Source organism: Crinia signifera, chromosome 3 (genome assembly GCF_055691185.1).
Source record: "Crinia signifera chromosome 3, ASM5569118v1, whole genome shotgun sequence".
Lineage (NCBI taxonomy): Eukaryota > Metazoa > Chordata > Amphibia > Anura > Myobatrachidae > Crinia > Crinia signifera.
In genome coordinates this window covers 50,973,533-51,117,711 of record NC_139219.1, presented here as the reverse complement: position 1 = coordinate 51,117,711, position 144,179 = coordinate 50,973,533, and the positions used below count along the sequence as shown (strand labels likewise).

Here is a 144,179-nt window from a genome sequence, read left to right as displayed (position 1 = left end):
TACTGCAGTCTCTCTGTAAAATGGAGCTATGTTCTGCATGCAGAGTAAACATTGGAATGTGTCAACAATTACAATTTGATTTTGCAATCTGGAATGTTCGCAATCATATGTATTCATACTTTTTCCAGCACATGGTTTAGATGTACATTATATAGTATATAAAGGCTTTTATAATCTGTTTTTCATGATTTTTGTGACTTTTAGTATTTATTGACCCATGTATCAAGAACTTTAGGGGGTTTTCAGGTTTACTTATTTTGTTGCTGTGCAGGGTAAATACTGGCTGCTATAGAGTTTTACACTGCAATTAAAATTTCAGTTTGAACGCACCACACCCAAATCTAAATCTCTCTGTACATTTGCCTCACAGACACCCTAATAGGCCCCTTTGCATCTTTACCATTTGAGCAGTTGCCGTCTGCCTCCCCTGTCACCCACTTCCTTGCCTCCTAATTACTGCATCCCCCACCACCTTCTGCCTCATCCTGTCATCTACTGCCTGTTTTTGTGCTGGAACAATGGTCAATGCAGGAAATAGCTAAGGAAGAGATGTTTGTCCCACTATGTCACTCACAGTAACAAGATGGTGCCATGCATGTGCATTATAAGTATGGTAGCCATCTTGGTAATAAAAAAAAGACAGATGACAGAGCGCAAATCTATTTCTAAAATAGTTCTGAGTCTGCAGCTATCTTTCGCAAGGGAGTACTCCACCCCTTGATAGGTAAGAACACAGAAAGAATTTAAAGACAGCGCTGACTCAGATGATTAGAATTATAATTGATATTTAATACATTTAAAAAAAAAATGTATAACATGATTATACACAAATCACCGGCCGGTAAATACACAATTAAAACTTGACAACACTTTTGACAAAGACTGCTGCTTTCAGAAACGCTACGCAAGCATATTAATTTGTAGGGACAAATACAAAAGAATAGGATGACCTGCGCTTTAAGAACTCTAATAAAGATTTGTTAACAGAGATCTTTTCTGGATCCTGTATGTATTCAAAGTGAAGTCCACTGCATTCAACCAAATGGAGGTGTGAGGACACCTTTCTGAGGAAGCCGCCGATATACAGTCGGAGAAACGCGTTAAAGGATTCACACAGGCACTGACCCCTTTGCCACCACGCTCAACACCCTGTGGAGAGAACCCCAAAAGGCCACATTGCATCTGCAAGGAATCAGCAGCCGGGACACCACAAAGAGGGATTGAGATTTAGAGCTGAGAACTGGCAAGTGATAGCTCATAAGAGCCTAAGCTACTAACCAGTGGCGTAACTACAGCACCGCAGCCCCCGTGGTCACGGGGAGGCGCTGGGTAAGTGTGGGCGCCGGGTGGCTGCGGTGTTGTATTGTAATGCCCCATCCCCCGCAGCGTTACCTATATTCGCTGCGGTGGTCCCGGCTCCCCTGGCTTCATTCTGATGCTATTGCGACGGGCTATCATAAAATGTCCGCCACCATATAGCAGCTTGTTCTCTTAAACTGTCTGCTGTATGGGGGCGGCCATTTTGTGATGGTCCGTGTTTCATAGCATCAGAAAGAAGCCAGGATGGGAGCCGGGACCAGCGCAGCGAATACAGGTAAATATGCGGGGGATGGGGGGGGGCATGGGCGGCCGGAGTGGTGGTGGGGGGGCGTGCTTTATTATCGGCGGGGAGGGGGGGGGCGCCCAAATTAGTTACGCCGCTGCTACTAACCCATATGCTTTGTGAATGACTGATATCAAAATTCTGCTTCTTTCTGCATAAAACACCTGCAGTGTGTATGCTACTAACAGCTGTAGTATCAGCAACTAAGAGCTGTGAGAGAGCTAACTGACTGTATGTGCCAAACTGCCCATTCTTCAAAGTAATGGACTTTCAATCACCTCATTAAATTGGGATCAATTCCAAGGAGGCATTACAATTATAAATCTTCTTTGCTTGCTTGTTAAGCTCTACTAACCTACTAATTAATATGCTTGCGTGGCATTTCTGAAAGCAGCGGCCGGTGATTTGTGTATAATCATGTTATAATTTTTTTTTTTATGTATTAAATATCAATTATAATTCTAATCATCTGAGTCAACGCTGTCTTTAAATTCTGCCATCTTGGTAATAGAATGAAGCCTCCCTGTAGGAACCAATATGGAGTATGCCCAGTAGCACACTACTACTCCAACAAAGCTGTTGGTAACTGGCTATATTTGACACAAAAGACTTTGAAAACCTTGGCTCAGTCAGGTATGGTAGTATTTACTACTTTATTTAGAAAGTTAATGAAAATATGATATTTAAATTGCCCAATATTTTCTGTTTTTCCGAACACACTTATCCAGTGGGAATTCATTTAGCAGCAAAATCACAGCACTATACCATGATTGACATCTTTGATGCTTTCGTGACTTTTTAAAATAAAATTGGATAATAATATTGAACTTTATTACTGGTTATAATGAAAGTATTTTGGGTACGTTTGAGTGAGGAAATAGTCAAAAACTGTTTACAGAACCTAAATACTATCAAATCTCATAGCCCGGACAAAATACACACTAAGATACTAAAATAATTAAATTCTGTCATAGCACTACCATTATATCCGATATCCAATGAATCAAAAACTCGGGATTGTACCAAGGGACTGGCGCATAGCTAATGTAGATATTAGAAGGAATAATAAGAGATAGTATCCAAAATTTCTTAAAACAAGAGAAGGTGATAAGTAAAGCTCAGCAAGGGTTCATCAAAATAGATCATGTCATACTAAATTCATTAGCTTCTATGAGGAAGTCAGTAGGGGGCTGGGCTTAGGGAAATCTGTTGATGTAATACTTCTTGATTTCACTAAAGCTTTTGACATGGTGCTTAATAAAAGGTTATTAATAAAACTAAGCAATTTAGGGTTAGGAGATAAAATTTGTAATTGGATTAAAAACTGGTTGCAAAATCAGGGACAGAGAGTGATGGTAAATGGCATACATTCCAGCTGTGGTAAGGTCTAAAGTAGAGTCCCACAAGGTTCAATATTGGGACCCACCTTGTTTAATATATTCATATAAGGAGTGACATAGTGAGTAAAATTGCAATATTTGCAGACAACATGAAATTGAGTAAGAAGATTAACTCGGGAGAGGATGTGGATACACTACAAAGTGACTTAATTAAACTGGAAAGATGGGCGGAAAGGTGGAAAATGCAGTTTAATGTTGATAATTATAAAGTTATTAATTATGGGAACAAAAATGAACAAGCTACTTATAGGCTAAATGGAGTTATTATAGGGAATTTTGCTGGACTTGATGAAAAATTGGGTAATAGTGCACACAGCTCAAGTGCAGCAGCAAAAGCAAACAGGACACTGGCATGCATTAAAAGGGGAATGTATTCAAGGGATGTCAATGTGATAGTGCCTCTTTACAAGCCATTGGTGAGACCACACTTGGAATATTGTGTTCAGTTCTGGGCACCACACCTTAAAAAGAACATAAATGAATTGGGACAGGTACAGAGAAGGGCGACTAAACTAGTAAAAGGTCTTGAATCATTAGAATACAAAGATAGTTTAATCAGGATGAATATGTTTTCACTGGAGAAACAGCGGTTGAAAGGTGATATAATTAGTATGTTCAATTACAGGATTGGGAATCATAGGTAATTGGGAGATGATTTGTTCACTAACCGGCCTATACTTAGGACACGTGGGCATGTACTGATGCTCGAGGAAAAGAAATTCCATACTGAATTAAGAAGATAATTCTTCACCATTAGAGCAGTAACATTCTGGAACTCATTGCCGGTGGGGGTGGTTACAGCAACTACTGTTAATGGATTTAATTAAAACTGGATACATTTTTGGCCACTAAGGGAATCCTATAGATATGACTTACTCGAGTCAGTAGTTACAAGTCAGATAGGTTGAACTCAATGGACTAACGTCTTTTTTCAACCTTAATTACTATGTTACTTAAATCAGATAAAATGTCTGTTATATGAATTAAAAATACATTTTGAAAAACATTATAGAAAGTGAATGTTTGCTTAGAAATGTTGCGATTGTGCAGCTTGTAATTATATTTTATGTGCAGCCAGTTGTCAACTTGTATTTCAAAATGTTCTCCAGTGAGGCAGCTTGGTTTTGCTGTAATGCGCTTGCTGGGAAATTACTGATGTCACCATGGAAAGAATTATTTTTTTAAATAACAAATTGAAAACAACATTGTGTAATGGAAATTTCCACATCTCCATTTATAATCTGAAAAATAAAACGCCTTACAGTAACTATTGGTATAAGGGTCCATTTATACCGACAGTTATACACATACAATGCAATGTGCGTAGCATCTACCACCCATCATCGCATACCTCCCAACAGCCCCGATTACCACGGGAATGTCACGGTTTTTGGGGACATTCCAGCGTCCCTCCCGCGGCCGGCAGTGTCCCGCGGCGAGGGGGGGCTGTTGGGAGTTTAAATTAATTAAAGGGGTGAGTATAGGTCACACCCAGTATTCCCTCTAAGCTGTGCGCGTGTGCGCGCACACACTACTCGACGAGCGTGCGCACAGACATTACAGCAGAGCGCACAAAGCAGCAGTTGTCCCTTTTTGCAGTTGTAAACTCAATTAATGTGTGTTTCACCCATTAACTACATTGTGTGATATGTTTTGAATGTTTAATATAATTTTGAAGTAAAGTTAACACATATGCTGAATGTAGTTTTCCAGTTATATATATGTGACGCACAAAAATTGGAATTTCCTTCCAAAGTTGCACAGGCAATATTTTTTGCCGCACACAGCCTTTGTAAAATTAGAGGAAACGTTGGTCACACCCCTTAAGTTAGACCACGCCCCCGAAATTTTCGGCGTGCATCTATCTGTCCCTCCTCCGTCTCTTAGTAAGTTGGGAGGTATGGGATCGCATTGCAATATGCAATCCTATTGGTGGAATGTATGTCCCTGCATACGCAGGGGCTCTAACCTGTACCTGCAAACTGGTCTGCCGGGTGCCGAGGGGTCTGCACATGCGCGGTCAGCTGACCATTGCACTGCCCTGCTGCCAGCACTGTGGTAATTAGCCCATAGGCTACAATGGGCTACCACCATCGGGCAGCATCACATCCCCATACAAACATATGGGGGATGGGGCTGTGTGCAAGACAGGAGGGATTGCAGTAGGTATCAGAGATTCCTTCTGCGTTCCCTCCATCTTACATGCCAACGGTACTTGTATTTGTATTTGTATTGGTATTTGCAGCTAACCCCTGAAAATGGGTGTTTTGGGGGAATTAGCTGCAAATTTTAAATTATAAATTGACCCCCATAGTCATTTAAATGGAACACTGTATGGCAAATGGAATCAGATTCATTTTACACCTGTATATATTTTGCCTTATAATTATTAAAAATATAATAGGCCATTGAAAGGGCATGTATGCCCCTGGGTATAGGGTGGCAGGTCAGCCAGATCACCATATTTACTGATTTATCTTTAAGCAATTGAAGTGGGGAAGGGAGGGAGGATACGGCCTGTATGGTACCCATACTGGGGCCCAACTATAGCAGGGTTATCAGTTTCTGTTGCTATGTGAAATGTAGGCTAATGTGTACACACGGTCAGATGTGCCTTAAGATCCTATCCACGATCCGATCCGATCGGATCGTGGATAGGATCTTAAGGCACATCCGATTTGCATCCAAACTTGACTATATAGTGCAGATCTGCACTATATAGACAAGGCAGCCAAGACTTTCTGGCTTCCGATACGTGAACGCGCATCAGGATCGGATCGGGATCGCAAGGGTTAAAACCCTTGCGATCTGCATCCGATTCCGATCCGATGCTGATCCGATGTTGACTATATCGTCAACATCGGAAAGGAAATTGGACCGTGTGTACACACTATAAGGCCCCCATATACTATGCGATTTTGGGACGATATCATTCAATTTCGGCACTTTGGGCCGATAACCGGGTGAAATCGGCCCAAAATCGCAGTTGTGTGACATCTGATCAGATCCGATGCGCGGTCCCGTGCGCATCGGACCGGATCAGGGAGGTCGGACGGTCAGTACATACGATCACGTCCGACCTCCCTGTATGCTATGCCTGCCCACCTGACAGGTATATGCATGCAGAATGACCGGGAGCAGCGGGTCCCTGAGCACACTGACTTGGCCGGGCATGTGATCACAAATAGCACTGCAGGATGGGCAGTGCAGTGGCGGCTATTACATTTTTAAAACACCTGTCAATTGACAGGGCGTTCTCTGATTGGCTGAGAGCTCTCTCAGCCAATTAGAGAACAGCCGGTCATTTGACAGGTATTTTGAAAATCTAATAGCCGCCACTGCACTGCCCGTCCCCGCTGCTGCTATTGTGATCACATGCCCGGCCAGGTCAGCAGCACTCGCCGCACGCACCCGGGCACCCGCCGGGAACACATTTGAGAGCCGCCGCCCGCCCCCACTACTGCCGCTGCCTTGCTCCTCATTGGCATCGCCGCTGCCCGCCCCATTGCTCCTCACCGCCCTGCAGCTCCCCATTTGTTTTACATGTAAAAATTGGCTCATCAAGTGACAAATTGTATGTGAGCCTCCCGGGGAGCTGCCGGGTGGCTCGCAGGAGAATTGGGTCCAACATGTCCATAGGACAAGTCAGCCTAATGTATGGGGGCCTTAAGGACACACGGTTCCCCTGCACCCAAATAACATGTGGTAACCCTCCATAGCAGGATTAAGGAGGTCATCAAGGACAGTTGTTACCAGTTGTTGTACAGCCACGTTCCCCAAGCCCCATTGGAATCCACTTACTCAATTCTGTGACACAGTTGATCAATGTGGTTTAATCTGAGACTGGCAGGTGCCACATTTCCGATTCCGTATCTCACTGTACGAAACATTGCCCAGATGCCTTTCAGCATGGCTATTCTGAATAGTAAGTGGAAGGGGAATAGGCTGTAGAGATGGGAAGCAGATTTAATAATCTGTTCCACGTTCCGAGCAATTTATGCTGCATTGTACAGTGCCTAGTACAGGGGTGGCCAACCCGAGGCTCTTGAGCCACATGCGGCTCTCCCCCTGTTAAAGTGTGGCTCCTGCTCCCACTCAGCTGCCCGCTGCCCACCATCCATCCCAGTCCCCCATCCCTCCATTACCCGCTGCTGGTTCCCTTCTCCCTCTGAGGGGAGGAGAGCGAGCATCGCTCATCTCTCCTACCCCTCACTGTGCATCCTTGTGACTGGGCTGTCCGCCAATCAGAGCTCGGGGGCCGGAGCCAGCCTGCAAGCTTTGATTGGCGGAGGGCCCTGTCACAGGGAAGTGAGGGGGGAAGGAGACCTGCGGTGTGCTGTGCTCTCCTCCCCTCAGCAACATTATAGGACTGCAGGGAGATGCCAGACTGTCCTCTCCCCGCCCGGCAGCAGCAGCAACAACAACAACGGTGAGTGCTGCTGCTGGGAAATTAGCACTGTGGGGGCATAGCAGTTTGTGAAACTGGGGGCATAGCAGTTTGTGGCACTGTGGGGACATAGCAGTTTGTGGCACTGTGGGAGCATAGCAGTTTATGGCACTGTGGGGGCACAGCAGTTTGTGGCACTGTGGGGGCATACCAGCTTTTTGGCATTGTGGGGGCATACCAGCTTTCTGGCATCGTGGGAGCATATATGTATCTGGCACTATTGGGGGGCATGTGTATATATGGCACTGCACTATTGGAGGTATATGTGTATCACACCCACCCAATGGGTCCAAATAGACCATGCCCCTTTTTTTGGAACGCGTGCCTTCGCCGCGCGCATGTTGCTGGCTCTTTAGCTTGACTACAGATATTTTTTGGCTCTTTACCTATAGTATAACAGAGTTTGCTGTAAATCATGGAAAAAGAATAAACAATATAATCAATAATCCATTATTTGCACATCACAGCAGCAAAAGTAATTAGCATTTATTAAAAGTATTCCTAATCATTACTGCATCAACAAACTTTTTCATTTAAAAGAATTCATTAGACTGATACTGGATGGAGTTCCTACCTTTAAGGAAGCTTTGTAAATATTATCCTAATTTCTATATATATACATTTTGTACTCATATATGTTAATCTTTCTTTTTGATAATTCATTGTTTTATATTTATAATTTGTTGCATTATTTAGGAGTGCTTTAGCATTTAACAATGTGCTTTCTGCTTATTTCTGTAATTCCTTGTAGGTAGGAAAGGAGCCGTCACTTGGGATGTAGTTATGGGATCAACAGTCATTATGTCAAAGTGACCAAATCAATCCCATAGAGCAGGCCAACAAGATTACATGTTACCAGATTGGTGGTATAACTACAGAGGGGAGTGTCTGCTTAGAGGGGCGTGTCTAGTTCGCAGATAATTAGGCCCTAGCGCCTTGATGTCTAACCTTGACACTCCAGCTGTTGTTGAACTACACATCCCAGCATGCTCTGTTTCAGTTTTGCTATTTGGCCATGTTAAATCTGATGCAGAGCATGCTGGGATGTGTAGTTCAACAACAGCTGGAGAGTCAAGGTTAGCCATCAAGGCCAGAAAGTCGGATAATTCCTCAGTGGGCAGCATTGCTTTGTTGCCATGCCCCTGAGGAGGCTGGGTGTTTTGGGTTGCAATTTAACCCATCCCAGATAGGTATCATGAAAAAGAGGATGATTGAGTATTAGAGGAGGAATGAGAGGTCTTTTTGAATGTAGAAGGGCACAGAGGGAGAATGGGTGCGCTATGGCTGCCTCCAATGTGAAGTCAGTGTATGCCCCCTTAAGATGGATCCAATCTATTGCACATCGCAAAAGAATAGGTAGCGAGTAGGACATAATACCAAGGATACTTTTAATCAAAATATAAAAGTGGACACTGAAAAAAGATTCCCTGCATGCGAAGACCATCTGAATATCTGAAGATATATCTCCCTTCTCAATTACCCTCTTACTATAAAGTTTCAAGTATGTCACATCCCCGAGCACCTAAAGGAATCCATAAGTAAGCCCACTTTCCACATAGCCAATACATGCCTGTAGGCAAAGGCATTCACAACACATACATACATACATACATACATAAATATACTGTATATATACACACATACACATACACATACACAAAGTTCTACGTACAGGTATTCTTCCCAGGATACCATTTTCATAAATTTCCAGTATTACTGGTTATGTTGTTGGTAGAACCTGACAGCTAAGTGTCGTCCCCCCCCCCCCCCCCCCCGAAAGCCGCCCTTAGAAATTCTTTCTCCAACACCACTTGGTATCTCACATAATCTTTAAGTAATGACCCTCCATTCTGAAATGTTTGTTGAGGATTGTTATATGGATGCACTGTTTGCTATGCTGATTATACACAATGTACCGTCAATTATTGTTGTTGGACCTTGATCAACCAGTTTTCTTTTCTGTCACAATTTTAATGTAATGTATTTCATTGATTTTCCTGTAAAAAAAAAAAGGGTACTTGTTTCCTAGCACGGCCACAATCGCATTGATCTTGTGCCCTTAATAGTGGTATGCAATGGCCCCCGACGCGATGGACCCGATTTCCCATTGAAATGCATTGAAAAGTTAAAAAATCGCGTCAGTCGCGTCGCATGCGGCTAAATAAGCATTAAATGGTCCCGACGCGATGGCCCCGATTTCCCATAGGGAACAATGTTAAATGGCTCAATTTACCCAAATCAACAGGGAACAATGTTAAATGGTCCAGAAACCCCCAAAAACACCCCAGAACAGTGAAATGGCCCCCCAAAATTAGTTAACGCCACCCCACGATCAACGTGAACCCGAAGCGTGGCGAGCGCAGCGAGGCCGCGAGGGGCGGCGGTACGCGTCCTCCGACCTTTTCATACCCCCACTATCCACGTTGGCGTGGAGTTGAGAATAGAATAGTGTGGCGAGCGCAGCGAGCCACTGAGCCCGAAGCGTGGCGAACGCAGCGAGCCCCGCGAGGGGACGCGGATACCTTCACAGGTAAACGCGTCCCCTGGCGGGCTTCACAGGTGTCCGCGTCGCCACGGACAGCTGTGAAGCCCGCCAGGGGACGCGTATAACTGTGAAGGTATCCGCGTCCGCTCGCCACGCTTCGGGCTCGGTGGCTCGCTGCGCTCACCACACTATTCTATTCTCAACTCCACGCCGACGTGGATAGTGGGGGTATGAAAAGGTCGGAGGACGCGTACCACCGCCCCTCGCGGGCTTGCTGCGCTCGCCACGCTTCGGGTTCACGTTGATCGTGGGGTGGCGTTAACTAATTTTGGGGGGCCATTTCACTGTTCTGGGGTGTTTTGGGGGGTTTCTGGACCATTTAACATTGTTCCCTGTTCATTTGGGTAAATTGAGGCATTTAACATTGTTCCCTATGGGAAATCAGGGGCATCGCGTCGGGACCATCGCATGCGATTTTTTAGCACGCATGCGATGCGACCGATGAGATTTTTTTACCTGCGATGCCCCCGATTAGAATCGGTGTGGCCGTGCTAGGAAACAAGTACCAAAAAAAGGGTACTTGTATAGTTTCACAGCGCCAGCATGGCTACTTCCGGGTTCTACGCTCGCCACACTATCTAAAATAAAGTAACTTAACCCCCACTTAATAAAGAAATGCCCATGAATGGATGCACCAGAGGCGTAGGGAGGGCGGAGCCAGTGGAGCACACGCTCCAGGCGCCGAAGGGGTGCAGCGTGCGCCCCCCCCCCCCCAAATGAACCCTGGGCCGGGAGTTGGGACTTGCTTATTCAGCTCAGCCGCCCTGCATCTGTGTGCTGCCCTGCCTGGCGCCTGCAGGGCTGGCGCTACCCGCTCTCACTGCTCCCATACCTTGCTGTGTGCTGACAGGCAGCAGCCAGCGCCGGCAACATGACTGTGTCCCCCTGCTGCAGCTGTCATGCTGGATGACGGACATGCAGCAGCACCAGCCTCACTTGTCCACTCGTTTCATTTTCCCCCTCTCTCCTCCTCCCCCTACTATAAGTGAGTCAGTGTCACATGGTGCACTCACTGCTCTGTGGAGGAGCGGCAGGAGCCTAGCAGCAGAGACCTTACAAATGGAGCAGGATCAGTGGCTGAGTCTCTGGTAAATATTGCTGTCCTGTGGGGAGGGAAGGGAAAGAGTATATTGGGAGTATATAACAGAGAATGTTGGGAGAGGAAGGGAGAGTGATGAGTTTCACAGAGTGGTGTGGGGGAAGGGTGGGAGAGTGTGACTGGGATGTGGGGGAAGGGTCATAGAGTGTCACAGTGGTGTGTGGGGGGGAGTGTGACTGTAATGTGGGGGAAGGGTGGGAGAGTGTGACTGGGATGTGGGGGAAGGGTGGGAGAGTGTGACAGAGTGATGATGGGGAAGGGGGATAGAGTGTCACAGAGTGATGTGGGGGGAGAGTGACAGTGATGTGGGGGAAGGGGGAGAGTGTGACAGAATGATGTGAAAGGAGGGGGTGGGGGGGGGAAGTTTCACCAGTGATGTGGGGGGAGGGGGTAGATTGTCACAGAGTACTGTGCGCTGGGAGGGAGGAATGGCGTATTAGAATGTGGGCTGGGAAGGGGGTATTAGTATGTGTGCTGGGAGGCGGGAATGGCTTATTCCTATGTGCACTGGGAGGCACGGTCCCTGCAGAAATGTGATCACATTGCAAAAAAAAGCGATATGATCCCTGCCTGCACAGCCTGGCAGCGGCTGCACCCCCTCTTTGCCACGCAAGAGCCCCGCCTACTAAAAATCGGGGAGGGGGGGACAAAACATGCCCTTGCTCCTGGCACCGTGGCACCTAGCTACACCACTGGGATGCACATCGATAGTCCATAGTCTGGCCATGGGCCCATCTGCATCGCTTTGGTCTTTAGTCTTTACAGCACTGGTCTAGGAGTTAGGTACCCTCCACAAAGATACTGAGTTGGCAAGTGGCTCAATGGATTATTATGCCTGTTGATTTTACTGATGAAGTGAAGAGTGTCATGTAGAATATCCTCCCCATGAGCTGTCTCAGGAGATGATGCAACTTTTCTGCAGTGTGTGCCGTGAATCCTGTCACATGCAGCTGCGGAGGTACATGGCGGGCACGTCTGGTTCCCAGCAGCAGGTGTGAGGTGACAGGGGTAGCGGGCATGTGTGGCAGCTTGGAGGGCCGAGTCTTGATGCGCGGATACTGACAGTGTTAGGCGGTGCTGGGAGGCTGGTGCTGCCATCTTAGTTGTGGGCAAAAGAGTTATTGGACCAGGTCAGAGTCTTTCCTGCTTCTCTTCCCTATCAGCCAATGGCAGCCGCCCTCTAGGTATATAGGGGATCTGCCTAGGCCAGGGGTGGCCAAACCGGTCCTTGAGATCTACCAACGGTCCACGTTTTCCAGGTTACCTAGCTGGTGTACAGCTGTAGTAATTACTAACTGTCACATTTTAAAACCTGCTGCATTCATTCCTACTATAGATCCACAGGCTGCCTGGAAAACATGCACAGTTGGTAGATCTTGAGGACATAGGTGAATCTAGAATTATGGTAATGGGTGGTCCCAGAACTAGTAATGCCCATTACACATTTTAGCAAACTCCGTAATACCCATTACACATAAAGCCACACGCCATAATGCCAATTACACATAAGGCCACACACCATAATGCCCATTAAACATTGTGCCACACATCATGATACCCATTACATACTATATAACAAACCGTAATGCCCATTAGATATTTGCCACATAAGTGCTGCTTACCTACGTGCTCATTGCAAGGGGGTTCTTGCTTGATGGCACCATAGTACCCATTACACATGATGCCGCACACCATAGTAACCATTACACATGATGCTGCACTTTATAGTACCCATTACACATGATGCCGCACACCATAGTACCCATTACACATGATGCCGTGCACCATAGTACCCATTACACATGATGCCGTGCACCATAGTACCCATTACACATGATGCTGCACACATAATGTCCCTTACACATGATGCTGCACACATAATGCCCCTTACACATGATGCTGCACACATAATGCCCCTTACACATGATGCTGCACACCGTAATGCCCCTTACACATTAAACCACATATTGGGCGAAATGTAATAGGGTGCGATTTTTTTTTGTAAGAATCGCACCTTTAAAAATCGCATTTTTTGCAGCTAATTCGCATATGTATTGAGATGCGAATTTTCTGCAAAAAAGTGCGATATGGTGCGATTTCGGGCGCTTTTTTAGTCCTGAAAATGTGCGATTTTCAGTCATGAAAATCGGCACATTTTCAGTACAGTGCGCTGTGTGTAAAAAAAAAAAAAACGGCGTGCGGTCCCCCCTCCTAAGCAGAACCAGCCCCGGGCTCAAAAAGCCGGTGCTGGTATCATAAAATCAGAGGGACAAACAAATAGGGGTTCCCTTGATTTAATGAAACCAGCACCAGGCTCAAGGTCCGGCGCTGGTTCCCAAAATACGGGGGACAAAATGACTAGGGGTCCCCCGTATTTTAAGAACCAGCACCAGACCCAACCAGCCAGCAGGGTAATGCCACAGCCGGGGGACACTTATTATATAAGGTCCCGCGGCCAAAGCATTATCCCTGTGGCTGGTCAGCATGGGCAGGGGTCCAGGGGAAGTGGGGACCCCCCCAATCAGGCTGATGAAAAGTGTCAAAAAAAGAATAAAAACTATTGTCATCTACTGTAGAACTATGAGTCCCAGCAAGCCTACCCCGCATGCTGGGACTTGGAGAACCACAAGTTCCAGCATGCGGGGCATTTAAGGGCCCGCTAGCACTTGTAGTTCCACAGTACAAAAAATAGTTAAATAAAACACACTGACACCCTGAAAAATAAAAGTTTATTACATACATAACACACACATACTGATACTTACCTACCTTGAGCCCGTAGGTCGGTCCCTGGGTCCGGGGTCCGGGGCTCTAGGGCAGAAGAGTCCGGTTCCGGGGCCTTGGTCCTGGTTCCGGGGCTGGTCCGGGGTCCTGGGCTCCAGGGCTGATGTCTCTGGGGTCCAGGATCCGAAGTAGTCCAAAAGGGGTACCTAAGGATGGAAATCCTACTCACCTGGTCCCCGGCGACGACCACGGCATCTTCTCCGGCAGACGCGCTGCTCCCGGCTGGCACCCGCTCACAGACTGGAGAGGTGCAGAGATGTTTCATCTTCCGCACCTTTCCTCAGAATGATTCCATTGGTCGCCTAGCGGCCAATCAGGAGCCGAGAAAGTCGGCTCCTGATTGACCGCTAGGCGGCCAATAGAATCATCCGGAGGAAAGGCGCGGAAGATGAAAATCTCTGCGTCTCTCCAGTCCGTGACCGGGTACCAGCCGGGAGCAGCGCATCTGCCGGAGAGGATGCCGAGGTCGTCGCCGGGGACCAGGTGAGTAGGATTTCCTTCCTTAGGTACCCCTTTTGGACTACTTCGGATCCTGGACCCAGGAGACATCAGCTCTGGAGCCCAGGACCCCGGACCAGCCCCGGAACCAGGACCAAGGCCCCGGAACCGGACTCTTCTGCCCTGGAGCCCCAGACCCCGGACCAGCCCCGGAACCAGGACCAAGGCCCTGGAACCGGACTCTTCTGCCCTGGAGCCCCGGACCCCGGACCAGCCCCGGAACCAGGACCAAGGCCCCGTAACCGGACTCTTCTGCCCTGGAGCCCCGGACCAGCCCCGGAACCAGGACCAAGGCCCAGGAACCGGACTCTTCTGCCCTGGAGCCCCGGACCCAGGGACCGACCTACGGGCTCAAGGTAGGTAAGTATCAGTATGTGTTATGTATGTAATAAACTTTTATTTTTCAGGGTGTCAGTGTGTTTTATTTAACTATTTTTTGTACTGTGGAACTACAAGTGCCAGCGGGCCCTTCAATGCCCCGTATGCTGGGACTTGTGGTTCTCCAAGTCCCAGCATGCGGGGTAGGCTTGCTGGGACTCATAGTTCTACAGTAGAAGACAATAGTTTTTATTCTTTTTTTGACACTTTTCATCAGCCCGATGCCCACCGCCCAGGGGCATCGGGGACAGCCCCGGACTTTCAGCATGGGCTGGTAAGTCCTGGAGGGGGGGGACCCCTTCATTGGGGGGGTCCCCACTTCCCCAGGACCCCTGCCCATGCTGACCAGCCACGGGGATAATGCTTTGGCCGCGGGACCTTATATAATAAGTGTCCCCAGGCTGTGGCATTACCCTGCTGGCTGGTTGGGTCTGGTGCTGGTTCTTAAAATACGGGGGACCCCTAGTCATTTTGTCCCCCGTATTTTGGGAACCAGCGCCGGACCTTGAGCCTGGTGCTGGTTTCATTAAATCAAGGGAACCCCTATTTGTTTGTCCCTCTGATTTTATGATACCAGCACCGGCTTTTTGAGCCCGGGGCTGGTTATGCTTAGGAGGGGGGACCGCACGCCGTTTTTTTTCTTTAACTATTTTTTTACAACAGAACCATGCACAGATCTCAATGATCTGTGCATGTTTCTGATAAAATCGCCAGGCAGAACCTGGTCTATTTTTTTGCGATTTTTAGTAACCTTTACTAAAAATCGCAACCCAATAAATATGCGAGTTCTATCCTTTTTAATGGGAAAACATCTGGATGCGATTTTTAGTCTAACTAAAAATCGCACCTTTTGCCGCAAATCGCACCCTATAAAATATGCGATTTTCGGGAAATGCCCGAAAACGGCATATTTTGCGGAAAAAATCACAAAATAAAAAAAACCGCCTCCCATTACATTTCGCCCATTATGCGTAATGCCCCCACATACCGCCACTTGTAGCGTCCCTTAAGCAATGCCCCCAAAAGTGCCAGTTACTGTAAATTTTTATATGAGCCTTCGCTGCTGCTGCTGCAGGTAGAGATGGACAGCGGTGCAGCTGCTTCTATGGGGAGAGGAGCAGAGCGCAGCGCAGAGCACGCTCCCACTCCCCTCCTGGTGTCCCCTATAGCCGAGTGGACATTTGAAATATTGTGCGCGCTATTGTTGTGCGTGACGTCGGGGGAGACCGCCGGGCGCCGGCACCACATGATTAAAGGGGGGGGGCAGGCTGAGGTGAAAGCGGGGAGAAGAATTGGAGCGGAAGCTGCAGGGGTGACAGTCATTGAGAGCTCGGCTGAGAGCAGGGGGCGGCCCGGCTGTATTCAGAGCACTGCAGGTCACGGCTGTTTGAAATAATACCCCTTTCACAACAGAAAATGCAGGGATTTTCCCGGGAATATGGTCCCAGGATCATGCAGGGACATTCCCAGGCTGACCCCTTATACACTAGCCTAGTCCCTGTATTTTCTGGTATGAGGGGGAGAGACAACCACTCCCCTCTCCTTACCCCCCTTTAACCAACCAGCTATATCTTCGGAACCAACTGACCCATTTACATGAGACCAATATCACATTGATGAACTTTTGAGTTGGCTTCAAATGTTTTTGGTCCCGTGAAACTGAGCTGTTTGGTTCCAGAGAAATCTGCCCTTAACCCCTTCCCGACATTTGACGTACATTTACGTCATGGCCGGGATGTACTTCCCGACACATGGCGTAAATGTACGTCATGACTTTAAAGTGCCACCGCGTCTAGAGACGCGGTGACAGAGGGACGATGTCTGCTGTCCCTGACAGCAGACATCTTCCCTCATTGCCCAGGGGGGGCAGCGATACCCCCCCCCCCGTTCGGCGATCGCTGTGATTGGCTGTTCAATGTGAACAGCCAAATAAAGCGTTTTCTGTGTACCAGCGAATAACGTTCGCCGGTGACACAGGGATCGGTGGTGATTGGTGCTGTAAAGTACAGCACCAATCACCACCGGGTGTAAGGGTGACACTGGTGTCACCCCACCTGCCCCCAAAAGGCTGTGATTGGTCCGTCGGACCGACAGACCAATCACAGCCATTTCACCTCAGATGAAATAACGGAGACAGCCCTGCAGCCCATTCCAGTCAGGAACAGCGTGCAGAGCGGTCTCCGTGCCCATCTGTGCCCTATACTGACCTGATCGTTGGTGGAATCCGTGCTGCCAGCTCCTGGTGTGACTTCCTTGTGACTTCCTTGTGTTGCTGCTGCTGCTGCTGCTGCAGCAGCAGCGTCATTGTGGCAGAGATTTAAATTGTGTGCTATTATTTTGTGCTATAATTTTGTATCTGCTCCCCCCTGCTGCCCCCCTTTTTTGCTGATCACTATAAACTAAGTGATCAGCACCTTTTTTTGGGGTGCAGGTTTTTTTTTTTTATATATATACCCTGTCAGGTTGCACCCACAGTTGTGTGCCTGCTGCCCCTCACTGCTAATCAGTGTTGCATCACTGTGTTGCATCACAGTGTTGCATCACTGATCAGCAGTTTTTTTTTTTGGAGAGTGCTGTGGGGTTTTGTTTTTACACCCACGGTGCTTTTGTGGGTGTCCTGTGGCTGCTGAGCGCTGATCAGTGACGTACATCACTGATCAGCATTTTTGGCACAGGGTTGATCTAATTTTTTTTTTTTGATCAAATTTCTGTTGCCTTTGAGTCATCAGCAGTTTTTTTAAATTTTTTTTTTTTGGAGAGTGCTGTGGTTTTTTTTTTTAAATTGTTTTTACACCCACGGTGCTTTTGTGGGTGTCCTGTGGCTGCTGAGCGCTGATCAGTGACTTACATCACTGATCAGCATTTTTGGCACAGGGTTGATCTAATTTTTTTTTTTTGATCAAATTTCTGTTGCCTTTGAGTCATCAGCAGTTTTTTTTTAATTTTTTTTTTTTGGAGAGTGCTGTGGTTTTTTTTTTTAAATTGTTTTTACACCCACGGTGCTTTTGTGGGTGTCCTGTGGCTGCTGAGCGCTGATCAGTGACTTACATCACTGAACAGCATTTTTGGCACAGGGTTGATATAATTTTTTTTCAGCAGTTTTTTTTTTATTGTTTTTTTTTTGGAGAGTGCTGTGGTTTTTTTTTTTTAAATTGTTTTACACCCACGGTGCTTTTGTGGGTGTCCTGTGGCCGCTGAGCGCTGATCAGTGACGTACATCACTGAACAGCATTTTTGGCACAGGGTTGATATAATTTTTTTTCAGCAGTTTTTTTTTATTGTTTTTTTTTGGAGAGTGCTGTGTTTTTTTTTTTTTAAATAGTTTACACGTGTTAAAGCACTACATACACACTACATACCCCCCGTGTTGAAATAAAGTTTGTACCCCCCCCCCCCTACACTATACACGTGTTGAAACACTACACTTAAAAATAATAAAAATGTCCCAATCATCGCAAAGACTGTTTTCAGCGGAGGAGGCATATGCCCTTCTTGCCTCTGACACTGACACAGCCAGTGAAGTAAGCGATGAATTGGCATTTGTCTTAAGCTCCTCTTCCTCCTCTAGTGATGAGGGACCCCCTCAAAGACGCCCCCGTAGAGCAGCTGAGACCCCCCCCCCCCAATGATTGATCTCGTATGGACCCCACCACCAGACAATTTTGAGCCCCAGGTTCCTGAGTTTTTGGCCAACCCAGGAATCCAATTTGATAGTACAGGCCTCAAAGAAATTGACTTTTTCAAAGTCTTTTTCTCTGATGATTTTATAAATTTAATGGTGGACCAAAGTAATTTATATGCCCAGCAGTTTATTGCCCAAAACCCCACGTCATCATTTGCTAGGTGGACCCCTGTAGATGCAGTAGAGATGATGACGTTTTGGGGTCTGGTGTTACATATGGGCATAGTTAAAAAGCCAGAAATTAGGCAATATTGGAGTACAGATGTTCTGTACAGCACCCCACTTCATCGTATGGCCATGACCCGGTCTCGTTTTGAGACGATCCTTAAATTTTTGCATTACAACGATAATGCACAGTGCCCACCCAGAGATGATCCCACCTTTGACCGGCTATTCAAAGTCAGGCCGGTCATTGATCATTTCAGCGCCAAATTTGCTGAGATGTACATCCCCGAAAAATTCATTTGTGTGGACGAGTCACTTATACATTTTAAAGGAAGGGTTAAATTCCGCCAGTACCTTCCCAATAAGAGGGCAAGGTATGGCATAAAAATGTATAAGCTGTGCGAAAGTACCTCAGGGTACACCCACAGGTTTAGGGTATATGAAGGGAAGGACACAAGAATTGAACCGCCAGAATGCCCCCCCTCCCTCGTAGGTGTTAGTGGAAAGATTGTCTGGGATTTAGTGCACCCCTTCCTGGATAAAGGTTATCACCTCTATGTGGATAACTTTTACACCAGCATCCCCCTGTTTAAGGCCCTTGGTTCAAGAGGTACAGCAGCTTGCGGTACTGTGCGCAAGAACCAAAGAGGCCTCCCAAAAACGCACGTTGCCCAATTACTGAGAAAGGGTGAAAGCAGGGGAATATGCACCGAAAATATGTTGTTGGTCAAATATAAGGACAAGAGGGATGTCCTTATACTGACAACAATTCACGGAGACAGTACCACCTCCGTCCCTGTACGAGGTACCAGTACCCACACCTCAAAACCTATTTGTATCCTAGATTACAATAAGTACATGGGCGGAGTGGATCTTTCAGATCAGGTACTGAAGCCATACAGTGCCCTGCGGAAAACAAAAATATGGTACAAGAAGCTGGCCGTGTATATCATCCAGATGGCACTGTATAACGCTTACGTACTATTCCGTTCTACCAGCCAGACAGGGACATTTATGCACTTTCAAGAGGAAGTCATAAAGGGCCTAATATTTGGGAACCAGCAGGCAGAGGGCCCCAGTACTTCTAGTACTGGCCCCCGTATTGTATCAGGGCAGCATTTTCCAAACGAAATCCCCTCCACTGGAAAAAAGGGCAGGACAGAAAAAAGGTGCAAAGTTTGCTATAAAAAGGGAATACGAAAGCAAACTATTTTCCACTGTGAAACTTGCCCCGACAAACCCGGCCTATGTATGAAGGAGTGCTTTAAAATATACCACACATCTATGGATTATTAGGTTCATCATTTCACCGTGCTTCGGGGGTCTTGCTAATGCGATATAGCACCCACCATTCATTCCACCAGAATCTATGCTGCAAAATCCAAATATCACTCCTTCCCTTCTGAGTCCTGCCATGCACCCAAATGGTATTTTTTGGTCACATATGAGGCATTGCCGTACTCGGGAGAAATTGGGGCACAGATTTTGGGGTGCTTTGTCTCCTTCATTCCTTGTGAAAATGAAAAATTTTGAGCCAGAACTGCATTTTTGTGTAAAAAAATGTAATTTTTCATTTTCACAGCCCAGTTGTACCACAATTGGTGAAACCCCTGGGGGTTTGAAATGTACACTATACCCCTAGATGAATTCCCTGAGGGGTGTAGTTTGCAAAATGGGGTCACTTGTGGGGGGGTTCCACTGTATTGGTGCTTCGGGGGTCTTGCTATTGCAACATAGCACCCACCATTCATTCCACCAGAATGTGTGCTGCAAAATCCAAATATCACTCCTTACCTTCTGAGTCCTGCCATTTTTGGTCACATATGAGGCATTGCCGTACTCGGGAGAAATTGGAGCACAGATTTTGGGGTGCTTTGTCTCCTTCATTCCTTGTGAAAATGAAAAATTTTGAGCCAGAACTGCATTTTTGTGTAAAAAAATGTAATTTTTCATTTTCACAGCCCAGTTGTACCACAATTGGTGAAACCCCTGGGGGTTTGAAATGTACACTATACCCCTAGATGAACTCCCTGAGGGGTGTAGTTTGCAAAATGGGGTCACTTGTGGGTGGGTTCCACTGTATTGGTGCTTCGGGGGTCTTGCTAATGCAACATAGCACCCACCATTCATTCCACCAGAATGTGTGCTGCAAAATCCAAATATCACTCCTTCACTTCTGAGTCCTGCCATTTTTGGTCACATATGAGGCATTGCCGTACTCGGGAGAAATTGGGGCACAGATTTTGGGGTGCTTTGTCTCCTTCATTCCTTGTGAAAATGAAAAATTTTGAGCCCGAACTGCATTTTTGTGTAAAAAAATTGTAATTTTTCATTTTCACAGCCCAGTTGTACCACAATTGGTGAAACCCCTGGGGGTTTGAAATGTACACTATACCCCTAGATGAATTCCCTGAGGGGTGTAGTTTGCAAAATGGGGTCACTTGTGGGGGGGTTCCACTGTATTGGTGCTTCGGGGGTCTTGCTAATGCGACATAGCACCCACCATTCATTCCACCAGAATCTGTGCTGCAAAATCCAAAAATCACTCCTTCCCTTCTGAGTCCTGCCATGCACCCAAATGGTATTTTTTGGTCACATATGAGGCATTGCCGTACTCGGGAGAAATTGGGGCACAGATTTTGGGGTGCTTTGTCTCCTTCATTCCTTGTGAAAATGAAAAATTTTGAGCCAGAACTGCATTTTTGTGTAAAAAAATTTAATTTTTCATTTTCACAGCCCAGTTGTACCACAATTGGTGAAACCCCTGGGGGTTAGAAATGTACACTATACCCCTAGATGAATTCCCTGAGGGGTGTAGTTTGCAAAATGGGGTCACTTGTGGGGGCGTTCCACTGTATTGGTGCTTCGGGGGTCTTGCTAATGCAACATAGCACCCACCATTCATTCCACCAGAATCTGTGCTGCAAAATCCAAAAATCACTCCTTCCCTTCTGAGTCCTGCCATGCACCCAAATGGTATTTTTTGGTCACATATGAGGCATTGTCGAACTCGGGAGAAATTGGGGCACAGATTTTGGGGTGCTTTGTCTCCTTCATTCCTTGTGAAAATTAAAAATTTTGAGCCAGAACTGCATTTTTGTGTAAAAAAATGTAATTTTTCATTTTCACAGCCCAGTTGTACCACAATTGGTGAAACCCCTGGGGGTTAGAAATGTACACTATACCCCTAGATGAATTCCCTGAGGGGTGTAGTTTGCAAAATGGGGTCACTTGTGGGGGGGTTCCACTGTATTGGTGCTTCGGGGGTCTTGCTAATGCGACATAGCACCCACCATTCATTCCACCAGAATCTGTGCTGCAAAATCCAAAAATCACTCCTTCCCTTCTGAGTCCTGCCATGCACCCAAATGGTATTTTTTGGTCACATATGAGGCATTGCCGTACTCGGGAGAAATTGGGGCACAGATTTTGGGGTGCTTTGTCTCCTTCATTCCTTGTGAAAATGAAAAATTTTGAGCCAGAACTGCATTTTTGTGTAAAAAAATGTAATTTTTCATTTTCACAGCCCAGTTGTACCACAATTGGTGAAACCCCTGGGGGTTAGAAATGTACACTATACCCCTAGATGAATTCCCTGAGGTGTGTAGTTTGCAAAATGGGGTCACTTGTGGGGGGGTTCCACTGTATTGGTGCTTCGGGGGTCTTGCTAATGCAACATAGCACCCACCATTCATTCCACCAGAATCTGTGCTGCAAAATCCAAAAATCACTTCTTCCCTTCTGAGTCCTGCCATGCACCCAAATGGTATTTTTTGGTCACATATGAGGCATTGCCGTACTCGGGAGAAATTGGGGCACAGATTTTGAGGTGCTTTGTCTCCTTCATTCCTTGTGAAAATGAAAAATTTTGAGCCAGAACTGCATTTTTGTGTAAAAAAATGTAATTTTTCATTTTCACAGCCCAGTTGTACCACAATTGGTGAAACCCCTGGGGGTTAGAAATGTACACTATACCCCTAGATGAATTCCCTGAGGGGTGTAGTTTGCAAAATGGGGTCACTTGTGGGGGGGTTCCACTGTATTGGTGCTTCGGGGGTCTTGCTAATGCGACATAGCACCCACCATTCATTCCACCAGAATGTGTGCTGCAAAATCCAAATATCACTCCTTCCCTTCTGAGTCCTGCCATGCACCCAAATGGTATTTTTTGGTCACATATGAGGCATTGCCGTACTCAAGAGAAATTGCGGCACAGATTTTGGGGTGCTTTGTCTCCTTCATTCCTTGTGAAAATGAAAAATTTTGAGCCAGAACTGCATTTTTGTGTAAAAAAATGTAATTTTTCATTTTCACAGCCCAGTTGTACCAAAATTGGTGAAACCCCTGGGGGTTTGAAATGTACACTATACCCCTAGATGAATTCCCTGAGGGGTGTAGTTTGCAAAATGGGGTCACTTGTGGGGGGGTTCCTAACTTTTAGCATCTTATGGTGCCTAGAAACCTACATGGTGCCTAAAAAATAATCTCCAAAATCAAGTAGGTGCTCCTTCTATTATGAAGCCTGTGGTTTGGTCAACGTGCACACTAGGGCCACATATAGGATATTTATGAAAACAAAAGAATTGGGGGAATCAATTTTTAGTCACATTTCTCTAGTAAAATCTACTGTGTTCCTTAGAAAAATGTATTAAAATTGAAAATCTGCTAAAAAAAAAAATGAAATTTTGGGGGGGCGTGGCCTAGCAGCCATAACGAACAGACGTGATCTCAGAGAGCTCCGTCTGAATACACATATAACACCAGCTTTATACCCTACTTTTTCCCTCTAGAAAGCCAGACCTGCCCTACCTATCCACCGGACAGCACTGGGACACCGGTTGCGGAGCCGGGGAGGGCCTCCTGCCTTCCTGCGGGTTGCGGCCTGGTGTACCTCAGAAGCCGGGACCTCAATTTTGAAGCAGACGTCGGCAGCGCGCTGACGCTCACCAGCTGATCCACCCAGCGGCGACTAGAACGGCGGTGAGGGGAGGCTGGGGCAGCCGTCCAGCGGGCAGAGGAGCGGAGCGGGCGCTGCAGGAGAGAGACCAGGACCAGGTCACCGTCCAGCAACAGTGGCCGCCATTACAGAGGGCGCGCTGAGGACGCGCTGCACGGAGAGGTAAGGTGCCGCCGGAGGGCTGCAGCATCCCCTCTCCCCAGCCAGACAGCGGAGACAACACACTATAAACACAGCTGAGCCCCGCATATCAACAATAAAGCTGACAAAGCGGAGAGGCGTCTCAGCCTAATATAAAAATCATCTTGCCAGCGTCATCTCCACATCTCCCCCAGCCAGTGACAGCCCTGTTACCAACGCAGCCCACAGCCCACTTGCCACTACCTCCAGAAGTAAGGGGAAGCATATCAGGGGTGACCCAGTGTCCCCCCTTCAACGCAGGGATCTAGTATAATCCTAGCCTAGACCCAAAATATTAAACAAGAGAGCACAGTGAGACTCTAGGAAAAATTACATAAAGGACTCAGAGCTCACAATAAAGCCTAGACCCCATCAGCTAAATAAAGGGTCACAGAAAACTGCCATACCCAAACTGAAGAAATCATAACTTGTGCTATAATTACAAGTGAAGATTTATGATCCTGGGGCTCCATCTAGGGGACAAAAAAAGCAACTGCACCACCAGAAAAGTTTGGAGTTAGGAAAGTTAAATAACATCCCCAGCGAAGAGCTCTAGCCTCCGGTATAACCACATTGGTGCCGTTGAATTCTGTGGCTCCAGTTAACATACACACGAGACTTTCTCTGAGACACGCTGAAAATATCACCATGAAGTAATTACACAAGTTGGCCTCTGTCATTATGTAAAAAAAAAAAAAAAAGATTGTGCACAGACCGACCACCCACTGGGAACAAGACCGTGAAGGCACCAACGTAGCGACTGCCTACCTCGGGAGATCCCCAAAGCTTAGTATGCCAGCTAAACGCCAAAAAGAAGCTCCTAGCACCTCACAAGTGAGTTTCTTCAAGGCTCAAGCCTCACCGACGACCACAAGACTGTCAGCCCCACCTGCGGCGGCAAACCAAAAGCAACTCTCGGCTCTTTCAACCCCGTTTGATCCTAATCGACACTCACAGACAGACGCCTTGGACATGGGAGATGATGCCCCCCTGACGGTGGGCCTAATGAAGCAACTCCTTGCCTCCTTTAAGACAGACATTTCGGCAGAATTTAAAACAGCTCTGCAGACCTGCCAGCAGTCAATCGATGATATTGGACAAAGAACGGATCACCTGGAGACCAAATGTGAGGAAATAGTTGGCTCTCATAATGACCTACTCACCTCACACGACGAGCTACAAGCTGAAGTGGCATCCTTACGGAATAAAGTAGGGGAACTTGAGGACCGATCAAGACGAAATAATGTCAAAATAAGGGGAATACCGGAGTCGGTGTCCAACCTAGAGCTAGAAGATTATGTAACGAAAATATTTAAACAGTTACTACCAGAAGCAAGCAGTCAAGACTTACTATTGGATCGTGTGCATAGACTCCCTAAACCCAGATCGGCCCCGCAAGATGCGACAAGGGACACTATCATGCGCTTCCACTTTTACCATATCAAAGAAAAAATACTGCGGGCTACGAGATCCAAGGACCTAGCGTCACCGATACTGGGCCCCCTCCAAATCTTTGGCGACCTATCGGCCACTACCATAGCCCACCGACGCACCTTTCTGCCAGTGACCAGAGCTCTGCAAAAAGCCGAGATTCAATACAGATGGGGATTCCCCACCAAGCTGATAATACGGCGCAACGGCTCTACAGATGTAGTGACGTCACCAGAAGATGGCATAAAACTTCTCGTCAAATGGAACCTAGATGGCATCGCAGCAGCAACTTCAAAACCCCCCAGACTAAACAATGACTGGCTTACGGCGAAATGAACCGGGAGCACTTCTGCGTACAGTATATCCTTTGAACTTAGCCATGCTTAAACGCTGAAAGTTTGGCAGTTTGCATTTAAGAGATGTGTAAGGTATCTGCGCAGTTGGCCTACATCCGACGAGCATGCGGGATATATCCCGACTGTCACATCCCACGATTGATTAGAAATGGAAAGAGGCGGGCTGACGGTGCAGATATCTCTTTCTTATTTATGTTTCCTTTTGATGTGTTCCTAGTTAATGGCGTTACCTGGAAAGCCACCCAGGAAAGTTACCCAGGAATATTATTGTTATAAGAATGTTATACTAAAGTTCTATAATTAGTACGTTATACTAAAGTTGCTTAAGTTTCTGAGAAAACCAACTTGCACTAATCTTATTCAATACAATCTAACCAAACAGAGAATGACAGAGGCGCATACTCTTTCCACGCCTCCTAAATGTGCCACCCCCTAAGGTGGCCTCACCTAGCAGTACCTACTTGGTACTCTCAAACCCCCCCGTGCTACCCCTGTTTTTCCCCCCCACCTAATCAAAAGGTACGGTCCTTACTATATTCCACCGAGTGGCCCACCCCCACGACTTTACACAGACAAATAAACCACAAGCTAGATGACAGCATCCACCAAGTCCAACTAAAAAATGGTTAACGTCTTATCTTTAAATGTTAAGGGTCTTAACTCACCGAACAAAAGGAAACTAGCACTGCATCATTTCGCTAAGGTGAAAGCACACGTGGTGGCGGTCCAGGAAACTCATTTTATGGCTTCCTCCGCACCTCAGTTCACTAACTTTAAATTCCCCACTACCTACACCTCCAATGGCCCTAAGAAAAAGGCAGGAGTAGCGATCTTACTATCCTCAGCCTGCAAATTCGTATTAGAGAAACAAACAACAGACTCAGAGGGTCGCTACCTGATTCTAAATGGTAAATTGGAAAATAAACAAGTCACGATAGCGAATGTATACGTACCCAATTCCAAACAGATCCCCTTTATACGAAAATTCTGCACAGTATTACAGGCTAACTGCTCGGGAAGTCTATTGCTCCTAGGTGACTTTAACCAGGTGTTGGACGCCCACATGGATAAGTCATCCCCACTTCGAACCCTAACCAAACCCACCCCTAAAGATAAATCTAACCAATTTAGAAAGATTTTAAATGAATATGCGCTATATGATATTTGGAGGGCCAAGAACCCCTCGTGCAGAGACTACACCTTCTACTCCCCGGTGCATAATTCTTATTCCAGAATTGATCTAGCCCTTTCAGATAAATGGACACTCCAGCAGATCAAAAAAGCGAGTATAATCCCCATACCCTGGTCTGATCACTCAGCCTTGACACTTAGGTGGGACATGAATCATTACCACCCCGGCTCGAGACAGTGGCGCCTGGGCAACTACCTTCTAGACATCCCAGACGTCAAAGAAGCTATACAAAAAAACCTGCAGTTATTCTTAGATACAAACGATCCAACAGACACAAATACTTTTAACTTCTGGTGTACCCTGAAAGCCGTGATTAGAGGGTCAATTATACAAGCAGCAGCTAGACACCGCACCAAACAAAATAAATTGATGAAAGATGTAGAAACCCGTTTAGCTGAATTAGAATCCAAACTTAAACTCTCCCCCACTGACAAATCAATATATAAAGAGTTACTTAAAACTAGAGAGGAATGGAACGTGCTTACCCTGCAAGAGGTGCACAAAAACCTCTTCAAATTGAAACAAAAATTCTATGTCCAAGGTGATAAAGCCGGTAAGCTATTAGCACGAAAACTTAGGGGCAAAGTAGCACAGGAGAGAGTAAAGGGAGTGGTAAACTTGAAAGGCTCGAAAGTCACGGACCCATCAGAAATTGCGAATGCCTTCGCTGAATATTATTCATCACTGTACAATTTAAAAAAAGACCCTGAAACCCCCCAACCCACGACAGAAGGTATAACCTCATTTTTAGAAAAGATCTCCCTACCCTCCCTGGACCGGGCCACTCTTCTTTCCCTGGAGAGCCCCTGGTCGATAGATGAAATTGAGAAAGCAATATCGGACCTTCCACTAGAAAAGGCACCAGGCCCAGACGGCTTCACCAATAAATTTTACAAAATCTTCAAAAATTTACTTTCCCACCCAATGCAACAAGTATATGAGGAGGCTTCCGGAACAGGGTCCTTCCCAACAGAAATGTTAGAAGCGCGAATAGTTGCATTCCCCAAACCGGGGAAGAATCCCTCTCACCTTGCCAACTTTCGACCCATTGCACTTCTAAATACTGACGTAAAAATATATGCAAAGCTCATTGCCAACAGGCTTGCGCCGCTGCTCCCATCCCTCATCTGTCATGACCAGGTGGGGTTTGTGGGTGGCCGCCAAGCATCGGATAACACTAGAAGACTGATTGATGTCCTAGACGCCTTCTCCGTGTCCCCTGAGCCGCTGCTCCTGCTCTCGCTGGATGCGGAGAAGGCGTTTGACCGCTTGCATTGGGGCTATTTGCAGGCGGTGCTGATTAAATTTGGTATTAAGGATAGAGCCCTATCATCAATATTAGCCTTATACTCAAACCCATCGGCTAAAGTCTTCATAAACGGAATGCTCTCTGCGGCATTCACTATATCCAATGGCACGCGCCAGGGCTGCCCCCTTTCCCCCTTGATGTTTACCTTAGCAATTGAACCACTGGCCGAAACTATTAGGACCACAACTACAATAACAGGCCCCTCACTGTTTGGTCACTCGCAGAAAATATGCCTATTTGCGGATGATGTGTTGTTGGCTATTACAAATCCTAGTACCTCCCTACGTGACCTACACAAAGTCCTACAAATATATGCATCAGTTTCCTTTTATAAACTAAACTGCTCCAAAACGGAGGCCCTCCCGATCCACTTCACCCCTGCCTTGCTAGACCAACTTAAATCCAAATATTCATACGCATGGCAGGAAGATAGCATCAAATACCTGGGCATACAAGTCCCGGCAAAAGCCCAAAACATTCTTCCATGTAATTATCTCCCCCTGCTAGCTAACTTTAAAAAATTAACACAGGAATGGATGATGCAGCACGTATCATGGATGGGCCGCATAGCGGCGCTAAAAATGATGCTGCTCCCAAAACTGCTATATCTATTTAGAACAATTCCAATTTTACTGCCGGACTCCCTACTAGCTAAATTTAACAAACTATTTGCATCGTACATCTGGAAAGGCAAGAAACCAAGGCTAGCAAGGAGGATAATGGCTCAACCTAAATCCTATGGGGGCCTGGCGTACCCAGACCTTCAAGCGTATCAAAGGGCCTCGTTGCTATCCTCTATAGGGGCGTGGATGATAACTGATAAACCTAAACCTTGGGTTATAGTGGAAAGAGGTCTGGTGTCCCAATTCCCCCTCATGGATTTACTATGGCTACCTCCATCAGAAATAAAACAATTTACCCAACCTTCTATAGTAGTTCAGGCGGTATGTAAAACATGGAATACGCTGAGGTCCCGCATGTTAGGAGGGCTACAACCCACGCTAGAACTGTCACTGAGAGGGCTGGCACGCCTGATCCCAGATTTGTCCCTTGACCTGTGGACAGCTAACAATATACTCACACTGAATGATATAACAGATTCAGGAACAATACTTTCCTTTACCCAAATTCAAGAAAAGTATTCCATACCCTGGAAAGAGTTCTATAAATACTTACAGGTGCGACACTGGCTACAGGCTGTCTCCCCACCCTCTCAGGCCCTGAAGCCAATACCCAGTACAATAGGGGTTCTACTTCATAGGACGAACAGCAAAGGTGCAATATCAAGATGGTACACCTCTCTAGTCACTCCTCAACATTATTCAAAACTCTCATCTCAAATTAAATGGGAAACAGATATGGGTTTGACTATGTCAGAAGAGGAGTGGCAGTCCGTCTTTCAGATGTGCTTTAAAATGTCTAAGTGTGTATCCCATATAGAACAATTTTTTAAACTACTACATAGGATGTATATGACCCCCGCCCTTCTCCACAAAATAAGCGCGTCGAACCCACGGACATGCTGGCGCAATTGTGGCGGAGTGGGATCAATATACCATATATTTTGGTCTTGCCCTCTAGTGGCGGACCTTTGGAGGAAAGTGTTCCAATTAGTCTCCAATATACTACATTACCCTATTGACACAAGGCCGACGGTTGCATTGTTTCACGTCCTACCAGACATAGCCTCATACTCCGATAAGTATGTAGTTAGTCATATATTGGCCTCAACTAAACGCCTCCTAGCCCGCAACTGGAGGACAACTACCATACCTAGCCTTAAAGAGATAGAAGAAGCAGTACAATCTCACTTTGAATTCGAATTAGCGGGCACATCTTTTAAATCTTTTAACTCATTGACATCACCTTCCGCAACTAAACTATGGCAGACTTGGATGGAATATAACCAAAACTAGAAATGTAGAAGTTAAACAATGTGTGTAATTTCTAACTCCGAACAATATACTGTATTAATGTACTTCCACACTATGTTTTTTTTTCTTTTTTTTTTTTTCTTTTAATATGGAACTGTAACCGTACCCCCCCCTCCCTCCCCACCCCTGTCTTTGTTCTGTACCATTTCCCCATAAAACAGAAAAAATCAAAGTCATAAGAAATGTTTGCAATGATATATTGTTTATTTTGATATGTGACTTCAATAAAAAGTTAAATTTGAAAAAAAAAAAATGAAATTTTGAAATTTCACCTACACTTTGTTTTAATTCCTGTGAAACACCTAAAGGGTTAACAAACTTCCAAAATGCTGTTTTGAATACTGTGAGGGGTGCAGTTTTTGAAATGGCATCATTTATGGGGGTGTCTCACATACAAGTCCCTCAAAGTCACATCAGAACTGAACTGGTCCCTAAAAAAATCAGTGTTTGAAATTTTCTTGAAAATTTGAGAATTTGCTATTCATATTTTAAGCCTCCTAGTGTCCAAAAAAATTAAAAGGAGGTTGAAATAATGATGGAAACATAAAGTAGACATATGGTCTATGTTAGTTATTAACTATTTTGAGTGGTATGATTATTTGTCTCACAAGCAGAAAATGTAACATTTTGAAAATTGCTAAATTTTCAATTTTTTTACGACATTTTGGTATTTTTCACAAAAAAACACAGACTGTATCGACCCAAATTTACCACTAACTTGAAGTACAATGTGTCACGAGAAAACAATCTCAAAATCACTGGGATAAGTAAAAGCAACAAAAAGTTATCCCCACTTAAGTAATACATGTCAGATTTGAAAAAAAGGGCTCTGTCAGGAAGGCAAAAACAGGCTGCGGCGGTAAGGGGTTAAAGAACATAAACAGTCATGAAATTACATTTAAGAAATTAAAAAACGGTTTAACCTCAATATCCCTGGAAACAATTAACCCTTATGGATCCAGCCTAGTATCAGATTGAAGGCCCAGCGTTTGGGTTTGACTGAGATCAACCTCGAGCTTCAGTGATGCCGAAGGGGGAACTGGCAGCCGTTGAACTGGGTGGGGGTCGGAATTAGCGGGTCCCATGTTATCCTATAGGGAAAATGTTCCAGCTTTGCCTGGCAGTATCTCCGGTTCCCAGGGGGCTAGAGACACGGGTCTGAGCTTGTTGGAAAGCCCCATCCATCAGCTACAAAATGGGTGAATGGGTGGTCCTGTGCACCCCCGGACCACCACCTAGATTCGCCTATGCTTGAGGACAGGTTTGGCCACCCCTGGCCTAGGCTAATCAGGGTCAGTGGAAAAAGTCTTCTGAGCAGTTCATTTGGAAAGACTCCTGGCTATTCTAGTGCCTGCTGCTTGCTCTTAGCTCAGCCTGTCTATTGTCTTTAGCGGGACTCCTATCCCTTTGCAGACCTCTCAGCCTAACCCGGTCTGTTCATCTTGGTCCTGTCCAACTGGCACCCATCAGACTTCTTCAGTAGCACCCGGCTCCAGTTCCTGGTCCGGATCCCGTCATTCACATTCTTTCAGTGTCTTTATAATTGGATCCAACTGTCTTGCCATCATATCCATTCTTTTTTTTTTGGAAACTATTACCCAAGCCTTCGTCATCATCCATCCTCATCTTCAAGCAACCTTCATTCTTCCTCAGTGCATTCCCATCATCCGTAGTCTCCAGAAACCCATCACCCCAAATCACTTATGCAAGGACTTTGCTCTATTTAAGTTAAACCATTGACTTTTTGCTCAAAGAAGTATTTGAGATCTGCCCGTTTGTTTTTCATTTATGAAAATAAATCCTCCATTAAACCTGCCCATTTTAAACCTTCAGCTTTTAGTCTGTCTGCAGTTCCTGAGCACCACATGTCTCCATTAAATCCCTCTATTGTGACAGAATGCACAGAGATTTCTCCATTGTCCTAACAGCAGTAGGAGTTGTCAGCAACACTCAATATGGTCCTACCCACAGGTCTGTCAGCAATCCCGATCTCAGGAAATTTCTGACCATTACCTCATCGCCAGGTTGTAGTTCATGTAGTTCATAGCCCCTTCCACAGGAATTGGTTGTGTGCCTCCCACAGCAACATGTATCTTCTTCAGCTGATTGCTTAATGAAATGAGACAATTGACAGTTAGGTCGTTGTTTTTTCTTAGTACATATGCAGGTGCATAAGCCCAGCTGGTATTTAAACTTTAGATGCCATTGACAGTATTGCATCTGCATCACTCTGCCTTGCATACAGCATTATCATAGGTATTTAACTTTACATACCATTGCCAGTATTGAGTCTGCATCATTCTGTCTTGCATACTGCATTATCATAGGTAATTGTATAATTGTATTAATAATTAAAGTGAGTTAGAATGTATTAGTGGCAGGAATGGTATGTAACCTCTTAGCATTTGTTTATCTTAGTTTTATTGCTAGTGGGAGAGGGGCACTGGCTGGGTGTGGTCTCAACTAATTAACCAGCTTTTAGTATTTGTGGAGGATACCAGGCTGACCACAGCCTTGCTGACCATTGAAAGCTGACTATTGATATTTGTCAGATTTTAAAGTAGGAAGATTTTTAAGTAGGGAGAAAACAGTTACATAGCTGAAGCCTGGACTTAAACTGGACAGAAACTGACATCCAACTTGGTATCTTGGTATCAAAGCGACACAGAAAGAAAACAACAGCAACTCAGAAAACCGAGGGACTGCTTTGAGTGAGCTCACTTCATACTCACAACATAGTACTCCTGGCTGCTTTATCTGGCTATTCAACCGTGATATCACCATCTCTACAACTGCTAAAATTTTGAATATCACTCTTTATGCTTGTATTGAACAGTCTGTATTGAAAATGCACAGCTGTACCTCTAATGACTTCACCTCTCCTGCACTTCCATTTATAGTAGGTGTCCCCCAACATTTTATTCTTGGCCCTCTTCTTCTCTCCTCTCTGGGTGATCTTATTTGCTCACTCCACTTCCACTCTCACCTCTATGCTCATAATACTGAAATCTACCGCTCCTTTCCTGATCTCTCTCCCTCGGATCCTCACTCATATCTCCTACTGTCTCTCTGATGTCTACTCTTGGATGACCCAGCACTTTTTTAGACTTAAAATATCAAAGACTAAGCTGACCTGTTCCCGCCCTCCTGCATAAAACCTGACAATCTCTCATCCTAACCTGTTTATGCCCACTTCTTCCCCTTCTGTGTCACCCCAGTCTGTCTAACCTTCCCCTTTAGAATGTAAGCTCTCACGAGCAGGGCCCTCTCTCCTTATGTGCCTTTCTTAGAATATATAAACCTCTGCCACCCTGATGATTGCTTCAGTGTCCTGTCCCCTGATGCCACTATCCGTATTTACCGCGTAAAGCTTCTGGCCATGGTAAACTAGTTTCTGTGCAGATTTTGGCTAGTGCGTTCTCAATAGTCCAATTGCAGTGCTCCACTTTTGAACACTGATCCAGTCAAATGTGTGCCTTGATCTTATAGTATTATAGATGCTATGTCATATCTACAACCAGATTCCTGTGCCAATATCAGCTGTAAATGATGCTGTTGCACCGGTTACAGTGTATCTCCAGACCGTGAATGTATTCGAAAACAATACACATTGAAGCATCATAACCTTTGGAAGCTGACATTAATCAATATGTAAGACTTGGAAAGGACCAGTTGTTGGGAAAGATGTGAACGTATGGTCTTAACTGGTCTTCCAACATTCTTCTACAATTAGATGATGCAGGTGGCACAGTGTTTGGTTGCTACTGATGCAAAACCAGGTGCCTACCAATATGTCTGAATCAGATTTATCATGGCCATCTTACCTACATGGGTCAGTCCATAAGACATTTGAGCCAATGCTGGCAAGAGATTTACAAAGTACACTTTGCATTTTCCTGCTTAGTCCTTTCCTGTAAATCACAAACCATTTGCATTGTGATGAGTGTTTGTTCACCTGGTAGCTGGTATACATAACTTCTGTAATAATTTTTTCTGTTTAATGTGTCATCAACCACAGCATACACAGTTTCTGTCTGTCCGTGACAACTGCCATCATCATGTTACTTTTAAGTCTACCATAAGGGTTAACTGCTCCTCTACATGTTTTAAACAATCAGAAGGAGTGTCTTACTCCCATAAACCGCTAAGCCTGATTCCCCTCACCACTCAACAAACCTTGAACCCAAAGCACCATCTCTTCCCCTTCTTTCCCCTTTTGTAACCTTCCCCTTGTACGTGAAATAACCAGTCGGAGTCTAGTATTTTTGGCGAATTAAATTCACACAATTTATTAACTTGATTACAAATTTATTGTTACTTAATTTGGGTGGCAAAGATAGCACTGCGGTCCACCAGCTCTTATCACAACTGAATCATGTAACCGCCTGGGGGGGCGGGATCCCCTTCTCGCAACTGACAACCTGTAACCGCCGGGTGATCCCGTTTTGCCCCCCGACGCCAGGCCTGTTGCCCTACCTTGTCTGGCCCGCAGTACTTCCGCCCCCGACACCAGGCCTAGCGCCATACCATGGCTGGGCCACAGTACTTCCTTCTGCTGCTTTGCCTTCTTGAAGTTGCTTAATGTTGTTCCTTCTTCCTCTTGGGGTGGGTGGGTGGGATCCTTGTTGGGGTTGCTTCTGTGTGTAATGACCTCCATCCTACAGATTTACTGTTACTTAATTTGAGTGACAAAGATAGCACTGAGGTCCACCAGCCCTTATCACAACTGAATCATGTAACTGCCTGGGGGGGTCGGGATCCCCTTCTCGCAACTGAAAACCTGTAACTGGAGGGTGATCCCGTTTTGCCCCCCGATGCCAGGCCTGGCGCCCCACCTTGGCTGGCCCGCAGTACTTCCGCCCCCGATGCCAGGCCTAGCACCATACCATGCTGGTCTGCAGTACTTCCTTCTGCTGCTTTGCCTTCTTGAAGTTGCTTAATGTTGTTCCTTCTTCCTCTTGGGGTGGGTGGGATCCTTGCTGGGGTTGCTTCTGAGTGTAATGACCCTCATACTCCCCCCTCCTTAAGTATAGCCTATCCCCTGGTGAGGGGCTGTATACCTTTTGTCCTTTACCTTATCTTCCCTCTTGCTTTTAGCTGGCACCTACCCTACCTGCCTTCCCCCCTGCAGCAATTATGTCTCTCTTTTGTGGGGCACAGGCTGAGCTTTTATACTCAGTCGCTGCTATTTGCAGCTCATTCTCTTTTCCTCTCTCTGACACTCATCAGCGCCATAAACCGTAAAACATGTAGCAGGGTTTAATACATTTCACTTGATAAGGGTAAAATTGTTTGTGGCCAAAATTAGAGTAAATTTGAATATGAATGCTCCATTAGCAATATTGGCAGTATTTCCTGCTGACCTCACAGGCAAACAATATTTGTAGAGGGGGTTACTCCACCTTGGCCCTGATTATAGAGTAAAGATTGTAATACATTCTTTACTCCATGATTTTCTTACGCCCCATACACACTAGACATCAGTGACTTTGGCCGATATTGGACGCTGATATTGTGCGTCCACACTGAATGATATTGGCTGACGATATTGTTTGGTGATGCCACTGGGGCCTACTAAACATGCCGGTCATTTGTCTATATTGCCAAATTGACCTGCATGTTCGATAGATATCTATATTGCCTGTGGCTGATATTGGATGCTGATATTGTGCGTCCACACTGAACGATATTGGCTGCCGATATTGTTTGGTGATGTCACCGGGGCCTGCTAAACATAATGGCCATTTGTCTATATTGCCAAATTGACTTGCATGTTCGATAGATATCAATCATCGCTAACGATGCGCGGAACCGCACATCATTAGCGATATTGAGTGTACATACTAGATGATACCATGAAAGCTATTGTTCAGAAAGCCCTTTCTGAACGATATCTTTCAATTTATCTTCTAGTGTGTATGGGGCTTTACTGTATAGCCCTGTGTAATGTGAAATTAATTCAAAGTTTTCTGTTTACAAATCAACCAAAGAATGTTTCAAAACCGAAACAGATATTTTTTAAACTTAATTCACTTAAGTCTATGTTAATTCTGTTACTTTCAATATGTCTGAATACCTCATGTCCCTTGTGAGTATAGGGATACATAGTAAGAGGTTCTATAGGACATATTGAAACTAATCTCCATTGACAGATTAGGCCAGATCTACTGTCACCAATGAGGAAACTCCAGACCATTGCTGGCAAGATTTTCATTAAAGACAATTATCTACTCCATAGCTTCACTCAAGGCACGTCTCAGAGACATGTGTATCATGACAGAGGCACTGTACGGGGCCAGATGCCTGACAAAGGGCGGCATTGTCAGCCAGTGCATTATGGGAGTTTAACATCTAAGAAACGGACCTGAGTTTAGGAAGGGGCAATGTTTCCCACGGATACATTTTGTATAAAAGATAGATATGAGTGGCACAATGAAAGTACACATTTTTAGCAGATTGATACATACTGTATAATGTGAATGAGCCATTGTTATATAAAGAAGACATTTGGTGGGTCTCGGGGCAAACGTAGAATTTCTGGAGTAGGGGTTCCAAATGCTTGATTTTAGGTTGAATGTAGCCAGCTCATGAAGTGGCATAAGTGGCCAGGTTTGGGAAACATTGGTCTACGGTATAGGCAAGTGGTTCTCAAACTAAATCCAGTCTTTACCACAGAACTGAGCCTAAGGATGACATATAAACCCTACTTAATTTCATATTGTTTTTCTACATTTCTTTAGGCCTAGAGGTGCAGTGAAAAAAAATTCTGATATTCTAGGTTAACATGCTTCAAAACAGTTTGGGAACCCTATGACATAGACTGTAAGTGAGAGATTCATTGTAACATAGAAACATATAGGCCCTTATTCTGATTGATGCGTACTTTTCCGCATACTTTCGGATAGCGTCTTTACGGCGTCTGCGCATGCGTGGAGAACGCAACGCGCATGTGTCATGCACTGACTCCGTACCTGTTCGGCCAAATCCCGTACAAAACTGTGCACCGCAATCAGTCTGGAAATATGGGCGTATTATGGGCGTCATGCGGAATGACACATGGGCGTAGTTTCAAAGTGGGCAAAACTGGGAGGAAACATGGGCGGACACGGGGGAGTACACTTATGTTGGGGGGCGTGCATTCGGATAGCACTCCGAATGCACGCGAACAAAACCGATAGAAATGTGCGGTGTCCATAAGTCAAGTATTGCTTTGCGGAAACCACTCGGTCTTGCGGTAGGCGAACGGAACGCCTAATGACTACAAGCATTAACACCTAAACCCAATACAATCGACTCCTTTACTCATTACTCACTAATAGGACGCTTGTCAGTGCTTTAATTGAAACCATTGCACTTCAATTGCTGTAAGGGTTAATGTGTGCAATGCATGTGTTAGGCATGGTTGTAAGGATATATTGGCATATAATTGATTCCAATTCCAAATAAACATTTTTTTATGAGGATAGGTAATTGAATAAGTGGGTCATGTGATGTATTGCAGAATAGACATAATAGTGGGTAGTTTTGCGTAAATACACCGCTTCCGTGCGGACGGACCGCTTGCCATCCGTTCGGATGCGGTATTCCCGTGCATACTCTGTAATACCGTGCAGAATCTGAGTGTTTCCCCCGCACACGCATGGTTTGTATGTCGTCCGTAAACACGCCCTGTTCTTAAAGAGTGAGCCCGTCCGAATGCGGAGGACACGTGGGCGTTTCTACGGACGATGGCCGCACGCGGCAGCACAGCGTGGCGTGCGGACCGCACCGTAAGAATTCGGGAATATCCGCATCAATCAGAATAAGGGCCATAGTAACATAGCAATCAAGGTTGAAAAAAGACATCAGATCATCGAGTCTATAAAATCAAATAGCTTGTAGTGCTATTTGCCGGGCAGCGGGGCAGGAAGCGCTGCTGGATTTGAAAACTTTTGAAAAGACTGGCCGGAAGCTGATTGGCTGAGAGCATCTGGCCAGTCTTTTCAATATGTTTGCAAATCCAGCAGTGCTTCCCGCCCCGCTGCCCGGCAAATAGTGCTACAAGCGCCCAGCCGCTGCTGCCCAGATCCCCGCAGTCTGGACCCCGCCACCTGCTGCCTGGACCCAGCCGCCTGCTGTCCGGACCCCACTGCCCGGCTAAGTTCCTTTCACACCAGCCAGTAACCCGGGTTGGTTGCGGGATCAACCCTGCTAGCTAGCAGGGTTGGAATCCCAGCAAATTTTCCCGGGAATTGGGCCCGGGAACCTTGCACACCAGTGTTAGTCCCGGGGCCAACCTGGGAATTGTGGCTGGTGTGAAAGGGGTATTAGATATACTAAAGGAAAAAGAGAAAAGGATTCCTACAAGGGGCATTCTGGAATAGCTGACTTTGCTATTTAGCATGTGATCACTATATTTTCCCGCGTCATGCAAGCCATCAAATTGCTTAGCGCGGCTTGCGAATATTAGCTGTGATTTTTCCAGTGTGTGCAGTATGTGCGTAGCCCAGGACTTACTTGGTGACTGCAATAGAAACAGGCTGTTCGGGGCCGGAACTGACATCACACGATTTCCCTTCAAATGCCTTGGCACATCTACGTTTTCCCTGACACTCCCAGAAAATGTATGGTTACCACGCCCCAAACACCATCTTCGTGTCAATCAACTTGGTTACGGCAGCGATAACAAAATGTGCAGGATTTTAATGAAGGAAGGCCTTGCGCATGCGTACTACAAGCTGTATGCATGTGCATTTTATCCATAATCGCCCTGCCTGTAAAATCGCAGCTGCACGTGCTAGGGTGTGCTAGGGTGTTCGGTGCCCCCCTGCAAGATTTACATTTATGGCCTATCTAACATACCCATGAAAAGAATAATGCGGGCCACATAATACCACCATTAATTCAAATTATGCCCCACAGTGTAAAACAACCTAAAAAAATGCGCGACTTCGGGGTTCAGCTAAAATTTTGGGCATGGCTTTGTGGGACAGGGGATTATGCACACCATAATGCCAATTACACATTATGACACACACCATAGTGCCCATTACACATTATGCCACACACCGTAATGCCCATTACACAATATGTCACATAAGTGCCGCTTACCTACATGCTCATTTCTAAGGTTTTCTTGCTCAATGCCAGGAGTTACATGCCCAGTGCCAGAAGTATCATGCTCCTTTCCAGAGGTTTCTTGCTGGATGCCAGGGGTTTCATGCACAGTGTCAGGGGTTACATGCACAGGGGACACACAGCCACCGGACAGCTCATAATCTCTTATGGGAGGGGTTTGCGGCTGCTAGAGCTCCGGACATGTCTTTCAGTGTTCGGAGGAGAGGAGCTGTGCTGCTGTTGGTGGGTGAGTTGACAGTGGGTGGATGATTTGAACTGACGGAAAGCAGTTCCGCTCTGTACCGGCAAGCTTTAACCCCTGGGTCTGAGTAACCCCCATTATCCCCATGCTCTCTGTATTAAATTATTTTCTATACTACATTGTTTTTATACAGTATTGTGTTCATTCTATCCTATTGGTAAAAGAGCACTATATAAATACATTTCTTATTGGTGTTGTTATTTAAGGTTACTGGCTGGTATGAAAGGTGCAAGGACATGTCCCTCCTTCCTGTCTTGCCTTTGTGATGCTGATTGGCTATGCAGGGCAACTTCCTGTTGTTGTGGATTTCCAGAGATGCTTAAGGTGCCCACACACGCACTGATCCCGGCGGTGCGATGCTATGCGATGGGGTGTGCGCTCCCGCGGCACCTCATCGTACAGTACAAAAAGTATGTGCTGCACATACTTTTTCTACTAGCTTTTTATCGCATAGCATCGCATGCACATTGCATGCACAAGGCATACGATGCGATGCTATGTGTGCTAGTTAAGCACAGAACGCACGCCGGGATCGATGCGTCTGTGGGCACCTTTAGAGGCATCACACAGCATGCAGGAAGACACTGTGCAAGCTCTGTGGCACAACAGACCCCAGCAATGCTATCTAACTCCTGAAAGTCTGCAATGTCTCTCTCTAAAAACCTCATCTTTGTGGGCCTAAAAGAGTCAATTTCTAATGACATTCTCATAGAAATTCAGGGTCATCCCAGGTTCAGTGTGAAAGGTGCCAACCCGGGATGTCCCTGCTTCAAAAGCATGTAAAAATGGGGCCCAATCCAGGAATGTCCCTAGAATTGAATTTCCTGGTTGGTCTCTGCAATTCTGGTGTGAAAGGGCTATAAGTAGCTATTCTCAAATATGAAGAAAAAAAAAATCAACCTTACAATTTTGCTTTGTGAAAAGATGTACAAATTCTCGTTTTGTTTGTGAACCCGAAATCTATGAAGTCTGTGTGGGTAGTTTTTTATTACAAACCAGCCACGGTTTGATTTGACAGGGAGTCGCTGTGTCTGGGTGGTAACAAGCCATTTTCAGGGAGTGTCAGGAAAAACGCAGACGTGCCCAGGCATTTCCATGGAGGGTATGTGATGTCAGCTCTGGCCTCAGTCAGCTTGTGTCTGTCGCAGAGTTGTTGAAGGGTCAGGGTTACACACATACTGCTATGGAATGTTGTCCACCCCCCGGGAAAATTACTCAGAAGGGCAAAAATCGCTCAGTGCATATACACTGAGCAATTTTCAGCCCAGCAATTTTCCCCATCCTCGTTATCCATACATGCTGGGCAAAATCGATCAGTGTGTGTGGACCTTAACTGCAATCACTGACTGGGCAATCACTGACTGGGTGGAAGAATTTAACAGTGATGGGTGAAAATTAGCAGGATCCATATGTTTGCCAGGACATAGGAATTGCGGATAGATCACTAACCCATATCCACTCAAATACATAAGAAATTCCCAAACCATCAAACAGCTTTTGCCATCTGTGCAAATGCGAGTAGTTCTAAGGCTTCCAATAATCTGTGACTGAGACGTGGTCATCGCTGACATCACAGACGCCTGGGCAGGCCTGCGTTTTTTCAGACACACCAGAAAGCAGCTTTTCGCCCCCAAACGCTGGCTTCCTGTTAGTCCAGGGTTGCAGACCCTCCCGGAATTTCCGGGAGTCTCCCGAAAATCGGGTCCCTCTCCCGGCCCCCCGGAAGGGTGGGCAACCCTCTCGGATTCAGGAGGGACCCCCGTTGTCCCCCCGGATCGCGGCATTAAAATGCTGCAATCCTCGGGTCTCAGAGGAGGGGGCGGAGCTAAAATGGCACAATTGCGTCATTTTAGCCCCGCCCCCCTCCATGTAGATCCGTGAATTCGCTGCTTTAACAGCATGGGGGCGGGGCTTAGTGATGTCACTCGTTAGCCCCGCCCCCCTGAGCGGCTGCTGAAACTTCTCCCGGAGAGGAGAATCTTAAAGTCGGCAACCCTGTGTTAGTCAACCTCTGTCCGCAGTGGGTTTATGATCCATAAGCATTTCACGTTGTTGTCATCCCTCACGCAAGTTGTTTGATTATCAATCGATTTGCATATTCTCAAAATAGCAATCCATGCTCAATTAGGCTCTATGGGCCATGGGGCCCATATATAACGCAATCTAGGTGGAATCTTATTGCATACTTGCCCACTTTTGAAAACTAGTTTGAGGGAGATTATTGTTGGAAATAGAATTTTGCACATCGCCCCATTGAGGGGGTGTGTCATGCTCCACCCTAAGGGCGTGTCTAGTTCCATATATGGAGAGATTGTGGAAAGAGATTGTGAATGTTGCACCTAAGGTGCGTACACACGGGGGGGGGGGGGGGAGATATATTGCTCAGCAATATATTGCTCAGTTTCTCCTTTTCATCAGCGACCAGAGATGGTCGCTGATGAGAAGGAACCTCTGCCGGGGGAGCCACAGAGGTAATCAGCTGGTCGCAGGAGCAAGCTCCTGCGACCAGCGATTAGAACGGGGCTGAAAACGGGAGCGCGCACCCGGCGATTTATTGCCGGGGCACACTCAAATCACTGGCAATATGGTCGCCAGCGACCATATTTAAAGCAATTTCAGCCCCTATCGCCCCCATGTGTACACAGCTCTAGAAGCGTGGGTATGTACTGCTACATCGGAGAGGAATGTTTTAAAATTATTTATATTCAAATTTAGATGAGCCCCAAAGCAGTAAGAAAGAAAGAGCTACTATACTTGGTAAAGTGCTGGGAAATGGTGCTGATGATTCAATGTAAATGTATCTATTTCTTATTCCTGTTTTCCCTAAAAATGTAACAGTGTAATGTGGACTGGTGAAATGAGGGAGATTGCTAGACTAATGAGGGAGAGAGGGAGATTGTTGCTATTTCAGGGAGTCTCCTGCAGAATGCAGGAGGGTAGGCAGCTCTGTCTTATTGCAATATGCAATCCTGGGCGATAAGCCTGCTGCAATCCTGGGCGAGATATCTACTGCGATCCAGTCTACATATAAGCTGCTGACATTTAAGGTTTACAGTTAACCCCTGAAAACACCTGTTTTTGGGGGTTAGCCACAAATATTACAAGATAAAAATGAGCCCATGTGAACAGTTTCTTTCTGTCAACCCCATCTTTCATTTGTCCTTCCTTCCCTACACCACACCAACATTTTAGCGTTTATTCCCGAAGGGAAGTCAGATAATTAAAAGCAATTGACTATTTCTGTTTGTAATTGGATGTCAGTAATCACTATACTGCTTTAAAGAATAGTCATATAGGTTGGTATTGGGTGTATGTAGTCCAATGCAGCGCTGCCTAGCTATCGCGTATAACGCAGCAGCGGCCATTTTGTCGGAGACTTCAAGGACAAGACAGCCCGGATACGAAGCTTCTAGAAAATGGACCGTGTAGTGAAGACACTTTTTTTTTTTAAATATGTTAATCACTGCTGATGAAGACCCGGGAGGGCTGAGTGATGTCAGCGGGTGACGGAAGTATTGTGAGCTCCCTGGCCTGTCCATAGCTGCTGGTATCAGGTGCGTATCAGCGGCTCAGACCTCCCGCTGCATGTGTGGCATGGAGCTACTGCTGACTGCTGAGTACTTGCAATAGGTTAATGTGCTTGCATACATACCAATATGGCCATGCACATGCTAGAACGACACACATCACTGCATGTTCCTATTACAGGGACTCCATGTTGTATGTGCATGCATATGTGCTGTCAGTGAAATCTGTGTACATATATATGTCAGTAATATGTGCGAACAGAGGTACTGGTAAGCACTCGGCGCCTCCTGTGGGGCTGCAAGCTCAAACTTGCCATCTCAGTCACACAGGTCTGCAAGGTTTTCCTAGGACCAGTAGTTCCTCAATAGCATGGGATTAGTAGGCTGCTTACTCCTCCATTACTATATAACTGTCAACAGAGCAGCAGATACATGCTGTGCACTGCACAGGTCTCTGCATGCTGCTAGTGTCCAGCACTGGTCAGCTGCTTTCTCTGCCTCCTGTGTATCTGTATCTGGACAGTGCGGCTGCACCATGTCCTCTATCTGTGCCAAGGTCAGGGTGTGCTTCCTCTGCTGCCAAGTGCTAGGCATCAGACTGAAAGGTCACACAGGCTTTCCTAAAATAAATGAAACCTTCTGCACTTTCACGCATCATACATTACAGGGTGTCCTGCTGCTAAATCCAGCCCCCCCCCCCCCCCCCAGTGGGACTGTTAACTCCTTGTCACTCACACAGACTATTAAAGGTCACCCCACTATATGTTACTGCTTCTTCTACAGCCCCAAGTCCTGTCACTTTATTTTATTATTAGTAACTAGTGTTCCACAGTATTTCTATATCACCAAGCTGACCATTATACTCTGTAGTTGTATATCTGTATGTGCTTAGTATGATCCAGAATTAAGAGGGCAAACATACATGCAGTGGAGCAGTGCTGTGGATCACATTAGATGGCGATTATAATAGGACAGTTAATCTGTGTATGAAGGATGAGCTGATATAATAGGACGGTGCTGTGGATTACAGATCGGATGGCAATATAATATAACTGCTGTGGATGAAGGATTAGATGATATACTAGGACGGTGCTGTGGATGACAGTCTAGATCAGGGGTTCCAAAACTTTTTAGAATTGTATCACCCGATAAAATCAGAATTTTATCGACGGCACCCCTACACCAAAAGTTTATTATGGAGAACTTAAATAAATTGTGTGTATATAACATCTTTAGGTTTATTTATGTAATGAGGGACAGGTTTTGCTTCTGTTTGTACACATTATTTATTGGCAGCCAAATTATTGGTTTTGCCTATTACTTTGACAATAATTAATTTGGATTGGTCCTGGACCAACCAACCCGAGGCACCTCAGGGTGCCACAGCACACAGTTTGGGAACCACTGGATTAGATGGTGATATAATATAACAGTGCTGTGGATCACATTATACGCTGATATAATAGGACAGTGCTGTGAATCACAGATTAGATAGTGATATGTAATAGAACAGTGCTGTGGATAACTTTACATAGCGATATAATAGTACAGTGATGTGCACAGATTAAGGGCCGCATTCACTTCAGCCGGTGAGGAGGTTAAACAGCGGGGATCACCGAAAACAAGGGATCCTCGCCGTTTAACCCCTGCACCAGCCGCTCATCCTATTCAACATGCCGTGGAAATCCTCGCTGTCAGAGGGCGGTGAGGATTCCCCCAAACAGCGAGGCTCACGGCTAATGAAGGGAGCCCGCTGCATTTAGCCGTGAGCCTCGCTGTTTTAGCGGCCGCATACGCCGTTTCCCCCTCGCTCCAAAAACCTAGCGAAGGAGAAACGGCGTGTGCAGGGGGTGCCTTGAATACTGACCCTGCAAGCTGTCACAGCTCACAGAAATCATTGAATATACCCCTAAATGGCAAAATATAATAGGACAGTTCTGTGGATAACTTTACATAGCAATATAATAGGACAGAGCTGCGGATCACAGATTGTGATATATAAAAGGACGGTGCTGTGAGTCACATATTACATGGTGATATATAATAGGACAGTGCTGTGGATCACATTACATGGTGATATGTAATAGGGCAGTGCTGTGGATCACATTACATGGTGATATATAATAGGACAGTGCTGTGGATCACAGAAGAGTAGATGGTGATCGATTAACAGGACAGTTCTGTGGATCACGGTTTAAATGGTGATTATATAATAGTGCTGTGGATCACATTACGTACTAGCCAGGACAGGGGTATGGATCATAGTATAAGATTGCGATATAATAGGTTCTGTGGATATAATTCAGCAGCTGGATGAACCAGGCTGCACAGTGCCTGTGTGTGGCACAGTAATGTCGGTAGTGGGTAACCCTTGGAGAGATACCCGGTCCAGACATGATTGTGCACTGTGCAGGCAGGCAGCAGCAGCAGCGTATATGTGTGTGCTGTGTAGCAGCCTCCCCCGGCATGTGTGCGGCTGCGGTTGGCTGGCAGGCTGGTGGTAGTGGGACGGACCAGCAGGGGGCGTAGCAAGAATGCCGCCTGTGTCACGAATGGAGCGGCTCACAGCAGCAGCGTTGCTGTCCTGTCAGGCGGAGCCGGTCCCCTGTGCGCCTGCATTCCTCCCGCCTGTGTGTGCTGGAGACGTGACCGGGATATAACATTGCTGCTCGGGCACAGGAGGGGAGGGGGCAGGCTACGTGCGCAATTGGGCAGGCCCCCTCTGGTGGGGAGGGAGAGGGCTGTCACATGCCCGGCCCGCCTACCTCCATTGATGAAATGTACATGGCGAGTTCCCTCTATACTGCCTAGTGCATCTACAGACTGTGCACAGGAGGGCACCCGGTGCCAGGAAACTGGCTGACTGACCGCTGTCTCTGACCTTTCCCTGCTCAGGCACCAGCCCATCCGTGCAGGCAGGGGAGCCCCCCTCCCTTCCCCCCACTCTATAGGAATTTGTTTGCACACCTCCTTCTTGGAAGCTAATATTCCTGTCTGCCCCCTGATGCCACTTCCTAATTGCCTGGACCCACACAGAAGTGCCCACAGTCTATAGTGCCCACAGTTTGGGTGACTACAAACCAGCATCTGTACAAAGAGTTACCAACAACAACAGCAAAAATGTCTTCGTATGCAAAAGGTAAGTGGTCCCAAAATACATCCTGTAGCATGCAGGGATTTGTATTTCATTTTCTCGTAATGTCTCTGTGAAATGATTGGAAACACATTGGCAGAGCTAGTAACAGATTGCAAATGATGGGGAAAATAAATAATTCCATGCTGTAAGTCATTTGGGTATGTTGTGCTGTACTTGCACTAGTGTGTGTATAAAATATATATATATATATATATATACATACATACATACATACATACATGCTCACTGAAGCCTAGTGACTGCACAAGGCAAACTGCAAAGGCATGATCCAGGGTATCTCCCCAGCATCAGTGGCTTGACTCTCAGTGCCGGTTTGTTCGTGCTGCTATTCGGCAAAGGATTCCACAGTTGGCTTTATTTTATTAATGCATTTGTGTTTTGTTCTTTGGCCGTTCTCCTCTGTCGTCTACGTGCTTTAATTCTTTCATGCATAGATTGCTAAGTAGCGGGAAGTAGTTCCCAGGAACTGGAGGTCATCAGCTGGAGCAGAAATGACTGCTGCATTGCTGCAACAGTATTCCTGACTACCCATGTATGTTTGCATACAGACAAGATTGCCTGTCAGAATGCTGGTCTATGCTTTCTCTGTAATCACTGACTGCGCAGAATGCACATAGCCCAGGCTGCATATGTTACACTCTGCAGCACAAGCACGTAGTTGCTGTGGAGCGGATGGATGAATTGATATGATACAGGAAACATGGATGTATGTGATGCCTAGTGTTGGGGATACTACCTAATGGTGCACCCTCACACCTATCAGATAATCCAGATTATTGTCAGTTATTTGAATTAATATGAATGACAATGGTCTAGAAGCAAAAGTGTAGTTGCAGGTTTAACCGAACAAACTATTTATTCTACAAATATGGCTTATTCTACAAATACAGCTAGCGCCTGACATTCTATAGTTAACAATGGTCGCAAGTATTGCTTAATTCTCTTTTGGACGCTAGGTCAGAATGCTGTGCTTTGCAGAGATTTATAGTGCACAATCGCATTTCACTTTTGCGCCCCTTTATTTGATGACTTGGTGTTACATTAAGGGATGTATAGTTGTCAGTCAAGGTCAAATACTGCTGTGTGTAAGGGTCACCCACCGTACTGTACTTCAACATGATGTTTCGCAGTGAAATTTGTGTATTATATGGTAAATATGTTCCTACTGTAAAATCCAAGGCTTACTGAGAAACGTAGGTGTTATATGACTGTAATACGAACAGTAGGGAAATACCGTATATACTCGAGTATAAATCGACCCGAATATAAGCCGAGGCACCTAATTTTACAACAAAAAAACTGGGAAAACTTATTGACTCAAGTAGGACCCTCACTCGAGTATAAGCCGAGGGGGGCTTTTTCAGCATAAAAAATGTTCTGAAAAAGTCGGCTTCTACTCGAGTATATATGGTATGTATATTTTCTGACATGGCTGTCTCATATGTGCATTAATTGTCCCATAGAATCATACTGTCACATGATGGTTCAATGTCTTCGCTATAAGAAGTTTATGATTTATAAACAAGCTGCATTTTTCTCTCTGTGCCGGATGTGAGGTTATTAAAGAACGGTGTTTTATACCGAACAACCGGTGACCCATTCTACTCAAGTGAATTGAACGTTCAGGTCTAGAGATGCCCATTAAGCAATAATGCTGTTAATGCTGAAAGTTTTATGAAGTAATCTAGTATTTTGTTACTCAACATAAGCCTCTTAGTGTCCCAAAGCAAAACAGAATGAGGATTACTTATCACAGTCTTTCAAATACAAAACTCTGGAAAATACATTAATAAATCAAGGTTTGCTAGGCAATCCAATTCTCTGTCATCAAGGGTACTCTCTTGGGGGAATCTATATTATGGCCATGCAGTAGAGATGCCTTTATTAATTGTGTTGTGTTGATGAATGCTGGTGCGATTCTGAGTGGAATGTTATCCGGACTCAATTCCGGATGCCCACTGTGGATGAGATGTGAACGTAAGGCTTATGTCAGAATATTCACAATCATATACATGTGTGTGATAACACCACCCACTTTTCTGTCCACAATCATCAGCACTTCTAGTTACCCCGTGTGGGGGTTGGAAGATCCTTTTGAATTTAGGGTCCTGTTGGCATGCACATAACAGAACAGCGAGTAACTGACTCCACACGTACGGCATACCCAGACATAGCCAGGAAACTGTCCTCTTGTGCCCGCTGACAATGTTGCCACATGGAAACCCTTATTTAGCACAATCATAGAAAAGGCTGAGATGTAGACACCTCTGAAATGACCGTCGGCAAGATGCACGGCTTGCAAACAATCGCTAGATCTAGTCCCAAATCAGTTTCAGGCCTTGTCTGTATACGGATGAGGTATGCGTCCTGACTGTCAGTAGTCCGAGAATGGGGCAAGCGCTTGAGAGCCCCTCGCGGGCTCTCTGCACTCGTCACCTGTTGGGATTCCGTGGTCGGAGAAACAACCCTCAGAATCATGACTGTCGGAAACTTATCCGGCAACCCTGTGTACAGTTTGTTTACAGAATCAAGGCTATAGTGCCAAAAATTGGATTTATAGAGTTTTAGGCCATCACAGCAACAGCATTCCTCCTGGAACTCTGCTGGAAGATATGACCTAAAATGAAATGATACAATATAAACGATGAACACATGTAAGGAAAAGCTAGTGAAATCCTATGCGTACAACAGTCACTGGAGTACTGACAAAAGTATAACATTTGTATCCTCGTTCCATACTTTTTTTCATAAGTAATAAACGGATGACGTGGACCTGTAGGTTCTAGCAAAGTGCCACCGCCTACTGTTTTTACCAATTTACCCTTCCCCCGCAGAAGGGATTTGTTTCCTGGACTCACTAATTTGTTCCTGTAATATACAGTCAGCAAGTCCGTACTGTTGGCAGTTTAAAAACACTTGTTGAGCTTGCGATTGGTCCTTCCACAGACAGGCCTGGACTACTGTATGAGAAGAACAGGGGCAGTCTGGAATCCCTTTATCCCTAGTCTTCAGCTATTAGGAATAGCGCTAACATTATACGGTAGATGATAGCACAGCTTTAATAATACTTTGAGGGACTGAAAATGGTGCTGTGTGTCTAGTCAAACAGGCAGTAGTGTTAAAGCTATTCCTCTGGGAATGTGAAGAGGAATTACGGTAGCCATGTGATGGGAGGCCCATCATTGTACAGTGACAAATCCACATAAATGGGGACAGGAAGCTTCAGCCTTGCTCTCAATGCACACTGATTGGTGGATAACCAGTGCCATCCAACAATCGGGATGAAAGGGTTAAAACGGTCAGGGTTGTTTCGTTCTCCAGGACCCCTCCTCAATCTGCCACTTTCAGTAAAGCAGTATTCTACAGCTGCAGTACTCTACTGATACAGAATTGTTGGATCGTCCCTTCATTTTACCGATTCAATGCAAGCCATTTTTATAAACTATACTTTTATGATCAATCCTTAGTCTGTACAAACTGCTGCATACAAAATTAAAAATGGAAAAAAGTGTGTGGTGCGCAAATCAACAGCGGCTGGCACAGGGCGGTCAAGCCCTAAGAAATACAATAGTAAAAAGAAAAGTGCCTGCGCTGGCTGTACCAAATAATTGTATCAGATGTTTCTCAAAAATTAAACAACAATTTATTACAATTTATTAAAAACACTCTAATATATGTAAAAATCACACTAGGCATACAAATGACTAGACACATAGTCCATATTGTGGGGTATATTAATCACTGGGATAGCGATTGTGCATTGGATAGCTGAGATAAATAAGGTTCTGATAGGTTATATTACCATCCTGGTCGGTCTGGAAGGTGTTTGTTTTTCCAGATATGGGATCACAATCCTGGATGTGCCTTTTTAGGCAAGGGCTTGATCTCTCCCCTCAGTAGACTGTGTCCTTTGGAAACTGGGATTTTTAGGGATCATGCAGATATCCCAATTGCTGGAACTCCAGATCTTTCCAGGGAGGACGTCTGTGGGTGGTAAACGGCTGTGTCCCCCTCTTGAGGTGTGCACTGGTATAAGGTTCAGTGGAAATTTCCATGGCAATCGCATGGCAACCACAGTCCCATGACATGATATATTGAGAATAGCACTTTGCAACCCCCCTTTGCCATAATTGAGTCAATTTACTAAGATCTGAGTTCTATTGACGTAACAGTCACATTATATCTATTATCTTCTAGAACAGTGTTTTGCAAACTCGGTCCTTTAGGATGCCACACAGTCCACGTTTTCCAGGTCACCTGACTGGTGCACTGAGGGGTAGATTTATTAAGCTCGGTGATAAAGTGTCTGAGTTTATCACCGGCCAATCAGCTCCTACATGTCATTTTTAAACTAAGCCTGTAACTTTACAGTCAGGAGCTGATTGGCCGGTGATAAAAACCAGACACTTTATCACTTCACCGAGCTTAATAAATCTGCCCCTCAGTTCTCACTAACACATTGTAAAAGATCCACAGGTGGAGATAATTTTTTTCACTTGATTCTGTGAAGAGACCTGCAAAACATTCCCAGTGTGGGGTCCTGAGGACCGACTTTGAGAACCTGTGTTCTAGAAGGTGCTAACTAAATAAGAAATAGAACCTTATGTATGGGCAACATCCCATCTTTTAATAACTCCCATCATAGTAAATGTACTCCCATGTATCCATTGAGAGGCGAAGTACATACATGTAAGTTTTGTGTGAGCTTTGTATAATTGGGTTGAATAACTTAGGGAGTTTTTTTGGGTAGTTCTGGAATTTGGGGAATATTTAACGTGATCACTTGTTACTATTCTTAACTGGTTCTCCAACCAGTCCACTTCTGTCAGCTCTCGTACACATGACAGGAGACAGTTCGCTGGAGCAGTGTTTATGATTAGTAATGAGCGATAAGAATGTCACTCATTGTTAAAGGTGGTGAGTTTCGAAGCAACGCTTGAAGGTTTGGTGTCTAGGGCAGTGGTTCCCAAACTGTGTGCCTAGGCACCCTGGAGTGCCTCAGGACACTTGCAGGGGTGCCTTGAGTTGGTGGTTTAAGACCAATTCAAATTATTTATGGCAAAACCAGTGCTAGTGGCCGTCAATCATAACATATGTGGACAAAAAGAAGCAAATCCTGTCCCACACCATAAGGATAATGTATAAATAAAAAATTGACTCAATTTAATATTCGTTTCTGAATTTTTCAATAAGAAACATTTGGTCTAGGGGTGCCTTGAAAAAAATGTTGATGCTCAAGGGTGCCGTGATTTAAAAAAGTATGGGAACCCCTGGTCTAGGGGAGAGGAAATCCACAGAGTGGGTGCAGACTGAGCGAAGTTCTGTAACCAGGATATCTTTTGAAGATTATATTGAAGATGAAATTGATTTAATTTTTTCATCCACTGTTGCATTGTTTTCATTTATGCTGAAATTACCGTATATACTCGAGTATAAGCCGAGGCACCTAACTTTACAACAAAAAAACTGTGAAAACTTATTGACTCAAGTGGGACCCTCACTCGAGTATAAGCCAAGGGGGGCTTTTTCAGCATAAAAAATGTTCTGAAAAAGTAGGCTTATACTCGAGTATATATGGTGAGTCATTTTTGATGAATGCAATAAAAACATTAGTGTTCATCAGTTTGCCATTATTTTCGTTATAATAGTGATTACATTTGGATATATTAAATTACTAATTAATAGGACCATGGTTTTCCCATATCTGGTTGCCAGATTTTTCTTTATAACAAACCTTAAGAGAAGCAGATGTGGAAGACTTGAACTTTTTCTTTTACGCATTCCTGGAAATGGTAGTGTTCATTCTAGCACCCTGCGTCTTTCAGAACACATGCAGTTCCTCTTCCCTGCCTGGGAGTCGCTCTCTGCTGTGGTTCTTCTAGCACAGGTCTGGTCTGCATACCGGACAACAGCAAAGTGACACATCCAGGCAGAGAAGAGTTACTGCACTGGATTTACAAGATGCAGGGTGCTAGAATTAACACTAGAATTGTTTGTCAGAATGGCTATCCGGATGGTTTACAATGTCTAGGTGGTTAGACATAAGGTCGACTTTGAGAAAAGATTGACACATGATCAGGTCACATGATATTTTTACATTTTTTTTTGGGGGGGGGGACGACTTTTTCATGCTTTACCATCAACGTGGACTTCAATTTGGAACCATATGAGTGCAGAAGTGTCCGAAAGCACAGTGAGCAAAGCAGTACACTAATTGGGGTCCACGTGCACAAGTGTCAACACCCAAAAAAACCATGAAAATGGTGTCGTCATTTTGTGCATGTTGACCTTGACATTGTCTGTGCGCTATATCACACCAGTCAGAATGTACAAGGCAGAAGTCTGTATTGGGACCTAAACATCGGGAATGTGCTGTGAGAGTTCTCTGAGTGTTACTAGATCTCTCAGGATGCTTCGCACACAGCGCTGCATAGCGATATGCCACTGAGCGATCCCCACTGAGAACACACACGCACACACGCGCACACACACACACACACACACACACACACACACACACACACACACACACACACACACACACTGATGTTGGGTCATTTTCTGAGCCATCTAGTTAAATTTAAGTAATTTATCTGAAAATGGCCTGAAATGTGTGAGTGTAGAGGGCCCTACATACGCAGAGATGTGTGCCAGAGATACATAACGGGAGATTCAGCACAAGAGATTTCACTCTTGTGGCTCATACAGAGAGATTTGTGTCAGAGATTCAAATTGGGAGCTTCAGCACGGAAGATCTCAAATCTGTCACTACTGTCATTGCCATCAGACTGCACTGTGTATATATACACACACACATATATATATATATGTTACACACACACACACACACACACACACACACACACACACACACACACACACACACACACACATATATATATACACATATATATACACATATATATATATATATATATATATATATATTTATTGGTGGAGATATGAAATGGATGTTATATATAATGAAAAGATAGTACGCTGGTGGCATAGTGTTGCTGCACAGGGCTAAATAATTAAGCCCTGAGACAGATATTCACCCCCCAAACATTGGTGGCACAGTGGAAAAAAAATATATACTTACCTACTTCGGAGTCCAGCATCACGGCCTCTCTGTCCCGCGGCGTCATCAGGAGGGGCGGCGGTCTCCGGCGGTGGTCTCCGGCGGTGCCTGATGTCATCGGCGGAGGCGGTGCGTCCTCTCAGGTGCAGCGGCGGTGTCATGCGGGCGGCGTTCAGCGGGGCTTCAGTCGCTCAGAACAGCCCTGCTCATCTGCCCGCAGCCACACATGCGGGAGATGAGCAGGAGCTTTCTCAGCGACTGCTCTGTATTGTACAACCCGTCCGTTCTGAATCTTGGGTAGATTCAGAACGGCGGGTGCGTGCATGTAAATCGCTGTGTGGGCTATATACACAGCGATTTACATGCATTTTCAGGCATTTTCTGAGTGATTTAGTAAAATCGCTCAGAAAATGCCTGAAAATTGTGCTGTGTGTGGGGGCCTTTAGGCCCCATGGAAGATTTGTCACTTGCCACAATCTGTTCATAATTGCAGTGTCAATCTAATTAGGCACAGATTACCTGAAAAAGACGTTTATAGACTCAGACAATGAACACAAATGTAATCAATTCAATCTGGCATGAGACACAGGATAACTTTGCGTGCAATCTGCTTCCACAGAGGGAATAATTTATCTGCTAACGCAGAGAAGTAGATCACAGCACTTTTAGGAATGGCAAGTGCACATTTAAGGTTGTTTGGAAAGGTGGATCTGTTCCTCTATTCTAAATTCTGCAAAGAACCAGAAAGCCAATATTTTTGGCTCCTGTCCCGGGACACGATGGCTTTCGCCCAGGACAGAGTACCCGTTGACGCACACTACTTGAATGCTACCATTCCCCAGGTGGTGTTTTATTTTCTGTATACTCATAAATGATCGTTTTACCGGCGCCAGTTATATTTCCTGGAAACATTTTGTGCCAGTGAGTTTTCCCTTTGACATTTATTTTATTGAAGTAACAAACACATTTGATAGTTTTGCATATTCTGTTTCATTTGGCAGGAAAGTTCGGTACTCTTTACCTAGAAGGGCGCCCATCGCGGGCATTGAATGCACTAAAAAATCGGGTGCGATGCGACCGACGCGATGCCCGCGATTTCCCATAGGGAACAATGTTAAATGTCTCAATTTACCCGATTTTCCTGTTCAGTGCCTCAATTGACCCGATTTTTCCATAGGAAACAATGTTAAATGGCCCACAGAGGCCAAATAGGCACCCTGAAGTGTGTAATGGCCCCCACAATTGTAAACGCCACCCCACAATCAACGTGAACCCGAAGCGTGGCGAGCGCAGCGGTACGCGTCCTACGACCTTTTCATACCCCCACTATCCACGTCGGCGTGGAGTTGAGAATAGAATAGTGTGGCGAGCCCGAAGCGTGGCGAGCGCACGCGGATACCTGTGAAGCCCGCGAAGGGACGCGTTTACCTGTGAAGGTATCCGCGTCCCCTCGCGGGGCTCGCCACGCTTCGGGCTCGGTGGCACACTATTCTATTCTCAACTCCACGCCGACGTGGATAGTGGGGGTATGAAAAGGTCGTAGGGCGCGTACCGCTGCGCTCGCCACGCTTCGGGTTCACGTTGATCGTGGGGTGGCGTTAACAATTGTGGGGGCCATTTCACACTTCAGGGTGGCTATTTGGCCTCTGTGGGCCATTTAACATTGTTTCCTATGGAAAAATCGGGTCAATTGAGGCATTGAACAGGAAAATCGGGTCAATTGAGACATTTAACATTGTTCCCTATGGGAAATCGCGGGCATCGCGTCGGTCGAATCACACCCGATTTTTTTAGTGCATTCAATGCCCGCGATGGCCACGATTTTTTTACCTGCGATGACCACGATCAAAATCGTGGGCACCGTGCTAGGTAAAGAGTACCAAAAGTTCTTATCTTTGATTAGATTGGTGACCAATTTTTTCCCTTCTTGCAGAAAGGCAACTGCTTTATTCATCTTATTTCTTCATTTTTCACTTGTCCTGGTCATTTTTATTGCGGTCACCGATTTAAAAGAACTTTTCAGTGTTTGTACAGTAATCTGCATATGGTCTTGATTGTAGAAGACTCCTCTGCGCTGATGTCCGGGGAGTGATTCATGGAAACTACTTCCACAAAAATGTTTCTGAGAATTCGATCACTGAGAGTCTGCTCTCATCTAGTATTTGTAACCTGAATTCTGAAGAACTGGTTTTGTATGTTTTGATTTAAAATCATTCCAGTCCTTTTTAATTTTTACCTCTTCAGCACTGTTGAGGCTGGAGAGGCTGTACCTCTGGAAAATGAGGACTGATAAAATGTATCTTGACTAGGGGTACTAAATATGTGACCTTCAGCTGCTTTGGAACCACACATCCCATCATGCCCCAGCACAGTGTTGGCATTCTGTAATTGGAAAATTGTGGCATGCTGGGGTGTGTAGTTCCAGAGTAGCTGGATGTTGAATATTGCAGTTCTAGATTACCTCTAACCTGCCTCTTTAATAAATAAGCTAGTATATTTGGTCAAGTCTCGTGGTGGCCTGTCTCTGTCCCTAAAACCATCCCACTATACTCCCTCTTGGCCCTTATTCTGGTTCACTCGCAAAGGCAATTTCCTTCTCAAATGGACAAAACCATGTGCACTGCAGGTGGGGCAGATGTAACTTGTGCAGAGATATTTAGATTGGTTACTTTGTTTCTGTGCAGGGTAAATACTGGCTGCTTTATTTCTCTACCGTCCAATGGGGATAGAGATCCTCCGCAGGAGCGACAGGCACATTAAAGCTTTCAGTGTGGGTGGACTGGCTCCTCCCCTCTATCTCCCTCCACTAGTCAGTTTAGAAAAATGTGCCTCAGGAGAGGCAGTGCTTTCTGGATGCTCCAGACTTTTTCTTCAAATTTTATTTAGTTTATTATTTTGGGGCGCTGCTTTGACCAGGCAGCTGTCTTACTTCGAGGGTGTCAACCCCCCCTCATCACACTGGCATAGGGTGATGCCGCTGGACCACCAGGGATGCCCAGGGCGTTTTTAAGCATTTTATGTGAAAAGCGCTTCTTATGCCAGTTTAAATATACTGGAAGCACCAGCTCCGTGTAAAGGGGGCGGGGCTTCACTCAGAGCGGGACCAGGCTCTGCTGGGCACGCCCTGTCTCTGCTTCCTGCTTCTTCACGCATCCAGAGGTCGCCATTACAGCTCCTCAGCGGCGTGGTGGATTTGATCCTTTGCAGCAGAGACAGCAAGTTATAACAGCGCAGCAGCGTTGCTTGGCTATGTTAATTACACTGTGTATGACATATCACTGTGTGTTTTGTGCGTTACCAGCTCACTCAAATCCGTGAGTTAAGGTTTAGGGTGTACTGGTCTCCTCATATTGCTCTGAGTCTACCCCACTGGCTAGTTAACCACTTGTACACACACCATAGTCTCTAATACAGTAGATGCCCTGACTTGGACGTGGGATTTTCAGCTGGTGTATCTGTTCCCACCGCTCCCGTTGCTGGCACCGGTGCTAAAGAGGATCCGACACCAGAGAGTAAAAGCCGTTCTAGTGGCTCCAGACTGGCCTCGAAGGGCCTGGTATGGGGACATTCAGGCCATGCAGGTAGAAGACCCGTGGCGTCTTCCTCTAAGAAAAGATCTTCTCCTCCAGGGACCGTTTGTCTTTCAGGACTTACCGCGGCTGCGTTTAACGGCCTGGAGGTTGAGCGGCAGATATTAGGCCTCAAGGGACTACATTCCTCTGTAATTACAACCATGACGCGTGCCAGAAAACCGGTCACGGCTTCTCACTACCATGTGATATGGAAGAAGTACATAGCCTGGTGTGAGAAAAATGCTTTGCCACCAGCAGTATTTCGTCTTAACACTCTGTTAAGATTCCTTCAAGCCTGCTTGGACTTGGGCCTCCGGTTGCGGTCCTTAAAGGTACAGATCTCGGCTCTGTCAGTATTTTTTCAGAAGAAACTGGCGCTGTTGCCGGAGGTCCACACCTTCCTGCAAGGGGTGCTGAGGATTCAGCCTCCCTTTGTACCACCCACCGCGCCTTGGGACTTGGATGTGGTCCTCCCCTTCCTTAAGTCCTCTTGGTTCGTTCCGTTGGAACAATCGGAGTTGAAACATCTTACTTGGAAGACTGTTGTCCTGCTGGCCTTAGCCTCAGCCAGGCGGGTGTCTGAGCTTGGGGCATTGTCTTGTAAAAGCCCTTACCTGGTATTCCATGAGGATCGGGCAGAGCTCAGGACCAGGCCGCAGTTTCTGCCAAAGGTTGTGTCCGCATTCCATCTGAACCAGCCTATTGTGGTTCCTTCCAGTGCGGTACATCCTGATATACCTCTCTCTTTGGATGTGGTACATACCCTCAAGGCGTATGTTAAACGTACGGCTAGAATCCGGAAGTCTGATAGTTTGTTTGTATTGTATGATGCGCAAAAGAAGGGCTCTCCTGCATCTACAAGGACCATAGCCCGGTGGATTCGATGCACGATACAACAGTCCTATGCATCGGCTGGGTTGTCCCTTCCTCCAGTGTTGAAGGCCCATTCCACAAGGTTTGTTGGGACTTCTTGGGCGGCTGCCCTAGGAATTTCGGCTCTGCAGCTGTGCAGGGCCGCAACTTGGTCAGGGAGTAACACGTTTGTCAAGTTTTACAGATTTGACACTCTGGCCAGGGAGGATTCCCAGTTCGGACAAGCGGTTCTACAGCAGACTCCGCACGTTTCCGCCTGTTCTGGTAGCTTTGGGACCTCCCCATAGTATAACCCAGTATCCCATTGGACGGTAGAGAAAATAGGATTTTGGGTACCTACCGGTAAATCCTTTTCTCGTAGTCCATATGGTCCTTATTGTCATATATTGACCTTCTTCAAGGATTATGGTGAACTCAGAAGTTGTTATGATTCACCTCTTTGTTATTTTATGTTTATTATTTTGGTTTGGGTGTGCTGTGAGAATCTCACCACGTTATTGTTCACATAGCTCTCCTTCGGCACAGTTTTTCATTAACTGACTAGTGGAGGGAGATAGAGGGGAGGAGCCAGTGCACCCACACTAAAAGCTTTAATGTGCCTGTCTCTCCTGCGGAGGATCTCTATCCCCATAGTATAACCCAGTATCCCATATGGACTACGAGAAAAGGATTTACCGGTAGGTACCCAAAATCCTATTTTTTACACTGCAATATAGATCTCACTTTAAAGTAAAACCCCACCCAAATCAAATTCTCCCTGCACAAGTTACATCTGCCCCACCTGCAGTGCACGTGGTTTTGTCCATTTGAGAAGGAATTTGCCTTTGTGAGTGAACCAGAATAAGGGCCTTTGTGTATGGAACTTGGATGGAGATTTATCATACCTTCTAAAGATGAGTTTGCTTAATTTTTTTTTTTTTTTTTATATATATAAATTTCTCACTTAATGCAGTTATTCTCCTTTATGCATATTTATATTCATCTGTTCTGACACACTGCTCCTAACTACACTGATAAGCCATAACATTAAGGGGCAGATTTTATAACCAGTGATATTTCCATCACTTGTTATAAACATCAAATGGTGCTCCAGTCAATCAGCTGCTAAAGGTAAGTGCAAACGCCTGCAATCCCCACAGCTGCTGATATCGGCCTTACATGGCCCTTGTTAACAATCATCTGTGTAGGCACAGATGGAGGAAGTCATAAATGACCCATATAGCACACATTGGTAGTTGGGTGCAGCATACACATGGTGCGATAAAATGAGAGATATTGCAGCATTTCATTTGGCATCAGGTGGGACAGCTTAGTGCGTTTGCGTTGTTTACCTGGAGAAGAGGTGACACCAGGATTCACTATGAAAAGAAGGCAAATGGGACAAGGCAGTGTTCTGCTGGGAAACCTTGGATCTTGCCATTCAATCAGATGAAATGGTGTAGATAGAACATGGGTCTTCAAACTGCGGCCCTCCAGATGTTGTGAAACTACAAATCCCAGCATGCCTTGCCACAGTTTTAACACTCCCTTATAGCAAAACTGTGGCAAGGCATGCTGGGATTTGTAGTTTCACAACATCTGGAGGGCTGCAATTTGAAAACCCATGAGTTAGAAAATAATAGTCCCAATTTTACTTACGCCACACAGTTGTACAATCGCTGTACACTGCACATAATGCCTCTGATTCATATTACACCACACAACAACTAGTTCCACCTACCATTACAGGTGTTGAAACTCCATTACACTCCGCAGCACCTCGCACCCTTAGCCTCTGCCTAACTTTTTTTGGGATGCGGTCACTGAGTCGACAAGCATTAGGTTGACATGACTGAAGGTCAACATGGGTTAGGCCGACAGTCAAAAGGTCAACATAGGATTTTTTTTATGTGATGACAAGCGATATTTCATGCCTTACTATCCACTAGGGCAGGGGTGGCCAACCGGTCAGAGGTAAAGAGCCGAAAAATATCGGTAGTCAAGCTAAAGAGCCGACATCATGCGCGCGCCGAAGGCGCATGCGCCAAAAAAAGGCGCGTAGTCTATTTTGACCCCTTGGGTGGGTGTGATACAAATATGCCTCCAATAGTGCAGTGCCATATATACATATGCCCCCCAATAGTGCCAGATACACATATGCCCCCCACACGGTGCCAGGTATGCCCCTACGGTGCCACAAACTGCTATGCCCCCACAGTGCCACAAACTGCTATGCCCCCACAGTGCAAATTTCCCAGCAGCAGCACTCACCGTTGCTGCTGCCGGGCGGGGAGAGCACAGTCTGGCATCCCCCTGCAGTCCTGTGATGTCTCCGAGGGGAGGAGAGCACAGCACACCGCTCGTCTCCTTCCCCTCACTTCCCTGTGACTGGGCCGTCTACCAATCAAAGCTCGCTGGCCGGCTCTTTATTGGCTGCTGGCCCGCGAGCTCTAATTGGCAGACGGCCCAGTCACAAGGATGCACAGTAAGGGGTAGCAGAGATGCGCGATGCACACTCTCCTCCCCTCAGAAGGAGAAGGGATTCAGGGGGGACTGGGACGGACGGTGGGTGGCGGGCAGCAGGAGCCACACTTTACAAGAGGGAGAGCCGCATGAGGCTCAAGAGCCACGGGTTGGCCACCACTGCACTAGGGCGTGGTGGGAGAATAAAATAGTGCGGCGAGCATAGAGAGGCACTGTACCCAAAGCATGGCGAGCAAACGTGGTGCACATTTTTAGTGTCCATGTCAACTGTGTCAACATCTGGGACAAAAAATTTACAACATTTTGACAGTCGACCTAACCCCATGTCGATCTTCATGCATGTCGACCTATTTGTTGTCTGTCCAATGATCCATAGCCCTATTTTCTGCATGTTTTATCATGTCCCTTTCTGTAACATTAATTGCTCATTGTAAATAATATATCTGGAATATGTGCACATATTCAAATTGATTGTGTTCTCTGTCATGGTTATATTGTGTTTTTTGTGTGACCTTTGTACTCGGGCCATGTGTGTACGCAAGGAGCGTTAGAACATTTGAAGCTGATAACCTCGTTCAAATACTCCTCCAACTCTCCCGCAAATCGATCTGATAATGGCTCCATCTGATAGTGTGTAGCCAGCTTAATGTAACCCAAAATAGCAGTCATGTAACAACTGCCTTATGAACTCTGCTGGTTCTCTCCAGAAGAAAGCTGGGTACATAATATAAAATACTGGGCTAATCAGCCGATAATTGTACGTTCGGCCTGCTTATTGTACAGTATATATGTCAGAGAGTTAGCTGGCAATCAGAGTAAAAGGCTTCTGATTGCGGTTGGATTGGGACATCACATCAGATGAGCTGAACACCCAATCAGGGCGATCCCGTTCAAAAGATCAAATGAAAACACATGAATCCAATAACCGCTACCTTGGATCGGAAAGTTTATGGGATCATTGGCACCTAAAAAGGCGGGGCTAAAGATGCAAATCACACCATTTAGCCCCCTCTCGAAGACCTGGGATTTGCGGTACTGGGGGGTGGGGCTTGATGATGTCTACATCAGGCCCTGCCCCCGAAGTGCTGCTAAAATTAGGCAACCCTGAATTATGTACGATCTCCCTGATATTATGTCACGCTCTTACTTTTGGTTAATGCATTGTATGTTTTTGCTGTGGGCTGCGTCAATACGTTTCTCTCTTTTAAAGGCTTCAAATATATCAGATATTGAAAACTTAAAGGTATTTCATTCCTGTATAATTTCCCACACACCTTCTTGAAGCACACGGCTGTGAATACATGCCCCGTGCGGTAAAATGTCATTGCTTTACAATGGCAACAAATGAGGGCGTTCATTGATCGCAAATCACTTTTGTCCTTTCTCTGAACAAAGCCTCCAAAACCCGTGGGCTTAATAGCATAGCAACAGCCAGATAAGAAGTGCCATATATAAACTGCAGACACCTATTTTAGTCATATTAGATCAGATATGAACCTGACTGCCACATTCGTATGCAAATGTCAACACAGCCACGGTGAGGGCCAGTGTTCTCATGGAGAACACTTACCCTGACCGATCGCTCAGCAGCTCATCGCAGTGCATCTTCCCATGGGTAGGCCACTTAAGAATAAGCAGAAAATAATTACCATGCACAGAAACAAAAGAACTTCCCCCAAATCTAATGCTGTGTACACACGGTGCAAATTTGTCTTACAATTTTGCTTATATAGACAAAATTACACCGTGTTTACCCATACCCTATTCGATTTCCTATGCGCGGCCCTGAGACATTGGAATCGAAAGTAGAAATAGACTGTGCAGCACCCAATCCCGATGCGCAGCATCGGAATAGAAAGTGGAAGTAGACTGTGCAGCATCCGATCCCGATGCGCAGCATCTGAATTGAAAGTGGAAGTAGACTGTGCAGCACCCAATCCCGACGTGCAGCCTCGGAATTGAAAGTGAAAGTAGACTGCAGCACCCGATCCCAACGCGCAGCATCGGAATCAGTCAAAAGTGGAAGTAGACTGCGCAGCATCAAAATCAACAGTAGAAATAGACTGTGCAGCACAGTCTATTTTTACTATCTCGGAACAAGGGCTCAATGCTTCCCCCACCACACCAACCCTACCTCCCAGCCGATGCTGGCACCTCGCCGGGTCAGATCCGCCCCGCAGACATCCCATCGCACAGCACATAAAGTCTGTGCAGCTCATGCTTTTAGAACTAGGTCCCGATTGCATTGCATGGAAATCGCATGTGATGCGATCTAGTTCAAAACACACAGGAATGTTGGGCTTAAGATCTGGATGAGTTCTATTCAGATGAATCCTAGGTTTTCCTTATTGATATCCATTGTCGGATATGCAAGACAATATGCAAGATAAGGGTATTACTAAAATCTGTACTTATTATTGGTTGAACAGCATTTGCTACTGATAGTATGGCGCAGCCTAATGCTTATAATGTATATAAGAATACATATATAATGTATTCTTATGATCTCATAGCTAATGAAATCCGTGAGAAGGCTAAAAGTTTGGGAAACTTCAGAACGGGCAGTAAGAACAGCAGTACTGAGTATATAGGTTGTTAAATGGAAATCGGGAGGTACAGTATCTATAGATAGTAATTCTTCACCAAGAAGAAAAAAGCTGTAAGTGTGCTTTGTGAAACTGTTAATTGAGCGAAACAGATCCCATACATATGCATTACATTGTACCAGCATCAGATGGTGACTGGTGCTGCCTGGTAACGATGGGAATAATTGCTGAAAATCATTGTGATTAGTTCACAGCACATAAAAGCATCTAAAGAGGATGCAAATCATTTGGGTTTGCATTGTATCAGAAGGCTTTTTTTTAATTAGGATTTAGGATTGCATTTAAAATTATCTATATATGCGATATAAGTGATACTGTAGGTCAGCTGTTGTGAAACTACACATCCCAGCATGCCTTGCCATAGTTTCAGCATTCCCTAAAAGCAAAACGGTGGCAAGGCATGATGGGACTTGTAGTTTCACAGCAGCTGGAGGGCCATAGTTTGGCTATGCCTGCTATAGGTGATGCAGTCCTGAATGTCTCATTCGCTCGTGGAAGATACAGCAGCAATGAAATCTGACCCACCCAGTTGTGACCGTTTTACTACTTGTGAACTTTAAAACTATAACAGTGGCACCTGTGGGCTTTGGACACTGCTGACTGGTTGTTATTGGCTAAGGATTGCTTTTATAATACAGTATTTTAAAGTAATGTTTCCTTTCTTGTTAACCTGATTTAAAGTACTATTCTCACTCCTACCTTGTGTTTAAGTACATATATGGGTTGTACAAAATTCATTCATTATGGGTTACTTAATTGCATTGTGGTGTTTTCTTGGTGCATAGACTAATGGCTGAAATACTGGGGAAACTGCAGGCTAAGCGTATAAAAAGGCGTTTTTTGCTATGTACCGTTCATTTTTTCCTATTTAGCTGCATTGACCATTGGCTCTGCTGACAATGTAGGAAGGAATTGGAAAAAGAACACTACAATAATCTTTGCATGCGTGAATGCACACAATGAGAAATAACTGGAATTGTTTCATAACTTAGATGCACAGAATTTGAAGTCACCTTAAAAGCATTTAGTTCCTGATCTCTATGAACCCTTTAAGCGCCAACTGCCAATCTGAGAGATGTTCAAAATATCCTGTAAAATTCCCAGCATCGCTCACATTTGTTATATAAATGTAAGTGAAAAATGTTTGGCAAAAAAATATAATTTCCTCTATAAGGTTAACATTACAGGTCATTATGATAAATATACATTTTTGCTTGCCAATTTTCACAGCTAGTTTGACCAATGTATTTATATAGTGCCACCACTTAGCAGAACCGTACAGAGAATATTTGTTATTGACATCAGGAGCTTACAGTCTAAAGCAGGGCATCCTTTTTAGCCCCGAAGAAGATCCTTGTGCGAAAATGGACAGTTTTTGTGATTTTTTTTTCCTAATGTTTCTCTGATAATTTTAGTTCAACTATACAATTGCAGTGAACCCCCCCCCCCCCCCCCCCCAAATAAAATAAATAAAAATCCACAAAACTTTTACTTCCGAGAACACACAGGTCCAGTAAACCGGTGTGATTTTGGACGCTGAAGCCCTGTTTTTTTCCCTGAAAACGGTGCTGTTTTCAGGGGTTTTAGGCTCCCCTGTCTGAGGCAGGTATGCGCTGGCTTATCGGGGCTAATTCGATATCCCTCGGCCGGACAGTTAACTGAGGTAGTTAACCACAGGAAATGTAATACCCCCCTATATGTACATGTACAACAAATCACGGCGGGTGGTGCTGAATTCAGTTTTCGAGCTTTATGGCGTATTGGTCATGGATGGTGGTATTGTTGAATACAATCACATAAAAATTTAATGGAAAAAAGATGCTCAAAGATAATTTAAAGATAGACTCCCCAAAATAGGAAGGTGTACCCTAACACAGGAAGGGGAGAACATGTGCATAAAGGTATCGTTAATGGTCACCTCGTTCGTATATACCCCCTATATGTCCTTAAGAACAGAATGCATGAATTGCAATTCGATTAGAATTTATTTTTTCTCTTTTTGAAAACTGGTACTTTTTAAATATAGCGGCTATCTCACTGGAACCTCACTCCTGCTTGCAAATTGCAGGCTGCTATATATACACCAGTCTGTCTTGGTACACAGCCCATGCATCGTTTTTTTTTTGCCTTGGTCCTATATAATTTCATCAGTGTATTTACCAATAATGGTAGAGCCAGTTATTGAATGGGTAGGTACGTAAAGGAAAGCGAATATGACTGCAGGCATTGACATAAAAGATACATTCTATTGAACATACTCACAGACTGCACAGGACTATAATAAATAAGCTTGCCTACTATAACCAATCCCATGTGCTTGGTACGATTATGCTAGGAAACCTTTTTTGAGGTTAGAATCCCTTCAATGGAAGATCGGACAAATAACCATTTATACTTATTTCTGCAACGGTTTTTGTGCAGGCGCTTTGTGGGCTGAAGCGATCAATATTCATGACCTTAAGCTGAAGTGTATTTTTACATAGCAGCATTGTTCCAGAATGGAATGACATAGAAGAGACGACCCTGTACCATTCATGGAATTGTGGCTGCACTGAATGGGGCAGATTGATGACCTTAATCTGATGAAATTAATAGATTTAGATTGCACGATGCAAAAATATATTGATGTACTGGAGGGATTATTATCACTGGAATCCTCACCATGACGTGGGTAAACCTTATTGATTTAGTGCTGAGGAAGGCAACAGACGATGGTAGAGACTAGATCCCCTTCATTTTTGATTACAGGATGTGATGTTCAGTGAGGGCGGAAGTTGTTAGATGCCCTCAGAACGTTTTTTTATTTTATCTGTAATTCACGTAGGTGTAGGTTATTTTGTTTTATTTTAGCTGCATTGTACCCTTGCGGGCTCGGTATGCTCGAACGCTTCGAGTGCCACAGATTTATATTCCCCCTCCAGGTATATGTGGACCCAGGGCATGATGGGAAAATTGTCAAAACTGAAGGGGATCTAGACACTACCAACAGAAGATACCCCCCCCCCCCCATCCCATTTCAGAGCCGTGTTTTAGGTAAATCTAACATCATCTTAGTAGTGGAAACCCAGAAAAACTATATAGTCGGCTTGATGGCTACATCGGCCCACAGAATAGGTAACCCAAAACAGAAAGACCTCTTCTTCAGGTAACATTGACCTGTCATTCACAGGCCCTGCCCCAGCTGCATATATACACAAATGCACATTCATTGGGTTTTAAACTAAGCCTACAGTGTATTTTTGGATTGTAGGAAAAGAGCCCCAGATAGGGCCTTGGTTAGAACCAAATCCATGTCTACAGCCCAGGGAGACTGCATGTATCTGAAAGTTCAATAAATAGTTTTTCCTGGGTTAAGTCTCATTACTTCACGGACAGACCATGTAGTCACAAAAGGAGGGGTGGTTACATGGAGCAGTCGACCAAACGCAGGTGTGTCATGGTCATTTAGCTGGTGTTCATATAAATTTACGGTACTTACAAAGGGGGACCCAGGAGAGCTCACGAGTGTCTTGATGAAGCACTTGGAATCTGCAATACAATTTATAATGATGTTACCGATGCATAGGCAGTTGTACGCCATTGGACAGGAATGATGTGACCGCATTGGCTGTTCCTATGCTCATGTTAGCCTCTGCCCAATTAGCATTGAGTCGCATTTGCAAACGGCAAAAAATAGCCACAGCGGCAGCAAGAACCACATATATTAATTAGGCCCAAGTGCACCTGGTAGGCTGTAGTTGTCACTGGTGTTTTAAAAGAAGTTCTAGAGTTCCTAGTTGAATACAGGACCTAGAGAAAGATGTCTCCTATTACTGTATGTTGGGTAAAAATGATTGGAATTTTAATTCTGATAATTTAACTTTTGCCTCATTGATACTAATGTGTATTTGGCTATTTTATTATGTGTTTTAAAAAAATAGCAAGTAAGAGCTATACATGTGTTCCAGAATTATGGCTTGTTTAAGAATAACCTGGTCCCTGTTATATCTCCAAAGTAATCCTCTCCTCCCTGACATTTATCATTGGCCAGGAAATAATGGTATCCTGTGCCAGCAGCAGTTGTGGGATGAGCACACTGACAATACACATAGAACACGGAAGCAGTAAGAGAACAGCTGTCTGGATTTCACTGTGTGCATCTTTGTGTTGTGTTACTGGATTTTAGTATTTTGATCGGGATGTATATATTTTCTGACAGCCTGCATAACAACATTAGGGAACTAAGTATAAGCAAAAGTAGATAATTAAGGTTAATAATATATTGACTGATATTTGAGCGACAAGCGCTGTACAGCATCATATTTACATTGTACTCAGTATGAGGCCTTTCTCTGTCTAATGCAATGCTATTGATACTACGTATGCAGTTTGTATAAGGTTAGTATTAAGCATTTAATCTGTTTCTTTATTTTTATATTGCCTCTATGAAAAACCAAGGGCGTATGCTAGACCGTATGAGGAAAACAGATAAATAGTTGCAGCAACAACTGTATATGTTCTATATGCTGCCATGGAGATAAATGGACTTCCCCTAGCAACCAATCAGCTTGGAACTGTCATTTTATACCCCGCGCTAGATAAATGATAGCTAGAAGCTGATTTGATGTCATTCTTTCTCTCTATGGTTTTAGACCTCTCCTGTTACAGATTTCGGTACTTATGTAATATCTGGGCTCCCGTTTTTCTTATGAGACCGCGTCCCCTTGCGGGGCTCGCTACGCTCGCCACGCTTCGGGCACGGTGGCTCGCTGCGCTCGCCACACTATATAAAATCAACTCCATGCGTAGTTGGATAGTAGGGGTATGAAAAAAAGGGGTGCATTTAACATGGGAGCCCAGATAATACATAAGTACCCAGATTTCTGTACTATAATTTGCAGTAATGCCAGCCACATGTACTGCATAGTGAGTGTTGGAATTTTCTCTGTGGGGGGATGTGTTTATAAGAAGAACCGTATCAATGACGACATAAATCATACAGAGTCATAGGGGTCTATGTACTGAGATAAAAGTGGATACAGATGGACCGCTCCTGTCAATTTTTCAAACCCAAACGGTAACATGGCAGTTGGGGGTGGACTGGCTGGTGCTCTAACTGCCATGTGACAGGTTAGGTTTGAAGTGTGTCAGGAGCCGGTTGGCTGTTACTCGCAGGCATGTCCTTTCCGCTGTGTAGACCTCATTCTCTCACTAATATATATACAGGGTTTGGCTGCCTTCCTGGAGAGGCGCCATGCCTAGCTTCCATGGTTGTTCTTTCAGCGCAGGTGACATTATTACATTTCTAAGGAATCTAGTAGACAGCACATGGACACCAATGTTATCTAGCATTTTTCTAAGTAAACCATTCTAATGCCACGTTTCTCACCACCGTTTAAGGATACTGATGGATGCATCCATGCAGCAGCTGTGTAAATGGATAGTAATTCAGGCAGTGGGTACACAAGCAGTTAATATGATCACGTACTGTTATTTGCAGTGCACAGTTACTGCGAACTGGTTTCTTGTGTCTCTCTAACATCTGTAACGCATAGCTGTGTTTCTGATGCCCATTCAACTTCTAGCAAAGTCACATGAGACACATGGAAGTGCTCCCCTGTACAGAACCCTTCTCTTGTTACAGTGGCCTCCTGCCATACTGAGGGATTTACATTCCCCTTATCCGGCAGATGTGCGTTATTTATAGTGGCTTATATGCATCAGCGAGAGGCAGAAGTGTAGTGATGGCACAGCTCTGTGTGGGTACATATGGAGTAGTCTACATTGGCTGCCAAATAAGGGAAGTGTATATTAAACAAAATATATTATAACTATTTTCATTATATCCTTGGTTAGGAGTAAACAGTTTCAGGTTATGAGCATAGCAGTAATAGTGTCCACACACTATGCAATTTCGGCCCGATTTCACCCAATTTCCGATGGATCGGGCAATGAAATCAGCCCAAATCGCATGTGTTTGACATCTGATCCGATCCGATGCGCGGTCCCGTGTGTATCGGACGGGCTGCACATAAGATACGCAGAGAGGCAGGCGGTCGAAGGACGCAAATAGGCGGTGGGAAGATCCGGGAGCCGGGCTGCAAGAGAGGCGGTGTGAGGGAGCCAGGAGCCTGCGGGGAATGCAAATAGACAGTGGGTGGAGACGGGTGAATGTAAAAAACCTAAATACCCAAACAATTGAATTTGGGTATTTTTAGGTATTTTTATTTAATTTTTTATATTCCCCCAGCTCTCCCCGACACCTTTATTGGCGTCCCCTTCTGCCTGACTCCCGGACTCCCCCTCCCTTCGTTTGCACCTCCCCGAGGTTTTACATTGCATACTGTACGACTAATCACATTTAAAAAAAATGGTCCGTCAAGTGCCTAATCGTATCTGACCTGTCCGGGGAGCTGCGGGGTAAATTGGCCTAATGTATGGGGGCCTTAACTTCAATACTTAACACATGTGTTATCCTACAAACATCTGTATTAGTGATGTATCTTTCACAGTGAGCTTTTGTGTTTATGCTTCCGTTATGATGCACCAGTCAGGAATGTGTGCGTGTTGGATACGTGGTTACCTCCTGTGACTCTACATCATATGCATAGGTAATCTGCATGACTCCCCAGCTTCCCAAATTAAATTTAAAGCAATTTAGTTTTCAACAAATGGCTGTTGGCCAATAAGGCTATTTTTGTTGTCCCAGTTACATGCCAAGTAGGGAAGTCAATCCTGGGGATTTTTTTTTTTAAATCTCGAGATTTGGTATTGAAAACTGCCCAATCCCGGGATTGGACTCCCTAGTTCCATGGTGCGCTGTGTGGGCCCCTGCATAGCCGAATGTGCAAATTTCAAGAAATTTGAACAATAACAGGAAAGATAAAGAATGTGCATATATTAGCACATTTAAGTTACTAAGGCAGGAGTACATTCAAGGAAGGTGACCTTGATCCAGAAATTAAACTTCCTGGTGAATATGAATTATGTAAAATTGAAAGAAAAGGATGGGGGGGGGGTTTTTTTATAAAATGTATCCTTACTGTGTGTGTATTCTTGTGTGGTCCGCTAATAAGCAGCAATGGTTTCGAGACTGTGATGAATGAACACATATTCTCTGTACAGTACTGCATGGTAATGGTGCTATATAAGTACACAATAATAATATTTGTGTACATGACATGCATGAAACCTTCCCCTAATGTTTACAGCAATGGAAAAGCAAATCATAACCTAAAAATATAAGGAACAGAGCGGCTTCTGACCTTTTAAAAAATGCGCCATCTCTATTTTTATATGAGTTAAAGTGAATAACCTTTAGAACGTTACGTTCCTTGTCAGCACTGGTTTATGTGCATATTTCACTTTAATAAGGTTACGGAGTTACGCCGTTTTGTTTAATATGAGTTACAGACACAGCTTATAATTTTATGAAGGGAGGAATAATGGAAGGGGAAGATTTCATTTGTAAAAAGTTTACCTAGTTCAGTAATTCTTGCTGTAAAATGAAGAGTGTGTAGTACGTTACGCTGATGTATTTTATGAGTTGCAGGATGGGTGGATTACTCCAGCTAAATATGCTGCTGTAGTATATCCCCAAAGCTACGCAGCGTTAACGTATTTTCTCTACCGTCCAATGGGATACTGGGCTTCACTACTATGGGGATTGAGACCTCCGCAGGAGAGACAGGCACATAAAAGAACTTTCAGTGTGGGTGCACTGGCTCCTCCCCTCAATCTCCCTCCACTAGTCAGTTTTGAAAAATGTGCCTCAGGAGAGGCAGTGCTTCTGGATGCTCCAGAGTTTTTTCCAGCTGGGCGCGCGCTGTCACTTCCTGCTTCTTCACACGCTGCCAGACTCCATTACAGGGCTCCTCACTGGCGTGGTGGATCCGGGTACTTGCAGCACGGCAGAGACAGCAGGTTTTTATAGCGATTTAGCGCTGCTGCGCTATCTAGCTTAGTCAGACACTGTGTTGTTTATATATCACTGTGTTTAGCGTTACCAGCTCACCCAGATCTGTGAGTTCAGGTTAAGGGTGCACTTGGCTCCCCAATTGCTCTGTTTTTCCCCACTGTTTAGTTACAGACACAGCATAAAGCAAGCACATAGTCTGTTTTTCACTCAGAGGAAACACATCCAGCAGTGTGTGCACGTGTGTGACTGCGTGGGGGTTGTGTTTTTTACTACAGACATTGTAGTACTATCTCATCATGGTGAAAAAGTTCACTTGTATGGTGTGTAGCACCAAGTTTGTGCCCAAGTCACAGTCCCAGGTTACTTGTGAGGCTTGTATGTCACCACAGCCCAGTAGTGCTGACACCCAGATCAGTGGGGTTCCCCCACAGCTTGCGGGGCAATCGCAGGCAGACGAGCAGGAGCCTGCGTGGGCCTCCAACATAAAGACCTTGTTGGACTCTGTGGCTTCACAGCTTTCCACTAACACTCAGCAAACGCAGAGGGTTCAGAGGGAATTGTCCATGTTATCTGCCAGGGTGGATATTCTTCATACCCAAAATGTACCTCCCCCGCCCGCACAGCCTCAAAAGAGGCAGGCTACTGCTATGGATCCTGACACAGATGAGGACGATGAGGACATATTGGAGGAGGGTGAGGAGCAGGGTCTGCAGGAACCAGCTCCTGAGACGGCAGTACATGGTCCTGAGCCCCTTATCAGGGCCATTAGGGATGTTTTAGATCTCCCTGTAGAGGCATCCACAGAAGGAGATCCTTTCTTCATGACTCAGAAGAAACAGCCAGTGTACTTCCCTGAGCAGGCAGAGTTAGAAACTGCTTTCAGGGCTGCATGGCAAAACCCTGATAAGAGGTTTACTCTTTCAAAAAGGTTCACAAATGCATATCCTTTTGAACCTTTGGGCAGAAAGAAATGGGAGGAGCCACCGGTAGTGGACTCCTCTGTTTCCCGCCTTTCTAAGAAGGTGTTGTTACCAGTCCCAGGGGTATCCACCCTTAAGGACGGGGCGGACAGAAGGCTGGAAGCTACCCTCAAGTCCATATATACGGCTAGTGGGGCATCCCAACGTCCAGTTTTAGCCAGCTGCTGGATGGCCAAGGCTATTCATACCTGGTCAACCCAGATTCAGGAAGGCTTGTTGGGTGACATGACTGTGGCCCAGATAGGGGACAGCCTGCGTCACATTCAGGATACCGCAAAAATCCTGTGCGAGGCACAAAAGGAATTGGGCGCAATTAACGCGCGCAATTCAGCCATGGCGGTGTCAGCCAGACGGGCCTTGTGGCTGCGGCAGTGGTCTGCAGATGTAGACTCAAAGAAGAGTGTGGAGGGTATTCCCTTTACAGGAGAATGGCTGTTTGGCAGTGAATTAGACGGTTGGATTTCCAAAGCCACGGCAGGAAAATCTACCTTCCTTCCATCAGCCCCCACGGTTGCAAAGCGTACCTTCACAGGTGCTTCCCAGCAGTCCTTTCGTGGGAACAGGTTTCGCCCCAAGGCTAGGGGCGCCTCCAATGCCAGCAGGGGCACGAGAGGCAAGTTTAGGAAGCCTAACACCTCCAACACCCAGGACCGTCCAAATGCCGCGACTTCCTCTAAGCCTGCAGCATGACGGGGTTTTCCCGCCACGAGACTCTCTCGCGGTGGGAGCGCGATTGTTGCATTTCAGCCATGTGTGGGACGCCTCGGGTCTGGATACCTGGGCCAGAGGTCTCATTTCTCTAGGTTACAAGCTGGAATTCGACAAACCCCCTCCCAGACGATACTTCAGGTCGGCACTTCCAGCATCCCAGGAAGATCAGGTGCTGCTTCAGGGGGCCATTACCAGGCTGCTTCAGTCTCGGGTAATTGTACCGGTGCCAGTCACGGAGCAGGGCCAGGGATATTATTCCAACTTATTCCTGGTACCGAAGCCAGACGGCTCAGTAAGACCCATCCTGAATCTAAAGTCACTGAACCCCTTCCTGCGCGTGTTCAAGTTCAGGATGGAGTCCTTGCGCTCTGTGATCGCCAGCCTAGAAAGAGGGGAGTTTCTGGCCTCTATAGACGTCAAGGACGCCTATCTACACATTCCTATCTGGCCCCCACACCAAATCTATCTCAGGTTTGCCTTGGGGAACGACCATTACCAATTCCGGGCGTTACCTTTCGGCCTGTCGACAGCCCCGCGGGTTTTCACAAAGGTAATGGCGGAAATGATGTCACTACTCAGGCTCCGAAGGGTCAATGTAGTGCCATACCTGGACGACCTGCTAATAAAAGCAGGGTCGGCGGAGGCTTTAAGCAGTGCTCTCAATCTGTCCATACAGGTTCTAAGAGACCACGGGTGGATCCTAAACATGCCCAAATCATCGCTGGTTCCAACCCAGAGGATGGTTTTCTTGGGCATGATCCTGGATACATCAGAACAAAAAGTTTTTCTGCCGATGGAAAAGGTCACTGCAATACAACAGCTGGTCAGGGAGGTCCTACAGTCACCTCTGGTACAGATCCATCTTTGCCTCCGGCTTCTAGGCAAGATGGTGGCTTCATTCGAAGCAATACAATTTGGCCGCTTCCATTCCAGGACTTTTCAATTGGATATTCTGACAAAATGGTCCGGCTCCCCCCTGCAGATGCGCAGAAGGATTGGCCTTGCAACAAGAACCAGGATCTCGCTACAGTGGTGGCTAGATTCATCCAATTTGTTGGCAGGCAGACGGTTCCAGATCCAGGACTGGATTCTGGTAACCACGGACGCCAGCCTGAGGGGCTGGGGAGCTGTGACACAGGGAGTCCGCCTACAGGGTCGATGGTCTCCACTGGAGTCAGGCCTTCATATCAACAAGCTGGAGTTGAGGGCGGTCTACTATGCCCTGTTACAGGCAGCTCCATTGTTACAGGGAAAGGCGATCCAGGTCCAGTCGGACAATGCCACCACTGTGGCCTATATAAATCGGCAGGGTGGTACCAAGAGCATGCCTTGCATGAGAGAAGCGTCAAAAATTCTGTCCTGGGCGGAACAGAATGTCCAGGCCCTGTCTGCCATTTTTATCCCGGGGGTCGACAATTGGGAGGCGGACTTCCTGAGTCGTCACGATCTTCACCCGGGAGAGTGGGGCCTTCACACTCAAGTGTTCAATGCCATAGTGGATCTGTGGGGGCTCCCTCAGATCGACCTAATGGCTTCACGATTGAACCACAAGGTAGCAATGTACTGTGCACGGACCAGAGACCCAGGGGCGATAGCGGTGGACGCTCTCACCTGGACCTGGGATTTCCAATTGGTGTACCTCTTCCCACCTCTCCCATTGTTGGCTCGGGTGCTAAAGCGGCTCCGGCATCAGGGGACGGAGGCCATACTGGTGGCACCAGACTGGCCAAGAAGGGCCTGGTACGGGGACATTCAGGCCATGCTAGTGGAAGACCCGTGGCGTCTGCCCCTAAGAGAAGACCTGCTCCTCCAGGGCCCGTTCGTCTTCCAGGACTTACAGCGGCTACGTTTAACGGCCTGGAGGTTGAGCGGCAGATCTTAGTCCACAAGGGTCTCCATCCCTCTGTCGTCACTACAATGATAAAAGCCAGGAAGCCGGTGACGGCTGCTCATTATCATGTAATATGGCGCAGATATATTGCCTGGTGTGAGAAGAATGACTTGCCTCCGGCCAGTTTTCGATTAGACAGTCTGCTACGTTTCCTTCAGGCTGGCCTGGATAAGGGACTCAGATTGGGTTCCTTAAAGGTCCAAATCTCTGCACTTTCTGTGTTTTTTCAGAAAAAGATTGCGGCCTTGCCGGAAGTGCAAACCTTCTTACAGGGGGTGCTGAGGATTCAGCCCCCCTTTGTGCCTCCCACTGCACCATGGGATTTGGAAGTAGTTCTTACTTTCTTAAAATCAGCCCGGTTTGTTCCATTGGAAGAGTCTGAGCTGCGACTCCTCACTTGGAAAACTGTTGTTTTGCTGGCTCTAGCTTCGGCCAGGAGGGTGTCCGAGCTCGGGGCCTTATCTTGTCGGAGCCCTTACCTTGTGTTCCACAACGATAGGGCGGAACTCAGGACTAGACCACAATTCCTTCCAAAGGTGGTGTCAGGGTTCCACCTAAACCAACCTATTGTGGTTCCTTCTAGCGCGACACACCCAGATATACCAGATACCTTGGATGTGGTCCTCACCCTTAAGGGGTATGTCAAGCGCACAGCTAGGATCCGTAAGACGGACAGCCTGTTTGTGCTTTATGATGCGCAGAAGAAGGGTTTACCTGCTTCAACGCGCACCATTGCCAGGTGGATAAGATGTACTATCCAGCAGGCTTATGCATCAGCTGGTTTGTCGCTTCCTTTTTCAGTAAAGGCTCATTCAACCAGGTCTGTAGGTACCTCTTGGGCGGCTGCTCGAGGGGTGTCGGCAATGCAGCTATGCAGGGCCGCAACTTGGTCAGGGCAACACACATTTGTGAAGTTCTACAAGTTTGACACCCTGGCCAGGGAGGATTCCCAGTTCGGGAATGCGGTTCTACAGCAGAATCCGCACGTTCCCACCCGTTCTGGTAGCTTTGGGACCTCCCCATAGTAGTGAAGCCCAGTATCCCATTGGACGGTAGAGAAAATAGGATTTTGGGTACCTACCGGTAAATCCTTTTCTCGTAGTTCATATGGGATACTGGGAGCCCGCCTCAGTGCGGCTTTTTCTGCTGTCAGACTTACTTTATGACTATAGATTGTTTTAGTTACAGGTGTCCTCTTAAGTTGTTAGGATTCACCTCTTTTATATGTTTTTTGTTCGTTTGGGTGTGCTGGATGAATCTCACCACAATACATTATCACATACTCCTCACATGCTCTCCTTCGGCACAGTTTTTGCATTAACTGACTAGTGGAGGGAGATTGAGGGGAGGAGCCAGTGCACCCACACTGAAAGTTCTTTTATGTGCCTGTCTCTCCTGCGGAGGTCTCAATCCCCATAGTAGTGAAGCCCAGTATCCCATATGGACTACGAGAAAAGGATTTACCGGTAGGTACCCAAAATCCTATTTTTTTGTTCTTTCTTTCTTAGCTTGTTTTTGTGTAATGCAACTGCTTACAGTATAGATAGTAGTTAAAAAACGAGCGCTATGAATGTAATAGTGAGGTCTATAAAAAAAAAAATTAAAATATAAAAATAAGTGACTCGTGTAAAAAAAAAAAAGGATTCTTCAAAATAATGTTGAGTAATTTTGGTGCAGGATTGTCTGGATGTGACTGAACCTAGCTGGCTGTCCCTACTGTTGTTTGTGGTTGGAATACTTGTAGCTACTGGGGCCGTCTCTCCTGCTGCTCTTCTGCCACTGGTCACTCCCGCCAGGCCGCTTCCAATGATGTTACGCTGCAGCCAGCTTGCTGGTGTGTGGTGCGCAGTATTCTTCTCCTGCTCCCTGGCTCCAATGCATTTCATGCACTAATGGCACTTGGTCAAGGATACTGTGCGTGTGCCAAAGAATGGTTTGCTAGTACCTATGGATTGATCAATCCATTTGCCGGCGAACCACAATATCATTGAAATTGATGTTTCTGGGCAATAACTGGGTGGCCAGGAGATGAGAGTGGCTCATCTCATGGGAGGTCTATGGGAATGTCCTCAGCATGTTGGATGTGCTCATTTGCAGCATGTAGACAAATGGCAAAATGGACGCCAATAAGTTTGACTCAGAATTAGCCGCAATATATCTTTCACATAACTGTTATTATCTTGTAGGGGTGTATAGCTGCCTTTCCTGTAATACAGTGGATCTAAAACAGGGATGGGGCACCTTTGGCCCTCTAGCTGTTGTTGACCTACACATCCCAGAATCCCCTGCAGCAGTTTTAGCACATCCAAATAGAAAAACTGTAGCAGGGCATGGATGGAGACTAAAGTGTACGCATCCCTGATCTAAAATATCAACACTTCTTTGAAGATTTATTTGATGTAAAACCTGACATCAAGTGAAACACAAATAGACAATATAGAAATTGTGACAATAAAAACACCATTATATCCTGGTTGCACAAATATGTAAAGTGCTCATCTAATACATTGTGGGAGCCAGTTTTGCTAAGTATGGCCATTGGTGGGTTAACCATTAATGGTAGAAATGGTGGTTAAACAGGAGGGTATGAAGCTAACATAATAATACAGGTTGAGTCTCCCGTATCCGGTGATCTCTTGTCCGAAATATTCCAAAAACCGTTGTTTTTTTTATATAATATTTCATATTTTTTTTTTCTCTCTCTCCCCCCCCCCCCCCCCCCCCTCCTTGTTTTTTTCATACTTACCAAGGCCCCCAATGTCCACGGCGGCCTTCAGGTCCTTCTTCAGCAGTCCCAGGAGTGCATTGTGCGGGCGCGCCGGTGGCGTCACCGGATCGGCTGCAATCTCACGCAATGCACCACTAGGACCGCTGAAGAAGACACTGGAGGACTATCGGGGGGACATTTTTTGGATATTTTTTTTTTTTTAACATACTTACCTAGTATGTTAAAATATAATAATAATAATAATAATAATATCCAAAAACCATAAAAATCCCTTATCCTAAAAGCTCGTGGTCCTGTAATGAAAATTTGCAGCAGAGATCTATTTAAATCAGTCTATGCCAGGTGCCGGTATCTTTTTATCATTTTGAAAATGCAGAGGACATAACTAGGTGCACATATGTCGGAATAGATTGCTACAACATGTTGTCATATTAGAAATTCATTCAGTTAAAAAAGAATGTGATGCAATTTGCATAGACAGGTAGCCACCTAAAGATTGTATACATATAAAAAATACACATATAATTACAAAAGTATTATAAATCTATAATTGCTTCAGTCCTGGGCTTCACTCGGGGGTATTCAATGCCGCAGCGAGCGGCCGGCGAGGGGGTTAAACAGCGAGGATTGCTGAAATCCAGCGATCCTCGCTGTTTAACCCCCGCGCCGGCCGCTCGCTCTATTCAACGTTCTGGGGAAATCCTCGCCGTCACAGGACGGCGAGGATTCCCCCAAACAGCGAGACCTGCGGCTACTGCAGAAAACTCGCAGTTTTTAGCCGCAGGTCTCGCTGCTTCTGGAGCCATCATCCGCCAATTCTCCCTGGCTCAAAAAACGGAGCGAGGGGAAATTGGCGTATGAGGGGGCTGTGTTGAATGCTGTCAGGGTGAGTGGTGACAGCGAGCAGGAAGCCCTGCTCGCTGTCACCACTCACAAACAGCATTGAATGCCTGCCTATAAATCACTTTGAAATCTGCTATATGGTGTCCATAGAAAATAAAAGTATACCGTGGGGTTAAAAGTAAATCCTGTTTCTTTTAATTTACTAATGGTCATTGGCTCCAAGACACCCATAGTATACAGTATTAAAGTGCTTACCACAGACCCTGGTAACCCCATTGGTTATCGCTTGGTAGCCCCACAAGGACCGGTGGGTGGGGTTTAATACTTGTTGGCATGGGGTAGATGGACAGTGCTGCTGCCTCTTCCATTGGCCGCAGACCCCCCTGCCTCGCACCACAGCGCAGTCACTCTCTATGCAAGCGGCAGCCGGGAGCTGTGTATCCAGTCCCCAGGCAGCACCCAGCTCCCGCAGCCAGGGCCTATCTTCCCCTCCTGCCCACCGAGGAATACATGTCAACTACGTCCCTCTCCTGGCGGCATTGCGGAAATCAATGTTATGGGGGGCAGCTGCCCACAGCAATTGAATGCTGGGCAGCTGAATGCAGGGAAGGGCAGAGTGCATTTAGTACTTTAATAAATGGTCAGGGAGCGGGCCCAGCACCATTTGGTAAGCTGGAACACTACATATATGAGGGTTGTGGCATGGCATGATGGGCATTTCTGGGGACCCTATTGGCTATTGCTTTGTTTTTAAATGATTGCTTGTTTATCAGAAACATGGCGGCGAGGGGACTAATTTTTGTTTTTATTTGTTATTTCAGATTTAAGCAAAGCAATGTCTGGTGGAGGGATGTCGCAGTTTCAAGAAGCCATCCGACAGGAGCTGGAAGAGGCCATGAAGTTAGACCTGGAGAAAATATTGTCTACCGCTCCGGAGTCTGAATTAGAGGTAAACATCCTTCCGTAACAGTCTTTTATCCCCCTCCCACCTCTTTGAGGTGAAGTACCATCAGTGACAACCTGGGGCCACTCAACGGACCAGATTACTCCTTTGTGTGCTAAAACATGTCATAATAGAAAGTGAAAGCAATTTTTGAAAGGACACGGTTTCAAACTTGATGGATATGTAGACGGAGCTGTGGAGAGAGAGATTGGGGGCAGGAGAAGATAGGGGATCGGATGGAGAGTTTGTGGGCTAAAAATTGTCACAGTTCAAAGTGCATTGCTGAAGCGGTCATTTTAATAGGCTTTTTATTATATTCTTTATAACTTCTACACTTTCTTTTCTTCCTATGCACAAATGACAAATGTAATTTAGGTGATAGCTACACTACTACAAACACATCCTTTATTCTTGCAAACATTGTAAATTGATTTTCTCTCTAATTCAGACCAGGCAAGGCTTGTTGGAAAGGGTGATTCTCCAGGGGAAGGGGGGGTGTCAGAATGGTCAGAACAGAAACTGCGGAGAACAGATGTAGGACATGCCTGCCCTTCCATCCTATATGAGATTGGATCCTAGGGTGAGGTCATCACTGCTGCTAGAGATTGGCTCCAGGAACCTGCATAGCTATGCTCTCAGGGACTTAGGGATTTCAGTAATGGAACGGTTGCTAGGAACATGAGAGTAGACTCTGGCAGTGTTCTGTTTAGTAAATGCCTGTGTTATTTATTGTTTAAGCACCCAAGTAAAGTGAAAGTGGTTATTTAAGGGGCACAGTATGCAATAGAGGGATCGGTCTGCTAGTCTGGAAAGTAACAGGGTCTGTTATTTAGAGTAAATCAGAGCCTGCACATCTCTACTGTTAATTGACATCTTGCTTTGCTAAACCAATGGTGACTGAGAAAACCCATTTAACATTTTGATGTATACTTTGCATTCTAGCGATTTCATCATCGCATTATGAGACGCTTATTACGCAACAGTTGAGCAAATACTTCTCTTATCAGAAGTGTGCTCAGCCTTTTTTCTTTCTTTACAAAGCAAACATAGTTATTACAGCGTGAAAAAGGGAGAGGGCGAGGTGTAGTGAGAGTAGGTTTATTGGCCGCACATACTTCCAGGTTAATGTGTAATCTGACTTTCTCAATCTCTTACACATTGCACCGTTCTCTGCCTGATCTGTAGTATTTCATCCAGGATATGGTGACATGTCCCAACTGTCTCGTCCCTGAATATGGATATGTCCTCATACACCGATCCTCATATCACACCGAGTAGCCCTGTTTATTCCAACACGGACTATGCTGCTTACCTGCACCAATACATGAGTCCTAAATTCCTAGTATACTATAAGTCAGGGAGAACAAACCATCAGGGAGGCTACGGTCCACCTTTTCTATATCACCGAGCTGGTGCACAGCTGTAGTCATTACTAACTGTCACATTTTTCAAACCTGCTGCATTCATTCCTACTATAGATCCACAGGTTGCCTGAAAAACAGTTTTGCTTTTATGGAATCCTAGAACTGTGGCCAAGCATGCTGGGATGTGTAGTTTCACAACATCCAGAGAGCCATAGGTGGGCCAGGCAATGACCTAGTACATAGTAGGAATTAGCTTCTTGAGAAAGTAGCAGAAATCAGTGAAAAGTGCGCAGCGCGGGAATTGTGGCATTTTGTGTCATATTGCGCAACAGGGATCAGAGTAGGACACTTCTGTACTGATCCTGGCAGTTATCCCGAGAGTTGAGGAGAAAGATAATCATTTCATTTAAAAGCGAACGTATCTGGTCAGCTCAGTCTGGAGCTGAAGGTTCATTATTCGGGTGGGTCATTATTTGATCCGTTGTGTGCTGGGTGGATGACCATGCACAGAGGCTGATGACCGCGGTATCTTCCTCCCTGCCTGATAATTATCTCATATCAATTTAGATAGGAATATTATCTGAAATGACGATTGTTTTGGGTACATGATATAAAGCTGGGTCAGTTGCACATTGGGCCTATTTTAGAAGTGATTGGAATTGCTCTCGCAGGAATAAATACAATGGAGATACCTGACCTCTTCCCACCCCCTAAATGGCAGCATCACCTCTCTGTTTTCAGATATGGGGGCCACTCCCTCACCATACCTGTACGGCAGCAGACTTTCAATCACTGACCGCTTGCTGCCTTCCTGTTTCTGACATCGCAGAATTTGTTCCCACCATGCAGAACGGGCTCTGTGCAAGTTCCAAACATCAACTGTGCCTGAATAAACCCAATAAGCACTGGTATATCACTAAATGTAACCAGTAAAACCTCTAAGGCCGCACATTTTGCTTTTGTTCACAAAATATAATCTATAGAATAACTGTTATCTGTGACTCCTCTGTAATTGCACTGCAATGTTTTCACCATGAGCTTGGTGCAATGCCAGTGCAAAGACCAGCATGCATAATGGATGCACACAGATCATTAGCAGCAGCTAAAGGCAGTTGGGGATATTGCATTCGATTATGCTGACAACACAAATAACTTGTATTGCATTGTGATTGGTCAGCTATTTTGACCCATGTGGAAAGTCGGATTGCACAGATGTCACTGAACTACAGCCAGCTAGTACAGTTGCCTTGTACTTTAACTGAACAGTGTTCCCTAATTTTTTATTGGCTAATTTTCTTTCATGGTAGATGGAGGGGATCCCAGACATTGGAGTTTATTTAGTAAGATGGGAGTTCTATTGAAGATGGGCTGTTGGGCAACCAATCAGATTCAATTATCATCTAGAACCTTGATGGCTAACCTTGACACTCCAGATGTTGTTGAACTACACATTCCAGCATGCTTTGCTTCAGTTTTGCTTTTTGGCCATGCTAAATCTTACGCAGAGCATGCTGGGATGTGTAGTTCAACAACAGCTGGAGTGTCAAGGTTAGCCATCAAGGATCTAGAAGGTGCTAATTGATTAAGAAACTGATTCTGGTTGGTTGCTTTGGGAAAGATCCCATCTTCAATTGCACTACCATCTTCATAAATAAACCCAGATGAATCTATATATGAGAATACTGCAGCCTGTGTATGCTGCCACATAATGTACATGTTCTGTGATAGGTACATGGGCTGAATATTTTCTCATAGGCATCGACCGGTTGCTGGGTCCTCGCTTCCACCTACCCTAGGTAAAACCCAACACAGCAACACAAGTTATGGCTGATGCCCTCATTACATACTTATAAGGATCATCCACCAGCCTGATTCTGCTGGCAATGGGGACAATGTTTGGCTGAATCAAACAAACCTTACATAATCCGCTATATGAGTACTGTGTATATATTCCTGCAGCACACGACAAAAGACCTGGAAGGCTTCCAGAAGTTGTTCCGCAGATTCTTGCAAGAGAAAGGTCCTTCTGTAGATTGGGGGAAGATCCAGAGACCACCAGAGGATTCTGTAAGTTGTTACTATCTTTCTTTACTAATTACTGCCTGTTTAATGTATTTTCTTGCCTTTTTTGTGCTTTTTCCCCCTCTATGCATTATTAAGATACAAAATATGTTGGTTAGAGATCAAGTCAATATCATACAAGTCAAATCGGAGATGAAATTTACAGGGTAAGATGCACTTCACGTAGAACACAAGGCAACTACGTTTTGGTGCAGCTATGGGGATCATCATTGATCCCCATAACAGAACGTCACTCTTGCATGCATTTTGTCATCTGATTATTTTCACGTGAAAATCAGCCATTTATTCCCGATATACCTACATTTCCATGCCAGGAATGGGCTTTGCAAAGAAGGTGTGTTCTGTGGTAAAACATATGGGTACAGAGGGTGGTGCCACTTTCATTTGGAGAGGTTAGAAGAAGTTGATGTAAAAGTCCGATAATGCAGTTATGTCCTCTGAATTGCTGGAGGTGGGAGGGAAAAATGATGTCCGCATGACCATCACCTCACTCGGCCTTCCCACCAGCTGTCTCACTAGGAAGGAGATAGGGAGCTGCTAGGTCAGCTACTGTCCTGGAAGTCATTGTGTATTCCCTGATATATGGGAGTTTCCAGACATTCAGAGCGTGCAGGGGAGTAAAGCTGGAAAGTGCTTATTAAAATGGCTCTTATATAGCTGTTGATGTGACCTGGATCCAGGTTTTTTAAAGTTTTCCTAAACTCCAAGTGGCATTGGCAACATTCTTTGCCCAATCTCCTGCTTAATTTCTCCAGTTTATTAATTTGTGAATTCACAGCGCAACCATTGTTTTTCCCTTATCTGTTTCTGAATGTCCATACACACTCAGCTCAAAAGCCCCCCCAGTGTGTATGGCCCGGCGATGGTAGGTGAGCGTAATGCGCGCTACCGCATCATGAACATCCGCCGCCGCCGCTCATCTGCCGGTATTGCCAGCAGATGTGCTGCGGGGTGAATTGCTTTTTATAGGGTCCTACTACCACTACTAGGATAATCTAATTTTCAGCCCAGCGAATTTCCCCCATCATCGCCGTGCATACATGCTGGACAAAAAATGCCCAGTGTGTATGCATCTTAAGTATGGAAGCCAATACCGGGGCATTTTCTTCAATCCCGGGATTCAGGATTGAAAAATGCTCAATCCCGGGATTGGCTTTCCTAATGAAAGAAAAACGCCCTGGCTGCCCCACATTTACTTACATTTGAAGGTGCAGCAGGGTTGCCCCAAGGTGGATGGGTGGGTGGATGGGTTGCCGGGTGCTTCATACTGCCGGGTTGCTGGGTGTGGGGGCGGGTGGTCCATGCTCCTTGCTGGGTGGGCTGGCGCACTGGCTAGTTGGGCGGACAGGCGGCGCGGCTTCATACTGTCAGCATGACCTCTGCCTGCGCAGCGTGACCTCTGATCTCGTCACGCTGTGCAGCACTGCTCTGCCGGGTATCGGGAGAAGCCGGGCAGCGTCTGTGCGGGATTGGAAACTCCAATCCCGGGATTGGAGACTCCAATCCCGTGATTGAAATCCCGGCGTTTTGGGGGCCAAATCTCGGGATCCCGCCGACCCCAATCCCGGGATTGGCCACGCTAATCTTAAGTGTTGCCTTCCTCAGAGAACCACAATCCTGTCTACGGTATGTAGCATTCACTGTCTAGATGTCACTCTGTTTTATGAAATGGTTTCTACATCCTGCTCTTATTCATTTGTAAAAAATGGAACTAGAACAATTACCACAAGTACCGTAATACTCCTTTTTTTATGTATTTCCCTTGAAAAATGTCCTCACATATAGTTTTAATGATTTGGGTACTTTTAGGAAAGCAAAAAAATGCAGTTCTAACCGGATGCCCTTAGTCTCGTTCTGCAAAGTGTGGTCAGTGTGTATTATAATCTACCAACGTTTCCCTTTTTCTTTCATTATTTTCAAAGTTTGTATTTTCGCCAGCAGTGCACAATTGTTCAGCAGCACAAATGCAATCTGTACATGCACAGATCAAACTAATTGGTGTAGATGGCCCAGCCAGACCTAGGGACTTCTTTCTATGTACTAATGAATAGAGCTGAAGTCTGCATTTGCAGAACGAGAACAACTTTGCCGCTTGGAAAGCAGAGCCTATGAATCCTCGCTTGTTATATTCCTGCCTGTACTTGAATGGCAGAGGGCCAGCACTGGCGTAAAACCAGAATATCACAGTTTAGCAAGAAACACTGAAGTCCTTTTTAACAGGGCACAAGTAAGCATTCTACCCGAAAGTTGTCTCATTGACCCATGTAAATAAGGCTGGATTTATTTAGTGTTGGTTTCTTTAAAATGTGTAAAAACTATTTTAAGTCCTTATTCACCAATGCGATGGGGACAATAAATTCCTTGTGTTGCGGTGACAAACTAAGTTTGATAAATTGCATCCGTGGCACAGACCTATAGCTGCTTACAGCAAACTGCGCATTTCTTTATTAACCGTTCTTTTTATAGTGCACACATATTCTGTAGAGCTTTGCAGAGCATAAATAGAGAGATTGGTTTAGCACTACCTTCATTGTAAACCTCCTGACCACTTGTGGGGGTTTCAATTAGAGATGTGCAGGTTCTGATTTACTCTGATTTCAAAGCAGGATCTTATTGGCTATCCCAAATCACATGACAGTTGTTGACAGTTGATAGCCAATAAGATCCTGCTTTGAAATCAGAGTAAATCAGAGTCTGCACATCTCTAGTTTCAATTGGCCCTGTTCATTTACCTGGGGTGAAAAAGGATGGTAGCCTCAGGCTTTAACACCCAGGGCTATTTAGATAGAGCCCCTTTTTCTCACCCGGTAAGTTACCTATTAAAGGGCGTTAACACATAGAGGGCGAGTTCAGCTGTATATCCCTCCGGCAGCCACTAGATAACACCCAACGCAGTAATTCAATTTAAATGTTATACTCTTCGGATAAGCTGAGTTGTGAGGAGACACATTTTGGCTTGCAGCCACGTTGGCCAGCTGAGATGTGTGAAAAAAGTGACCCTTTGAACGATCAGTACAATTAAATAAATAAAAAATGAATATTGCACCCCCGATCACTTTAGACCTGAGATTGCGCAGGATGAAGATTTGAATTACCCCTATAGAATCCAGTTCCTAGGCCTTTGTACACAGCCGTAGCACCCGAAAGCGGGCTATTTATCAGGGATTTCTTTTCAAACCTGTTAAAGCTTGAAAAAAAAACCCTGAAAAGTGCAGCCTCCACCCGGGACTAATTGAATAGCCCCAAGGGATCAATTAACCTGTGTCAAATTACCATGGCTGATTGATGCTTCAAGCCACGAACAGATTGGCAAAGTTTCCATAAAAACCAGTCTGCTTTGAGGAAACATTTATCAAGTACACTCTATAAAATGATATGCAGTTGCTGATTGGATGCTATGGGCTTCAAGCCATTTTACCAACCAATAAGATTTGTGAAGGCTGCAGCAATGTGAGAATTATTTACAAAGTGAAACCTTGCCATAACGTGTGCTTTCTAGGCTATTACCTTACATTATATCTCCAACTAGAAGCATTTAAAAATGCACAATTACATCCGCATAGAGGCCAAAGAAAGACGATCCTATTAACATCATTGAGAACGGTCTTTACCTCTTATACTAACCTTATCTTTATTCTTTTGTAACTTGCATGATCCTCTTTAGATTGCAGTTTGCAGTTCCAGTTTAGCGTTAATGGACTGAGTGCACAGGGAAAATCAATTGCTTATGATCTTTGATTCAGATTTGAAGATGCTGTATTAGGGGGTTATTATATAGTAACTGTTAAGCAAATTGCTCCTACTTGTTCTGTGGTTAATGTGTTTTATACAGTATTGTAATTAGTACTGGATCTTGCCATCCGGAGTTATTGCATGCCGTCGGGTCCGATGCATGATTCCATGCGCATCGAACCTGTGTTAGGTGGTTGGACCTGCTGGACATCTGACCACCGACTTTGGACCTCCCTCCTGGTGGGAAGCATGTGATCCATCACAACAAATTGTGACAGATCACATGCATCCCTGCCACCCGAGAAGGTCCCGGGCGGCTCGCAGGGTATCGGGTGTCCGTACACTGCTCTGAGACATCGCAGCAGTGTATGGGCACCTTTATTGTTGAGGTTAGTTCAGCTGTATACATGGTTATTGTTCTGTGTATTAATGCATAAAGCCTTTTCTAAGCTATAATTTGTCTTCTGCACAATTATCGATGTGCTGTCTCGTTATAAACTATAGTTATTTTTGTTATTTGGAAAAACAGGTGAGATGTTATGCGTTAACCAGCGAAAAGTGCAGATGAAAATTTGGAAAATAAGCCTATTTTATATAGTGTGGCGAGCGCAGTGAGGGGACGCGTATTACTTTACATGTATTCCGCGTCCCCTCGTGGGGCTCGCCAAGCTTCGGGCTCGGTGGCTCGCTGCGCTCGCCACACTATATAAAATCAACTCCACGCCGACGGGGATAGTGGGGGTATGAAAAGGTCGGAGGACGAGAACTGCGCTCGCCCCGCTTCGGGTTGGCGTTGATAGTGGGGGTGCATTTAACATTGTAAGCACCCATTAGGGTGCTTATACAATTAAAAATCGTATAGGGGCTTATACAATTTAAAATCGCATCGCATGCCATATGCCCGCATGCAATGCAATGCGATGAGATGTCATACAACTTAATATCGTGGTACCGAAAACTCTCCCAAAAACACTCACTTTTCTCACACCATATTACATTTGGCCCAAAGTGCATACACACTTTGGGCCAAATGTAACTAAAATGTCATTATGACTGGTTGTTATTCTGAATATCGTTTAATTTATATTGTCTGTGTAAGCAGCTTATGGACAATTATCGCAAGCAAGTACCGTAATTGGATAGCTGTTATAAAGTGGGTCATGAAAACAAGCCGTTTTCTTGCTGCGAAAATGTGTAATCATGGGTAATAGGATACCTCCTTTTACTTATATTTGCTCATGTAATATAATATGCCAAAATAAGTAGCAAATTATTACTATTTAATGGTACTGTCCTTCTATCAGTAAATTGAAAGAAAAATGTACCTTAAATGCATAACGTGAAAAATTTTTTGGGTACTTGTTTCCTAGCACGGCACCCACGATATTCAGTTGTATGGCATCTTATGCATTGTATTGCATCGCATGCCATATACCCGCATGCCATGCGATTTTTAATTGTATAAGCACCCTAATGGGTGCTTACAATGTTAAATGCACCCCCACACCACCCCCACCCGAAGCGTGGCGAGCGCAGCGGTAAGCGTCTTCCGACCTTTTCATACCCCCACTATCCACGTCGGCGTGGAGTTGATTTTATATAGTGTGGTGAGCCACCGAGCCCGAAGCGTGGTGAGCGCTCACGTACTATTTTACATGTATTCCGCGGCCCCTCGCTGCGCTCGCCACACTATCTAAAATCCACTCCACGCCGACGTGGATAGTGGGGGTATGAAAAGGTCAGCGGTCGCCTACCGCCGCCCATCGCAGACTCGCTGCGGTCGCCACACTTCGGGTTGCCGTTGATAGTGGGGGTGCTTTTATCATTGTAAGCACCCATTACGGTGCTTATACAATTAATAATCTTATAGGGGGCCTATTTAACATCGAAAACTCCCATTAGGGTGATTATACAATTTAAAATCATATACCATTGTATTTGGCATACAATGCGATGATATGCAATTTAAAATTGTATAACATCGGCTGCCATCGCGTAACATTGCATCATATTGCATACCATTGTATGGCTTATGGTATCCGATGCGATGGGCGCCGTGCTAGGAAACAAGTACCTTTTTTTTACATTTAGTAAGGCATCACCTTAAAATGGCAAAACATACACAATATATAAAAATATGAATAAAAGGTAATAATAATAATAACACTTTCAACTACTTGTTGTTGGAGTGATTCTCTTTTTATTTTCTGAAGTGAAGACCAGTACACAACGCATTTCGTCCCATGCAGGGACTTCATCAGGGGTGTAAGATTTTCTAATTAACTAGGCCTTTTGTATCTGAAGGACTGATAATTTCAGTATAATGAATTAGTAGCTCAGTCCAAAAATGAAACGGCGGATTCCTCAGCTATCCATCTTTCTCTTTGTGGTGGAGTGAAACTGGATATATACCTTTAATTAGATAATAATTGCTTATAGGCCTCAATAGGAGAACCTGGTGTCCGCCATGGAAAATAAGAGTTACAATCTCCTTTAATCTATTTGGACATTAAGTACCAATAGGTTTCTACTGATGAGAATAGTGTCTGCAGTAGGAATAGAGCATCAAAATCTCCAATATTTACTTTTAAGGAAACTGATATTCCAGCCGTTATTAGGACGCATTAGAGAATATGAAGTGAATACCAATCCTTCCTCTGAAGTGCAACCACCTAAATGTCCATCCACCAAGTCATAACAAGTTCAGTGTTCGGCTGAATGTATGGGGTTGTCAATATGCTCTGGGATCCAGGAGCACAGATAGTTGGGATCTTTATGCTGCGTTTTGCCACGTTCAGGGCAACTTTTTCAAACCGGAAAAAGTGTGGCAAAATACGTAAAGATTGGTCTACCATCAGAGATCCCGACCTTTGCACCAGAGTCCGGTAGCAGTATGGGACCACGGACATATGGCTTCTCTAAACAACACAAGGTTTGTCTCTTGCTACATGGGACCCAGGTCAGCACAACCCACAGCAATTGATCAGCTGTGTGAGCCTCCGAGTTAAAGCTAGAAGGTGCAGGCTATTGAGCACAGGCAAGTCGGGGAGGGGGGTGTTCACTGGTAGAGAGATCGTGCATTGCTAGCACCAAACACCCTATACTATTAAATCCAGTGACACTGTTCATTTACTCATTTAGAGCTATTTAAGGCAGACCAGCAGATCCACACCTAAGTTCATTTATTCACTTTGCATCTAAACAATAATATATCATGCTTTCCCACTCCTGTTCCAATATTGTGAGCTGATGAAGATACCTACGTGTGGTGAGCACCAGATCTGCTCAATGAGCTAATATTTTATATTGTCCATTATATTTATTATTATATGTTGACTTGATATTTATGTATGTGTATAATTTATGTTTAATAAATTGATATTCTTTCATTTAAATTGTTGGTTTGTATCTTGCCACTTGATTTGGGTGCTTCTGTTTATCTATTGGAGGCTGGCATACCTCCATCATTGCGGCTGCTGACATACAAAGTGTGTGACCTCTACCCGCACCAGCGCGGCAGACTTATCTTCCCTGTCCCAGTTTCCTCCCGTACTTGTGTTTGTGTGCCAATGAAATGGATTTCATAATAATCCCTGTCCTCTTTAGTTGTCTAAGCATTTTTTAAATTGTATAAACACATTAGGGGAGCCTGAAGTTCATGTGTCTGATGAACTCCGTTGTTTTTCATTGGCTAGCAGTTTCTAACTGGCAGCAAGTTGGGGACCCACTTATACCTGGTAAGTTCCCTGCTGGCCACTGTGCTCTGGATTTATTAAATACAAGTGTAAGTTGCAAATTCTTGGACGTCGTCTTTTATGAATCCTCAGTAACTCCGTAATTTGTATATAACCAAGATGTTCTGTCCTGCAGCAAAAACCCAGACAACATGATCTGCTCCCATATTTGATCTGCTCCCATATATTACATGTATTGTATGATGTGTCACCCAGCTGATTTTCTTATAACACACAATCACTTTCCGCATCACAGACACACCCATTGCCACATATCCCATGACACTTGGCAGTGTCTGTCATCCTCACACATTCCATTACCAGCATTCACGCCCCTGTCATTAACACAAGGATGTAGAATTAGTTTCACCTTTTTAGAGTATTAAGCTAAGCTTCTACTATTATCTATTGCACCATCTACTATGTACACAAATGACTTTAAATGATATGACAAACTGAGCTCGTTCCAAAATCCCACAGTCACTAAAAAAGGACGACTGAAGGTGCCCATACACTAGCTTTGTATTGGGCCAATCCCTTGATCCCCAATCTGGTCGGGGATCGCGCTTTTGGGACTTTTTTAACATACTTTATATTCCCTGTACCCTGACGGATAGCCGATTATCGCTGGTTGGGGAAACAGCGGTTTCGGTGTGCTGGGGGATTGGAGGATCGCCCCATTGGTGTATGTGCCCCCTGTAGTCCCACTTTATGGACGGAATCCTCACCTTTTAATAATTGCGTATGGCTCTCATTTCTATGACATGTACCAACTGAACATAAAAAAAAAGTCAGTATACCAGTCAGGCGGCCTCCTAGCATCCACCTGCTGCCCCCATCTGCATTCTGGTTGCTATTGCTTGTATTCGATGCCTATAAATCAGTTATTACAGATAGGTCTTCTTGTCTGAGTAAAGGGGTGTACACAAAGTGAGATTTTGGCAGGAGATTTTGACTAAATGGTAGAAGAACCCAGTGTTTCTCCTGCTTGCCACGTACACACGTCTGATATTGGCTAATGGCTAAGTTGTGCCCCACAAAAAGTGAGAGTGCTTTTTCTTCCTGTAAAGGCCAACACAGCCAACCCGGCTCGCTATACAGTGTAAACGGGCAACTCTGGTTGATGGGACCCGTTCACTGCAATGCAATAGCCAGCGCTGGGAGATAATCTCCTCTGCCAGAGCCGGTTTAGAACCCATCTCCGGTGACATCACCCGCTCAGTCTAAATCGCCGGGACTGAGTATTTTCTATACTTGGGTGTGACCTTTCAAACTGATTCTTATCGGAGAAAAAGAATATCACAGCGTAACCGTTCTAGAGAACATATGACTTTATAAGGCAAATAGAATAAAAGTAAATTAAATACGATGCACTAAATCCTGGACAGTATTAGTGCATCTTAAATTACCTCTGTGTACAGATTGCTTGGAACGTTGGATCTAGCTGGTTACCAGCCTATGAAGTATAGCTATAGAGTGCTATGCTATAGATGAGTGTTGCTAGTAATATTGTCCATATCACTTTTTGTAGCTCCCCCCAAACAGTGATAATTAAATCCATTAAATGTTCTTGGTGGTACTGTAACTTTGTAAGTTCCTGAATCCCTATCTGCTTATTGTGAAGAAATCCCAGCATACAAATTACAAATTGGAAGCGCTGAAATGAGCAGAGCTGTTGCAGCTGCTGAAATTGTGTTAATTAATCTGCTTTCCGTTCCCTTTAGGTATTGCAGCAAACTAAATCTGCTGTCTTTACTCTTAAACCCCTTCGCTGGCACTCCCGAGAATTTTCTGGGCTATGCGCCATTGCCCAGGCTGGCAAACCCAGAAAATCCTCGGGAGTACCACTACCTGCGCTCCCTTCTGCCGGGCAGCACTGCTACGATCAGCACTGCTTCAGCCACTGACCCCCCCCCGGCTTTGTGCGGTGTGACTTTGCTAACAGCAACGCCGCACACAGCCAGGTTGTTGGGGCCAGGGCCGTGCAGCGGCTGATCTAGTGCGCAGAGCTGCTCGGCCCCTGGAAACCCTTTTTTTTTTTTTAAGGGAGTGCTCCAAAAAAAAAAAAACCTCGCCCAGTGGAGAGTTCTCCCTAAAAAAAAAAAAAACAGCTGGAAGGGTTAATGCTGTGTACACACGGTGCGATTTGCACTATCGATTTTGACTATATAGTCAAAATCGCATAGCACCTAGTGCAAATTGCACCATGCTCTGCAGCACCCGATACCGGCTTGATTCTGATGCATGGCCCTGCAGCATCAAAATTGAATGTAGAAATAGATTGTGCAGCACAGTCTATTTCTGCTATCTCTGAACGTTCCAACCTTTGGATTCCAAGATTGAATACCCACCCTTGTATATGTAGGATTTTACAGGTCCAAGTTGGGGACTATAGCTGGATTGGCTGATGAGGTATGGGAAGGTGAAAGAAGATGAAGGGCACAGGGACTGATGGTAGTTTAAGTAGAATAAAGTGGGGAGTCTGTTTTTTGCTGTTTATGGTCAATATGCCAGAGTTAAAAAAGATTCCTTCTAATCTGTAAAGAGAATCACCTTTCCTGTAGAGCAGTAATAAAAGTGACTTACCGGTAAGTCCTGCAACAGCCAGGCTTTCTGTAACTACTGTATATACCTACTTTCTGGCAAGAGAGGCTTTCTGGCCAAAAGCAGTTGTTTATTTATTCTGTCAACCACTTACACAAAGAACAGAAATACATCAGGAAAAACGAAGTACATTTTAAATGATCATTTAAATAATTACTACATTATTCCTTATACCTAACAAAGATGACCTCTAAATATATACAAAATAGACGCACTGTGCTATATGTATAATATGACCGACAATCATCATGATGACATTAGTAGTTTGTGTCACCGGAAATACATCACCATGCGTAGTAATCTTTCCCAATGGAATACTAATTAAAATGATGCAAAATTTATTATCCACAACAAAGGCTTTGGAAATGTGATCAAGAAGGCATACAAACTCAAATGCACCTACGTAATGAAGATGTGCAAACTTAATTGAATGTGCATGATATGTGTGCAAAAAGTTTACTATGCAGTTCTACGTAAATCACTGCTTCTTTACTCATGGTATACAATTCGCATGGCCAGAAATGGCAAGTTCCATGTTTTACAAGTAGATGTGATACCATCTACGGGCAGGTAGCACCTTCCTCTTCGGTCGCAGGACCTGAGCCAGCCAGCACCTGTCTCTCCTGGCAGCCTTGGTGGAGGCTCTCTCTACTGATCTTATGCCAAAAACAGTTCAAAGCAGGGCTAAGTAGCCAAGTAAAACAAACCTGGATACATCCGCTTTACATCTATAAATGGCTACCAAGCCCTGTTCCCAAGGACCTGTAATAGCTCATGTTTTCCATGTCACCTGTGGATATTTTTTATTAAATCTGGCAGTTGGTGATACACGGTGCACTTGCCAGTTGACCTGGAAAACATGACCTGGTTCCTTAAGGACCCCGTTTGGGAACCACTGTGCTAGATCGTTATACCTTCATCCATTGAAAATATACATTTCTCAGAAAGCTGATTGGGAACACCTTTATCCACTTGACTATGACACTATGACTGCCACCATTGTCAAACTAATGGCTACATCTCATCTAGAGCTGACAAATCCACCGTCCAAGTTCCAGCCACACACCTGTTGTAATAATGGTGTTACTAGTAGAACACCACAAGCACAGCTCATACAGTGAAAGCTGTGCTAATTGTTCTTAAAGAACTAAATGTATTCTATATTCTTCTATCTGTAAAATAATAATAATCCACAGAAATGAATGATGTCATATCAAAGAGATAATTGTGTTCTTCTGCGGTTGTGAAGCCCAAACACACTCACTGGCTTGTAGCCCGCCTACGTGCACTGCAGAGTAAACATTCCCCTAATTGAAGCCACCACATAAAAGTCTGACGAGGAAAGGTAGTTAGCAGTCATTGCCAGTCTGGTGGCCACCCGACGTGGGATGAAGAGATGCCATCTCCTCCGATCAGACAGACAATGTGCGTGAGCCTCTCATAGGCTTACAACTTGAATCTGGTACCTTCCTGCTCCTGCCCGTTATGTCGGAGGAAAACGCAGAAGTACCAATGAATCGATTAAGTCTCTCTGTGGGTCCATGTATGAAGCTGTGTCCGGTGAGTCAGACTTCTCCATTCCAGCTACTTTATAGACAGTGAGACACTTACCTGGCCGCAGGACTCATGCCAGAGGCCCCGGTCTCCACAGCCTGTTGTGCTCTAGTACCGGTAACTTTTTTTCATAAAATAAAATCACTGCATAAATCACTCGGCGTTCTGAGAACAATGTGTATTGTTCAGGGCCATGTGCATATCAGTACAAGGTTGTACTTTGTGCTTGAATAACTATTTACTTGCTGCTTGTGTTTCCAGTACCTTACTGGGTTTCTAGAGATCAAGATTTAACAGATTCCCTCATCTATATGTTACTAGCAGAAAGATCGCTTTTATGAGTAATTTAATTTATTTCTATGATGCTATTGTCTGAGCAGGGCATCATATACTCTATTAAAGGTCTTGCCCTTTAAAAATCAAGCAGGGTGCAACGCCTTGCTAAAAAAAAAAAGCCTAGAGTGAAAACTAATTGTACTTGGTTGCTTTGTTTCGGAGTTATGTGGTAAAACGGCCACCTGCCATTTACAATACATCACCATTGTAAACTGTCCCTGTGCACCCGCTGGGTGACCTTAAACATATGACCTGCTGGTTGGTCTGTAGTACACTCTGACCATTATTTTCATTCACCGACTAAGTAGAGATTTTTCTAAATTAATTTCTTAAGGGTGCGAAAAGGGGTAAAATGCAAACCTTTGCTTGGGTGAAAGCGGGCACATCACCTAGTCTCATTTAATACTGATAGTATTGCACCAAACTTTGGTTATAAGAGTTACTGTACAGATTTAAAGCTCTTTACATGCACAGCCTTATTAAGAAAAGTTTTATTGTTCCTCAGTGAGAAAAACAAAATAGCAATCTAGCAAATATGATACCTTTTAATGGCTAACAAAAATAAATGTTGTTAAAATGCAAGCTTTCGAGACTACTTAGGTCTCTTCCTCAGGCATGGTATAACAAGGTGTGTGAAGAAACACATATATATACACAGCAGAGTAGGAACAAGATGTGATAGATGGACATTCTTAAGATCAAAACAAAACAAAATAACAGAATGAGCTTGTAAATTGAGTCCTTAATTAGTTTGTAGATAAGTAGTGTGAAAGTTTTATTGTCTCTAAGTTGATGACAGACCAGAGTTAGAGATCCGATGCCCTCACTCTCTCTGGGCCAGATTCCTCAGATGTTGTAGTGGGCCATAAATCCCTCGGATAGATTCAGTCCTGTGTTAAGGGTGTCCAGGACACAATCAGGATCATATGAAAGTGATTATACTAAAAGAAAATTTCAAATCACAAAGGGACAGGAGGGTCTGGGAATACAAATTAATGACAACGTTTGACACCCTTAACACAGGACTGAATCTATCCGAGGGATTTATGGCCCACTACAACATCTGAGGAATCTGGCCCAGAGAGAGTGAGGGCATCGGATCTCTAACTCTGGTCTGTCATCAACTTAGAGACAATAAAACTTTCACACTACTTATCTACAAACTAATTAAGGACTCAATTTACAAGCTCATTCTGTTATTTTGTTTTGATCTTAAGAATGTCCATCTATCACATCTTGTTCCTACTCTGCTGTGTATATATATGTGTTTCTTCACACACCTTGTTATACCATGCCTGAGGAAGAGACCTAAGTAGTCTCGAAAGCTTGCATTTTAACAACATTTATTTTTGTTAGCCATTAAAAGGTATCATATTTGCTAGATTGCTATTTTGTTTTTCTCACTGAGGAACAATAAAACTTTTTTTATCAACTGGCAAACACGGTACCAAACTTTTTTCTTTCAGCCTTATTAATTCACATAGAGAAACCCTGTTATTGATGTTACCAGCCCTTTCCATGACTTCCATAATCAAGCAGGGGATTTGATCTATTTTAAGAGTACCGAGGGCCAGGGTACCCGATAACTGGTCTAGATCATTCAAGCATGCAGTATATATCAAGTCAGATTGCTTAGCAAGAGACTGCAAATCACCCGTGTTTTAGGAAGTGATCGGAGCGATCTATGTCCACACTAATACAAACCCATTATTTAAATATATATTTTTTTTGCTTAACAGAAATCTATACTTAATCGCTCAGTACAAATCTCTGTGTGTGGGAGATCTAGACTGGGAAATCTCCCACTCTAAATTGCTCCGAACACATTTCTTATGGGCCATACACACAGAGCAATATTCAGCCACTTTCTGAGCGATTTTACATAATTTCAATAAATCTCTCGGAAAATGGTTGAATATCGCTGTGTGTGTAATACCGCACAGCGATTCAAATGCGTGGCCCCGAAGGTCTGAATCTGGCTGTGAGGAAGAATAGCTCTGCTGGTAAATTCAGAGCACTCGCTCAGAAGGTCCTGCACATCTCCTGCATTTGTGGTTTGGGTGGATGAGCAGGGCTTTCTGAGCGATCACTGAAGCTGTAGCGTCTATTGGGAGGTGCGGCCCGCACCGAGTGTCTCCCCTTAGTGGGGTGACCCTAAACAGCCGCACCTGCACCCCACCCATCTAAGGTCCACAGTTCCCTGCTGGCAAACAGCTCCCAGTGCTGACATATGCTGTACTGGGTGTGCGGCAGTCACCCTTCCCCACAAGCCTGCAGCCGCTCAGAGGTTGCTATCATTGGTGGCAACATCAGTCCGGGTCGGTGGCAGCGGGGAAAATTAAAAAAAAGGGGGGGGGGGGTGAGAGGGTGCTGCTTGTTTGGCAAGCCTGTAAAGCCTAACCTTAAAGGCTTGATATGCTAATGGCAGAAGAAATGGAGAGCTTAACTTGGCGCCTCCCCTGTGTGGACAACTGATGGATATAAAATAACAATATGATAATAGAATGATACTTCCTTTTATGGAGATCAGATGTTCGATTCATTCAGCTTTTGATGGTAATTCCTCAAGATGTTAACGTCCAAGATATCTGAATGAAAAATTCAAAAAACAACAATGCGTGTATCTGCCACATAAAATATTTTCCTCTTTTCAGTATAATGCACAACGGAAAAGGTGCGCACCTAACTTACATCGTATAAGTTGGTAAAACACGTGTAAAGGCATCTTTGTTAGTATTGATAATAGGTAGCATACCCATACTCACGGTGTAAAGGCTTGTTTCACTCGCATAAAGGTATTTTCCTGTATAAAAATATTTATTTTGACAAGAGTTAGTCAACACAGCGGCACCTAGGGTTACCACCTTTGTGTTTAGAGATTCCCGGACAGTTGCCCGCCCCTTGACACACCCACAGTCCACCCATTGACCCACCCCCAGCTCCGCCCCTTGACCCATCTTTTTTTTATCCTTCGCTTCAATTCTGTTCTTGATTTTGCAAACCGTGATGCCCATTAAGTGTTACACCATACACCGCAATGTCAATTACACGTTATGCCAGGACTCAACAAATTTCTTGTAAGGTAGGGAGAATGTGCACAAAAAATGTCACCGTAATGCCGATTACACGTCACACACCCATTACATAGTATACCACATGCCATAATGCCCATTACACGTTATGTCACACACCATGATGTCCATTAAAGGTTATGCCATGTGCATAAAAAAGTAGCAGGATTTCATCTCTGGACAACGCTGCGCACGTGCATTGCAGACCAGATGCATGCACAGTGTAATGATAATCGGCCACTGTGCGAATTTGCACAGCAGCAATCAGGTCTAAACTAGGCCCAATTGTCATGATGATGCAGACTGTGTAAAGCACTAAGTAGGTAATGATGGATACATTAATCAGGGTTGATGATAGGTGTTACCTGTATTGTATCCTAAAAAAGCAAACCTAACGTACATTGTAATAGCAGCTGTCTGGGAGGCAGGTGGAATACAGCATCTGTATAATTGGTGCAAAACATGGAGCACTCCTGCTGTGCAGCTCTGACATGTCACTGATTACAGACCAGATTTCCGCTCATGTACTAGGTGCACAAATAATAAGACAACATAACGCTGACCAACACCAGCCTCCTAGCCGACCCCTATCTCTCCCCCGCAAAACCTCTGACTTCCCCAGTCTCTCAGGACGTTACACCGCATGTACAGCAGAAAGTAGCATCACCGCTAGGAACCAAATTGCAAATCCGCAAGGACAGTAATAGGAACGGACCACTTCCGATTCAATACTTCAAGGGATGGAAGTATGCGTTGCCTTGGAAACTGGTACACTTAGGAAGGGTAGACATAATGTATTATACTATATGGAAGTTAAGTGGAAAACCTACAATTCAGATATCCCATTGCTAAATTTTCTGTCTCTTTCCCGTCAGCGGCGCGCACAGGGACGGTGCTAGGGTGTCCGGCGCCCTCACATATTAAATAAAGGGAAAGCACACACAAATAAAGGGTGTGGTATCATAAGGAAGGGGCATAGCAGTACAATAGTACCACCAGTTCAATTAAACATAGAAACATAGAATTTGACGGCGGATAAGAACCATTTGGCCCATCTAGTCTGCCACTTTTTTTACCCTTCAGGTAATCTCAATTACACCATACAGTAGCACAATCTTATTCACATTACACCACACATGGTCATCCTTATACACAAAGGGGTTTATTCTAGTTCATTCTTTCTGACAAAATCCTTCTTAGATGGACAAAACCATGTGCACTGCAGGGGGGCAGATGTAACATGTGCAGGGAGAATTAGATTTGGGTGAGTTATTTTGTTTCTGTGCAGGGTAAATACTGGCTGCATGATTTTACACTTCAATATAGATCTCACTTTGAAGAAAAACCCCACCCAAATCTAATTCTCTCTGCACAAGTTACATCTGCCCCACCCGCAGTGCACATGGTTTTGTCCATCTAAGAAGGATTTTGTCAGAAAGAATGGACTAGAATAACCCCCAAAGCCCACAGCAGTGCCTCTTATACATAATACCCACAGAAGTATTGCCCCTTTAACATAATGCCCACAGTGGTGCCATTTAAAACACCCACGGTAGCATTGCCCCTTATATATAAATCCCATAGCAGTATTACTTAAAAACACAATGCCGACAATAGTAGTGCACCTTATACATAACGCTCACAGTAGTGTCCATTGATTGAACATAAAATCCAAAGTCAGGGCCGGCGCCACCACTAGGCAAACCTAGGCATTTGCCTAGGGCGCCGGCCACTGGAGGGCGGAAAATGCCGCCCGGGTACCTGTCCTACCGGCGCTGTCTATTTCAATCTGGCGGCGGAGGCAGCGGGGGTCCCTGCAGTCTATTAAAAATCACGAGCGCTATCCGCCGGGCTATGCGGAAGCGCTTCTAGTGTGAAAACTCTGGCAGCACGGCGCACGCTGATCTCAGCCAATCAGCGTGCTGCCAGAGTTTTCACACTAGAAGCGCTTCCGCATAGCCCGGCGGATAGCGCTCGTGATTTTTAATAGACTGCAGGGACCCCCGCTGCCTCCGCCGCCAGATTGAAATAGACAGCGCCGGTAGGACAGGTACCACCCCACACCTCACACACACCACCCACCCCACCCCCCCCCCCCCCCCGGCACCGGGGCGCCCCCAGCCCGACTCGCCTGGGGCGCTCCGGTGCCTTGCACCGGCCCTGTCCAAAGTAGTGATGCATCTTATAATAGGAAATAGTAATAGGAAAGTGGAGGCATGAGAAGGGGAAATGTGAGAGGAATAGTGAGTTGTCAGGGGTACAAGGGAAAAGTGGGTGCAGAGGGAAAATGGTTGAATATGGATAGAGTATAGAAATGATAGATGGGGTACAAGGAAAAATGATTGGAGGGAAAAGGTGGAACAAGGGGAGCCAGATGCTGGGCAGAGAGAGGGTAGGACAGCTATATGCTGGCCAGGGAAAGGGTGAGGAACAACCATATGCTGGGCTGAGAGAGGGTGACAGCCATAGGCTTGTGCAGATCATTTTATTAGGGTGTGCCCAACCAGCATAGAGGGGTAGGGAGGGCATAGAGAGAGAGGTATGGAGGGCATAGCGAGGTGCAGGGTGGGAGGGAGAGGCATAATGAGATGCAGGATGCTAGGTAGGGCATAGTGAGATGCAGGGTGTTAGGGTGGGCATAGAGAGACTCGGCACTAGGCAGGGCATAGAGAAATGCAGGGCGCTAAGGAGGGCATAGTAAGATTTGGAGGGCATAGAGAGATGCAGAGCTCTAATGAGGGCATAGTAAGATGCAGGGCGCTAGGGATGGCATAGAGCAATGTAGAAAGGGCTTAGAACAATGCAGGACGGTATGTAGGGCATAATGAAATACAGGGCACTAGGGAGGACATAGAAAAGTTCTGTGAGAGCCTGCCTGCCATGCCTTATACACTGCCATACAGCAGGTGTTCCAGTCCCCACCCCTGGGGTGAGGCTGGTCCTCACAGAACCTCACTGCCCCAGTCGTGCAACTCATTTATCCAGGCAAGTCATGGAATGTGGATTGTACAAAATAGCGAAACAGATCAACAGGTGAGGCGAGAGAATGAAAAAAATAAAAATGGTTTATTAGTTTATCATCTGTGTGTTGCCAATAATAATTACTGACAACATGATGATAAATTAATAAACCATTTACATTTTTTTCACTCTCTCTCGTCTCACCTGTTGCACCATTTAATGCAAGCCACATTTAATTTACTACTAAGGGTCAATCAGTGAGAGACACCCCAAACTAAAGGCAGCATGGTCAAATTCATCCATATCACTTTTTTATTGTGGGTAAAGAGGCCTCCACTTTTTTGCCTCTGCTGCTGCCGCCTCCTTGTCCTCTGCCTTCACGGCCACTGCACACTGCTAGGCAGTAGCCACCATTAAAACACTACCTATGACTCGTGGTGGCCAGCACTTAAGTAACACATAATGTGCTACTACATTGTCCACACAAGCTCTGTCCCCGCACAAGATGTGAGTGACAGCGGCGGCTGGTGCATTAGGGTGTACCTGTTGACACCTGGCACACCCACTGTGTGCATGCCTATGGGGACAGATGTTGGGAGAGAGGGGGGATAGATGCTGGGGAAAGAGAAGGGGAGGGGTCAGGTGCTGGGTAGAGAGAGGGGGGACAGATGTGGGGAGAGGGAGATAGCTGTTGGGCAGAGGACACAGATGGTGGGGAGACAGGGATAGATGTTGGGCAAAGAGGAATAGGGGGGGGGGGGGGAGGCGAGATGATGGACACCAAAGGGGGGGGGGGGGGGCAGATGCTGGGCAGAGTGGGGGGACAGATGATGGGCAGAGAGAGGGGGACAGATGATGAGCAGGGAGGGGGTTAAGATGCTGGGCAGAGAGAGGGGGAGAGGTGCTGGGCAGAGAGAAGGGGAGCAATGGTGGGCAGTGAGAGGGGGGACAGATGCTGGGCAGGGAGAGGAAGGCAGATACTGGACAGAGAGGGGGTAGCACAGATGAGGGTCAGCTGGAATGGGCAGATATTGTGCAGGGAGGGAGTGGGACAGATGATAGGCACTGACAGAGACAGAGAAAGATAGAGAAGCTGCAGGGAGAGGCAGGAGGAGCCAGAGACAGAGAACTGTATACTTACTCACAGAGAACGCCATGCTATGAAATCCTCTGTTATTTTTGTGATCAAAGGAGAGTGTTATAGTTTCCTCCAATCGGTGCTCTTCTAATCAGCATGTGCCGAGCTCCTCCAATCACAGCTCGGCACATGCTGTCCTGAACCCTGATGCTGAGAGCATGGGGGAGGGGCTCCGCACCGCAGTGAAGGAGGAGAGGTAGAGAGACTTCCCCTGCTGCTGCTGCTCTCTACTTCTGCCGCAGCCACAAATTCAACATCTAATGTAAGTCCCTCCTCCCTGCTGCCGGCGCCGGCTGCTGTCTGTCTAATACACTGACAGCAGCAGCATGTTACACAAGCACCGCCTCTCCCTCCGAGTCCTGGCAGCAGCGCAAGGTGTGCAGCGCATCCCCTCCTGTCATCCGTTCCCGGACATTGTATAGTCCGGGAACACCACCCGTACGGACTCCGGACACCGGGCTTGATTACCGGACTGTCCGGAGTAATCCCGGACGGGTGGTAACCCTAGCGGCACCTGACTGACTGGACTAAACGCAGAGCAGGAGCCAGCCGCAGCCAGTGTTCCTCCAGACACAATGGTGTGGAGCTATTCAAGTAACTTCGGGAGGAGTAGCATCTGCGGGTTGCCTGAGTCTTCTCCCAGAAGACCAGGCTTTTTCCCAGAGTTTTTATATTGTTTATTTTTATGTCATAGACAAAGAAGATGACACTCTCCCAGGCTTTATTCCAACCCATTATTTAAATTTGAATTTATTTTTTTCCCCCTGAAATTGCCTAGCCCTAGACACTTTCTGTGAGAGATTTAAAGTCTCTCATGCTTAATCTCCCATTATGAATCTCTGGCGCAAATCTCTTTGTGTGTAGGGCCCATTGCTCAAATCTCTTTGTGTATGCCCCATTACTTTTATCCAGACCGTTTTTCAAACCAAGAAATTAAAAATGAATCGGTTGGCTGTGATTTCTCTGCGCTTTTTTTATTAAACCGCTTTCCGGGATAGCCTATCCTAAAATAGGCTTTGCTGGCCCTTATCCCATTGTAAAGCCAAGACTTCCCTTCCTGCGTGTATGGAAGTAAACCAATACACAGCTAGCGCAGTCCGATGACGATGTTCTCTGTCATGGCTCGGATATGGAGTAAATTGGCTTAACCACATTAAGATAGTTTTGTAGCTGCTTAAATAGACACCCATAGTGCTTGGTTTTTACATGATGAAGTGTATTAAAACTAATAGCGAGTCCTGTCCATGTTATCCAAAGTGTAGGAAAATGATGCCATCATTTCTCATACGCAGGAATTCCTCCAATACGCCCTTCATCCCCATAATGATGTACACCAGTCTCCTGGCTTGATTACATATAATTGGTAACACATGCGTGTTACTTGATTTCCCAACTACAAATTCTTCTGCTTTTGGGAAAATATGAAGTAAAACAATCCAAGGCTTGTTTCTCAGCGGTCATTGGGGCAGATGTATTAAGCCGGGCGAAGAGATAAACTGGAGATAAATTGGAAGGAGATAACGCACCAGCCAATCAGCTGTGTTTGAAATATGACAGTTGGGAGTTGATTGGCTGGTGCGTTAACTCCTTCCACTTTATCTCCAGTTTATCTCTTCGCACGGCTTAATACATCTGCCCAATTGAGTGCAGTTTATCAATTCAAAATCAACTTACGGTTGCTCTTATTGTAAATACACATTAAACTGCAGTATGCAGATTTATTGTAATGCGGAGTGCAGTAATGGCTTTGTTACGCTATGCTTTTATACTGTATTGTATATTTTCAGATATCCTGGCCGTGTAAGCCATTTCTTTTACAGAGAAAATGTTATTCCATGTATTATTGCTAAAACGGTCAAGTATCTATTAACTTGCTATAGAATTTGTTTCCTGTGAAGAATAAAGCCATTTTTTGGAAGGCCTGTGATTTAGGACAGAACGTGAAGGCCATGCTGCCTGAGGCAGAAAATGGAAAGTTTAAAGCCCCCTCCCTTATCAATGTGTTCTGTAATTATCAGCAGTTGTCACAGAGTCGGGAACAAGTACAGACAAAGCAAACTGTTCCGTGCCACCCATTGATAGATACAGCCAAATGCCTTTGCCTCAATATTCCTTGAATTACATCCTCCGCTTCTTAGAACAGTTTGTAGCTTTCCTCAGCATGAGCTATTTTGTTTTTAGCTTTCTATACAGTTAATCGAATGACCAATTATAGCAATACGTGAATGACCCACTTTGCTGGGAGGGCAGACAGGATCAGAGCCATTGACTAAGGGGGGTATTCAATCCCAGCCGTTATTTTCACTGGGTGGAAATAGCATCCCTTTACGTCATTATTAGGTCGAATGGCATTAAACCTATTCAATTGCTGCTCTGTTCTTCCAACTGGCAGAATATATTCCACCAGTCGGAAAGTCCCGGCATCGGCAAAAACGGGTTTTCGAGGTCGGATACAGCCGCGGATTGGACAATCCAGCAGCCTTTTCCAACAAAGCCCTGTGTGTGTGGAGGGCCAGAGCTTAGTCTGGATGAGCATAGGTGAAACAATAGGAAGTGACGATGTCTTTGTTAGATTAGTGTGATGTGTGATATTTCTACACCTGAGTGCACATCTGTGTACAAAGTGCTACAATGCACCAAGTGCCAGTGTGATGCGTATGTTCTTTTCAGGTATTTAGGCCTCCGGAGGGTACCTTTACCAAATGAAAATAGCATAAAAAGAATGATCAGACTAAAAACAATAGGAGGTCAGTTCAGTGCCGCTGAGCATTGCCGCAATTCTCCACTGCATTTATATTCACCATTTGCAGCCATCTGTACATCCCATGTTTCCCTGCTACCTCTATGGGGTACTTGCGATGTTGGTGGCCGTCGTATGCCAAAGGCACATTGCACCCACTGTGCGGAATTGATTCTCTCCCTATGGGCCAGATGTACCAAGCTTCAAAACTAATAAAGTGGAGAGTGATAAACAACCAACCAGTCGGCTCCTACCTGTCGGTTTTAAAACACATCCTGTAACATGAAAGGTAGGAGCTGATTGGTTGGCTGTTAATCACTCTCCACTTGATCACTTTTTGAAGCTTAATACATGTGGCCTATATGTTTTTGTTTAGGTGACACAAGTTACACTCTAATCTATAGTATCTCTTAAGGTCCTCACACACTAGACTAGACGATTGGTACTTATGTAATATCTGGGCTCCTGTTTTTCTTATGAGACCGCGTCCCCTCGCGGGGCTCGCTGCGCTCGCCACTCTTCGGGCACGGTGGCTCGCCGCGCTCGCCACACTATATAAAATCAACTCCATGCGTAGTTGGATAGTAGGGGTATGAAAAAATGGGGTGCATTTAACATTGGAGCCCAGTTAATACATAAGTACCGAACAATTTTTTTTGTCCGATTTTCCAACCGATCGTCCGATATATATCGGTCGGTTTTTTTTATCGGCCGGCTATTGCCGATTATTGTTAAAAATCGTCCGATATATCGGACAATCGGTTGGAAATCGGACAAAAAATCGTTCTAGTGTGTGGGGACTCTAAGAATAGAATGGATTGATTATCCATTCATTTATTTCCGCATTTCGTGTAATTTCGCCTCTAGGTGGCCCAGTTTTGTCTTACTACAGTATGAGTTCTATTGAAGATGAGATGTTGCCTATAGCAACCAATCAGGTTCGATCTATTCTCTTATAGAAGGTGCTAAATAAATAAGAAGTATAATCCGATTGGTTGCGACCTGCAACATCCCATCTTCAACAGAACTCCCATATTAGTAAATTTACCACTTTTGTGAGGCGCCACTCCTATCAATGTAACCACCCTGGAGAAACAATAGCTTTTTTGGGGGGGGATACATTTTCCTGTCTGAGCATATTGACGGATAAAGGGAAAATGTCTCCTCATGGAAATATATTAGCATAAAGGTCTTGCGTATAGTTTGCACAGCTGCAAGGGTCTTGTGAGCTCAGCTGCAGTGTTGATGACTGACTGATGCACTTCAGCTAGTGTGAGAATTGTGAATAATGATGTCCCTTTGTACCTTACGTGGCGGATTAGCTTTCTGGTGCATATAGCAGTCTAGTACTATTTGCTCTTTTAATGATTGGATATTCGTCTGATAATGGTTTTATCAGTTCTTTTTTTAAAGCTGGGTCCAAGCAAGCACTGCTGGGTTACCTCGATAGGGTGAGATTCGAGTAGCAGGTGTAAATGGTCACGGCTGCTCCAGTGCAGGCATTTGATACCCCTTTCACATCGCAACTAATTACCAGGTACAAGTCGGTTTGACCCGGTAACTAGTGCGATGTGAAAGGGGTTACCGTGTCCCGTAAACGGGTAGCAACATGGCAATACGAACCAGTAATAAAAGCAGAGTTCTTATTGGTTCGTTGCCGTGTTGCTTGGCAGTGTGAATGGGTTAAACGGGTCGAGCGACCTGTTTCCCTTTCACGCTATGTCGGAGGCAGCGATTGGAGCAGCGCCAGCTCTAAGCGCTGCCTCCTCCCCGACACCCGATGACGCTCCGACTCCCCGACGCTCCTACGGATGATGTCGGCGAACAGACAATAATGCCAGTTCACTGTGGGGATGTGAAAATCCCAAAATGCAGGTTCGTGACAGGACTGAACCGTTCCAAAGTCTCGGTGTGAACCTACGTTTTGCGATCTGAAAGCAGTATGAGTTTCTGCACTGCCATGTTCATCTTTTGCAGCCAACCAATATTTTATATTGATGAATTTTGTGAATGGTTCTATGCAAACCATTTGTCAACGGGTGCAAACATAATGTTATGGACACGTCCTCAGAGCGAGCTGGTATCTTCCTGGCCAAGGCAAATGTTTATACCTCGGAATTATTGATGTATCACCTCACAGTAGAAGGCAGCCCTACATATTACACTGGGAACAGAACTTGTAATTCTATACTTATTAACGTGATTAACTGAGAACAGAATCGGTGTGAATAAGGTCTATTTTATTCTTACAGGTATGCCTGTAGTTGATTATCAGAAAATTGACGTACTAAAGGCTTATTTATCAGGGTGTGAAATCAGAGATTTGTAGTATAGGAAGACCTAGAGAAATGCAGGATTATGCAAGGTGAAGGCAATATTACATCATATAACCAGAAACACCCCACATTCACAATGTATGTTAGTAAAGCAGGATGGGTGTGTCAAATGAAACCCATTGTACACACGGGATGCAGTTAAAATCCTGGCGTTCAGAATCCCAACCGCCGAAATGACGACACATTCTCCCTCCTGGGGTGTCCACGACACCCCTGGAGGGAGAATAAATTAGTGTGGCGAGCGTAGCGAGGCACCGGGCCCGCTGCGTGGCGAGCGCAGCGAGCCCGCAAGGGGGGGCGATCCACGTCCCCCCCTTGTCGGCATTTCGGCTGTCGGGATCCTGAACGCCGGGATCCCGACCGCCGGGATTCAATACTGAATCCGTACACATATATATATATATATATATATATGTATGTATGTATGTATGTATGTATGTATGTATGTATGAATGTGTGTGTGTGTGTGTGTGTATATGTATACATACATACACATATATATATATATATATATATATATATATATATATACACACACATATAAGGGTTAGGCTGCAGTTGGGGGTGAAGGTGTTGGGCTACGGGTAGGAAGGGTTAAGGTTCTGACAGTGGAAATATGCGCAGTTGGTGATTTCAACCAGGCCGAAAACACACCTAAATTGTTAAATCCGCAGCCGTTTTTTCGACAAAACAGCTGAGTTTTTGCCGATCCACTGACTGTTTCGACACTCAACAGCCGGAACATTGAATTCGGCTGTCAAGTTACAGTCGGAAGAAGCGAAAATGGCCTAGAATTCTGACTGTCGGGATATTTCGACAGTCAGAATCCAAGATTGGATACCCCCCTATCCCTCATCCAGGTATGATACATTCCCATATGTCTCATAATTTACATAGAAATTATTTACAAGTTCATGATTTTTTGGGGGGGTTCTTACATTTTTATTGAAATACATATTATAAGGGGACAATGATCAAGGTTTATTTAGTTAATTACTCTTCAGGGATGTTTTGTAAGAGGATGAAAGAGAAAAATGATAGAGCCAGTACTTGGTTGCATCACCAAAGAAGATTACAAACTTCTAACGTTAAATATTTGCTGTTGGCATGACCTCCAGCAATGATCACACTGTTACTGCTCCTGCATGTTGTCTGTATAAATTGTGATAAGGGTTACATAATATTACATGTTTGTATGTGTAGATCTTCTCTCTTTATATTCTAATATATAAAAATGTTTGCTCCTGTTTGTTTTAAGCTTGGTACACACTAGACCAGTGGTTCTCAAACTCTGGGTCCTGGCCTTCTCAGCATGGAGTCATGACTCCATGTTGCTGACCATCAGGCTGATGAATTCTCTAATCTCTCAATCGGTGAACCAAGGAGTCTGACAAATCAGTTGAATTGTCTGTTGCTTCAGACTCCTCGCATAATTTTTTGCCTCCACAATGCTGCCGTGCATGTGCCGCCTGCTGACCACTCTGGGGTAACTTCCTTGGGGTCCTAAAATCATTTTTATTGTCTGGACGGGATGCAGTCGACCGCCGGGATTTCATACTGATCCCGTCAGGACGGGGTCCCAGAGCAAAATAGTGTGAGAACCTTCTGCTTTAGACAGCAGTTTGAAAGATATCCTACCTCCAAGTCTGTCTGTTGTTGCCCAGTTTGTTTTTATCACTGTCTACTATTGTAAAGCGCAACGGAATCTGCTGCACTACAGAAGAAACTGTTAATAAAATAAATAAATAAAATATGGCCGATTCTAATGGTTCGGAACGAAAAACTGTTCAAATCGTACGGTGCACTCCCGAAACTCCCACTACTGTGATTTCTCATCCTGTTCTGACAAATAGATGTCTTTGAATTCTTCAGACTCCTGTGTCATTAAAGTTCAACATGACCGTTTGAGTTCATTGCCTTCTCTTTTACCTTTTTATCATCAAACCACATTGGTGACTTTATTTTTTTTTAAACAAGCAGGAAATGAAATATCCCTACTTTATTTTTTATTTTTATTTTTGCAATTCTGACGTTCTTAATTCCGTAAGGAGCTGGCAGCATGGAGCACTGTGGTGAAAGCAGGGATGGAACGGTCTTTTTGCCTATTACTGGCAGATATATCTAGATCTAGAGATGGGTGCTATGTTTTAGGCTTCATACGTGTAGGAGCCTATGGGGGCTGCAGGACTTTGCACAAGCAAAGGTGGAGAAATCGACCGCTCGTCATTTTGTTTTGTAATACAGGGGCCATGGCCACACCCACTCTGAAAAAAAGAAAGTCTATGCGCACCGCAGTAAAGCGCTGTGTAGTGAGGCAAGATCTCTTCCTCCACAGCTGCCCCCCATGTCATAAACAAATAATTTAGGACACCCCCTCCCCCCCTTCAGGCTGCGTATGGGTCATAAGGTCAACTCGATGAAGGTCAACCTATAAAGGTCAACATGGCTTAGGTCAACAGGGTCGGAATGTCAACACAAGCATTAGGTCAACAATGGGAAGATCGACAGTCAAAAGGTCGACATGAGTTTTTCATGGTTTAGGTCTGGAATGTCGACGTAAGTTGACATGGACACCGTGTACCGCTGCGCTCACCGTGCTTCGGGTGCGGTGCTTCGCTGCGCTCGGCACACTTATATTCCCTAGTGCAGGGGTGGGCAATAAGCGTCCCTCCAGCTGTTGATATACTACACATCCCAGCATGCCTTGCCTTAGTTTTGCTATTTGGCCATGCTGAAACTGATGCAAAGCATGCTGGGATGTGTAGTTCATCAACAACTGGAGGGCCGCGTATTGCCTACCCCTGCCTAATGGATGGTAGGGTAAAAGAGAGGGTCACCACTTATAGATATTATCTATAAGTGGTGACTTCTGATGTAAAGTCCTATATATATACAGTATATAGCCCTGGAAAAATGCAGCAATACTGTGAATGGATGCAGGTATTACAAGTCACCTTGGAGAGTCTGTATAAAAGCTTGATATGGTTATGGACAATACACTATTGGGGGAACAATAGACCACAGAGAAGGCTTGTCTGTGTAGGTTCTGGTTTTGTGTATAGGAACTAGCGTTCCCTCGCTGGGTACTCTGGTCTATCCTGAATACTTGCAGAATCCTCCATGGTCTCAGGATGCTGGAAGATGGGATAGGCCTGCACACCAGTGTGTGTCACTGAGTGAATGCATGTTTAAATAAATATTTGTAGGAGTTTGCAACCGCGCCGCAGACATTACTCATATATAAATTATGCTTTTTCTGGCTAACCTATCGGAAAATAACAGTTCATGTTCTATGAACAGACACTTAACGTCCTTTGAGTGATGAAATAATCCAGTTTTACAAGATACTCCCAATGCCCTGCGGCTGCCATACAGTACACATCCATTCTATCCTTCTCTTACTACGACATAGGCCTCCCTAGCACAATGAATTGCCTGAGTGTGTGAATGGAGCATTCCTGTGGTGGGAAGGGACAGGCTGTGGACTTAGTGCTCCTGTGCTTTCCCTTTAACGTCCTTGCAGTTCAACATCCTAGAAAGTCTCTTCTATAAAACACATCATTGTGTTTCCGCTGGGCGGATACATGAGCATTGGGCGTCCCGTTGTTAGAAAGAATGTAAAGAGGAATGCGAGACCCAATGTTCAGTAAAAAAAAAAAAAATATATATATATATATTTAGTGTTCATTCTACCACCCGCCATCTTTGAAAAAACCCATGCAGTTCCTCTTCCCTGCCTGGGGTATCGCTGTCTGCTGTAGTGCTTCTTGCACAGTGTGCTCTCTATATCAGCACTGATATGCAAACCAGACCTGTGCTAGAAACACCACAGCAGACAGTGACACCCCAGGCAGGGAAGAGGAACTGCATGAGTTTTCAAAAATGGCGGGTGCTAGAATGAACTATATATATCTATATAGCTATATATTCTCTGTAAAGCACTGCGGAATATGTATGCGCTATATATGAAACTGTTGTTAATAATAATATATATTTATGTATGTGGGAGGTGAAAAGAGAAAACAGGCGCCCAACTTTACTTATCTACAATATGAGAAGTTCGATATATAAAAAAACATATTTTTTTTTTTACAAAAGACGTATAAATTATAAAATATACATAGGTATACCAGGTAGGGACACAAAAATGGAAAAGTGAGTGGGATGGGGGAATAGAGGCTGAAAGTGCGGTCAGATGATACACAATTTAGTTTAAAAAGTTTCACAATGTTAAAAACGTTTAGTGTACTTAGCTCGTTAAGAGAGTTTTTATCTCAAAGTCCTTTTTCTTGGTTGGGAACTGGAGAGCAGAGTCTCAGTCCAAAGTTTAGTAGCATAGAGGATAGGCGGAGGGTCCCAACGCGTTTCGTCCAGTTGTGCACTTCAAGGGAGCAGGGTTATTATTACCAAATGAAATATATAATATGAAGTCTGGTGCAGAACCCCAAATACATTCATTATTTTTTTTCTTCCAGTATATACACAACCTACAGCATACATATAGACACAAGTGTTTGGGGGGGGATTCAATGTTGTCTCATTCTCGGTCTGCTTGACCGAGAATTTGCAGGCGGGAGTCAATGTCCCGCCTGCCATGGGACGAGAAGGAGGCGTGGCCACGAGCTGCGGACACGAATCGTCAAGCTGCAGCCGGGAGGTACTTGTCACAAAGCACTGCCTCACAGTGCTGAGGTCAGGGGTTCGATTCCCACCATATCCCTAACTGTGCAGTTTGAATATTCTCCCCGTGCTTGCTTTCCTCCGGGTACTCCGGTTTCCTCCCACATTCCAAAAATATACTGTTAATTAGCTCCCAACAAAAATTAACCCTAGAATGTTTGTGTGTGCGTGTACATGTGGTAGGGAATATAGATTGTAACCTCCACTGGGGCAGGGACTAATGTGAATGTTCAAAGAATATATTCTGTAAAGCGCTGGGGAATATGTGTGCGCTTTATAAATAATTGTTAACAATAATAATAATAAAGTCTTCTTTGGTTTTAATAGATTCATCCTTATGAGAAGATGAAAGCTAGAGGTCTACCGGAGAACATCACATCTGTCCTGAATAAGCTGGTTGTAGTCAAACTTAATGGCGGATTGGGAACCAGCATGGGCTGTAAAGGTCCCAAAAGCCTGATTGGTGTCCGAAACGAGAATACCTTCCTTGATCTCACTGTGAAACAAATAGAGGTGAGTGCCGATTTTAAGGGGTGATACGTTTTTCCTGCAGAAATGTATCTGTGGGACTGTATACATTTAGAATGACAACATGGATAGAATGTAGTCATTGTGAATGTTGACAGACCAGATGTCGACAGCTGATAATAAGGGGGGTTAGGATTCGCAATAGACATCTAAGCAAAACCACACAGTCTACATTTTTAGTGTACCCCTGTGAAGCCATTGAAGCAGGTGAGTGATATAATTTTATGAAACCTTTGTGTCTATTTTAAATAGTGTTCATAGATATTAAAGTCCAGTAACATCCGAAATGGACATAAATTATAACGGGTCAGTAGGATGTAGAATGTTACGCTGTATTTAGTGAAGGTCACACCCTGATACAGACTAGTAGTCTGTACTTGTATTAGAAGGAACTATTACAATCATGCTGTTTAAAATGAGCAATGAAGGTACTGAATTTATACTCAGATGTTCTTATATAGTCATAAGGTGCCCATACACTGTACAATTGTTATGTGCGATGATGTGCGCGCTCCCGTCACACATCTTATTGCACAGCTCAAAAAGTGCTGCACATACTTTTTGTACGAGATCTCATCTCCATTGCATTGCAAAACCTATGCAATGCGATGAGATGCAATATTGTATACAATAATTGTACCGTGTATGGGCACCTTTCGTATTACTGTACTGTTAGAAAGAAGACCTTAGAAGAAATTTTCTTCACTGCAACTTAAATGATACTCTCGCAGTGTAATGTACTGTTATGTGCTGCTAGTTTATCATTCTTCTACGTTGTGTAACATGTGACATTGTTGCCACTGAAGCACTTGAACACTACGTACAACACAGACGTCCCTCTCGTTCTGATGAATTCCTTTAACACTGATGAAGACACCAAGAAAATCCTGCAGAAGTACAGCCATTGTCGACTGAAGATTTACACTTTCAATCAAAGCAGGTAAGGTTTGTGGCTCTGATGTAAAAGTGATAGTAAACTATATATTTATTTATAGAAGTTTTTCCAAGGCTCTCTTGAATGACCGCACCCTAGAGTTGTCAGTATTTTTTGTTTTCATTGAACCCGTAGGCCAAAAATAGTTTTTAGTAAGAAATTCAGATAATGTAAATAGTGTAAATTCTGCTCAGTTATGTGCTGGCGGGTTGGGGGTTGTTTTTCTGTTTGTCCACATTTTATAATTGGCGTCCACTAGCACTGGTTTTGTCTATCCCATTTTACCATAAATATTTTCTATTTGGTACTGACCTGTGGCACCCAGATCGGGAACCACTGATGTTTAGTACTAAAATATTTTCCTTCTCAACTGCAAGTCTGTTCTAAGGAGTAGGTAACTCCCATGTCAGCTGAGTAGAGACAGGAACAGGAATCACTCCTGGAATGTATATAGGGGGAGAGGGTACAGTGTAGATGTCACCCATAGCAAGTGATTGGTAGCTATGGGAAACCTGTCCACTTCTCCTCCACTCTACTGTACACAGGGTTTATGTAGAGGGTCCTGGCAAACCATAGATGTGGAGGACCCCCCCAGCATTGTGCAGCACCAACTCTAATTGGCTGGGCTTGCAAACAGGCATGATAATGCCCCCATATTTGCCCACAACTCGTAGTGGTTTGCCAGGACCTGGGAGATATTCCAGTTGCCCACATGATGTCACACTGGTGTACACTGGTATGAATGGGTAGTATGGAAAGCCTGACGTTTTTCTGCTAGGCCTGCATCATTCAGCCGCACCAAGGAATTTATAACACAGCCTACCACCACGGAGCCTGAACCCACCCATGAAAAGCCAATGAGCAACCGTTCTAAGCTGGCCGCCATTAGTTATGCAATATTACCAAATTCTTAGAGTAGTTAGTGACCCTCTTTCCTCATCAGTACTCGTCCAGTGCCTGCCGAATGCGCGAATAGCAGCAAGTACGATCCTGTCTGAGTAGCGTGTGACAGGCCTTTGTCTGAGGATTATGAGTGGGCTGAGGAATACATTCCACACACAAAGCCCGAAACAAAAATATCTGTTTCCTGGACAGTTTAAACTGATGTTGATGTTTCCAAGATGTTGAGATCAGTACTGTATTCATTTGTCAGCAAAGGTTCTTTCTATTCAGCGGCTGAAAGGAAACCGATCACTGCGTGTTCCTGTATGTTGTACAGCAGGGGTGGCCAAACCAGTCCTTGAGATCTACCAACGGTCCTTGTTTTCCAAATCACCTAGCTGGTGCACAGCTGTAGTTATTACCAACTGCCACATTTTCTAACATGCTGCAGCAGTGAGCAAAGGGAGCTTGGGGTAGATCCACGGTCATTCCACATATTAACAAATGTATGGGAATGGATGACATTCTGGTCAATGCCTCTCTTTAGCAATGCCTATTGGAGGAATGCCATGAGAATGTCAGGTTATTGAATATATCCTTAATAACAAGTGGAACATACAGAGAGGCATCCAGTCTTGAAAGATGTATATTTTCCAGGAGGATTAAGTTTTAAGTGGTCAACAGAGGTGAATCCCATCATGTACCCCAGGGCAGGAGAGCAAATCATCTTCTTTCCTTTTGCCAGCTCTTCGTGGGTGCACGGTGCGGTTTGCCAGGGAAGCAATACCTTTGGTAGTATTGTGACAGTAAGTCTAAGCAGTCTTTTCTTCCCTTCAGGGTTATGGAAGGTAAGCCCAGACCAATGTCCTCTCAATAGCTTTTTGCTAGCGTGACCTCCACACAGTTCTGTTCGTGGTGGTATTTCAGAGAAAGCAAAACTCCCTACCAGACAAGATTGCAGTTTTGGTGACATCAGCAAATTTTGGATTTCACTAGGTATCCAGAGGAAATATCTTTGTGGTGTATCTGTTTCCATCCATGCCAGTAAATTGGAGGCATTATGAAAAAGTTTACAGTCCTGTAATTTCAAAAGGGAAGTGGTTTCTCCTGCTCCTTCAGCTCAGTGAGGGAACCAGGTTCTATGCAACGTTCTGGTTCATAGAAGTTAAAGGATTTCTGGACAGTCCTTGATATATATTTGTGTCTTAATCCATTGAATTGTCCAAGGAATTGCCGCATGGAACGGTTTACTCTCCTGTAGGATTAACACATTCTGGTCACAGCTCCACTCAGTCTACCTACGTCTCCAAGGCCTTTCACCAAGGTGTTGGTGTTTCTTATGGCTGCTCTCACAGTATGCTCTTACCTGGATGGCGTGCTTGTGTCAGATAAGTCAGAGCATGCTGGCGAAGACGGGATGCTTAGGTGAAGGCGTGCGTACAGGAACACTGTTTAATCCTTAAAGCATAATGTCAACTGGTGACTTTTCAACCGTTATTGTGAGTTTAGACAGACCATACGCTGTACAGAACATCTTTATCAGAGGAGCAGTTATCAGATTTCAGAGTCTAGCGTATCCGCTACAGTAAAAAAAAAAAACGTTTTGGTTTAAAGCAGTGTTTCTTGTGTTTTTTTTATTGTATTAATGTTTTAATGGAAAAAAAATGAATCCTAATTATTAAATTTGTGAAACATTACTATGTATTAGAAACTTTGATCAGCCATATGTAATGCTTTCTAGCATTAACAATCCAAAGTTATTAGACTTTGAGACGATCTATTTTACATCTTTCTAAAGAAAAATCATTTCTACTTAATAAATATATGTAGATAGACTAAGTATCTTACACTAAAAGACATGGCAATAGGACCGGAGGTTTTGAACTGAGATTAACCCTTTGAGTGCCAACGTTGCGTTGAACGATCCTCAAAATATCCGCTAAAAATACCAGCATCGCTCACAGCGACTGTTCTTTTAGTATAAGTAAATACAAATACAGCCAAGTCAATTGATTGAAGTTTAGGTAAATATTGCACCCAAACAAAGAGCAGTCGCTGTGAGAGATGCTGCCATTTTTAACGGATATTTAGAAAATCTCTCACAGTAACGAATATGAGCACAAAGAAATGTTATAGATCTGGCGCCACCTCTGCTGCAGGTCACCATTCTCCCAATTCCTGGACTACGAGCACTGAATAATTAAACAATATAAAACAACACACAGGGAAATGGTGTCTTGCATTGACCGTTCCAATGTTTTGTTTTTCAAAAAAAAATCGTTCTTTTTTAGAAGAAAGACTTTAATTGGTGATCATCACGTTTGTTGTTCCTCAAAAAAAAAAAATTTGTTTCCTCCAATTTGTTCGATTCCATAAAAGGAAGAGCAAATCTAATTAGTGGGATTTACTCTACAATACTCACCACTTGGTGACAGGACTACAATAAAAGGAGACAGACGTCTTCTCTCACATTAAAGAAAAGGTAGATGGCTCACATTCGTCTACATAAAAAGTCAGTGCAGTGAGCCCATCAAGGTTTCTTTATCACCGTGGAAGAAGGTGGGTCACAGGTGTTAAAAGAACAATACTTCACACACTAAATCGCCTCTGGTGATCAAATACAAATGGTGTGCTTACACAGATCTTACATGTAGCTCTGTTTACTGGAAACACATAAAGGTATGTCCATCAGCTGAAATAAGTCCATCACCATTAAGATAAGTTACACCTTTGGTGACTATAATTTGATGATGTCCTGAACCCATGTCCCCTAAAATGTCATTATTGCCATCAGTTGCAACCCTGGTTTGAAAGTAAGGATGACTCCATACCATTTAGCCCGTTGTCAGACTTTTACAGCATATGAAGATGGAACCCGGGTGTTCATAATGCTGAAAAAAAATCCTCGACCTTCCTATCATGGGTGGAATCTCCTTAGCTCAGCTCCTCTAACATGTTTCTGGATGTCTTTTTCAAGGTGGGCCATCTTTCTAAAAAAATAAAATAAAAAAAAAAACAAGTCCATTTGTCCTTCGCTGTAGCTTCTCTATAGCTCTCTTGAGTTGATATATGGACTTCTCTTCAAAAACCAAAACGCACTCAATCTGTTTACACCATGTTAAATATATTATTGGTTTTGACTGCTCTGTATTTTTGACATGAAAAAACCCAATAAAAATTTCTTTAAAAATAAATAAATAAAATAAAATAAAATAAAAAAAAAGAACATTGAAACTGTTAGCGCAAGACACCATTTCCCTGTGTGTTGTTTTTATGTCTCTCACAGCAACATTGGTACTCAAAGGTTTGCTTGGCAATTTTCACACCTCTCTTGGCACTCAAAGGCTTAAGCCATTAGCTCTTTATATTTGTATTGCCTCTTAAATGTGTTGGAGTTCTTTACTCTTTAAGCTTGAGCATGTTTGTTGTGGTTTTCTCTTGTCCTATAGGATTGTTAGTGAAGAGTTTGTGGAGTCTTAGCTGATGCTAGGTATATTTAGTACATCCGATCTGGTTCAATTTTCCACCCTCCCTATATCTCTGTTGTGATTATGAATTTACTGCATTGGTTCAGCTCTCAAAGTGACCACAAGCAACAAGATGGTGGATTATTACCAAGGAGGAGTCCCTTATACTAGGCTTTTTTTAATTTATTAAGGAACAATCTGTATTGTGAGAACCCGAATAACCTAGTTAAAACATACATCCAAAGTACTTACTAATACAAATATTCAGCAAGTTTTTACAAACAAACTCTACAAGGTTAAAGTGGAGAGCGTACAATGAGGAGCAAATGAAAAGGGTCACAAGAACTATAGGCTTTAAATAAGAAGTCAAAGTATAAAAAAAATATAGGACTGGGTCTTTCTCCTGAAAATCTTCTTATCCAACATCGGCATTGCTACATGGGCAAGGTGTCCTCCAACTGGATCTCCGTACAGTACTGGATCAGTGTTCTATATCGATAGACCACTTCAGACTTAGAAAGGTCACCACCACTAAGCTGGGGGCAAAACACAAGAGTGAAGGGTCGCGGAGTTGCCCCTCTCAATCAGAATGCATTGCGCTCACCATAGATTATAGCTCTGTAGATTTTGACACTCTTCTGCTGACAAAGATGTTACATGGTGAAATCAACCTGGGGTAGCCAAGCAAATATGGAGGACCTTGAATGGCATGGGGGTGGCAAGTGCAACTCCCTGGACATGTATCCAATCTGTGCAAAGCAGGAAGGTGACATCTCGTCATACCTTTACAAGACAGGGTCTACCGGATCTTCTGGAAGTGGTGACTTCTGCCGATGCTCAGTTTGGAAAGAAAACCTGTTGTTCATAAATCATTTTCTATGTTTGCTTCATCTAAAAGCTCACTGGATTCCATTCCATAAGACATGCCATGGAGTTTCAGAAGGAAATTCGAGAATTATGATCAGTATTTTTATTTTCTTGAAATAATCCATGGCTGCTCATTATTTACCTCCAGGAGGAGATTTGGTCTCCTGCCTCTGCTCAGCCCCATGGTACCATGTACTACCTGGGAGCGTGTATAGCTATTGATTTAAAACCGATTTTGGAGTGGACATATATTTTAGTCTTCAGTAGATTTCTAATAGTATTTTTTGTTAATGTTCTGCCTGTTTACAGTTGCAACCCAAATAAAGATATTTAATTAGGTTCAGATATAGAAATATGTAACAACAATATAATTTGGACACATGACACAAGAAAAGCTTTCTTACTACTTACATCTGTGGGAATGGCTTTTCATTAACGTATCTCTAGGACATGAGCAACTGAAATGGCCTCTTCACATAACAAATGAATTCCAATCCCTTACTGGGCTTTTGCAGTCAGGGAAACCCATGCCTCTGGGGGAAGGATTATTAACTGTTTCCAGCATTCTTTTATTTCGCTCAGTGAGCACAGGGCGCTTTCTCGGACTTGTAATCTCGTAAACTTCCACATTGCCGACTTCCTTCATTTCAAAGGACTTCACCATCTGCTGTGTGACAAGTTCAGAGAAGCAACATCCGTCTGCGCCTCTCACTCGTATCCATTATTACAATTTGCTTCATCTATATTTTAAGACTCCCAACTGTTCATGGTTTATCGCAGGATCCCTCTATTGTGTGTGAGGTACAGGGTTAGCGAAAAATAAGTTACTCAGTTCAGAGGGCTCTGGGATGCATTCTACTACTCCGAATGAGACAAAAATGAAATTACAGATAATTTAAATGATGCGCTTAGTCCTTTGTTAAGTAAAAAAAAAATATTTGATCAAATTACTGAAAGGTGGCGCTAAAAATGTTCTATAGGCTTATACATTGAAATGTCCAAAAACCTGCATCTAAATGGTTAATCTGCTTGCTCCGTATTTATTTTTGTTTAACAAATGTCTAGCGCCTCATTTGAATTTTGGCTCATTTGGAGCAGTATAAGGCACTCCAGATCCCTATGAAGTGGGTAACAAATTTTTGCTAACCCTGTATAAAGAACTGTGTTAGTAAGCACCTAACATTGCAGGAAGTGTCTTTTCTACCAAGAATTTAGTGGTTTAATTTATTGAAAATGTCTTTGGGTACAAAAGAAAAACATTTGGTCAACACAAGTTTTTTTTTTTCCCTTCTTCATGTTTTCCCAACTTAGGGGCGGTATTCAGTCCCGGATCCTGACTGTCGGAATATCCCGACTCCCGGCAGTCGGATTCCAGGCCATTTTTCGTCCATTCCAACAGGAATTCGACAGTCTGTAATCAAAGTACAGAGTCAGGTGAAAATGGCCTCGGATTGATGAAAAACCGCAGCCGTTTGTTTTATGCTGTTAACGGCAGCATTGATTAGGTGACTGCCACTATTTCTGCTGGCGGAAATAGCACCGGGACTGAATACCCCCCCTTATTCTTGATTCAATATCCACGTAAACTACAATTGGGAATAGTAACCTTGCCCGAAGTGTGGTGGGTGTACACATTTGCAATAATTGTGGTCACCATATGAGGCCTACCTAGACCTAAATCTTTTATACCACTCCCACATAATATGATCCAGCTGGAATAAAAATGTGTCCCAACATCTATGGCCTAAATTAAGAGCGTAGCTCGTATGCAGCTCACCTTTTATTTGTACTTGGGAGTTCGAATATGCTCTAGGCTAGATGCTACCTGTCGCTTATGTGATATCTTCTTTATATGGATGCCATGGTACCACATGTATTCATAATGTATTTTTTGCTTCTTTACCTTGTCATGCCTGTGCATGTAATGATTCAATTTAGCTCAGACCACACATCTTCTCTTACAGGTACCCAAGAGTCAATAAGGAGTCTTTACTACCAATAGCCAAGGACTTGTCCTATTCAGTGGAGAACGCTGAAGCCTGGTATCCTCCTGGTCACGGTGATATCTATGCCAGTTTTTACAATTCAGGACTTTTGGACACCCTCATAAATGATGGGAAAGAATATATCTTTGTTTCAAATATTGATAATCTTGGAGCCACTGTGGACCTTTATATCCTGAACCACCTCATGAACCCACCTAATGGAAAGCGATGCGAGTTTGTCATGGAAGTAACCGACAAAACAAGGGCCGATGTGAAGGTGAGCTGGCAAAATGCTTTATTATATAAAAATTTGTACTTAATCTATTTCCATGCATCCTTGAACCATGAAGGCAATTGTAATTAATTCTGGAGTCTACAGTAGGACAGCCGGCCAGAGCTCTACATCTGTCTGTCTCTTGATATCCTCTAGGCCAGTGATTTCCAACCTTTTTACCTTGCAACACACTAATTAAGATTTTAAAATTGCCAAGGCACACCATGAGATCCCCACAAGGCAAAACACATTGGCCCCCATAGGAAAAAAACCCAAAGCTGTTGGCCTCCATATAAAAAAAAAAGGTACTTGTTTCCTAGCACGGCCACAACGATTTGTATCGGGGTGATCGGGTCGGAAAAATCGCGTCGGTCGCATCGCATGACACGATGGACCCGATTTTTACAGTGAATCAAATGTGAATAAATGTGAAACCCTATTTTACATTGGATTCAATGTAAAGTAGTCCCCAGACCTCAAATTTTACCCCCTCAACGGCACCCCACGATTGACTCCAACCCGAAGCGTGGCGAGCGCAGCGAACCCGCGAGGGGCGGTGGTACGCGTCCTCCGACCTTTTCATACCCCTACTATTCACGTCGGCGTGGAGTTGAGAATATAAAGTGTGGCGAGCACAGCGAGCCACCGAGCCCGAAGCGTGGCGAGCGCAGCGTGCCCCGCGTATAACTTCACAGGTATACGCGGCCCCTCGCCACGCTTCGGGCTCGGTGGCGAGCTGCCCTCGCCACACTTTATATTCTCCACGCCGACGTGGATAGTAGGGGTATGAAAAGGTCGGAGGACGCGCACCGCCGCCCCTCGCGAGCTCGCTGCGCTCGCCACGCTTCGGGTTGGCGTCAATTGGGGGGTGACGCTCACAATGGGGTTGCTTAACTTTTTAACGATGACGGGGCCATATACAATGTGAAATGGGTCATATTGTTGAAATTGAAATTCACATTGTTTGCTATGTGAAATGGACTTAATCAAGTCCATCTCATCTTGTGCCATTATAATGGCACAAGACTGACGCGATGCTCCCGATTTCAATGTTAAAAATATTTTAACATTGAAGCCTATGGCAAAATCGCATCCATCGCGGGCCATGTTAATGCACGCGACCGACTCGATGCTCCCGATTTGCCGGCAAAATGGACCTGATTTCAAAGGAAATCGGGTCCATCGCGTACCTTAACTTTAAGGTACACGATGGACAAGATTGTGGCCGTGCTAGGAAACAAGTACCAAAAAAAAAAATCACATCATGGTCTCCACAGATAACAAAAATAAAATACATTGGCAGTTTACATGAAAAGAAGAGACCAGTAAATAACAGTTGAACTGGTGGTGACTGTAAACTGGTTTGGGCATCTGTAAATCTGGGGGCACACTTGAGAACCGCTCAAGGCACAGCGGTTTAAAAACACAGCTCTAGGTTATGGCAAGGAACAAATTGACATTTCCTGGTAACTTTATAGTAATGAATAACATATTTCAGTGGGATGCAGTTTAAATCCCGGTGGTCGGGATCCCGGCGTTCAGAATCCCGACAGTTTCTCCCTCCGTGGGTGTCCACGACACCCCTGGAGGGAGAATAAATTAGCGTGGCGAGCGTAGCGAGGCACCAGGCCCGCTGCGTGGCGAGCGCAGCGAGCCCGCAAGGGGGGGCGATCCACGCGCCCCCCCCCCCCCTTGTCGGGATTTTGAACGCCGGGATCCTGACCGCCGGGATTTCATACTGAATCCAGGAACAGGGACATTTAACATGCTGCCCTTTACCTGCTGTGGTACTACAAATCCCAGCATGCCCTGTCACACTTTAGCAGGCATTTTAGCAGGCCCTAGAAGCAAAACTTTGGCAGCTCATTCTGCGATGTGTAGTGCCACAGAAGCAGATTGATATAATGACTAGAAAATTATAAAATATAATTATATGTGCAGAAGAGTAAAGCAATAAAAATGTGAGTTTAAACCATTGGATTTACAAACGAAGGGATTTTTACTGAAGCAAACGCAGAATGAAAATTAAGAAAAGATTGTACTGGGCATAAACTGGTTTACGGAAAAATGTAAAATCTTTTTAAGGGTACTTATGTAGTATCTGGGCTGCCGATTTTTTGATTGTATGCCTTAAGTTAAGCTGGGTACACATATGTACAATCGTCGGGCCGTTCTTCCGATCTGCGGACGAACGGCCGTTCGATTGTATATATGTGTACGCTGTCCCGATCCCTTCGTTGCGATCGATAAATGGCCAAAAACGCTCTTGGCCGTCCACGGTCGGTCGCAGGTTCTTTGCTGCTTAATATTCTTCCGACAGGACGGCTCCATATCGAAAGAAAAGTGACATGTGTACGCACGTTCGATCGATATGCAGCCCGTTCCTGCGATCATTCCTCCCAAAAGCAGCACGCCCATGTGGGTGTTGACTAGCTGCGTCATCCCTCCATCAGCGCAGCATGTAAACAACAGGAAGTCTTCTCCCCCGTACTTTCCGCGCCATGCTGTTAAAGAATATTCGTTGTGTGTGCATTCCTTTTGAAATAAATAATCGTTGTGTGTGCATTCCTGACAGATATAGTTATAGAAGATAGATAGATAGATAGATAGATATGTGATGTTCATTGTTCTGCATAAACACTTAACATTTATTAAGAAATACTGACAAAAAATACTGTGAACACTTTGTTTATTTGGGTGGTCGGACCTGAACAGAGTATCACATACAGGTGCTTGCGTGAAGGTGTAGCAGGAACGCCCACCCACCCAAAAAACATAAAAACACATTTGAACATGGTGGTGTATGTAGTGGAAAGCGGTCCCACGGCAGCAACGCATCACATGGGAACATCCCGGCCTGCTCACATGTGATGCATTGCTGCCGTGGGACTGCTTGCCATGACATAAGTGCCACGTGTGAAGGTGTAGCAGGAAAGCCCACCCACCCAAAAAACATAAAAACACATTTGAACATGGTGGTGTATGTAGTGGAAAGCGGTCCCACGGCAGCAACGCATCACATGGGAACATCCCGGCCTGCTCACATGTGATGCATTGCTGCCGTGGGACTGCTTGCCATGACATAAGTGCCACGTGTGAAGGTTTAGCAGGAACGCCCACCCACCCAAAAAACATAAAAACACATTTGAACATGGTGGTGTATGTAGTGGAAAGCGGTCCCACGGCAGCAACGCATCACATGGGAACATCCCGGCCTGCTCACATGTGATGCATTGCTGCCGTGGGACTGCTTGCCATGACATAAGTGCCACGTGTGAAGGTTTAGCAGGAACGCCCACCCACCCAAAAAACATAAAAACACATTTGAACACGGTGGTGTATGTAGTGGAAAGCGGTCCCACGGCAGCAACGCATCACATGGGAACATCCCGGCCTGCTCACATGTGATGCATTGCTGCCGTGGGACTGCTTGCCATGACATGCACCATTTTAAGGTGCATGCTGCTGGCCTCCAAATAAACAAGAAGGAGAAAAAAGTAAAATAAAGTACACAAACTATTTTTTGACTTTGTAATGCAAACCGTTATAAATTTTTTCATATAAAGAGTGTACTACTGCTACGCCTTTTTGGATTTTCGTAATTTTTTGGGCTACGGTATGGACTTTCCCGCTTAGTTCTTGTAGACATTTATGGACTTGTGTCATGTTTTCTTGCATTGTGCTTTCGTCGCTGGACGTGTCAGGTGATGGTGTGTTCTTCTCCCCCTCTGCACTGACATCTGAAATCTCGATGATATCTATAATAAGTACAGATAAAGAAATGTTTACCTTTCCACAAATGATACGTCACTATCCCATAAAGATGATTTGCAGTATACACTCACCATCTACACTGCTGGTGATCGCAATCACTTGGTGGCCCTCTGTGGTCCCTTCCATCGGCTGCGCAGCCTGGATATCATCTATAGTGACAAGGTAAAGTGACATATTACTACCCCTTGTTGTGTGTATAAAACATGTGTTGTTCTGTTGGTGTGCTGGTACAAAACCTTACCTGTTGTACTCTCCTTCTTTATTTTTAGGTTGGAGGCCCTGTCTCTGCCTTCCTCATGTCTTCTCCTGGATTGGATTTCCTCTGAGTAAAAACAAGCAACATGTCAGCAAAACACACAAAATGTAATGGATCAAGACAGTATATTAATAAAGCCACCTAGGGCATTGGACTCACTTCTTTTAATAATTCCACGAATTTTCTTGAGCTTGGCCTGCTCCTTGTGCTTCAGGTCCGACCACCGTTTTTGGAGCTGGTATTTGGACCTTCTTTTCCCAAACTTCTCCTTTATCTCCTTGCATACACGCTGCATAATAATTTCTTTTCTATAATTTGTCTTGGGGTATGTTTTTCTCGAACAATCGTAGTCCCTTCTATCCAGCATTTTGACCATCAGTTCCACCTCTGCAGATGACATGGCGGATGCGCGCGTCACTTTTTTCTCCTTGTTGTCAGCGATTTCTTTATCTGTTGTTATCAGTGCTGAATTGGAAAACAAAGGTGCTGTACTGGCCTCCCCCATATGCGGTGGCGCCAGACCCTCCGACATGGCTCCTCGATGTCCCGTGTCTGTGTGACGCGAAGCACGTGAGTGGGGCGGAGATTCCTGTGCTCATCCAATCACTGTGTTTCAAGCCACGTTCAGCACGAAAGAATATTCCGTCGTTGCTGTTGGATTGATCGGAGCAGCGCAGCGAATTTTCCGGACTGTATCGACATTTATTTCGGTGAGTATTAAAACAAAATGTGTAGTTTTCTATGACAGGGACTTCAATCTGTGGGCCATGGGTATGCTGGGGCTTGTAGTGACCGTGTATCCTATGTCCCACAGAGTTTCAACTCCTGTACTATAGCTACAGTATATCTAGTGGCCCACAGACTGAACACCTGTACATTAAATGGTTTATGGTGTGCTTTGTGTATCAAGAAAATAATATGCCTTTTTATTTTATTTTTTGGAACAGAAATTCAACCATGGCAGAAAAAAATGTCGAGTTCATGAAGGACTTCATTGAGGCCTACAGGGATCAAAATTGTCTCTGGAACACAAAATCCAGAGACCATTCCAATCGGCAAATGTAGAGTGGGTCCGGACTCGGATTGCCAATATGAGGACCGTCTTTAAAAAAGAACTGAATAAGGTTGAGTCCTCAAAGCGGTCTGGGGCAGGGGCAGACCAAGTCTATGTGCCCAGGCTGTGGTACTACGACCTGCTGGCCTTCACGGTGGACCAGGAGCTGCCCAGGGATTCGGTCAGCAACACTTCAAGGAACCAGCCTGCCCCCTCCACCTCCGCGTGCAACCAAGAGGTTTCTGATGACACCATTTGCGGCACAGTAAGTAGACGGATTTTATTTTAAATTTTTTTTTCAAACCAGATAAATATAACAGCAAGTACAGTATAAAAATTGTGAACATGTAAAATTAAAAGGGGGGGTATCGCCCCCTGCAACTGACCTCTCTGTTGGGCACAACAGAGAGGTCAGTTGCAGGGGGCGATACCCCCCCCTTTTGGTTATACATCGTCAATTTGACCTTCTCTGTGGCCCTAATTCTGGTTCTTCTCAGTGGTGGAGCTATACTCTTATCCGCCTGAGAACACAGTGATCAATATTCAGACATCGCAAGTGCATTTACCACATTTTTTGTATTTGGAACTTTTGGTTGGCATTGGTAATCCCTGGTATCTACACTGTTGTAGTCTTTCTGGCGCGGATTATTGTAATATTTTTTGTTGTCTAAAATTAACGAAATAATATCATTCTGCCAATCCACAGCGCCAACACCAATAAAATACTGCATGTATTCATCCCTGTTAATTTAGCACGCATAGATGCATTTCTGGTGTTTAAATTAGTATTTGGTATGTCTGGTATCTAAATAATTAGTTTCCAGAGATGCCAGTCATAACGCCTCTTCAACTAGCTCACTTTCATCCATGGCAGCAACATGGTGGTGTGTGGGCTGCGTTCTTCTGCGTAGATATAAAAATATATGGAAGTCTTAAAAATCGATAGTGATACATCATCTTGTTTTGTTACAGCCATCGCTATTTGCCGAGGAGGAATCTTCGGCATCGCTGGAGGTGGCATCACAGCTGCCTTCACCGGCCCTCTGCTCCACCCCCACACCAACCGCCACGACCAGCGCTGAACCTCAAGCAAGCGCTCAAAGTACAGCAGAAGCACCATCAAGAAGAGGGCGCAAAAGGCCGAGGCAGACTCCAGATGCTGCGGACGTGGCAACCACCAAGATCCTGGAGTCTGCCAACAGATTGATGAGCATGGAGGAGGATGATGCGGACCGGGTGGGGAGTGTATTAGCTGACAATTTGCGAAAGTTGGACCCGGCTACAAGGGTGGAGGTAGAGCGCATATTTTATGAGACGCTGTACCGGGCCCGTGTGGGGACTCTGTCCCGGCACACACGGCTCACCGATGAGACCCCTCTGCCTAGGGTTGAATTTCAACCCATCAGCCCAGCTCCTATACCCCAACAAGCGGTATTTCACCCGGTGCAATATCCCCAGTATCAACATTTCCAGCCACCAACTGGGCAAAGGCAGCACCAACCGGCAACGTCGGCTAATACGCTCCCACCAGGTCCACCTGGTGGCCCCTTCCAGAGTTTAGTGGAAAGTCCATCTCCCTCCCAACCACCGATGGATACAGGGGATTATGGGGTGGGACAAGTTTACCACCATATGTAAATATTTTATATAGTTTATTTAAGTGCATTATTGTTTTAAATATTTTTATGTTTAAGTATTTCTTTATTATTTATTTACTTGTTATTTATGTTATATTTTTTATAAGTTTATAAGTTATTAATTTATATAAAAATTAAAAATTCTGTAATCTAGTTGGTGTCCGTGTGAAAATATCATTTACCATGCAGGGTGACTATAGGGCACAGATATACATATGGGGTACATGCATGTTGTTTCAATATTTACCTTCATGTATTGCTCCTGGAGACTGTACAAAAGTACCAGGAGAAATTGGCATAGAAATAGGTGTGGTGGAGCAACTACTTGCTAGTACATAAACACCAGTACTGGGTACAGTCTGCACTCCAGGTGCCGTGGCATTGTGCCCTCCAGGAATGCCTGGCACCTGAGTACTACCACTCACTTGCCGTGATTCGGCCTCCACCTCCCCCTCCTTGCTGCAAGAAGACGCAGAGGACAACTTGTGCGGAACTGTGAGTATACAAATTTTATTGGCAAAATATTGATTATTACACACCAAAAAACAATATATTTACAATGACAAAAAGGTACATTTTTAAGCAATCATGTCATTCTGCCACTCCACAGCCCCAACACCATTGAAATAATTCAAGTACTCGTCTCTTGACAACTTTGCTTGCGTTGATGCATTTCTGGTGTTTAAATTAGTTGCCAAAGCTGTCAGACCAATAGGCTCGTCAACAACTTGGCTCTCGTCCACTGTAGCCCCCAGTTGTTGTGTGTGCACCGCTTTTCTGCGCATGTAGTTGTGCAGCACACAACAGGCCAGCACCACTTTGTCAATCTTATCTAGGCGCAGATTGATGGGACTGTGAAAAATTCTGAATTTATTACTTAGAATCCCAAACGCATTTTCAACCACTCGCCTGGCACGTGACAGGCGAAAGTTAAAAATGCGTCGTTCCCTGTTCAGTGCCCTTTGTGGGTAGGGTTTAAGGACATTAGGGTGCAATGCAAAGGCCTCATCCGCCACAAAAACAAAGTTCAAACCGTGCTCATTTTCAGTCCGCTCTGGCAGATTCAGTTAATTTTTTTTCAGTTGGTCGTGGAAAAAGGTATTCTCCAGGGCTCCTCCATCTGAAACTCTACCATTTTTCCCAATGTCCACAAATACAAACTCGTATCGGGCATTAGCGATGGCCATTAGAACAATGCTGAAGAACCCCTTATAATTATAATAAAAAGATCCACTCTTTGCAGGGGGCATGATCCTGACGTGTTTGCCATCGATAGCTCCACCACAATTAGGGAAATTCCAAAGATCACGGAAATCACGTGCAATATTTTGCCTCTCCTCCTTGGTCGATGGAAACTGCAATATAAAAGTATATGCGTATTAATAATCTGTTGGGTTGATTTTAGACCCATCAGCCCTCCCCCATTGCAGCCTCAAAGCTATTACCCGCCTTATCAAAATGACCCCCCACCCACTGGTGTAAAAGATTAAATCAACAGGCATTGTAAAGATATACATATAGGGTACAGGTATGTGCACAGCTATACATATGGGGGACATGTATGTAATTTCCATATTTACCTTCATGTATTTGTCCTGTAGAACTTGGACGATGGCATCACAGGTGTCTGGTATTATCAACCCCAGCGCTTGAGATGATATTGCAGTGGTGAATCTCAGGTCGGCAAGGGTCCTGCCTGTTGCCAGGTAACGCAGCGTTGCCACCAGTCTCTGCTCTGCAGAAATAGGCCTCCTGAAATAGGTGTCCTCTCTCTCTATTAAAGGGGTAACCAGTGTCAGCAGCTCCATGAAGGTAGCGTCATCCATACGGAGATAATTCCTGAAATCATCAGGATTGTTCTCCCGTATCTCCTGTAGCAATGGCATGTGGGAGAAGGTGTCTCTCCTCAGAAGCCAGTCTCTGGTCCAGCAGCTCCGATTCTTGGTCCTTTTTCTTTTTTTAATAGCCCGCAATCTAATGGCCATAGCAGCCAAAATGCACGCACGAGCCTTCCTTCTCCTCAAGCTCATAATTAAAAAGGCCCAAATGCACCGATAGACGAACGAACGTACGTACGTATATCCAGTACAGCTAGCAATGATCTGAATAGTCACGGCTCTATTCACTGTACTACACGAACGATTCTTTGTTCCGTGATCACGCCTCGTTTTGGTATGCTCTTTTAATCCAGCCCATTATGATAATGTTGTGTACATTTTTATTGTGTGAATAGCCAGAACGGGAGAGTGTGTACGGTGGTACAATCTTTTTCTTGCGATTGTTTGGACGGGAGTACATCGGACGTCGCAAGTAAAATTGTACATATGTGTACGCGCAGATCGGTCGTATGTTTCGGACGGCCGAACGTGTATTCGGTCGATCGAACGGTCGCAAGAAAAATGAAATTGTACATATGTGTACCCAGCTTTAAGGCACACAATCAGATGCGATGCGATATCGCATCGCATACAACCATATCGCATGCGATGCGATGCGATGACCCGATTTTTCCATAGGATTCAATGTTAAAATGGACTGAGTCCATTTTAACATGGAATTCAATGGGAAAAAGGGGTCCTTTTCATACCCCTACTATCCAAGTGGGCATGGAGTTGGATATAAACCTGTGGCGAGCGTAGCGAGCCACCGAGCCCGAAGCGTGGCGAGCGGACGGTATTCTGTGTCCCCTCGCGGGGCTCGGTGGCTCGCTTTGCTCGCCACAGGTTTATATCCAACTCCATGCCCACTTGGATAGTAGGGGTATGAAAAGGACCCCTTTTCCCATTGAATTCTATGTTAAAATGGACTCAGTCCATTTTAACATTGAATCCTATAGAAAAATTGGGTCCATCGCATCGCATCGCATGCGATATGGTCGGGTGCGATGCGATGGACCCGATTTCAAAATCGGCAGCCCAGTTACTACATAAGTACCTTTTTAAGTTTATATTTGTTTTTTAAGAACGTGGAGGAGGGGCTGCAGCAACGTCCAAAATTCGAATAGGGGAGCCACACCCACCGCAAGGAAGTCAGTTTGGAGTGGCAGTTGGTAGCAGTGGGTGTGGCTTCTCTATTTGATTTTTGAACTGTGCTACATGCCCTCCTCTGGAGCCTCCCCTGCATAATACAGTACATGAAATGTTCTCCCTAATCATGAGCTTACACTGGGAACGCTTCGGAGTTCAGGCTCCACCACCGCTTTCACTGATACATTCCATTGCATTACCCAAGGCAGAGTTGTTTGTTCAGTTCATGAAAAATATGGTATACTTCTACTAGGAACACAAGTGTTAAATGACATAATGCCTATCAGGGGTGAAGCCAGCATTCTGTTGAGGCAACTAGTACCTTGTCCTTTTCCTCCCTTATAAAGTTTAGAATAGGTAACCGCTTATTGGTTCCCTTTACCAGTCTTTGCTCACAACATATGAGGAACAATAAGTCCTAGCAACCATCTGTTTCCAAATCGATCTCTGAGCTCCTCACTACTTTAGAGATCAGTGTACTCCAGTCTACATCTTCCCGTCCTTTACCCAAATCCACCAGTCTGTCAAAATGATTTTCTCTGAGCGATAATATTAACAAATGGACGACCACAGTGCATTATCCGATTAAAGGTTTTACATAGCAAAAAAAAGGCTTACTGCAAAGCCGGGAGACTTTGGCTACCAGCCACCCTTATGTTTGCAGTGCCCCCTGATGAAGTCTTGGCGACAGAACGCGTAGGAATGTGACATCACACATCTGTGCTATCAAGTCTTCTGGCTTTCCTGTGAGCCTGTTGTGTCCTAAATAAAAACTTCTTGCCGGATAATGCACTAATTGGCTCCCCACTTATTATTTTAGCTGCCAGAACATCTAATACTTATTTCTATATGAGCTTGGTGCGCTAAGTTGTAAGCTAAGAATGATTTGCAACTTCCAACAAGTCTCTCATTGAAGACAGCGGCGGATTTTAAATTCATTCTCTTCATATTGATGCTTCCCAAGGCCTTATGAAAAGGTCCCACTAGCTCAGGCATGTCCAAACTATGGCCCTCCAGCTGTTGTGAAACTACAAGTCCCACCATGCCTTGCCACAGCTTTGCTATTGGGGAAAGCTAAAAATATGGCAAGGCATGCTGGGATGTGTAGTTTCACAACAGCTGGAGGGCCACAGTTTGGACATGCCTGCACTAGCTGGTTGTGTTATAGTGGGTAATTATATGTGGCCATGAGTTAGGTTTCCAGTCCTTAAATGTAAACCACACATTTCCCCAGGCTACGTATGTACTGATAGGAGTATAGGATGTCATGAGTAAAGACCTCGCGGAATGCTGGTTATTTAGACCAGGGAATGAGCTTTTCTACAATGATCTAATAATCTTCACTGAAGTCATGTGATGTAAGGAGGGTGTTATGTTTATACTATTGGTACAAATGATCAGTACATCAGTACATTAAAGCTACAGCAAGGAATTCCGTGGCTGTTCCTTGTTATTCTTCCTTGTGCTCAAAATAATCTGCTTCTATTATGCAAGAAATGCTCATATAATATTTGTAGAACGGGCGAGTTCTGACGTAATCAGATGTTTGTTAGGAAAACCAAATATAGTAATAAATAATAGACCAGGGATCTCTAGGACCTGCATAAAGTAACTCAGTCTGAACTTTTTGTTATTGATAGTGACTTCTAATATCCATAGGATTCACAGTAGTTGAGTGGCTTATTCCATATGGAGCACTGATGTATATAGCCCAGGTAATATGTACCCAGAAAATCAACAGGTGACAGGCGATTGTCCGCACACGGGACAGTGAGACCATGGTGATTCTCCTGAAGCATGCACGGGACACAGCTGTCTGTAAAGGTAAATACACACTCTATGTTTTTTTGATCAATATCTTTCATTTTGGCCCTTCTGAATGATATTGGTCAAAATATCGTTCAGTGTGTATGCTATGAATGACGATGCGCGTACCCGCCGGTCGTTTATCAAGGTTGTTCGTTAACGGTGCAGGCCTATGGAATTTTGCAAGAAAACTTGTAAATGCTCTAAAAATGCACAGATTCCCACAATTCGCCAAATTACAACCGTCAGGGCTTGGCTTTGAGCTTTACTTGTACTTACAGAGTACTTGTTTCTTATCACTTAGTATAATATTATTTTGGCAGGACACTGTAGATTGTTTCTTTACTATTTTGAAGTCACAAGTTTCATACAGTTAGAGAAAAAAGACCAGCACCTTTCCACTTTATAGAAGTATTGGTCTAAATGTATATTTTCTGCAGCCAGTTGAGAGTTTGAAGGGTATTCAGTAAACCCCCATAAATATACAGTATAGGGTGTGGCACAAGTGAGATAGAGAATAATAAAGGAAACAATAAATATATACAAGGGGTGTAGATTATGCAACAGAAACATACTCTCCATGCGGTCATGTTGCACTAATTTCCGTGTGTATTATACTTACAGCCTTTATACCAGCTTTATTGGTCCAAGATTTTAACCCTTCCTTCATGTTTATGCTGTTGGAATAAAGGAAAAATTACCTATGGATCCATGCACTATGGATATATATATATATATATATATATATATATATATATATATATATATATATATATATATACACATACATACATACATACATACACATCAAAAAAAATATGTATATATATATATATATATACACACACACACACACACACGAAGATGACCCAACTGCACCTCCAAAGATCACGCAGCTACTCTATAAAATCATCCCTGTTAGCGGGAGACAGGAGGAGGGTAGAAATGGTATAAATAGCGAGCGCTAATGAAATCCACCACCTTAATAGATTTCACCAATGGTCATTTTTTACAACTATAAAGTGTATATACAACTGGTAACAATAAAAAATAGTTTCTATTAAAATGATTCTTTAAAACTTCATGATCCACATGTGTTCGCTCAGTTCATTATAGTAGTAGATGACACAAGGTGAGTCCGAGCTCTACCCATTTTTCGATCATTGGATATTGAAAATCTAAGAATTTGTCTTAAAAGACCTCTTTTGCATTATATTTTCGACATACTGCCTATATGTTTAACCTCTGAAGTCTGTATAGACGAAACGCATAAGGTTTGGACTCACCTTGTGTCGTCTACTACTATAATGAACTGAATGAACAAATGTGGATCATGAAGTTTTAAAGAATCATTTTAATAGAAACTATTTTTCTTGTTACCAGTTGTATGTACACTTTATAGTTGTAAAAAAATGACCATTGGTGAAATTTATTAAGGTGGTGGATTTCATTAGCACCCTCTATTTATACCAGATAGATAGATAGATATAGAGAGAGAGAGAGATTAAATAAATGAAGTCCTACAGGTTGTAGCTCTCAACATCCCTGATTATAAACCAGTATTTTTGGTGTGAGGAAATTATTCCATGCAAAAGCAAATAACAAAATGTGGTTTGCCTGGTGTTGACGAAGGAGTCCAGAACAATCTGTACCTCACCTACCTCACAATCCTCACCACCACCTACAAGGCTCTTTCCTCCTCCACCGCTCCTTACCTCTCTTCACTGATCTCTATCCACACTCCCTCCCGTCCTCTTCGCTCCATCGCTGACCGCCGACTGACCTCTCACCTAATCACCTCCTCCCACTCCCGTGTCCAAGACTTCTCTCGCGCTGCCCCCCTGCACTGGAACAACCTCCCACCACCCATCAGGCTTTCTGATTCCCTTACCTCCTTCAAGCGCTCCCTCAAAACCCACTTTTTTCGACTAGCCTATCCCTCCTCCTAACCTCTTTTTGATCCTCCTATCCTGCCTCCATTCCCATCCATTCCTACTTATTCTATTGTTTTTCATTTGTCCACCCACCTCCTTTTAGTATGTTAACTCTTATGAGTAGGGTCCTCCTTCCTCACATACTCACCCTACCTCTTTACCTCACCTGTGCTCCTGTCCTGTTCTTCCCTTCCTCTACGTCATCTTCAGTCTCCTCGACAATTTTGACACCTACTTCTGAACTGATGCTGATTTTAGTTCTACCAGCTATACCCCTATTCATACTGTATTTTTCAACACACCCTGTACATTACCTTGTAATTTGTTTTTTGTTTGCTATGTACGGCGCTGCGGACACTTTGCGGCGCCTTATAAATAAACGTACAACTACTACTAGAACAATCACCACGCGTTTCACCGGTGCTCTGCTCTATTATCCAGAAGAGCGTAAGAATTATTAACTGCTTGTCTTGCTTTGCCTGGCGGTAACAACCCTGGGATCCACTAGACCTGATAAAATCCTTTCAGGCTGCAAGGCGAGCTCGGGGAGGACAGAAACAATTTTACTAGAAATGAGAAACACAAATATAAGTTATTCATAAAACCATTATCTACAAATGGGAATGTATAAGAGTGCTAGTAACGTGTTTATTACTTGTTAATATACCATATCTTAGGCTTATGACTAATAATCACACTGCCACATATATTGGAAAATGAGGAGTATCTCTAGTGACATTGTCACAACTCTTCTGTGTTTTGTGTCTTTACACTTAGTATGACATAGGCTGGGTTCTGCGCACCATAATGATCAGACTTATTAGATGCTGGTAGCTATGTGGTCTATGGTGGTAATTACATAGCCCATATATTCCTGGCCGGCGCAATGATTATTTTCGACCAGGGATTCTCAAACTCTGTCCTCAGGACCCCACACAGTTCACGTTTTCAAGGTCTCCCAACCGGTGCACGCATTACTCATTGACATATTTTAAAAGGTCCACAGGTGGAGCTAATTAATTCACTTGTGATTCTGTGAGGAGACCTGCAAAACAGAGCACATGCAGGAGTTCTACGATGATGAAACAAGTGTCTCCAATACAATAGTTATGCACAGAATCCTATACAATGAAAGGCTAAAGCTGCTCCTCACCTCTATGGGGGTCAAGTGTTTTTTGCACACTGCCTGGTGGAGAAAGTCAAGTGTTGCTCCATTTGAGTGGCAGCCGCATCCGCTGACACATGTTGTCCACCATTTTGACATTCTGTTAACTATTTATATTACAAAAATAAGCAGGCACTTCCTCATCTTTGCGGCCACCGTCTACGCTACAGAACTTACGTACTGTACGGCGAGCCCTGAGATGAAATAATATGTTTCCAGAAAAATGTTTGGCGGTATAACAGCAGAAACCAGCAAGAAAAAAAGCAGTGTCAGGTCAGGCATCTTTGTCTATCACCACCCTGGGACCACGCCACCACCCTGGGTCCACGCAACCCTCCTGTGTCCACGTTACCATTTAATACCTTTTAGTAAAGTTGTGGCGAGCAGAGCAAGCCACCGAGCCCGAAGCATGGCGAATGAAGCAAGCCTGCGGGGACAATGGTGCTGCTCAAAAAATGCCTCTAGAGCAGATTTGTAACTGTTCCCTCGCCGAAAATCCTTACAGTGGTTAAGTAGCGACTAACGTAACTGTCGTAGCGGTGACCAAAAAGCATTTTAAAACCAAAATCAGTATATAAGTAATGTATGTTTATAGTTCTAGTTTTAATATACAAATACTCTGGCTTCTCATTCAATTTTAATTTTCTTTGCTTTTCTTTCAACCCAAAGGGAGGCACGTTGACGCAGTACGAAGGAAAGCTGCGGCTGGTGGAAATTGCGCAGGTCCCCAAACCACATGTGGATGAGTTTAAGTCCGTATCTAAATTTAAGATCTTCAATACAAATAATTTGTGGATATCTTTGTCAGCAGTCAAGCGGTTACAGGAAGCCAATGCTATTGATATGGAAATCATCGTTAATCCCAAGGTAAATTTCACAGAATGATTTATTGTGTATTTGTCTGTAAATAGATCTGCAAATAATTGTAGCCTTGTTGTGTATGTAGTGTGGAAGTAGGTGTGAAACCGGTGCCACTATCTAAGAATGCATCTTGCCGCTGTGTCTTTTCAGACCTTGGATGGAGGTTTAAATGTGGTCCAACTGGAGACGGCCGTGGGTGCCGCCATTAAAAGTTTTGAGAACTCTCTGGGCATCAATGTCCCCCGAAGCCGGTTCCTGCCCGTGAAAACCACATCGGATCTGCTGCTCGTTATGTCCAACCTGTACAGTCTTAATGCAGGGTCGCTGACCATGAGTGAGAAGAGGGAATTTCCCACCGTGCCACTGGTCAAACTGGGGAGCTCGTTCACCAAGGTGAGGACCGATATCAACGGGAGGTTCACCAAAGTGACACCAACGCCCTAATCTTTTATTTAGCACATCCATGTACCTTCTAAATGTGGAAGAACTGGTTTAGTAGAAAAATATTTGTGCTTATTGATCTAGTCATTGTATAGAGACTGGCCAACCCTTATTACCTCCCCTATTCTCCTCTAAGCTGCTCTATTATCAATTATTGTAAGGGGGGAATTTACTAAGATGGGATGTTTCACATGGGAGGTTGCTCTGGGCAACCAATCAGATTCTACTTCATTGTTTAGAAGATAATAGATAGTATCTAATTGGTTGCCACATAGTAACATCATATCTGAAATAGAAAGATCTTAGTAAGTTTCCCCCTGTTTTGCTTTGAACTAGAGCTATGTTGGTGCTCTCACTGCATCTAGTGTGCACCCAGAGATTGCGGTAGATTCTTGTTAGTTCAGAGGAGTAATGGTACGTACACACTAGATCAGGGCTGGGCAACACCAGATGTTAATGAACTACACATCCCAGGATGCTTTGCATTAGTTTTGCTATGTGGCCATGCTGAAACTGATGCAAGGCATGCTGGGATGTGTAGTTCATCAACATCTGGAGGGCCGGTGTTGCCCTGCACTAGATGATATATCAAACTATAGGATCGATAATGATGCACACTCTTGCGGGTCCTTAGCGATGTCCTCTATGCATGCACTGCGACATATCATCTCGCCTGTCTCTTCGACCCCCCTCATCCCCTGCAGTCACAGCCGCCATTGCGAAGTGTACACCACTCGTTGCTCCCAATATGGCGCTGGGTACACATTGTCCAATCATTAGACTCTAATGTGTACCCAGCTTAAAAACCAGTGTTTTGCTAGCTGATTCCACTATCTTTGTTAGATAGTGTCTCATTGTCAGCCGGTAGTAACATTTGATTTTTTAAATGTTGAGTACAAGTAAATACAAATAAAGTTCATGTATTAGAGCAGCGCTGGCCAACCCTATAATATAAAAACACTTTTTTGTAAATATGTGAAATAAGTACAATTCTATTCCATCCAAGACCAAATGTTCTAAAGAATATATACCGTAGTATGCTGCTTATAGTTTTTTTCGGCATCACATGATCTTCAGGTTATGCTGTTTTTCTCTTCTTTTTTTTTTTTTGCAGCTCACTGTTTTTATATATTCTACAATAAAAAAAATGTACATTTAATTTCAAAGTACCAGTTATTGCTGCAGTACAGTACAGATTGCGGCACTGTGCTTACAAGGCTACTGTATTAAACTGGAAGCCACTCAGGACCTACAATAGTCGAGTGGAAATACCTTTGGTTTTTGCAGTGCACTGCTCTTCTACACACAGCGGAGGCTGAATTAATATTTAGCCTGTACATTCATTAGGATCGATGGACATAATGTTGAGTCTGACGATGCAGGGCTGCCACTAGTTCCTAATTAATGTTGCAGGAATGTGAACCCACAAAACCTGAGTCCTGAGGAGAACAGCTTGTGCATCACGGCCAGGGGGCAGACTGGTAGAGGATCCTGCACAACTGCTCCATTTATACTATATACAGTCAGAGTGGCCGGGCCACATACTCTGCCTGTTTCCCTGGCACAGTGGCCGCAGTAGCTAAACTCTTCCCTAGATTCTGTACTAAGATGGTCCTTCTACTTGGTCTGGAATTTCTGCATATTTTTTTGTTTACCGCTTGGTGAGTACTGTGTGAGCTGTAACTTCAAATACTTACTCTCTTTGGAAGTCTGGGGATTTGAGCCAAACCGGTCGGGCAGCCTGTATTCCTTGCTTCGGTCCTGTGACATTTGCCGAGTGTGATCTTATTTCTTGCTATATTTTTAGGTACAAGATTATTTGATGAGGTTTGAGAGCATACCAGATATGCTGGAGCTGGATCATCTCACTGTGTCCGGAGACGTGACCTTCGGGAAAAATGTAGTACTGAAGGTGAGTACAGAGAGCTGAGGAGGGTTCCTCGGAAGTCTCAGCCCCTCAGAATGCTCCCTATTCATCGGGGGATCTCTACATCACCACAATGCATGGTGTATGAGCAGAAGGGAAGAATGGCGCTCATACCATTCCTTAATAACAATAGAGGAAGCAAACACAATGTTTACCTAAGCTTTAGCAGTGCTGTAAGGAGGCCGCGTCACAGCTGTTCTCTGTTTGCCAAGCAAATAGTTTGACATAGATTCAGGTTATTCTAAGACTATTTTGCATTAGAGCAGACCGATCATATCTTATTTTTCAATCAAATTGGAAGTTTGCACTTATTCCCTTATTAGTATCACGGTATTTTTGCCTATTTTGAATTCTTATCGCTTAATAGTCTAAAAGGCACCAAAATGACATAAAGGTAAACTCTGTATACAAGAAAAAGTCTAGGAGAAGGGGGTGTATACAAAAACGTCTCTATGTATCCCAGGAATGCCTCTCAGAAAGATCTTTTTGGTTTCATTTATTTATAAATTAATTACCATTACATTTACCTGCGTATATTGGGGCCAATTCAGTTCGTACAGGTCGGAATTCGTCCCCGTCCCTGACGTTTTTGCTGTGCGCGCGCGCATTGTCGCCGATGCGCATGTGCTAGTCCCGGCTGTGATGAGCACCTTTGTCTAAGTTTCTATGAGTGACAGGCAGGGGGGTGTTCTGCACAACGATTTATGTGAGTGCCCACAAAAACGGTGGGTGCGCCCAGAGAAATGCTGTGCGGACCCCGGTTCCCCTTATTTTCTGATAACCAGCACCGGGGTAGTATACTGTTAGAGCAGCGAAACAACACACAGTGACCACATTAATCAGTCCCGTGCATGCTCAGGAGTATCGGATAAAGAATATCTAGCGTAGTAGCTATACTGCTCCAGTTTTGTCTGGGTAGGGGAGAAACCCCCACACCGTTCACTCATTCACAAAGATATAGTGCCATTTATATTTTATTTATTTCACACTAGGCTGCTTGTGAGTAGCTAAAATAATCTGGTTTTCTTTTCTTTGTCCTAGGGTACAGTTATCATCATTGCAAATCACGGTGACCGCATTGACATCCCTCCCGGCGCAGTATTAGAAAACAAAATCGTGTCTGGAAACCTGCGGATCTTGGATCACTGAGATCCCCTCTGCACATAGCTATTTTTATGAATGATGTACAGGGCACACTAAGATTTATAGTCCAGCCGGTCCGTGCTGACAGAACTGACCTCTGCCATCCTTGCACATTTTTTTGTCAGTATTGTCGTTTGTGTGTTATATAGTATTTACATGGGGAAAAAAAAAAGAGTCCCCCCCCCCCCACTATATTTGCAAGCAATAAATATAATATTTAGTAATCTAAGGAAAAAAGAGAATCCCTGGTAATGATGAAGTGTATTTAAAGTGCAATACTGTCCTGACGTGAAAAAAAAATAAAAGGAAAAATTAAGACGTACGTGTGTGTGTGTGTTACTATTACATGATCACTTCTGTTCTTTGTTTTTTCATTTGCTAAATATTCAGTTTTTTTTTTTTATTATTAAATGACAATTTAATACCTTTAATTGCATATAATCTGCTCTAGGCAAAATACTGGTTTGGCTCTCTTCTGCTTGTCAAAAAAAAGCCCCTTTAACAAAGGAGTTCCAGTGACCAATAGAAACTAGGCTGCTTAATCAATGATCCAATCTACAGCTGTTAGTTGGGGAAAAATACTATACAGGTTGAGTATCCCTTATTCAGATATCAGTTATCCAAATTATTCCGAAAACCATCGTTTCCAGAATGTGATTTTTCTTTTTCTTGCTAAAAGCACTACTGGGGGCCATGATATGTAACTGGCACTACTGGGGACATGATATGTAACTGGTACTACTGGGGACATGATATGTAACTGGCACTACTGGGGGACATGATATGTAACTGGCACTACTGGGGGACCTGGTATGTAACTGGCACTACTGGGGACCTGGTATGTAACTGGCACTACTGGGGGACCTGGTATGTAACTGGCACTACTGGGGGACCTGGTATGTAACTGGCACTACGGGGGACCTGGTATGTAACTGGCACTACGGGGGACCTGGTATGTAACTGGCACTACTGGGGGACCTGGTATGTAACTGGCACTACTGGGGGACCTGGTATGTAACTGGCACTACTGGGGGACCTGGTATGTAACTGGCACTACTGGGGGACCTGGTATGTAACTGGCACTACTGGGGACCTGGTATGTAAATGGCACTACTGGGGACATGATATGTAACTGGCACATTATATGTAATTGGCACTACTAGGGACATTGGGGCAGATGTACTAACCAGCTTTAAGTGCATTTCTGCACTTAACACTGGTTAACTGGGGGGGGGGGGGGGGTTACGTTTCCCCAATGTTTTACTAGCGCACCTAACATGCGCTAGCCGGGAGGGGGATAAGGAGAGCCGTTCACGATGGGCATAACGGCTCTCCCTATCGGCTTTGGGGGAGTTGATACATCTGCCTATAACATTTGCTTGCTTCTCCATGTTATGCTGGAGAAGCGGGACTCGTTATTTAAAAAACGTTATAGGCAGATTGATACATCTGCCCCATTATATGTAATTGGCACTACTAAGGACATTATATGTAACTGGCACTACTGGGGCCAAGATATGTAACTGGCACTAAATATGTGCAAGAAAATGTTTGCTTGGCATTAAAATTCAGTGTAGTACACAAACTTTGTTTCATGCACATCTTCTATATAATAAGTTGAAGTGTGTGTGTGTGTGTGTGTGCGTTTCTGTTGCATTGCGGGCACACCGTGGCACTCAGAGTCGCCAAATTTGGCAACAAGGTACCTCTGGACCTGGTGGTGTGCATCTCAAAGCCTTTTTTGGGAAATTTCACTTAGAAATGTAAAAAAAACACCAAGGTTCAATTTGCCTTAATTAATGATCTGGAAAAAAGATAGACGATCTGGGAAACCGAAGACAAAGGAACAACACCACACCTGCGTTCATTGCTGTCATTTAGTATGAATGCAAACACATTCTAGCATTATGGTGAAGGCTTTTAACAATTGGGAATAATTGGGGAAATACACAGACCACACATCACACACACATGTACGTACGCACACACAGCACACCACACACACATATACTGTATACGTAACACACCACACATACTTTTTTTTTTTTAATCTTAAACTTTTTATTGAGTTTTTCCATATAAAAGACATACTTATATTACATAAATCACGAACAAAAATAGTAATAAAAAAAAAATATACATTTGAGTTACAAAATTGAGGTCGAGTGTTTTCACTGTAACACCCCTTTAGTTGTTCGTTAGCTGCCGCGCTTGTTACTTATCCATTTAACAATATATTGCTATCCGCCCGACGGAGTGGTTCTCCTCGGGTACACAGGAGACAGGGTTGCCACGTAGTAATTTACTTATTAGCTGTAGTGTTTACAGGGTCGTTTACAGTAGAAGAATGGGAAGTAGCTTATATTCTCTACATGCTTGAGTCATATGTTGAGTATCGGTCATTGGTTTCTACATTTGTTGTTGATATTGCTTGTTGTTAGTCGCACATAGCTGACAGGAAGCAAGAAAGAGGGGCATTTTTCGTATGCCATACGTGTTTCTAAATTGTTATACCTTATTTTACTTCAGTGCCCATCTACTCGTGTGACCTTGGTGCCCGGGGTTTCCTATATTACCCTGACTTATTGAGTAATTAATAGTGTGACTATCCTTACTCTAACTCTTTTAATTTTAAATCATGCAATCTTTTCAATGTGTTTACTTGTCATATCCTAATATTTTATAATAAAGGTGCTTATATCATTCTATTAAAAGTGCGTTTGGTTTCTTGTGTTTTTTTTTTTATTTATTTATTTATTTATTTTTATATTTTTTTATTCCTTGTAGTATATGGAGTTAATCCATCCGTGCCAAATCAGGTTAAATTTAACTAAAGTGTTATTCCTTAAATATATATACTTTTCTTGCTTAATAGTGAAATTGACCAATGACTTCCAGCTGTTATATTCTGGGGGGTTCTTGGACATCCAGTTTCTACCCACAATCACTTTTGCTATTGCACATAAGTTAAGAATATACGTTTTTTCATAGCCCATTATTTTTTCGTCTACCATCCCCAATAAACAACATCTTGGGGTTAGGAGTTTCTTGGTAATCCCTGTATTCGCTATAGTGACTTTCACTTTTCCCCAAAATTCTGCGACTCTATGACAGTTCCATATTAGATGGAAAAATGTCCCGGTAGGATCTTCGCATTTTGGACATTTTGTTAGGGAGTGCCCTGAAAATTTCGCTAACGTTGTAGCTGAGAGGTATGATCTATGTAGGATATATAATTGTGTCAATTGAACACGCAGTGAGTTGGTGGTGCTAGGTATTGCGGATTTAGCCCTTTCCCATTCCTCACTATTTATATCCCCAAGGTCGTCTTCCCATTTCCCTTTTAATTCCCTTAACTCATCCTTATGTATATTTTTACCTAATATTTTATATATTCTTGATACTAACTTTGATTTATTGCCTGTTTTTAGTATTAATTTTAGTGGAGTTTCTCCAAATACCGGAGTTTTATTTTCGTTTTTGGCCTGTATCGCACTTCTCAATTGAAGATAGCGAAAGAAGAAGGTCTGGGGTAGTTCAAATTCCTCTTTCAGCTGTATGAATGGTTTGATTCCTGCAGAGTCGAATATTTGACTAAGTTTGGTCACAGCGTTGGGGGTACCATGCTGTTTTAATTTGCAGGGTCTCTGATTCACTAGTTGTAAGATAGTCTTCCAAAAAGTAGTCAATGTCTATAAATTTAACTTCTAATAATTTATTAGATTCTTGCCATATTGTAATGGCTTGAGTTATCAAGGGGGGATCTGTCTTAGTTTTTTTTCACTGTAGGATTCTCTGTGTTGGGCAGGTCTCTGGGGTCGAAAATGATATTAAGGTGTTCACTGTTTCTCTGCATTGGTCTTTCTGACAAAGCCATGGCCTTAGATGAGACAACTGAGCTGCCATATAGTATCTCCTAAGATCTGGTAGACCCAGCCCACCGTCTTCTTTCTCCCTCATCAAATTACTCAGTTTGATTTTGGGGCGGGCGTTATTCCACACAAATGAGGCCAGAATACTGTTCAATTTTCTAAACATCGTTTTTACCAAGTATATCGGTGATTGCTTGACCACATACAGGAATTTGGGAAGGACCACCATTTTTACCAGGTTTATTCTTCCGGTTACTATCAATGGGAGCCTCCTCCATGCTTTAATTTTTTTACCCAGCCAGTCAAATATCGGTTGGATGTTGAGCTTCTCAAAGTCCTTAGGTTCCCAGGAAACCTCAGTACCCAAATACCTAAAAGATGTTACCCACTGAATTGGTAGGGGAGGATAGGGTTGGTATTTATACGGGGGACCTGCCGGAAAAATAACCGATTTGGTCTGATTAATTCTGAATCCGGAAAATTCCCCATATTCCTTGATCTTTTCCATCATCTCCCCAAAGGATACTGAGTAATCGGCTAGATAAATCAAAAGATCATCGGCGTATAGTGAGATCCCATTTCTCTGTCCTCCCACACACACTTACACATTGGACAGATACACACAACACACAAACACATACATAATACAACAAAAGCAGTACAACACACACCGATATACACTACAACAAACCCAAAAACAGTACAACACACACAAACACACAGAACACACACTTATACCCCCTTTACACCAAAAAACCCGGATCCGACATGGCATTTGGAACACGGATACAAGCCAAATCGGATCCGGGATTTGCACAGTTTACACTGGTGCCTGCCTGCAGTGTAGACAGAGGTGGCGCTTGAAGATGACATTATCTCCAATCACTGGGACCACAATCACCCCTGCCAAGACCACCGATCATCGCCCTGGGGGCAAGCCCAGCACCAACGTAAGCCGCTGGGCTGCCCCCAGCCCCCGTGCACCCTTCGTCTGCGAGATGAATGGATGCCACACACAGACATCCATTTACCTCCCTGACAGCAGACCGCAGCGGAGGCTGTGTGTGACCCCCGTCCAACCTCCATACTGACCACAGGATGCTGCGGTCTGGAGGTTGGGCTTCCCCCATTGATGTAAACAGGAGCCGGGTCAGATGAATGTGACGGAGCAGGTGGGATGAAAGTGACATGTAGTGGGACATAGAGGTGCATGTCCCTGCGTCACCCCGCCATCTCTGTCCCTGCGTCACCCCGCCATCTCTGTCCCTGCGTCACCCCGCCATCTCTGTCCCTGCGTCACCCCACCATCTCTGTCCCTGCGTCACCCCGCCATCTCTGTCCCTGCGTCACCCCACCATCTCTGTCTCTGCGTCACCCCGCCATCTCTGTCCCAGCATCACCCCACCATCTCTGTCCCAGCATCA

At 44.5% G+C, this 144,179-nt stretch overlaps 1 protein-coding gene across 2 annotated transcripts; it reads left to right on the top strand.

Moving 5' to 3' along the window:
* Nucleotides 1-42,725: 42,725 nt before the first annotated feature.
* UGP2 (UDP-glucose pyrophosphorylase 2) lies at nt 42,726-139,205 on the top strand. Of its 2 annotated transcripts, none has more exons than XM_083175787.1 (10): nt 42,726-42,872; nt 78,469-78,596; nt 81,914-82,021; nt 111,250-111,435; nt 112,257-112,390; nt 119,565-119,862; nt 135,181-135,378; nt 135,523-135,765; nt 137,621-137,725; nt 138,782-139,205. In XM_083175787.1, the coding sequence occupies exons 2-10, from the start codon at nt 78,483-78,485 to the stop codon at nt 138,887-138,889; spliced, it is 1,494 nt and encodes a 497-aa protein (XP_083031913.1). In that variant the 5' UTR covers nt 42,726-42,872; nt 78,469-78,482; the 3' UTR covers nt 138,890-139,205. The 2 variants fall into 2 exon arrangements, with proteins under 2 accessions (XP_083031913.1, XP_083031912.1); XM_083175786.1 differs by lacking the exon at nt 42,726-42,872 and adding an exon at nt 45,389-45,984.
* The last annotated feature ends 4,974 nt before the right edge of the window (nt 139,206-144,179 follow it).

Excerpts from the sequence above, each read along its gene's own strand:
- UGP2 (XM_083175786.1), top strand. Across the intron at positions 135,766-137,620 it reads TGGGGAGCTCGTTCACCAAG|GTACAAGATTATTTGATGAG; the intron begins GTGAGGACCGAT and ends CTATATTTTTAG. Across the intron at positions 137,726-138,781 it reads GGAAAAATGTAGTACTGAAG|GGTACAGTTATCATCATTGC; the intron begins GTGAGTACAGAG and ends TCTTTGTCCTAG.